General features: G+C 39.9%; 1 protein-coding gene, 1 long non-coding RNA gene and 1 pseudogene across 6 annotated transcripts; 2 read left to right on the forward strand and 1 right to left on the reverse strand.

The window, feature by feature from the left end:
• The first annotated feature begins 11116 nt into the window (after positions 1–11116).
• LOC148862221 (uncharacterized) lies at positions 11117–19917 on the forward strand (annotated as a pseudogene).
• Positions 19918–25434: 5517 nt separating this feature from the next.
• On the forward strand, positions 25435–91552 carry LOC148862222 (lysine-specific demethylase JMJ29-like). Of its 5 annotated transcripts, XM_088986824.1 has the most exons (15): positions 25435–26436; positions 26541–26656; positions 31869–31968; positions 32079–32220; positions 32513–32576; positions 32660–32772; positions 32869–33413; positions 44379–44708; positions 47603–48610; positions 49134–49206; positions 49290–49375; positions 53582–53701; positions 66468–66529; positions 87285–87386; positions 91156–91552. In XM_088986824.1, exons 1-15 carry the CDS (start codon positions 25606–25608, stop codon positions 91304–91306), a joined length of 3843 nt encoding a protein of 1280 aa, XP_088842950.1. In that variant the 5' UTR covers positions 25435–25605; the 3' UTR covers positions 91307–91552. The 5 variants fall into 5 exon arrangements, 4 of the variants coding, with proteins under 4 accessions (XP_088842950.1, XP_088842949.1, XP_088842952.1 ...); XR_016113448.1 differs by lacking the exon at positions 87285–87386 and adding an exon at positions 74780–74862 and having other exon boundaries at positions 32660–33413; positions 91156–91274; XM_088986823.1 differs by having other exon boundaries at positions 32660–33413.
• A 1978-nt stretch (positions 91553–93530) lies between these two features.
• Positions 93531–94596, reverse strand: LOC148862223 (uncharacterized). Its single transcript, XR_016112516.1, has 2 exons — positions 93886–94596; positions 93531–93777 (listed from the first exon to the last, which is right to left on the reverse strand). It is a non-coding gene; the product is annotated as an uncharacterized LOC148862223 (long non-coding RNA).
• Positions 94597–107143: the final 12547 nt, after the last annotated feature.

Here is a 107143-nt window from a genome sequence, read left to right on the forward strand (position 1 = left end):
ACCTATTGCAAAAACTTCTTTTCTTCTTCTTTCTCTTTCTCTTTTATTCTTTTATTGCATTATCTGAATTAATATAGGTGTAAATTTCAACCCGGTTAGAGTGGATTCTCACTTTCGACTTTTTTCTCCTTTCTTTGCCCATACATAAGGTGTACGGAGAACTGGTCGGTCGATTAATCAACTACTTATGCAGCCCAGTTATGAACATTTTTTTAGAGTTTTGTGGAGGTTTTTCATCCTTAGTTGAAGCCCAGTGCAGTTTCTTAGAGATTTTTCTCGAAAACCCTAGATAACTTGAGAAACCTTGTTATAGGACATACAGATAGTTTGAACCATGCGCTTGGGGATTAGAGGTAAGCCTTTGATTTCTATTAGGGGTGGTTTTGGTTGGATTGAATTCTGAAACCTCTGTAAGGGGCAGTTGACATTTATCTTTTTCTCCTTATCCCGCAAGACCCTGTGAAACCCTAGTTTTGAGGGGATGAGAGGTTATTCTTTGCTTATAATAGTAAATCTAGCCTAGTAAATCCCTAATTTGATTTTTGTTTGCATCTGTTTACTCAAAGGATAAAACTAGAGGAGAGACCAAATATTCCATAGATTCCAGGTTTGGACATGGGGGATCATTGGAGAATCTTTTTGGAGTTGTGACTATTGTGAAGTTAGATGGGAACACTTATTTATCTTGGTCTTAATCCATTAAAATGCATGTGTGGTAGAGGAAAATGAGATTATACTACCGGGAGCAAGAAGAAATTGGAGGAGGATGGTCCTACCTATGAAAAGTGGATGCAGGATACACAATAGTGGGTTGGTTAGTGAATTCTATGCAACAACACGTTAGTTAGCATTAAATGTGAATGGAAGCTACAAAAGAAGTGTGGGATAGTGTTACAGAGGCATATTCCCAAAAGCTTAATGTTGCTCAGGCCTACAAATTGAAGCATGATATGTGATGAAGCATGACCTGGTCACTCCTAGCTGGAAGTGGGTGCGCTCCTAGTTGGTGGCAAACGAAGCACCTGTGAAGAAGAAGACAAAGTGATCCCGGAGAGCTCACCCGTCGAGAACACTCCGATGCTTAAATTAGTAACTGGGAGAGAAATCTGAGAACTAAAAGAGAGAGTTGCAGAGAAAATAAAAAGGGCTAGGGTGCAGATCATGCAAGTTGCAATACCCCTTTTCTTTGGGAGTCAGAGCTCTTATATAGTGGTGTCCTGTCAAATCAGGCATAACCGCCTCTGGGTCTATGTTGCAACCGTTACTTGCTAGGGTTGAGCTGGTGGGTGTAGGTAACCGTTGCAGAGTACGGCCCTACCAGACAAGGGACACCTCTTAGGGCTGGCTGGCACAATGCCGCATGGCGAGAGACATGGGTGCAAATCTTCAGGTTTGGCAGGAATGGTTGTCAGACAGGAGATCTTCCTATGATACGCCGAGCTGCTCTTTTGCAAGCTGCCTTATACCGAGCTGTAGGCGCCGTATCGAGGTGCTTCTTCCCGAGGTGGCCTACTTAAGTTTGGGCAGGAGTAAATTTATTCTAACTTAGGAGGCTCCCGAGCTCAACCCGAAGTGCCTTCAGCTCGAGATATTCCCGACTTGGAAGAACCTTAGCTCGGGGTAATCGGAGTGTCATCTCGTAGCGAGTTGCCCACTCCCCGAGCTAAGGGTTCTGACCTGGTGTGGGGAGTTCACGACATGATGGGTGGATTTGGCCCGAAGTCTAGGCCGCCTCATCAGAGTTTGCCGATCGGACCAATTTGCTGCCCAGCTCAATCAAGGATAATTTGAGTCGCATACAGTTCACGTGCGGACGTCACGCGATCTATAAACTCTATAGACGCCAAAAAACGAGCTAAACTGATTTCACCTCAGGGGTTGTGCAGCCGGTTTTCTTGAGAGTCGTTGGATTGTCCTGATCTTGACAATTGATTCTCAGACATAGCGGCTATAAATAAGGGGGGCCCGAGACATTTTTCCTCACCACAAGTTCACTAGCCTTCGCTCAGAGGTCGCGTTTAGGCTCCTGTGTTCGGGTTTCCCAGTTCACCGTTTTCTCAATTCGGTCGTTTTCAGGGTGAGTCCCCTAGCTTTTCTTTTTCGATTTAGTTCAGTTTGTAGTTATGTCTCAGCTTAGTTTTGATAGTCTTTTGGATGAGCCCAAGGAAGGTACCTCGGCTCAGGTCAGTCCTCCTGAAGTAGAGTCATCCCAGGAGGCACGAGAGGCCGCGAATAATTCGGCTTCTACTTCTCACCGAGGTCAGGCACCAGATAGGTTCAGTCTCTCAACGCTGACCGTAGATAGACTTAGGGCTTTGATAGGTCACTACCACCTCCCGAATGAGTACACCTATAGCCTTCCCGTAAGTAACTTTCCTTAGGAACACGATCATAATGAGATCAAAATCTTCAAAGAGCAGCTCGTGGCTGGTCTTCGATTACCTTTGCACCCTTTGATTATAGAGGTCCTGAAGTTCTTCAACATCACTATTGACCAATTACACCCGAACTCAATTCGAAATGTAGTAGGGACGATCTCCCTTTTTACGAGTATTGTCTGCCCCTCGACCTCGAAATTTTCTCTTCTATCTTTTCCATCAAGAAGAACTCTTCTTGTGTCCTTCCCGAGCATAGGCGAACCTGTTACCTGTCTCCTCGCCCTGGTTATAAGCTTTTACACGAGCTACCCAATAAAATCCCGGCCTGGAAGCGGAGTTATTTCATAGTTTGTAACCCCACAGGGTGGCCTTTTCCTACCCATTGTAGGGATTCCATTCAGGACTCTGGTGTTAGGCTGGACCGGAAGACAAGGGAGACACTCCATTCATGGGCGGAGCTCGGCTTCCACTGTAAGCACTACCTTGCCGAAGATAAGCTCGTGCAGGCCGGCTTGAGCCCCGGTAGGTCATCACTGGCTTAGAGTCATTCTGGTAGTTGGTATATTATTTTGTTGATGTTGCTAACGCCATGTTATGTTGTAGCTTCCATGCATCTCAGCGCGGACAAGCTTCTACGGTGGATGAAGGGAAAGAAGAAGAAGCGAGCTACTAAAAGAGCTCGTACTGAATCTCCAGAGCCCGTCATCCTTGAGCCAGAGCGGCCTTCAAGTGTGCCTTCAGTGATCGATTTGGAGACTAAGAAGGTCCCACCTTGTGTACCTGAGACATCTTCGGGGCCAGCCCCTTCGGCAACTGTTACTTCTTCGAGGAGTGGAGAGACAATTCGGAGTATTCTGTATCTTCAATGTAGCCTCCAAAAGAGTAAAGGGGTTGTGTACTCCGAGGAAGTCACGAGCCAGGCTAAACTGACGCCTTCTCAACTCGGAGCTCGGGTAGCCACGCACTGCATTGTGGTAAGTCTTGTTCTGCTTTGATTTCTGTATTTTGTGATTTTTACTAGTGCTAATTTATGCTCTTGTCAGGTGAACTCTATCATGCACGCCCTGACTTATCAGTCTGAGTAGCACCTAAAGCAGGCTCTAGCTGCTGAGAATTCATCTCACGAGGCTCATGCTAAGTTAGATTTAGCTCGAGACAATATTAGTCAACTAGAGAACCGTGCGCGAACTCGGGAAGAACTGATAGCGTCGTTGACGTCGGAGAAGGCAGGTCTGATGCATCTGGTGGAGAACCTCGAGGCCAATGTCAAGAAGAGAACTGAAATTCTTCTCAAGGCCATGGAGGAAGCTAAGGTTAAGGTCATCGCGGATTATAAGAGCTCGGAGGAGTTCGAGGGGGAGTTAATCAAGGCCGGATCGGAGGGCTACCGTAAAGGCTTCAAGCTTAGTAGGTGGCTAGCCAAGCGCAAGTTCCCACAACTCGATATTAGTGCCATCACTACCTCGTAGATCACCAAAGAGACGGCCCTTAAAGCCGCTAGAGACCCAGACTCTGAAGCGGAGAGCAATGATGAGTTACTCGATAACGAAGAGGCCGGTGTTGACAACAAAGTTGGTGCCGACGACAAGGCCGGCTCCTCCGTTGAGGCTTCCAACAAGGGTGATGAGTGCACCAAATAGTCTTTGTACTCCAAGCCTACGAGCTCAGCTTCTTTTTCTTCTCTCACCTTTTTGTAATGAACTCTTTGAGTTTAATGAAAATACACATTTTTTTGCCAAGTGTCGTGCAATTTTCATTTTTGTTCGCAAATTACGGATGTAATTTTCCCCGAACTGTTAAGCCATCGAGCTTAGATAGTCAGAGTGGGGTTTTCTTTAGCGGTTACCCCGAACTGTCACTTAGGGGAAATTTCATGGGGTGTACACCGAAAAGATTGACATTGTAAGGTGCATGCCTGACCTGTCTGCGCCTTGGTTACTTCGCCTATGTCGAACTTCCTTATATGCTCGAACTAATATAGGTGCTTATACCCGAGCTGCCTATACCTTAAGCACTTCAGAATACCTTGCCCATAACAAAGGTGACTGGGTCTTTCGAGGTGCCGAGGTCTTAGCTCGGCGTTTTAGCCCTAGGCTGGGGGAGTGACTTATAGTCCACTCTTCTGGAGTTCGCCCATGCCGAAGAGGCGACTGGGCGCCAAGGTCCTTAGCTCGGCGTTTTGTCCCTTAGGCTGGGGGAGCAACTTATGGTCCACTCCTCTGGAGTTCGGTAATTACAGGTAATATTGTCTTAGGTTGACAATATTCCATGCCCGAGGTATCTGCTTCCCTTCTAGGGTTTCGAGCTCAGACGTTCCTTCCCCGAGCACCCTCTTTTCTCGGTAGGGTCCTTCCCAATTTGGCCCGAGCTTACCAACATCGGGCTCAGGTACCATGACTTAACGAAGAACCAGGTCTCCAACGCGGAGGTTCCGCTTCTTGACCCTGGCGTAATAGTATTGAGCTACTCTCTGTTGGAAGGCAGCGGTCCTAATGTAAGCGACATCCAGTACCTCATCAAGTAATTGAGGTTGGTGCGTAGCTCATCCCCATTTGCTTCGTCATCATACATTTCCAGACGTAGCGTGGGAACCTCGATCTCGGCTGGGATGACTGCCTCGGTGTCGTATGTGAGGTTGAAGGGGGTCTCGTCTGTTGCGGTCTTCACCGTGGTTCGGTAAGCCCATAGTACGTTGGGTAGCTCGTCTACCCACAGTCCCTTAGCTCGGTCTAGGCGAGCCTTCAGTCAGTGGAGGATGGCTCTTTTTGTGACCTCTGCTAGGCCATTCGCTTGAGGGTGCGCCACCGAGGTAAAAATTTGTTGTATTCCCATATCTTTGCACCAGTTCTGAAATTTAATGTCCTCGAACTGCTTGCCGTTGTCAGAGATGAGTACATGAGTACTCGGGGTAGTCCGAAATGACACACTATATTCTTCCAGAAGAAGTTATGCACATTTCGCGTTGTGATCGTTGCGAGAGGTTCGGCCTCCACCCACTTGGTGAAATAATCAATTGCTACAACTAAGAACCTCCTCTGTCCTGTCTCCGGTGGAAACAATCCGAGTATATCGATCCCCCATTGTGTGAAGGGCCATGGGCTGGTGAGGTACTTTAGGTCGACAAAGGGTTGATGGTGGATATTGGCGTGCTTCTGACATTTATCACACCTTCTTATGAACTCAATCGCATATGCCTTCAATTTTGGCCAATAATACCCCTGTCATAGTGCTTTCTGGGCAAGGACCCTGCACCCCAAGCATCACAGATTAAGAAGCGTGTAGGATCTTCTGTACAACCATCCGTCAATTATGACGTATTTGGCTACCTGACGCTCTACCCTTCTGGAAACATTATGATCTGCAGGTAGGGTCCCGTGTAGCAGGTAGTTCGCGAGTGGATCAATCCAGCTCGGCTTTGCTTGTACAATAAGAACGACCTCCTCTACCCCCTTGAGAATTCTAGGCTAAGGCAGGTTCTCTGTGTACACGATCCTCATGGTATTATCGCTTGTGCTAGCTAGTTGGGACAGGGCGTTGGCCTCAACGTTCTCGGATCTTGAGATCTATTTGATGAAGTATGACTGCAAGTTGAGCAGATCCTCTCTAACTTTGGCTAAGTAGGCGGCCATGGTTGGCTCGTGAGCTTCGTACTCATCGGTAGCCTGGTTGACCACGAGTTGGGAGTCACTACAGATAACGACGTGTTTGGCTTTTACTTCATTTGCTAGGGCCAGCCCGGCTATCAATGCCTCGTACTCCAATTCATTGTTGGACGCAACGAACTCGAAGCGTAACACATACTCCAATTTCACGCCGCTTCGTCCGTACAGAACGACTCCAGCTCCACAGCCCTGCTGATTTGACGAGCCAGGATCCAGGGCTCCTCCTCCTAGGTCAGGTTCTGTCTAACCATGAGAGAGGTCGCGCTAGTTGTAGTTCCCTCGCTGTGCTCGAGCTCGACTAACTTAGGGACCTCAATGCTGAAAGTGCATTCTGCGATGAAGTCAACTAAGGCTTGGGCCTTGATAGCAGTTCGCAGCTTATATTGGATGCCGTACTCATTGAGTTCGATTGCCCACTTCGTCAACCTACTGGAGACCTCGGGCTTGAGCAAGACTTGCCTCAGAGGCTTATTGGTGAGGACGACAATTGTATGAGCTTGGAAGTATAGTCGTAGTTTCCGACCTGCAACAACTAGCGCATACACCAACTTTTCGATCTCAAGATACCTCGTTTCTGCTTCCTGCAACACTTTTGCTAACATAGTAGATGGGTCATTGGACCCGATCTACTACTTTTGTCAGTACCGAGCTAATTACCTCGTCACTCGCGAAGAGGTACAGTTTCAAAATGTCTCACTCCTCGGGTTGGGTTAACATCGGGATACTATGGAGGTACATTTTGAGCTCGTAAAAAACAAGTTGGCACTCTTCGGTTCATTCGAAGTCTTTGCTTCTCTTAATTGCCTTAAAGAAAGGCAAGCAGCGATCTACCGATTTAGACATGAAGCGGCTTAGAGCGGCTATTCAGCCATTCAACCTCTGAATTTACCCGATGTGACACCAATACCACGTCGGTTAACGATGTAATCTAAAAATTTACCCGATGTGACACCAAAAACGCACTTGTTCGGGTTTAACTTCATATTAAACTTGCGCAAAATTTCAAAAACGGAGCACAAATGTTTTATTAATTCGCTTGAAAATTGGGTTTTGACGACCATGTCATCTACATAACACTACTTTTTTGCTGATCAACGACCCAAACAATCGGTTTACAAGTCTTTGAAATGTTGCCCTGGCATTTTTCAGTCCAAAGGGCATGACCTTGTAGAAGTACAGGCCGAGCTCGGCTATGAAGGCCATTTTTTCTTCGTCAGTAGGGTCCATTATGATCTAGCTGTAGCCGAATAGGTGTCCAAGAAGCTCAACAACTCATGCCCTGAGGTCGCGTCCACTAAACGGTCGATCTTAGGGAGTGCAAAGCAGTCCTTCGGGCAAGCTCGGTTCATGTTGGTATAATCGACGCACATGCGCCATTTACCGTTATCCTTTTTTACCATAACGGGGTTGGCTACCCAGTTCGGATAATGGACTTCTTTGATAAAATTGGCTGCGAGGAGCTTCCCAACCTCCTCATCAACTGCTCTCCAACGCTCTGGGGCTAGGTTATGTTTCTTCTGTCTAACGGGCCTAACTACAGGATCAAAGTTCGGTTTGTGAGTGATGATTTTGGGGTCTATTTCGGGCATCTCAGCCGCAGACCATGCAAAATCATCTAAATTTTGAAGTAAAAAGCTTACCAATTGAGATTGTAGAGGCTCCTCAATTGAAGCGCCGATCTGGAGGGTCCGAGTCGGGTCCTTTGTTGAAGCAGGCACGAAAACCATCTCTTCTGTTGGTGAAGCTTGCTCTTCATAGTTCTCCACAGGTTACTCCAGCTCGATGTTGTCTGCCACCTTGGCTTTTCCTTTGAGGGCGGCAACATAGCACTTGCAAGACTCGAGATGATCGCCTCGCGCTACCCCAACTCTAAAGTCCGTGGGGAACTTCATGGCCAAATAATAGGTCGAGACCACCGCTCGTAGAGCATGGGTGATGGGTCGACCTATTATGGCGTTGTACGGGGAGGGAGATGAGACCACCAAAAAGCCGTGCTCGAGCATCACTATGATAGGCAAGGTGCCAACCTCCACTGATACGAGGTGTCTCCCTAGGGGCCTGACTTCCTCCGTGCTGAAGCCCACCAAGAGAGTGTTCATGGGATTGAGATCGCTCTCCTGAAGCTGAAGCTTATCGAAAGCGGGCTTGAAGAGTATGTGTTGCCGAACTGTCGGAGTCAACGAGGACGCAGTTCACCTCGAAATCATTGATTCTTATCTTTATGACGAGCGCGTCATCGTGGGGGTACTGGACTCCGCGCACATCATCATCGGTGAAGAAGATTGGTTCCTCTGTCTTGGGCCACTTTGGAGGATTCCGCTCTTCTCTTTCGGCTGTGGCTGAGGTGCAGCCCGCGACAACTGATCCTCTGGTGATCATCTGGATCGTTCCCCGAATTGGCCTTTCTTCGGGTGGCTACCTCTACAGTTGGTCACCTTGCATGTGGCCAGACTCTGGGGCGTCTCTGCCTTGCTCGCTCTGCCGACCTGTTTTATTATCATTTTGTACAAAATTTCTTAAAATATTCGCGACGGATGAGTTCTTCTAACTCATCATGGAGGTTTTTACAACTTTTGGTACTATGATCGTATGGCGCGTCCTTGATCGCCATGAGGATCTCAACTCGCTTCACATTCAATGGCGTGTAGTTTGGCCTGTTGGCTAGAGGAGCTCAAAAATACTGGTCTGACCTTCCTCCCTGAGCTAGCTCTTTCTTCTTTTTGTTGTCCCCGTGGGTCGAGGACTCACCTTCTTTTTTCCTTTTCTTAGGAGGACTCTCGCCCTTCTATTTCATCTCCTCCTCCGTTCCGATGAACTGGTCCACGAGCTTGAGGAATTCAGTCACATCCCTAGGTCTGTTGACAACCATGTGCCACTTGAACTCCTTGTGCATTATGCCTCTCTTGGCTACTGTGAGCCTCACCGCAAGATCCAAGTTAGGTATCTGCAGACATGCATCGTTGAATCTTTTGATGTAGCTGTAGATGGGCTCTCCTTCCCTCTGGACTATGCCGAGGAGGTTTTCTTTGATTGACCTTGGCGCGAGGTTCCTGTACCACGTGTAAACTACTCCCTTAAAAGTGGTGGATATGGCTACACACATGCAGGGCTCACTTGCCCCAGCTAAGTGCATATGTGATTGAAAAGCATCTACATGATCATTCGGGTCGAATTATCCATCATATTTGTCTAGGGGAGGTACCTTGAAATCTTTCGGCATTGGGGCGGCGAGGAGTTCGGGAGCTAGAGGAGATGACATAGAGATGAGTGGAGTGGCTTTTGCTGATCCCGAGCTCGCTTCTTCCATCAATTCGGGTAGGATCTGGGCTGTAGCTCAGCGAGCTCTATGATGTCTCTGTTGTTTCTTTGCCGGCTCTGCATTGGTGTTGCTGGTTTCTTTATTGTTAGGCATCGTTCTCATAGAGAGTGGCTCGAACTGCTGGTGATGGCTATGGACGGAGGCACCTTGCCTGGAGTCTGTGGCCAGGACCTCGAATCGATTTTCCACAAGCGGGATTTTGAACTCCGAGAGCCGAGGTGAAGCGGGTCTGGCCAGCTGGAGGTCTCTCGACCTATTCACATGTTGGGAGGTGGGGGAGTGACTTTTTTTTCCCTCCCACGGGATAAGACCTGACTCCTAAGAGGGTTCTGAGTTTGGGGGGTCTCTCCGGTGGGGGGGTTGCTTGCTGCGACGGTGGGGCTTGGCCTGCTGCGCAGTGGGGTGTCGAGGAGGAACTTGTTGCTGGCTCTGGGGCAGTGGTGGAAACTACTGTTGATACTGGTACTGATAGACTTGGTGCAACACTTGCTACTGGTATAGCTGGAAATGTTGAAACTGTTGCATTTGAACCTGCATAGCTCGCATGTAGTGCACCAGGTCTTTAAGCTTGTTTTGGCCGGTCACTGAAGGAACAATGGAGGGTTCGACGAAAGTTGCTCCTACCGTGGAAGGGAGTGGAGCACTCACAGGTGCCATTATCTGAGGCACATTCATAGTAGTAACTCCTTCTACAAAGAGGGGGATGGTGAACTGTCCAATGCACACCGCTGGGACCTAGAGTTTCTCTCTGGCGGTGTTCATTTCTGCGCTGCGTTTGAAGTTTCTAGAGGAAGCCATGGAAACTGAAGTCTTTATGTTCAATGGAAGAAGGCTTTTCGAAGCATTTCCCATAGATTGCTCCAATTGATGAAGTGCCACCCGGTCACTCCTAGCTGCAAGTGGCTGCGCTCCTAGCTGGCGGCAGAAGAAGCACCTATGAAGAAGAAGATGAAGGGATCCCGAGGAGCTCACCCATTGGGAACACTCCGATGCTTAAGTTAGTAAGTGGGAGAAAAACCTGAAAGCTAAAAGAGAGAATTGCAAAGAAAATAAAAAAGGGCTTGGGTGCAGATCACGCAAGTTGCAATACCCCTTCTCTTTGGGAGTTAGAGCTCTTATATAGTGGTGTCCTGTCAAATCAGGCATAACCGCCTCTGGTTCTTTGCTGCAGCCGTTACTTGCCAGGGCTGAGCAGGTGGGCATAGGTAACCATTGCAGAGTACGGCCCTGCCAGAGAAGGGACACCTCTCAGGGCTGGCAGGACGCCGCCTGGCGAGAGACGTGAGTGTAGGTCTTCAGGTTTGGCCGGTACGGTTGTCAGACAGGAGATCTTTCTGTAATACGCTGAGCTGCACTTTCGCGAGCTGCCTTGTACCGAGCTACCTTGTTTTGAGCTGCAGGCATCGTATCGAGGTGCTTCTACCCGAGGTGGACTACTTAGGTTTGGGAAGGAGTAAATTTATTCTAACTTAGGAGGCTCCTGAGCTCAACCCGAAGTGCCTTCAGCTCGGGATATTCCCAACTTGGAAGAACCTTAGCTCGGAGTAATCGAAGTGTCATCTCGTAGCGTGCTGCCACGATGGATCTTGGCAGACTGGTCGTGCTGAGTTGTTGCTTATGCTGAGTCACGTCCATGTGTCCTCTTATGAAGAGGTCGAGTCAAATCACCTCCCATCAATATGAATAATCTTAGACAGGGAGAGTAGCCCTAAGCAATCTACTTTTCTATGCTGAAATCTCTTTGGCAAGAGATTTATATGATAGAGACTGTTGTTTTGGGTTGCATAAAGGATGCAGAAATATATAGGAGGTTGGTGGAGAGAAATCAGGTCTTTGAGTTCCTTGTCGGACTCAACTCGGAGTATCATATTGTGAAGCATAATATTTTAGCAAAGGATGAGGTGATTTTGTCTCAGACATATGCCATGGTGAGCAGTGAGGAGAGAAAAAGGCATGTACAATCTATTGAGTCGCAAGTTAATCATTATGCTAATGCGGGGGTGAATATTGCAATAAACCTAAACACGTTAAAGACACGTGTTGGAAGCTACATGTAGAGCTTGTTACTACCAGATTTAAGAACGAATTGGTGGGAAAGGGGTTGAAACTAGAAAAAGTGGAAATGAAAATGTAGCCACCTCTCCACAAGGCGGACAAAGGTCGGGTGGAGAGAAGTGAGACATTAAGATCTCTAATGTCTTGACCTTATCATATGTTCTTCATGTATCTAAATTTAATACTAATTTTCTTTTAGTTAGTATTTTGACTAAATCTTTGAATTGTAGTGTGACCTTTTTTCCTTCATATTGTGTTTTTCATGACATAAAATCTCAGAAGGTGATTGGGATTTTGGGAGTGGCCATGAGGCGAATGGGATATTGAGTCTCCAAAGTTATTTAAGGGAATTACTATATTGAGTCTTTATTATGAGTCTTGTGAGTTCTCAAAGCATTGTAAGAGCACTTATCCTTAAAATAATAAAATATCAACTATTCCTTTTAATGTGTGGGGGCCTTATCATTTACCATGTATGGGTGGGTATAAATATTTATACTGTTTATTGGTGATTTTTCACATTATACTTGGATTTAGCTTATGTGCTCTCCGACTAAAGGTTTCCTCATAATCGATACCTTCTTTCTGAGTGTACCCTTTCACCACCAAATGAGCTTTGTAAGTCTCAATCCTACCATCGATGCCCTTCTTTCTCTTGTAGATCCATTTGCAACCAATTGCTTTTACCCTGGAGGGCGAATCTACTAGAGTCCAGACTCCATTGGTCTCCATCGAGTCCATCTCAGCTCTCATGGCCTCCACCCACTATTAGGAATCTATGTCTAACATAGCTTCCGCGTAAATTACGGGATCCTCTTCACTGGTCAAGGCTTCCACTAGGTAACTATCCTGGTCATAACCATATCAGACTAGTGGCCTGGATACCCGAATGGATCTTTTAGGTTGGTCACTACCTGGAGCCTGTGGGACATCTCCCACTGCACCCAAGTTCTCCTCATCAATAACTATTTCTTGACGATGGGTGTCCAGGATGTAATCGGTTTCTAAGAATTGGTCCGCACTTGTTCTTTTAACGTGTGCAGGACAACCCCAAACCTTTAAATGTTTTACACTTGGCTTCCTTCTGGTCCATAGTTCATATGGAGTCTTTGGAACCGATTTGGTTGGAACCCGATTCAGTACGTAGATAGCAGTCTTTAATGCATATCCCCAAAAGGATGTGGGTAATTCTGAGTGGACGATAAGTGACCAGACCATGTCCAATAAGGTCCTATTCCTCCTCTCTGAAACACCGTTGAGTTGAGGTGTGGCAGGAGGACCTAATTGTGACACTATCCCATTGACCTTAAAGTAGTCCCTGAATTCGTCAGAGAGATACTCGCCACCTCGATATAATTGAAGGGCCTTGATTTCTCTCCCTAACTGTTTCTTGACTTCCTGTCCGAACTCTTTGAACTTTTCAAATGACTCATACTTGTGTCTCATTAGGTACACGCAACCATATCATGAAAAATCATCTGTAAATGTGATGAAATACACGTGTTGATTTCGTGTCCTAACATTCAGGGGACCACATACATCAGTATATATTAGGTCAAGTGTGCCCGCAGATCTTTCAGGCTTACCGTCAAATGGCCGTTTAGTCATCTTACCTTGAAAGCAAGGCTCACAAGTGGGAAGATCTTCTATAGTTAGAAAATCCAAAGGACCATCCTTCACCAGCCTTATGATTTGGTCAACACCGATGTTGCCAAGTCGGTAATGCCAGAGGCACGTGGGGTTTAATGTATCACGATTTCTTTTCTTGGGATTTTTGACTGACGTAGTTTCGGTTAAGTTAGTCTCCAGAGAAGGATGTAGAACATAGATACTGTTCTTCAGTTCTCCGCATGCGATTAATTTGTTATTCCATTTAATAGTAATCATATTATTAAAATAAACAGTATATCCATCAACACACAGTTTAGAAACATAAATCAAATTTCTTCTCAAACACTGTACATAAAGACAATCTTTAAGTACAAGCACTCATTCTCTAAAAACTAATTCTACGGTTTCTATTGCCGCAGCTGCAACACTTGCAGTTGTTCCCAAAAATAGTGTCCCTTCACCTTCACTTGCAGTTTTCAATTCAAAAATTAATTAATGAAGGATCTGAAATTAATAATTTTGATTTTAGGCAAACACAAATCAATTATGGACTGTTCGTACCACCTGCAAAACAGAGGTTAATCACTAGGGATGCAGTTTCAAAAACTGCAAATCGCAAAGAACGATTTCCCCATCTGCAAATCTCCAGCGCCGCCTTTTTCTTTAATCAAGAGAATAAAATAAAAACAGAAATCCTATTTTTATTAATTAATTACATTTTTTATCATATCCTATACATTCAGTCTAGAAAAATAAAAACAATATATTTACAGACCGAATTGAATAGAAAAGGAAAAAGGGTGCGCAGACCATCTACGCTAAATCTGCACTATGATCACCAGGTTCGAACAGTCTATTAAATCAAAATAAATAAAGAACAGTTCTAAATAAATTTTCGATTTAACAGAAATTAATTTCAGATCAATCGCCCTTAACAAGAAACAATTTCTTGAAATAAAGAAAAAACAATCTGCGCAAATCTTGACAGAACATCTTCTCTCCATCGGCGCAGGTTCAGATCTAATTTTCTTTTGGTTCAAGATTCGAACATGTGGTTCTGATACCACTGAAAGATTGGTAGGATCCATCTAATGGACGCAATTAAGGGTACGGAATGGGTAGGCAAATTTTGAAAATTTTCTTACATTCTCTCAACTGGGAATCATATTCCCTAAATTTAGAATGCAATATTCAAAGATTATAATTGAACCATAATCGAACCAGAACTTAACCAAAAGTAAAAGGGAGTATTATACCTGATCCGGAGAAATAGTATCTCCCAAAGTTGGTGTTCACGCCCAAAGAAGACACCAAGATCCGTTGTGGATCGAACGGAACCAGCAGGGTGCATCCTACACATTGGATCCTTCGCAAGAACCCACTGGAAACTCTGAACACCGAATTCTTTTCAGTCTTTTTTATAAGACTGATGTCAAAAACTGATTTATTGACTTCTTTCTTCTGCAAATATCGAATCTTGCAAGAGGGGTTGGTGGCAACTGGAGGAGAACTCCTGGCACGAAGATGGCTCAATAACTTTTCTTCACTCTGGAGTTCTGAGATCTAATCTCTGTATAAAGAATATTTTTTTCTCCATTGGAAAAAACTCTGTTCGAAATCAGGTATTTTTGAATTGGTTTTCTCCTCCTTTCTTCTTGATTAAGAACCCTCCTAAATTAGGAGTATCCCAATCCAAATCAGTATTTGGATAGGGGATTATCTTAATCTTATCTGCAAATTAAGTTAGTTTACTCATGAACTTATCAGGAGGTTACCTGATTCAAATCTGATTTGAATTTTGTCTCCCATAGTGGATAAGGTTAAAAGTCCCAATCCTTTTGCTAACATTAATCTCAGATCCGCCCCATAGATGGGTGATCATATCAGCCCAGCTCGAAATGGGTTTTTGGCCCATTAAGTGTTCAGTGCTTAACTAGTTTCCTATCTGCTGCCCAGTTGGGCTTCTTTGTATGGCGTGGGACCCAAGCATTGATCTTCACTCTAGCCACATGGGTTCGGCCCAACCGAATTTACTGAAAAACTCAGTGACCCCTTGAGCCCATCACATGGACCCTATGGGCCCAACACTTGCATTAAGTGGTCCCTCGGCCAAGCCATCTTATAAAAACCCAACACTTGCAAGATTAGCCCATCAGGTATTATCCTAAATAGTCTTACATTTAACCTCTCAGCCCATAATGATCAAGCACTGCCCGACAAATGTCCAGTTTTAGGGTCTTACACAGAAATATACTAAACAACATGAATCAAACATGTACTTTATTTATTTACACTAAATGTCAAAAGTACATCAAATTGGAATGAAACTAAGGGCATACAAAACTGTCTAACAGTTTCTTCAAGAAATTGTTTAGACTATTTGTAATGATGATGGTACATTACTATGGGTCTTATTTTAAATTAAAAAGCTATTTACCAAAAGTTTGTAATCATTTTTCAATTTTTAAAATAAGTAATTTATTTTTTTAAGACTTGAGAGTTAAATAGCATCAATTGACCACTTTTTAATTGTGATTTTGGTTTTTACTTTTTACCTGATGGGAGATGTAAGATGTGGCAATTGAGGTGTCAAAAAGTGGGAATGGGAAGAGGTATCAGGTGTGAGAAATAAATAAGATAATACTAATCATGGGAATTTTTTTTTTGGGATATAAACCACAAATCCCATATTCGGCATCCCATGTTCCACTTATGAAATATATCGACTGGTTCTCGGTTTACATAGATATATATACACAACTGACCCAGTTCATTAGTTTTTAGTATTTATCAAACTAAAACTTGTTTACTCTTTTTCAAAAACCAACTATTTTCAGGTCAAGTTGGTTCGGTTTGATCGGTTCGTAAAATTATATAAACAGCCCTACTTGGACCTTTAGCAAATCCAAGCTGCCAGAAGAGGAATTACCTAACCGCGGTTTATCAAGGGTAAGGCTACTTAACATAAGACTCTAGATAAAGTTATGGTTTCTATGGATTGGCAACTTCTTTTTCGTTTTGCTTCATTAACCCTATGACCCATCACCATGCTCTCTTTCTTGACCTAATCATTCAAGAAGTTAGATAACGAAAACCCATATAGTTCTACCAAATGTGGCTTCTTAGGGAGGACTACCATAATTTAATCAAACAAAATTCGAATCCTAATCAGGAGGGCTATGCTACAACAGGAATTCAGAAGAACCCGATGAGGCTCACTAATAAGTTAAGAGTACAGAATAAAAATGTTTACGGAAATATTAATGAAAAAACTTCAATATATTGACAACCTTTTAGAAGCCACTCAATTAGAAGAAGTAAAAATGAAAACCGATGATGATATGAAACAGTTAGAAATAGAGAGGGATGTCTTTCTTCGGTGCTAAGAGTTGTATTGGAAACAAATTTCCAACTTTTGTTACAACAGGGCAATAGGAAAGCACAACTTATTTTCTTAGAATGGCTACCATGCATCAAAGGAGGAATAAAATCTCTTAGATTAAAGACAGCAAGGGACAGTGGCTAGTCATTAGAAGATCTATAGAACAAATGCGGATTACTTTGAAGACTTGTATGCCTCTTAAGGCTATCAAGATCTAGAAGACCTTTCAAGATCTATTCACCCTTGTTATAATAGACCAGGAGAATGGAGACCTGTTGATTATCTGGCTAAAGGAGGATATAGAGAAGGCCATGTTTAGCATAGGAAGTCTTAAGGCCCCCGACCCCAATGTGTACCTAATGGGCTTCTTTAAAACTTTTTCGGATCTCTTCAAAGAAGACATTGTCCTATTGCTTCATGAATTCTTTAAGATTGGGTGCTTTTCTAAATCTTTAAACAATACCTTTATCACCCTGATTCCTAAATGACCCAGATGCAACCAGGTCAAAGATTATTGACCCATTAGACTTTATAATGTGGCATATAAAATAATTTCAAAACTTTTGCCCAATAGGCTTCCATCCCTGCTTGATAAATGTGTTTCCCCCTTCAAAATGCTTTTGTCCAAGGTAGGCAAATCCTAAATAATGTGGTTATCACTCATGAAAATTTCCATTACATGAAGCATAATAGGAAAGGGTTGGTGACTATGGCCATTAAGGTTGATATGCTAAAAACTTATGATAGGACCAAATGGGACAACATCATAGAGGTCGTAAGGGTTCTACATTTTTATGGGGCCTAGTGCAAAACCGTTTACTACTGTATGTCCTTGGTATCTTTTTTTGTTTTAGTCAATGGGGTGGTAGATGGGTGAATTACTCATTTTAGAGGCCTTAGGCAAGAGGACCTTTTCTCACTCTACCTATTTATCCTCAATATGAAAGGCTACTCTAGGATCCTAACTAAATAAAATGGGTCATAGTGCAATAAAGGGCATAAAAATCCATAGAGGAGCTCCTTTTATATCTCATTTTATTCTTTGCATATGATGTGTTCTTGTTTGTTAGAATTCAAAGGGACATAGCTGTTAATCTTTTGGATATCCTAAATAAATTTCAGAGAATGTCTGGCCAAGTAAGGAACTGTTGTTAGTAAAAGCGTGAGGCATAAAGGTGCAGAATTGCTTAAAAAAAGTTAAAAAATGGGGGGCCTAGAGTGTCACTCTAGATACTTAAGAATCCCCTTAATCTGAAAAGGAACAAAGCAAACTCAATAGACTTCACCCTGAACCAACTTGCCTCTAAGCTAAATAATTGGGAAGCGGCTGCCCTATTCCAGGCTGAAAAATCGGTTTAGGTTAAATCAAATTTGCAAGTTGTCCCAAATCATACAATGTCAAATTTTACTCCCTGATTCTATGAATGGCAAAATTGATAGAATCCAATGGGATTTCTAGTGGAACCATAAGAAGGATTCTAAACCTCGTCACAATACTAAATTGGGAGGTTATCTGTTCCTCGAAAGCTTTGGGTGGCTTGGGCTTAAAGAAAGTTAAAGATGGTAATAAAGTTTTCCAGTGGAAGGTGGTTTCTACTTTTTGAACATAAAGGAGTCTTTGTGGGTCGAACTCCTCAAAGACCTGTACTTAAAGAATAAGAAGCTCTTCCCCTACATAATTAAAAAATATTTTCTCTTTCTTCTGCAAAAGCTTAGTAAAAGCCTTAATGGAAATCTTTCCTCTCTTGGAGTATAAGGTGAACCCCAATGGGGAAGTTTGATTGTGTGGTAACCCCTGGATAAACAACTCTATTGGCTTTACAAATCCTATGGGACCCCCTATGAGGGAATAATCCCGCCTCACTCTTGCAAAGGTGTTATATATGAACGATCTTGGGATTTAACAGTATCAACCCAACATTTTAATTAGGACAAGACGCACTGGATCACTCATGACCCATATCTTTAGGAATCCTATTAAGAACTTGGACTTTATGAAAGAAATGAACATTCTCTTTAGGGTTTGTTATCCATTATTTGGTGAAGGGACGTATCCTTAAAAGGAACCCTGATATTCTCTACCTAATTATGAAAGTATAGGCCCTCCCTGTTCTCCCCAGGTATAGAACGTTCCTTTGGAGGCTCATTCAAGGTTTTGTGGTCACTATTGAGATACTAAAACTAAAAGGGGTTGCCTGTTATTCTCTTTGTTGCTTTTGCAAATCTGAAAATTGAGTTGCATTCCATCTTTTCTTCCTTTATCCTTTTTGTAAAAGCAATTTGGTTTGTCTATCCTATGGGTTTTGTGATTAACATGGTAGCAAATTATATCTCATATACTATTCTCTATGCCCTAAACTCCCTTGAAAATAAGAAAAACAAACTAGATTTCTTAATTTGGCTCTCTATAATTGCTTATTATATATGGTGGTTTAGAACTCTGCAAACTTTTAAGAGCAAATCCTTGAATTGTGAGAAAGCTCTATTCCAAATTCAAAAAGTAGTGAGGGAAGTTTTTAAATTCTCCCTACACTAGGATAAAGACCTGGGAGGGGTTTTTGACCAAATTCCTCAGCAAGCCTCTTGGAGATTGCTTTCCTAAATAACAAATTTTCTCTTTTTTATGTGATGTTAGCCTTAAATGAAATGGTCAGGGGGCTTATGCTTTTGTGTGCATGTCTTACTCTAGCTCTTTTGTGGCAATAGTAGGGAAAAATAAGCGTGGATTGAACGGTCCAAGAGGTGGAGTTACATGCGATCGAGGAAGTTCTGTCTTTTACTCCTCTTAAAAGATGCAAGTACATTTCACCCTGGTTGTTATTACTTTTCACCGTTGAAAAGTAAAGGACACAAGTGAAAGGGAATCGTTGCAAATCCTAGCAAGGTCAAGTTGCATGGCCTTCCTGGAAACAAGTGGGCTGCCATAGCAACCTGGTTTCCAGGAATAATGAGTAACGAGATCAATAATTTCTAGAACACCCACTTGAAGAAGCACCCTCTTTCCATGGGTCTCGAATGCACGCTCTTCTCACCCTTTCCTTTAGACTTATAGTCACTCCACTGACATCTCCTTCAACGCACTATATGGCACAATGAAAAAGCACTAGGATTGAAGTGGAGGCTTAATTGTCAAGGGAATCGTTACTCTCAAACCTTTCATCATCTTATTAGAATCCTGATTGTAATTACTTTCTTCGCATTTGGAATTTTGAAAAATTGGGGAATCGTTTTGGAGGGTAAGCAAACCATAACCATTGGCATGCCAAAGCCCCTTGTCATAGGCATCACCATAAACGGAATGGGAACTAGGAATGAGTATAGAGGTGGTGCCCGCAACTATGGTTGTTGCACTTACAACAGATTGGATGCGGAAGAGGTTGCAACTAGGTCAGATTGATCAGGCTAGATTAGTCATCAGAGGTGTCATTGCAGATGTTCTTGCATGGGCAATTGGGAAGTTTCTCATTGCCTAACATGCTAAGTGAAAGCTTATTGAATCGTGCCCTCTGAATCATTATTTGGAAATTAGAGAAACAAGAATATTACCATATGATGAGGGCGGATTTTAGTTTGCAAACTATTATGAGAGTACTGACTTAAGCATCGAAGCGACCTCGCCGGGTTTGCCACCCTGGGTCCTCTGACATTTGGTTCCTTGCAGGTCTCTAAAGTGCAACGAAGCTCATCAATTCAGCTCGGCACCTGGTCAGGCCAGCACCTCATAGGCAGCTCGGCACCTGGTCAGGCCAGCACCTCACAGGCAGCTCGGCACCTAGTCATCCCAGCACCTCACAGGCAGCTCGACACCTCATAGGCAGCGTAGCACTATAGTCAGCTCGCCATCTAGCCTGCCTAGCTTGACTCAGCTCGACAGCCAAAGCTCTCCACTTTGGCCTGAGTCATCGGCCACTTGGAAGCAAACCAAATGATGAGGTACTTAGCCAAATCGATACTTAACCAAAAGTTGATTCTTCAATTGGCACCGTCTGTGGGAAATGCTACAAAAAGCCAAGTTCTCATCCTCTAAAAGGCTAAGTCATCTTTTTTCAGGAAGATAAGTCCTCAAATTTTAGAAACTAAAGCTCTCGCTTTACAGTTTCCATCTTTTATGAACTCAAAGACTATGCAAGAAGTTGATAGCTAACAGACTAAGCAGCTCTACCAACTTTATTTAACTCGGATAAAGCCTCATCAATCATCTTCGCGAGGTCCCCCCTACAAAGATGAGCTATTAGTGGCTTCCACGGGAGTTGGCAGTCAACAGACTGCATGAACGCCCTTGCTGGTCGAGCCTTCCAAGGCTCCCGTGTGAGCTGGCGACCTAAAGTCAGTAGTGCTGCTCCCGTAGGTCGAGCTCCTAGTAGCTTCTTGTAGGAATGGGTGACCGGCGTCACGAGGCTGATACAGTGCAGCCATAGCACTAAAGTACTTAACCGGTGTGAAGACCTCAATACCACATAAGACCCAGTCGCATCTTCAGTATGGGCAAAACCAAGTGTAAGGAGAGTGGACTGCAAATCGCTCCCAAAGCCTAAAGGCTAAAGTGTCGAACTGATAAAAGACCTCGGCACCACATAATACCCAGTCACTCTTTTGGCATGGGCAAAATCAAGGGTAAGGAGAACGGACTACGAATCACTCCCAAAGCCTAAGGGCCAAAATACCGAACTAGCGAAGACCTCCTCACCACATAAGACCCAGTCGCCTTTTTGGCATGGGCAAAATCAAGGAGCAAATTGCGAGTCGCTCCCATAACCTAAGGAATTGAATCGACACTTATGAGCTCATCTAATTATTCGTTCCGGGCCGAAAGGAGAAATCTACTCACTTCGCCAAGTTACTTTCAGCTCGGGAGTGGGGGACAAATGAAGAGGGCAGATTTGGCCCTTCAATGATATTGTGACACAGAGCACAAACGTGGCCCGGCACAGGTGCGGCCTGGCCCTGGTAGCCTGGCACAGGCATGAGCTGGTAGCCTGGCCTAGGTGCCGACCTGGTGACCTACAAGACGTGCTCACCAACAAATTCGGCATGCACATCCTAACACTCCCACGATCCTTGGAAGTTGGCCCACGTGCCGAACGATCTGGAGGGTGGTCAATGTGCATGGCGGTTACCTCTAGGAATCTCGAACCACTTAGACGACCTCGTAAAAATCTCGGATATGGTGCATGAAGCCCACACCAAACAATGCCTATATAAAGGCACCAACCCCAGAAGTAAGGGGGAGGTTGTAGCTCTCAGACTTTGTGATTTTTAGCTCATAGTCTATTATGAGAGTACTAACTTAAGCATCGAAGCGACCTCACCGAGTTAGCCCCCCGGGTCCTTTGATATTTGGTTCCTTGCAGGTATCTAAAGAGCAATGAAGCTCATCAATTTAGCTTGCCACCTGGTCAAGCCAGCACCTCATAGGCAGCTCGACACCTGGTCAGGCTAGCACTTCACAGGTAGCTCGCCACCTGGTGAGGCCAGCACCTCACAGGCAGCTCGACACTTGGTGAGGCCAACACCTCACAGGCAGCTCAGCACCTGGTCAGGCAGCACCTCACTGGCAACTCGACACCTGGTCAACCCAACACCTCACAAGCAGCTCGACACCTGGTTAGCCCAGTACCTCACAGGCAGCTCGCCACCTAGTCAGCTCAGCACTATAGTCAGCTCTCCATCTAGCCTGCCTAACTTGACTAAATTCGGCAGCCAAAGTTCTCCACTTCGGCCTGAGTCATCGACCACTTGAAAGCAGACCAAATGACGATGTACTTAGCCAAATCGATACTTAACCAAAAATTGATTCTTCACCATATTTTGGGCTAGATGGGCGGGGTTTGTGCCGCACGCACTAGGTATGCACATGGCTATCCTACCAAATGTTTTCGTTGAACATTTGCAAGACAATGCATTCCTACATTGCACATTAGGATGGTCACCAGTCCAAGTTAAACCCACTATGACTCTATGAGCTTTGTCTTTGCGGTGTCGGTCACGTGATAGCACATTCTAGCGGATATTAACAGGGAGCTCACGGTAAGGATCAGATTTGTCCATTATTAGAAATGTTTGGGGTCCTTTAAGTAATTTCTTAAATAATAGGGTAGGTTTGTATTTATTTGATAGACCATAAGGGTATTTTAAGTATTTAGCTTTAAAATAAAATGTACTTGTATATAAACCATATAAAATATACTTGTTTATATTATGAGCTAGGCCTCGTTGATTCGATTATCTGGTCTAATTATTACAATTTATATATATTATTAAAAGTTTTTACTTTTAATTTTTACTAATCGGTCTTTACTCTTTATTATTTAAGTTTGAATTGTTAAATGTTTAACCTTTTTACTTTATGTTTGAAAATTTTAAGGTTAATTTTTTAATATTTTTTATTTATTTATCAAATTTTCAATTATTTTTATGGACGATCTAAATTGACTCATGGGACACTAACCTGAACTTTTAGGGTTAAGGTTTAGCGTTTATGACCCGACCCAAAATCAACTCGAAGCATATTGACCCAACTCAAACCCGACCCATGGAACCCAATTTACCAGGTCTATTCATAGGGTTTGGAGTGTGAGCCCCAAGCCCAACATAGAATTTATAAGTTTGATGCAGGCTCGAGCAAAAAAATATGCAGGCTGAGTCAATCGGGCCAAGAATGATCATCTGATTCACCCTTATGAATAGACCTGGTAATTGGGTTCCATGGGTCGGGTTCGAGTTGGGTCAATATGCTTCGGATTGATTTTGGGTCGGGTCATAAACGCTAAACCTTAACCCTAAAAGTTCAGGTTAGTGTCCCATGAGTCAATTTAGATCGTCCATAAAAATAATTGAAAATTTGAAAAATAAATAAAAAATACATAAAAATATTAAAAAATTAACCTTAAAAATTTGAAACATAAAGTAAAAAGATTAAACATTTAACAATTCAAACTTAAATAATAAAGAGTAAAGACCGAATAGTAAAAATTAAAAGTAAAAACTTTTAATAATATATATAAATTGTAATAATTAGACCAGATAATCGAATCAATCGGATTGACTCATGACCCAAATTGTTAAATATAAAACTCTAGAGAGCGCGTTCTGTGGACCAGTGGGTGCACTGGACGAATGCACCCTCCAATGAGAGTTGACCACGTCAGTTGGGCGAAAAGAAACTAGCGTCAACGCTTCACATGTCCGTTAACTGAAGTGACCGGTTGAACCGAATTCAATTGAGTTCTCTTATTTGACACGATTGCAGAGAGATGCAGAGAGATAAACCGTTTGTCACCTCCGCGTCGAATTCCGACGGATTTCCTGATTTCTTCTTCTTCAGCATCTCCATTCTATTACTTTGGCTTTTTCGGCCCTTGGATTCTGATTTCTAAATTCCACTGAACTGCCAGAATCTGACGGACACGGACCAAATTAGCCATTGTTCGGATCACAGAGTCAGGGGCTATCAGCGGAGCTGCCGTTATAACCTTCCAGCGCAAGAGATTGCGGTATGCATCCCGTTAACCCGAGTGGAATGTTTCTGGTCAATCCATTGGCATGTAACTTAAGCTGCGTGAGATTTTTAAGATTCACAATTATCGGCGGGAATATTACTGATTAAATCATTGCTGGAGAGTTCTAGTTTGTGAGCAGTACAAGATTCCCGATACTTGTTGGAATTTGTCCTTGGAGATTACAATTCGAGAGATAGAGCCAGTACAGCTTCCGGAGCTTCAGAACCTCCAATGGGAAAGGACTCGCATCGAATTGATTGTCTCCGAGACTCAAGAGGGCGAGATTGGTCAGGTTTTCTAGTGATTTCCATGGAAAATGACTCGAAAGTCCACTGGCATTTAGACAGAGGAGCTCTAATTTGCCGAGAAGAGAGATCGGGCACCCTTCCGGAGAAAAGATTGAAACCGAGATCCAAATGCTGCAGTCTAGTGCAATTGTTCAAATCCTGTGTAATGAGTCCGTGGAGGAAATTGCTTCCAAGGTAGAGCGCCCGCCGGGATGAAAGCTGACAGATGGAATCGAGTGGAAGGACTCCGACCAAACGCTGATTGGGCAAATTGATTCCTGTCACGGATCCTTCGGAACCGCATAAAACTCCGGTGAAGTTGCTGGGTGCATTTTCCGCTGTCTAGGAATGGAAAGCATGTGTATCAAAAAAATGAAGAGTGGCTTTGAATTTGAGTAAGATATCAAGTTGAGCGACTCGATGCGACCTTCTTCGTTGGGCGACTTCTTGGAAGTTGAGCGAAGATTCGGACACTCTCGCCACCGGTGGTTCCGAGTGGACGGACGCTGGTGTGGATTGAGCTCGCTGGTGTGTGGGGTAGGGTTCTATAGAGAGGAAACAGAAAATGGGAGGGAGGGTTAGAACTGAGATATTTTTTTAGTTCATTTTGTGTCCGGTTCAACTGGTCACTCTAGTTAGCGGCCATGAGAAACGTTAACTTTAGGTTCTTTTCGCCCAACTGACGTGGTCGAATCTCATTGGAGGGTGCACTCGTCCAGTGCACCCACCGCTACGCGGACTCAAAATCCTAACCATGTTTTTTCAATTTGGGCTGGACCGGGCTTGCGGGTGTGACAACTTTTTTGCGAGGTCTCCTACTGATTACGATTTACGACGCCGCTTTGGGAATTCACGTCAAGATGCGGCTCATTGCAGAATTTCCGAAACTGCCATGTAAAACAGTGTACTTCCGTCCGTAGTTTCCTTCATTGCTCCCAAGTCCCAACTCCCTTGTCCTTACGGTGCACTTTTTTGACAATTAACGATTGTATACTGTAACGACCGGTTGATGATTACTGAACGGTGATGAATTTGGTGTCGTATGTTAGGTTAGCGTTTAGTTACAGTGTGGTCGACCGCATGTAATCAGTGGCCGAATAGTTGACACGATTTGAGTTGACGTCTTGGCGCCAAGCTTACCTGTCACGTGAGTGTCTGGCTATTATGAGCTCTGGTGCGCAGGTTAGAAGAAAGAACTTCGTTTTTATTCTTTTCTTTTCTTTTTTTTTTTTTCTCCCTTTTTCTGTTCTATACAAATACAATAGAACTCTTCTCTCCGTCTCTCGGCTTCTCCGTTTTCGAGGGAAGGAAATCGTTCTCTCTTTGGCGGGACAAAGCGGTATTTTTCAAAACCAGTATTGCTGAGAACAGGAAAAAGTGTTTTTCCGACCTTTGGAACTCGGGTTTCCGATATGTCTGAGACGAAAAACGATACGGATAGCGATCGAGACACTCCTCCTGACGAACTGCGTTGCAAACGTAGCGACGGGAAGATATGGCGATGCAAGAACTGGAAAATTCAGGGAAAGTCTCTCTGCCAAGAGCATTACTTGAAGATGCAGAAGCGTGCGCTTGAGAGGAAAAAGGAGTCCCATAAAGCGAAGAATAAGCGGGGGAACCGGAATTTTTTGAAGAAGAGGGGGCGAGGGAAAGACGGTTTTGAGAGTGAAGAAGAAAGCAATGAGGAGTTTGCGGTGGAGGGAAAGAAACGACGGAAGAAGAAGAAGAGTGAGGCTTCTGATAGGTTGGTTAACATTGGAAGAACCTTGAAGGTGGAAATCGATTCTACGAAGAAAAAGAAAATGGTGAGACGGAAGAGGGTAGTGAAGCGTGAAGTTTCGGAGGAGGAGGAGGATGGGGATTTTGTTGATACAAGAAAGACGGATTCTTCTTCAGCTAGGGCTTCAAACGGTTTAAGGAGGCGTGGTTTAGGTTGGGGGAAGAGAATTGCAACTGCGAACCTAAAAGGTGAAGTTTCGGAGGAGGAAATGGGGTCAGAGAGGAGAAATAATAAGTTTAGTGGGAGGAAAATGGCACTGGCAAAGGTGAAGCAAGAGGTTTTGGATGAGGGGGAGAGGGAGTTCGGGGGTTCGAACAAGCTGGGTTCGAATTCGGCTAGGGTTTTGAGTGGTGGAAGTGGTCTTGGGACAGAGACGACAATGAGATTACGGAAAAGGACAGTGGAGAATATGGAGATGATGAAACACGTGGGGCTGGGGAGCGGAAAGAAGAGAAATCAATATGTAAGTCCTTATTTTTTGTCTTGATGTTTTTGATTTCTTTGTTCTGTAATTGAGGGAAGTTAGTTGTTTTCATTCTTTTCTTTCCTTTTGTTTTGGATAAACAGGGCATTGATGCAGACTCTTCTATGTGCCATCAATGCCAGAGGAGTGATAAAGAAAGGGTTGTTTGGTGCAAGGGCTGTAACAGGAAACGATATTGTGTTCCCTGCATACAGAGATGGTGAGCTTTTATTTTCTGATGGATAGTGTTTTAGTTTCCAAGTTTTATTGTACAATGTTGTTTTGATAATATGGTTCCATCCGAATCTGTTATCCATTACAAATATGAAATAACCATTAGTTCTTCCTTGTAACTGCTCTTGTTATAATTATTTTATGTGGTGCTCTAGCTAGATTTAATAAGCTCAGCTTATCAAAGCTTTAATCCCAGTTAGATTTAGAAATTAAAATGATGCCCGATAAATCCTATTAGTGTTTTTTACCAAAAAAATCCTATTCGTGTTGTTTGGTGTTTGGTAGATACAAATGAATTTGGTATTTTGTTTGTCCTTTTTTTTGCATGTACTAGGAGATAATTATAGGTAAATCCTGCTGATGTAAGAAGGTATTTTCATTTTGATTTAGCTTTAGGAGCTAAATTACATGTTCAATGATCAATATGATCAATGCCCATATATAATTTGGCAATTGAAATCTTGCTTAGTACTCATCTCTTTGGCCTATGATGGTTGGTTACTAATATAGGTTTCTAGGCCTTAGTTTCTGGAACAAAGACATAGTTGTTATTGGCATTATAGGCAATTCTAGGTGGCAGTGGAGTGTGTAGCAGACTATCTAATCACCTAGGTAACAGAATTTTTTTTTTAAGTAAAAACTAAATTTTATATCAATCCTCTAGTTTTATATATCAATTAACATGCATATAAATTGAAAAAATAGCATTGATTCTTGCTAATAACATTAATTTTCCTATCAAAACTTGGCAAAGTGCCATACCTAAAAGACAATATAATTTTAAATTATTAATTTCAATATTTTAAGCATACCATTATCACATAATAAGTATTTAAAAGAGAAATTTCATGCCAAATTAGCACTTATAGAAGGTTATAAATTATAATTTTTTATGAACAAAAGTTTAAGCTATAGTGTCATAAAAAGCGAAAAAATAACAAGGTAAAGAGAAGGATAAAATAGTTGTAGTTAAGAAGAAACCTATTTTATTGCCCTAGCATCTTTTCGTTTTTCTCTTCTCAAAGCGCTTGGATCTTTTATAGCTCAATAATAAAACTCTAAAATAAAGAATAAGAAATATGCACAACATAGAATAAAAATTATAAGCTGCACGAATACATATGCTAATAAGATGCAACCATAGTAGTTAAATCGTGACAAGACACCTGGGTCGTGATTTTTGTCATCTAGGAGTGGCTGAAGATGATGCCACTGATAGAATTGGAGTGGGATGGGAAAAGTGGAGGGTTACATCAGGAGTCATATCTCATATGTGATAGGGGAATACCACTTAGGCTAAAAAGAAATTTTTGTAACATAGTTATTAAGCCAACATAATATTGTATAATTGGATTTTGGCTAGTAAGAAAGCAATCATGTTGAAGAAATGGATTTAGCAGAAACACGGATGCTGAGATGGATGGATGGGGAAATCAGAAGCAGTAGGATTAAAAATGAGTGTATTTGTCCGAACCTCAGACTCTAGGAGTAGCCCCAATAGGTGATAAAGAGGGAATGCAGATTACTTGGTTGGCTCATGTTCATAAAAGACCATCTACAAGATCAATGATGGAAGTGACTTGTTCCATGATAGGTAGGGGCAGGCCAAAAAGGATATTGATTAAAGTATTGGAAAATGATTTGAGGGCCTATAATATAGCAATGGATATATGTTGATAAAAAAAAGCAATTGCTAGTGGCATTGAATAGAGTGCAATGGTGGAGTGAGATTCTTGTAGGTGAACCCAGATGGTTGGGTGTTTGCTGATTTGAGGGTGTGCTGACCCACCTAGAAGGATGAATTGATATATTAGAAAAGTTTGGAAGACCTGTTTTGATATAAAAACTGTAAAATAAAGAAGAAAAGAACGGGAAGAAAAGGTTTCTGCAGAGAAAGAAAGAAAAGAGAGATTGAAGAGAATGGGAGAAGCCAAAAATTAGGTCTGGCCGCCCCTTTCATTAGATTATATACTCACAAATAGAAGAGATTACAAAGACAAGTATGCCCTTAGTAAGTAGGCTACTTGTAAGAATTGAATAAGCACTCTTGACTTAAAACATAAACTAATGGGCCTAAGGCCCAATAACTCCCTAACCATGCTGTGTAAATAAACAAGTAATATCAGCCCAAAACTCAAACAGATATTAGTCAAGGTATTCTGTATTCAGGCTAGGCACCCTACCAAGGGTGCCTTGTTGCCTAAGTGACACCTTAACAAGTATGAAAGGATTGCAGAATCTAACATGTGGTAATTAGAAACTTTGTTTATCTACTTAGTTAGTAAGGTATGGAGCCTTGGATGGTTATATAACATATGTTTGATCTTATTATCTTTCAAGTGAATTGGTATACTTGTTCATCTTCCTTATGAATTTGATGCTAGGTATGTTAAATATTAATTACGATAGAAGAGAGAAAAGAAAGATGAGAATGCATGTTGAGGGAGAAAAAAATGGAGGCATGAGACATGAGCCTCCTATTATTTATCTCTTTGCAATATAGGCAAAAAGACCTGTTTACCCCTCATTTATTAATCTCATTCCCTTGTGACTTGTATTTGGGACTTTGTCTGTTCTCTCTTTGGTTGCAGATAGGCCCCCCACAAGATGTGGTAAGCCTATATTATTCAACTAATGATATTTTAAGAGCCTGAGCTGTACTGGCACAAACGGATAGGTTCAAGGAAAGCTTGAAAGTAGACTGGCAACCTCTAGCTGTAAATAAGCTAAAGCTTAACTTTGATGGTAGTTCAATGGGCAATCTGGGAAGGGCAGGAAGAGGCGGAGTCTTTAGAAACTTCCAAGGTGTAGTGGTGGATTTGTATTTAGGTCCAATTGGCATGAGGAACTTAGTAAAGGCTGAGATTTGGGCCCTACTACAAGGCTTTAGATTGGTGGAGCAGATGGTTGTCAGAGATTTGGAAGTTGAGGGGGATTCACATTCACAATTATCATTTAATGAACCAGGCAAGCCGATTCTGCACCTTGGCTCTACAAACATGCTTTTAGGGAAATAGACTTTTTTTGCAAGGAGGCTTATTTCTTCTATTAGATGGGTGAGAACGACAAATGGAATGGAAGATGTATTATCAAAGCAGGGAGTTGGACAAACACACTCTGTTCTGGGCAAAATTGTAATCTGGTGTTGTTTGGTCTGATGGAATTCCCATCACTTGCACTATTTCTTTGATATAATTAATAAAGTATTATCTTTTCTGATAAAAAAATTATGGACATTTTAAACCATGTATATGATAGGGAAACTTCTGCCTTCTAAATTGCCTCTGCAAGTTATTCAAACCAGGCTATTTGTCTTGGCTTCTTGGGATAGACATTTTGGGAGGGAGTTCCATATGATATAATGGTGATGAGAAATTTGTAACCAAGGATATTAAGATTTTAATGGTATACATCTTGTCAACAAGTGAAGCTCTACAAGAGTCCCAAGTAGTCAGTAACATATGTTTGTGTTTGTTCAATGAGACCATCTTCTTTGTAATTTATTGTGTACACCCAATTACAACCAATAGGTTCTATTCTATGAGGGAACTCCACTAACTACTAGGTCTGATTTTTTTTAGAAGGCATTATGTTTAAAGCCAGTTGTGATTACAAAACCATCAACTATTTTAACTTCTCTGTTCTTGAACATTACCACTTGTGATTACATTGTCATCAACATACACCACACTACTAGTATGATGTTCCCCACTTTTGTGTTACAAGTAAACATAGTGATTGGCTTGACATTGCTTCATCCCTAATTGCTCCACAATTTCAGTAAATCATCGGAACTACTCCTTGGGGGACTGTTGCAAGCCATAAATTGCATTAAGCAACCTACACAACTTATCTGTGAGGAGGCCTTCCTTATGTCAGATTGAAAAAGTGGCTGCAATTGATACGATCAAATGAATTGAATTGATTTTGGTAACTGGCAAGTAGTCCAGCCCATAAGTTTGATTGTACCCTTGGCCATCAACCACGCTTTTAGGCCCTCAACACTGCATCGGGGAGAAATTTAACTGTTTATTCCCATGAACACCCAACTACCTGCTAGTTGTGTGTACGAGAGGCGAGATCCCAAATGTTTATCTATTTTTTATTATTTATCAGTTGTTAATTGTTGGTTGAGATCCCAAAAGATCTTGAGGAGAGTTGGATGAGATACTGGTTCAACAGATCTTGATTAAACTTGTAAAAGAGAAATTGGGGGGAATGTAGATGCTAGAATGGAGTTTCAAGTTCGAGAAGAAAGAAGATGGAGGAATTACACTACTCAAAAAAAAAAAAGAAAAAAAGAAAAACAGAAAACATTTTCAAATTCAATTCATTCTCTATTTAAAACATGGTTTGAAAGACATATCTATGGGAAATATCCTAAAAGAGAAAATAATTGAATTGGAAAAACTTAAAAGAAAAAAAATCTAGAATACTCCTACATTGCTTTTAGGGTCATCACGATGCCTGTATCATTCATGATGTAAAAAGTTACATTCTTTACATGCAGAGCATGCTTTTGGAAACCAATTACTTAGTTTTACTATCTGATAAAAAAATTACTTAGTTTTACTATGAAATAGAATAATGTAGACTTCCTGTTTTCTTAAGTTTAATTTCTAGGTGATTCTTAGTGTACATTGAATATGAAGGAGATGAAAGAGAAGTAACTGATGGGCTCTTATATATGATGTCTTCATTTAGTGTCTTTTTTTGGAGTCCTTCCAGATTGGAGGTTGGCCCATGGCTGGCCACACCATTTTTTTTTCTGAGATAAAATTCAATTGATTTCATTAGAAGCAAATGATAGAGCTGGCCCCATCATTTTATCTGTGATTTTTTTCTAAAATAATAGTCTAGGAAAATTCTAGTTTATTCCTAGGTTAGTGTTGACAAATGTTACAGGGCACCTTCTGCAGGTCACATGCATCAATGCATGGAAATATATTTCATTTTTCTTGGTAGTTTCCACCCAATATCTCGTTCTTTTTTCTCTCTCTCCCGGCCCCTTTTTCTTGTCATAGTTATCATATCTCCCTCTTTCTTCCTCCTTTTAAATCACATGGTTATTCAACTAAGTAATACCAAAATATTTCCAAGACGTAGTGATCTGGTGTTTACTTGAGTAGGCATTTGCTATTAAAATTGACAAATTCATTTATGTTTCATTATTGTTTTCTTTTGGTCATTAAATATAGGTATCCTCAATTGTCAGAGGAAGCAATTGAAAAATGTTGCCCGTTTTGTCGTGGAAATTGCAACTGTAAAGCATGCTTACGTAAAGATAAAATGTGTAAGGTTGGTTTTGGAATAGGTTTCTTTTCCTTTTTCTTTTCATACTTTTATATGGTAAATTGGTATGCTTACTTAAAATTACTTCCATTATCTTCTTCATGATACATCTGTAGGGGCTGGAGATCTCAGATGTGATGGTGAGTGAAGATGAACAAAGTATACACTTGAGATATTTGTTAGATGCACTTCTTCCATTTCTGAAACAGTTCGATAAAGAGCAAATGATGGAAAGGGAGATTGAAGCTAGGATTCAAGGTATGATATCCATATCCTTCAAATAGTCTGTCATGTTTACCGGGCTTATAACTTCTTACTGGATACCATTTTATTAGGATGTGCATGATATCCATACTAGCAGAGACTACCCCATGAAATGCTTAAGGTTTTTTAAGAGCTAGAGTTGCAAAAGGTGACCCGAAGTCACAATAGATACTTCATTTTGAATTGAGCGTCCTTTATAAATGAGACCATTGTCTAAATCTCCAAATGCAGTGTGCAGAAGTGACACCAAATAACTTGTCTTTATTTATGGTTTTCTAATGGGCAGGGTTAGCTCCATCAGAGATGAAAATCCAAAAGGCAATTTTTTATAGCGATGAGCGAGCATACTGGTATAGTCTATTCCCTAAGTAATTCTATATCTTAGATCCACAAAATTTTATACAAAACTGACGCTGTAGCGTGTCTTGAGCAGCAACAACTGCAGAACTTCTATTTTTGACTTTCACAGAAGCTGTCCAAAATGTTCGTATGACCTTTGCCTTACTTGTTGTCGCGAGATTCGCGAGGAGTGCCTGCAGGGAGCTGGTGAGGAAGTAGTCATCCAATATTGTGATAAAGGGATTGATTATGTGCACGGTGGAGACCCCTCTCTCAAGTTGTCAACTGTAAAACAATTTTCAGGTTTACATGCTGAGACAAGCTCAAAAGATGGTGCTGGGCAAGAATCTGTATGGAAGGCAGAGGAAAATGGTAGCATCCCTTGTCCTCCAACCGCAATGGGTGGTTGTGGTTGTGGCTACCTGGAGCTCAGATGTTTGTTTGAAGAGAATTTTGTTTCAGAATTAGTAAAAAAAGCAGAAGAAATGGCTGGAAAGCACAAAAGTGTTGATGCATGTGGATCATCTACGCAATGGTGCACTTGTTTAAATGTGGCTGGGAAGATTGGTCTTGATAGCAAGAGTTCACTAAAGGCTGCTTCCCGAATATCTTCAGATGACAACTACTTATACTGTCCATCAGCAAGAAAAATTCAACACGGGGAACTGGAACACTTCCAGAGTCATTGGATCAAGGGTGAGCCAGTAATTGTTCGTGATGTGCTTGAGTTTACATCTGGCTTGAGTTGGGAGCCAATGGTTATGTGGCGTGCATTTCGTGAGATTACGAACACCAAGCGTTCCACACAATTGGCTGTGACAGCCATTGATTGCCTTGATTGGTGTGAGGTTAGTTGTATCACTTAACCCAATTTCTGCCTGGTTATTGTAAATATTTCTCATTATTTTGTTACCAATGTTTTTGTAAGGGGTAAATCTATTCTACTATACCTCTTATGAAGAGTAAAGAACAGAAGGTCATTGTAATAGCCTATGATATATATGGTAAACAACGAAGGGGTTCTACCCACAACATGAGATCAACTAAATTGCATCAACTTGAATCCGACAAAATAGTTGTCTGGTGATTGCCAGTATTTTAACATGCAGAGAAATTATTACTTTCCAAGGGAGAAAATGTCTGTAGGAAGCTGGCTATAAGGATGCCTAGTCATGTAATGTGCTTGCCGTTTTGCTTAAGAGAAATTCATTTGTGGTCTAATTTTTTATAATGAACATCTAATTACATAAATACTTGTGCTAAAATATGTATTCATTTATTTATTTTATTTTCTAGGCAATGTGCTAATGCCATTCATGCATCAACTCACCTTGCTAGGCCAAGACACCTCTAGGCATTACTTAGACACCTTAAACCTATGATACTTGATCCTATACAGTACACATGCATTTATGCTTATTTTATGTGTGTACAACATGATATGTACTCAATATGACACCAGATACCACATAGACTTCTTGAGTATATTTTATAGTTAGTATTTTAAAATTTGTAATTTTGGTATTTTTTGAATAAGTATACAATAAAAAGCCTGTATATATTTGATGATTAATTAAATTTGGCAAGATATTTGTACTAAGAAATGACATAGCTTTGAAAACTAGATATGAAGCATGATATAAAACTAGATATTTGTATGCCTCATGCACCTCATGCACACCTCATATGAAAAAACAGAAAAAAAAGAAAAAAAGGAAAGGAAAGGAAAAGGAAAGAAAGGGAAGGGAAAGAAAAAGAAAGAAGGAGAAGAAAAAAAGAGAAAAGGAAAGAAAAGAAAAGGGAAGAAAAAACCCCTCTTTCCAATGCAGCTCAATTTGCTTTTTTTTGCTCTAGCAAGCTTGCTTCGCTCACCCACCCCCTCTTCAACAAGACCCCCCCTCCTTTCAACTAGTGCTATGAACCTTTGTTCTTCTTAATATAAAAGATTTTTATTAAAAATAAAGAAAAAATGAGATCCCCCCTTCCTTTTCTTCCTCCTCTCCTTCCTCCTTCCTTCTGACCCCCTTCTCTTAAGGAAGCTTACACCTCCTTGTGTTCGGGAGGTTTATGCCTCTTACGTTCTGAACTATGCTTCATGCCTCTAGGTAGTGGAACACCTCACGTCACACCTCCGCATTTTAAAACATTGATCTAATGTTTGTCTGGTCCCTTCCATGTATTGTCAAGTTGTATTTGCCTTCTATTTTATTTAATGAAATTTGTGTATACCTATAAAAAAATAAAAATAAGTGCCATTAACCTAGATTTGTTTGGACAATTCAGGGTCTTGGAAGGGGTGTACTAGATTTAGACCTAACCTCTAGCATTGTGTTGCATGGAGTAGCTGCTCCTAGGCTAAATCTGCATTCTCATGATTGTAAGCTCGAGAGCTCAAGATTGTACCATTACACTAGCCAAATTCACACCCCATTTGCAATTATAGATGGTGTCGAGGATTTTACAACTTTTGTTAGTTGTTTTTGCTTATTATTTGTTTAGTTAGTAGGTGGGGACCATAACATGCTATTCAGAAGCTTTTAGAGTAGTGTTTTTTTTATGTTTTTATTAATTTTTGCCGCCCTCTAAGGGCATATCAGTTATTGTACATGCTTTTTAGTTAAAGTATAAATACTAATGGAAGAGGGCGGCCAGATTAGATTGCCTTCTCTTTCTTTCTTCACTCTTTCTCTTCTTTTGTTCTCTCATAAAAACTTCTCTTCTTTCTTCTACAATTTTTTATTTTAGCAGATTTCTACTTGGTATCAAAGCCTAGTTAGGCTTCCTCGAGGCTGGTTCATGCAGTCCTAGATCAGCCGACTGCATGAGGGAATAGAGGATTGATTGATCTACTTTAGATTTCCCTATTTTTGGATTTTTTGGTGGTTTTTAGTTATCAAGAAGGTGATTTGTGTTTTGGCATCAACAGGAAAAACTGGAGTGTGGGGAATTGTCCTAGTCAAAGTTGGACTCTTCAATTTTGACTTGGTGTTGGGTGCTTAGACTTTTATGAATATCTTAATGTTTTTTATAGGGGCAGTTCAGTTTTTGGCCTTTTTTGAGCCTCATGGAGAGATCAATACCTTGTTCTCTCTTCTCCCATGGCTCTTGGGAAGGGGGATTTCTTTCTAGTAAGGTTTTCTTCCTTCGGAAAGGCTTTCCACCCTTGTTTGTGAGATAATTATGATCTTGGGGTGTTTCTACTTGACCCTTTTTTGTTTTAAGTTGATTCAGTTGAAATGGAGGGTTGGAGTATTGAGCCGAAGTTAGCTGGCGACCTGGGTCTGGGTGTAGGAGGTACAAGTGATCCTTTTAGATATGGGATTATTACCACAATAAATTTGGATTGTACAAACTATTTAGAATGGGTGCAATTAGCCAAGATGACTATTGGCGCAATTAGCCAAGACTATTTAGAATGGTCTCATGCATGTTAAACCCACAACCTCTTTTTTTTCCTCAATTGGTTTAATTCAAATAGCCGATGTGATGAAAAACATCTTGCATTCTTGATTCTACAAGCTGCCTTTGTACTAAGCTCCGTCGAAGCAAGCCCAAACGAATCCATGTTAGGGTCTTGAGTGTTTAAACTTTATACGAAAATAAATGGCTTTGTAATGTTGGTTGTCTTTTAAGAAGATATTTTACTAGGATGAATGAATGGACAACATTAACAAATAAGGAGGTTCTTGGATCTTCAGTAAGCGAGCAAAGCGAGCGGATTCATGTTCCTTGGGTTCTATATTTTTGAATGACACGTCTAGACATTTCTTATGCTATGAGTGTTGTGAGCCAATATATGCATGCTCCTCGGGTTCAACATTGGGAGGCTATTGATAGGATACTTTCCATACTTGAAGAAGCATCTTGGCAGTGAAATTTTATTCACTGATCATGGGAACTTGAAACTGGAGGCCTATACAAATGCGGATTGGGCAGGTTGCCTTGACGACAAGAGATCTACATTCGGAGTCTGTACCTTTGTGGGATGAAACATGGTTTCATGTAAAAGTAAAAAACAATCAATGGTGGCAAGGTCAAGTGTAGAAGCCCAATATAGATCTATGGTCCATGGTGTCTCAGAATTACTTTAGATTAGGCCCTTGTCAAATGAGATTGGGATTGATGTAGAGGAGCCTGTGCTGTTTGTCTTCCTTATGTCTCCTTTGAATCATAGTTGGCTGATGTCTTTACCAAAGGGGTTGCAAGGAGTAAGCTTGAACATGACCTACGCAAGTTGGGAATGTGTGACATTTACTCCAAACTTGAGGTGGAGTGTTTAAGATTTTACAACTTTTGTTACTTGTTTTTGTTTATTATTTGTTTAGTTAGTAGGTGGGGATGACAACATACTATTCAGAAGCTTTTGGAGTGGTGTTTTTATGTTTTTATTAAGTTTATTTATTAATTTTTTTTGCATCAACCACCCTTTAAGGGCATATCGGTCATTATATACATTTTTCATTTAATGTGTAAATACTAATGAAAGAGGGCGGCCATATTAGATTGCCTTCTCTTCCTTTTTCCACTCTCTCTTCTTCCCTTCTCTCACAAGTAACTTCTTTTTTTTCTATCTTCTACAATTTTTATTTCAGCAGATTTCTACTAATGGCATAAGTATGGACAAGTGTGAATGTTAGAGGTAACTTAGATTTATCATAAAACTTGCCTTGCTAGATGTTAGTGTTATGCTAGGTCTGCATGGTTTATTTATGCATCAAATAGCTAATAGAACATGATTTTGTTTGCAGAAGGATTGATGATGATTGAATTTGGACACCCTCTCTCTTTGGCATTTTTTTGTGCTTCTTTCTTTATTGCCCTTGTCCGTTCATACTCTATGGGGGAAAATTTTCTGACAGAGGAATTAGTAAGTGCTGCTTGGAGTTCGAGTTCCTTAAATTGTAGAGTGTATTGGAGGAAACCAATGGTAACAATTGTCATGAAATTCACATTTTTTTTCAATTGCTACAGAAGAGTTGGAGAATTGCATTTATTTGGGGAGATGGACGGTTCATTCTCACCAGCAAGGAGATGATGGAAGAACATTAGGGCTGAAATAAAAGAGTTCTTGTTGGAGAAGACAACACAACAATGGGAGTTGTGAGCCACCGTGTCAAGTTTGGTATGTTAAGTTTGCGATTGTGTACTACCTTTTTCCTATTGGGGTTTGAGCTCTGTGATGTTGGTTGCATTTTCTTATTGCTTGGGGATGCTTGACGAGTTGAACTTGATAGTTGGTTGTGTCTTGTGGAAGAGCCATGGGCAGCCTTGATTACCGTGTTGGTTGTGTTGTGGTGTGAGCCACCATGATTACCATCTTAGTTGATGACTTGTCTTATCATGGATGAGAGATGCATGTGCTACCAAGAGCTTTTTTAAGTTGATGGATTCTTGTTGTTGTGTAACTGTGTAAGTTTAGTTGTCTCAATGCCTGGAATCTTCAAGTTGCCTGGTTTAAGCATTGCCTCCATAAGATTAGGTTGTGTTGTTATTTGAGGTTATGATGTTCTTTTGTAGGCAAGCTAGCTGGTACTAGCTTAAGGAGAGCATTGGAATGTTCAAATTGTATATGTATGAAGAAAGGGGGTAATTGGGGGAGAAGTTTTAGTCAAGCATTTTAATGTAATTGTTGCCCAAGTATTTTATTGTATTTGCAGGTGATGTTGTTATATTTTGTGAAGGTGAAAGGGAAGAACTGACTCATCTACAAAGGCTAGTAACTCACTTTGAAAGGGTTTCTAATGTTAAGGTGTATTGGGGCAAGAGCTGCGTAGTGGGATTATATAAAGAGAAAGAGGAAGTAGAAAATCTTGCTAGGTTCTTGGGGCGTGAGGCAGGGGACTGACCAATACTGTACTTGGGACTACCTTTTGAGGGGAACCCAACTTCCAATAGATTTTGGTATCCAGTAATGGAAACTGGAAAGGTTCACAAAAAGGCTGGCAGGGTGGAAAAGAAATTACATCTCTTAAGGGGAAGAATAGCACTAATAAAGTAAACTTTGACTAATATGTCAGTCTACCATTTATCTACCTTTAGGGTCCCCTCCAAAGTGGCCAACCAACTAGAGAAATTAATGAGGGACTTCTTGTTGGGGACACAAAGAAAGATCACCTAGTGAAGTGGGAGATAGTGTCCTTGAGTAGGGATAGCAGGGGCCTAGGGATAGGGAATATTAAACTAAGGATTGTTGCCTTGTTGGTGAAATGGTTGTGGAGATTCCCCCTAGAACAAGACAATCTGTGGCAAATGGTGATTGTGAGTATTCACGGTATGGTAGATAGTGGGTGGGATGCTGGTCTTGACCCTAGGGCATTTCGGTCTTCTCCTTGGAAAGCGATCAATGGTTTATTGCCTTCCTTTCGTATGTCAGGTATGATGCTTGTGCAGGTAATAAATTGTGGTTCTGGGAAGATGTTTGGGTTGGGGAGTCCTCTCTTAAAGATGGATTTCCGTCTATTTATTCCATTTCCCTAAACAAAGAGTCAACAATTTCCAATGTTTTTGGTACTAAAAATCTTGGGACTTGGGACTAAAGAGAGGGTTGAGGGAGTCTGAAATGGGGTTAGTAGATGAACTCATTTCTCTTCTCAGCATAGTATTCTTGGATCATTCTTGTTCAGACAATAGAATTTGGTTAGTGTCATCCTTTGGCTACTTTACATGTGCTTCTTTCTTCATTGCCCTCCTTCAGTCTTCTAACGTTGCAGGTTCTTTTCCCATAAAGGAAGTTTGGTGTAACCCTGTACCCATGAAGATTAGGGCTTTTTGTTGGGAGGTTCCAGGAAATTAACACTTTGGATAAATTACAAAAATGAAGACCAAATTACTGCCTTTTCCCTCATGTTTGTTGTCTTTGTTTGGATTACAGTGAGTCAATTACACATTTTTTATTGTCTTGTCTTTTTGCTTCTTTTGTTTGGAATTGGTTTTCCTCTTTGTTTGGCTATAGGTGGACCATTCCTTCTGATGTGGAAAGCCTCTTTGAATCAAGCTTCTTTAGACTACCTAAGAAAGGAGTTAGGGTGATGTGGAGAGCTACGAGAGCTGCTATCCTTTGGTCATTATGGGAGGAGAAAAATAACATAATTTTCCAAGGGAAAGAAGGGTCCAAGGAACAAGTCATTGATAACATACTGAGTATAGTCATACATTGGCTGAAATCAACTGAATTATTCAAAGATTATTCAGTGGAGGATAGTTTTAGAGGCTAGTTGATAGTGGCAAACCTTTCTACTACCAAGGATGTAGTTCAGCCCCAATGGTTACCAACAGCACACCAAAGGGTAAAGTTGAACTTCGATGGAAGTTCTTTGGGCAATCTGGGACCCTTGGGTGTTGGGGGTGTATTTAGAGACTGAGGTGGGGGGGGGCTAATAGCACTGTACTCTGGCCCAATAGGTATTGACAATTCATTAAGAGTTGGAATTATGGCCTTACTCCAAGGTCTGAGGCTGGCCAAGCAATGGGGTTGAAGGGATGAGAGATCCATCGTATGGACGCCCAAATCTTGCGGAATGAAGGGGGCGAATTTCAAAATTGTTTCTCTCTCTTCAACTGGGAATCGCATTCCCTATTTAGAAAATCATATTTTCAAGGACCAATCTTGAACCATGAATTGAACCAGATCTGAACCAAAAGTAGGAGAGAGGTTTACCTGATACAGAGAAGTTTTATTTCTCAATGAAGGTGTTCACGCCCAAGAAAGGATCCAAAGACTGCTCCCACTGAAGATGGCGCAGTGTAGGATGGAGCAGAATCAGCAGTGTTCTCCAAGAACCTGATCCTTCGTAAGAATAGCTGGATGGCACGTGAGCACTGTTTCCATTCAGTCCTTTCACAAAGGGCTGATATCAAGATCGAATCTTGAGATCGAGCTGGAGGTCTGGCGGTGGCAGGAAGGAGGCGGCAAGAAAGAGTTTTGCAGAGATTGCATAAATCTTTCTTCTGTGATTTCAGCTTTGAAGACTAGAGACCTTTTGTGTTGTCTGTTGTGTCTAAAGGTTGCCGCCCCCTCCTCCTTTTATATGCTTAAAGGGATCAGCTCCTAATCCCATTAGGAGTTGCTGATCCAAATCATATTTGGATTAGAAGTCCCTTTAAGTGATAAGGAAAAACCCTTATCTTATCTGTAGATCAGATCAGCCCTCTCCTAATCCTATTAGGAGGCTCCTAGATCTAAATCTTATTTAGATCTTGGACTCTCTGAGTGGATAGGGTCAAGGCCCAATCCTATCAACTGATTTAATCACAGATCTGCCCCTCATTTAAACTAATCAAATCAGCCCAGTTCGAAATGGGCTTTTGGCCCATTAAGGTTGTATGCTCACTTAGCCTTCTAAACTGCTGCCCAATTGGGCTTCCTTGTATGGTGTGGGACCCAAACATTGATCTACACATCAGCCACATGGGTTCGGCTCAGCCTTTGTTACAATGCCTGGTTGAATATACTACTATGGACATTGCACTCTCTGAAACCCATCAAATGGGCTCTATGGGCCCAACACTTACCCTAAGTGGTCCCTGGGCCAAGCCACCTTGTAACACGCAGGGACTGTGGGCAGATGCAAGATTGGCTCATTAGGTATTGCCCTCAATGGTCTTACACTCAACCTCTCAACCCATAATGATCAAACACTGCCTGACAAGAGATGACTTCTCCCTCGGCTGTAAGGAATAGTGTTGCACTCTCTGTTTATATGGATTCCGGAAATTAAAACCTTTTGCAAACCTTTTAGAAACCATAATATATATTTTTTTATATTTTATATAAAAAACACTTTGCAAAACAAATCTCAACGATTGAAATTGGCTGCCGGCAGTCTTGGTTTCCATCAGTAAGAGTGCATCCCCGATCATTACCTTTGTCCAACAAAGGGGCTGATCCTGTCACTATAATCACCTATTCAGATGAATTGTCAGACTGTCCCAACATACCTAGGTTTTGACCCATGCTAAGGATTTCACTGATTGGTACATCAAAGACAGCCCAATCTGACATTTAGTGCAGTATCATAATCGAGTCTAGGGGTCGGGTGTAACTTTTCAGTTTTGCCCATCAATCTCCAAGGTCCAGGGCAATATTGGAAATCTGGTCCAGTTCAAAGATTAAATTAATCCTACACTGTATGCACCTAGGGTCTCACCCTGGCAGCTAATATAGGTCACCCCAACCGACTTGGTGGCACAACAGTGTCAGCCTTATCAGGATAGGTCTCTCCAGACCGACCCACTGGCTGTGAACATTCTAAACTAACATGAGTCTCATTAAGTGTCAAGTTTAAGGGTATTACACAGAAACATACCAAGGGAACATGAATCAAATATGTACTATTATTCATTTACAATAAACTCATAATGTACATCATTCTGATTGAAGCTAAGGGCATACAAAACTGTCCAACAGGGGTTTTCAAAATTATGAAGTGGTGGGAGATTCTAAGCTGTTAATAGGATTATTACAGGCAAAAAGTTTGGGGGCGTGGACTTTGAGACAACAAATGAGGGAGATTTATTGTTTAGCCATGAAAGCTGGATTAATCTTTATTTGGACTAGGAGGTCAGTAAATAGTGTGGTTGATACTTTGGAAAAGCAGCTAATCAAAGGGAAAATCTTTTTTTGAGTGTACTATAAATTTTAGGATAAATATGGGGTCAACACTCATGTTATGATGTAGTGATTTAAAAGGCACGCCTCAGGTGAGGCGCATTTTAGGGTAGGCGCCTCGCCCAGGTCCTAGGCGCACGCCTGGTGCGCCTTAGCCTAGGCATGTGCCTTTTGAAAACTTGTCACTTTTTCCTTTTTTTTTGAGTCTGGCCGCTGGGCCGGGGGCTCCGCCTTCGTTCGCTCACCGAAGCTTCAAGAATCACCTATTTGGTAATGTTGTCCAGTCATTCATCTTAATAAAATATCTTCTTAAAAGCATATAAAACTATAAAATTATTATTTTTTGTGTGAAATCTAAGAATTTAAGACTCTAACATGGACTTGTTTGGGCTTGCTTCGAGGGGCATGGCACAAAGGCGGCTCGTAGAATTAGGAATGTGATATGTCACATTAGCTACTTGATGCAATTGAGAAAAAAAAGAGATTGTGGATTTTATATGCTTGAAAATGTTTTATATGTTTGATTTCATTTTTAAATTCTCATTTGAATGTGCTTTACATATTATATTTATGTATTTTAATTTTGGTTAATAGGTTTTTCAAAACATTTATTTTAAAACTTAAGTTTATATTTTTATTATAATTATGTTTTTTAAAATTTTGATATATTTTTGAATTTTTAGCTTTTTTTTTTTTAAATTGTGCGCCTTGCCTCAAAAAGGCATGTGCCTCGCCTTGTGCCTTGTGCTTTTAAAACACTGTTGTGATGATTGGCATTGTACTCCTTTACTAATTCCATGAAAGTTACCGTTTCCCATCAAAGAAAAAAAATATAAAGCATCTGTTTCATTTTTTTGAAAATAAACAAAAAGAAATTTTATTGCTAAAGCGAAAAAAAACATTGCAACATAACTGGGTGTGTCGCCCCTCTAGATTACATCAATGAAAACCACAAAACAAAAAGAAAGCCCTTGCAGAAATAAAATACATCTCAGTACACCAATCAAGAATTCAGAGTAGACCAGAATTCAGCTCCTAAGTGTTTTTTCCGCAGTCCTTGAAACTCTGGAAGCAGTAGCACTCAGCCAATAACTGTTTGAACTGATAACAACTACCACCTCTTTCAATTATTTTTTCTCTGCTGTAGTCGAAGGCTGAAACATGCTCATTCCAAAGAGAAAGTGAAAAAACTCCACATGAAATGGCCAATCCTGCAAGAGTAGAACAAGTGGAAGACTGTCTCCTCATCCGAACAACAAAGGTAACAGAAGCTTGCCATGCAGAAACCTCTACTGTTCAGGTGGTCCGAAGTTAAAATGCTATCCAAGGACACTAACCAGGCGAAAGCTTCCACTCTGGGGGGGATAGGGTTCCCTCACACTCCTACTCGATCAGAAACCAGCTGTTCCCTTATCAGTGCCATGTAGAAAGATTTCACAGTGAATCTTCCATTTTTTGCACTCTTTCCACCACAGATTGTCCCTAGAAGAGAGAAATATTAGTTTGTTGCAGATTTTCTACCCATTTAATTTATATTAACAAATTGTTCTGTACATTGACCATTCTACCCCTTCTGCCAATATAAAAAATAAAAAACATAACCTCATTATAATTCAGCTTAATTAATAGGAAACTGCTTCTCAACAGGTTGGATTTGGATATACCCCTATTTGAATTTGTTTTAATCTGTTGGCAGCCCTCTATGATACCTAGATACCTGTACATGGGTGCTGTATTGTTTTGGATCAATTTTTTAGGTCAAATTCCATATCTGATACTGTTTTTAGCTGTGCCCTTGTTTTATCTGGATGATATAGACAGCCCTAGCATTGCCATATTATCTCTCAGCAATGCAAAAATAACTCTGACTTTGTTGTGGTAGACCATAACTTCTTATCATAGAGATAGTGCTGTTTGTTGACATAAATGAATAGTCACCTGCAAGTTTTTCAATATTTTTAGATGGTGTACATTATTGAGTAAAAATGGTTTCATAAAAATTTTTACTGTTTGTCTGCCATGACGGTACAGCAATGGTGTTTAGCAAATGTGGTGTTTTTTGTTTTATGGTTTGCAAATCTTTCAGTATGGTTGTTTATCAAAACGAAAAAAATTCTTCAAGTGTGGTTTATTATCCCTAGAATTGATAGTGAACTTTGGCCTTGAAGAATAAAAAACCAGTATTGAACTTTGTGATGATATGCAGGTTGAGATTAATATTCATAAGTTCTTCACTGGGTATTCAGAGGGGCGAAGCCATTATAATTTATGGCCTGAGATGCTCAAGCTGAAAGACTGGCCTCCATCTAATTTCTTCGATGAACGCTTACCACGTCATGGTGCTGAGTTTGTCAGTGCTCTGCCTTTTCAGCAATATACACATCCAAAGTACGGCATACTTAATCTTGCCGTAAAATTGCCAAAGGATGTTCTGAAACCGGACCTGGGACCAAAGACATATATTGCTTATGGAATTGCTGAAGAACTAGGCCGTGGGGACTCTGTCACCAAGCTTCACTGTGACATGTCTGATGCGGTATGTTTAACTTGATAAAAATTTTGTCAGCCTACTTGCTTGTGCATGTTCACGAAGTCACTGACAGGCAGTACATAGTTGTGGAAATTTGTTATTGGCATGGAGTATCTAGATTATGTGCCACTTCCATGGAATGCACAGAAGTATGGTTTAGCTATATTGTGTCTTTACCCAAGGACTCTTGTGCTAGAAATTGGTCCGCATGTAATGATATCATTTGATCTATTATGCTCTGATTCTAGGTATAAAAATGTAGATACAACGCGTATTATTGTAGTGATCCATTCAATTAATCTGTCAAGTGAATCTCGCCAGGTCATTATTTATGAAGTGGATTCTTCAATGTCATCTTTGTGGGTAGGTCGTGCAGGTTTGCATGACTACAGTATCCTAGTTAAAAATTTACTGGATGAAAATACATAGTCATCATTTAACTATTCATGTCCAGGTGAGCAGGTAATGCCTAGGTGTTTTTCACTTCCAGGGGGTGCCAATGATAAGAAAAATGTAATTCCAGTAAATCAATGCAACTTCCCAACATCTACTTATGCATAAACTGAGGGCTAACATTAGTGCTGCATGGACTCTCTTAAGGCTGTGTTTGGTTTGATATTAAATAAGAGAAACATAAAGTTGAGGGAAAGTTATTAAGGCTGCATTTGGTAAGAGTGCAAATGCAGAACTGAAGTGAAGCACTCTGGTTCAGCTTTGCTGGTGTTTGGTAATAATATGTTCTGTATTGAAAACAAAACTATTTTACTGTTTTTGCATTTGAAATGTAAGCAAAGTTTGCTTTCAAAACTCAAAGTTGGTCAATGTGAAATAGGTTGGTTCCAGCCTTGGGATTTGTAAATTTATGAATTCAAAATTGAACAGGGTTTGCATCCTTCTAGTCGAACAAATGTGCATTTCTATCAGTGCATACACTTTTTGTACTCTTACCATACACAGCCAAGGAATTGCTTTTCCTTGCTTTTCTGTTTCTCTCATTTTCTAACAAACCAATCATAGCCTAAATGGATTAAGTCTCTGTGTTGAATTCTTACACTTCACAGACTCTTGAGGAGCACTTTTATGTAATATTTTTCTTTTATTCCCTTATTTGACTTAAATGGACAATTATGGTACATTATAGCTGCAATTGTTCCTATAGAATGTGATTAACAAACCTAAACTACTAGACCTTTTCTATTTGTATAGGTTTCTATAATTCATAGTGTATCAAGTACTATAATTGTATGTATCCCCAGGTCCATTTTCTTTTAATTTTCCATGCATGCTTCTTTTTTTTTGTGGTAGAAGTAGAACCATGCCTGCTTCCCAGACACACACTGAATCTGATTCTCATGCCTGTGTTTATTCAACACTAAGACACTTAAAAGAATTATACACTATGGCACTTCATTATTTTTAGACAAACACCAATCACAGACTAACACACTTTAGATGTAGTACTTGTTTGGTTGTTCTACCTTTGTGGCTATTTTCACCCTAGCTCCATTTTCCATTTTGCCTTTTATCTTTTTCCTATGAAACCTTGATCCTCTTTGACCACATGTGGCTTTATCATTTATGATGTATTCATCCTTGGTAACTGCCATGGGTGCATTACCTGCCAGGGGAACCAGCTAGGTGGTGTTGCAGTAGCATATATTTAGCTTATATGTGTAATAAGTGCCTAAGAAAAACAAAAGGCAGAATTTAAAAGTCATATGATGTGGTGTTTTTGATCACCTATAGCTTTGTTGGTTTTCACCTTCTCAACCTGGGCAACAGACATAGGCACATTACCTTTTATGGGAATCAGGTGGGCGGTGGTGTATAATTCAGTGTTTTAAAGGGTGTGGGAGGTATATGACTGGAGGTGTGCCTCTAGGCAAGGCGCCCCCAAAATGCCCTGAGGTGTATGCTAGATACGTATGCCACATGCCTCATGCACGTTTTCATTATGAAGTGTGCCATCTCATGCACAGCTCATACAAAAAAGAGAGAAAAAGATAAAAAGAAAGAAAAAATAAAAGAAAGGAAAGGAAAAAAAAGGGAAGGGAAAGAAAAACAAAGAGAAGAAAAAAAAAAGAAAAGGGAATGGAAGGGAAGGAAAAAGAAGGGGAAGAAAGTTTGGGCCGGAGGTGGACCCCTGCTCCCCCTTGACTGGGGGGCTTTGCTTCGACAAGACCCCCCCGCCTCCTTCAGCTAGTACTATGCATATTCACTTCTTAATATAAAAGAGTTCTATTAAAGTAAAGAAAAAAGAGACCCTCCTTCCTCTTCTTTTTCCTCCCCCTCCTCCTTTCCCCTCATCTCCCTCCTCTTATGGAGGCTTACACCTCTTTCGTTCTGAGCTACAATGCCTCACGCCTCTAGATAGTGGAACACCTTGCATCATGCCTCCACATTTTGAAACATTGGTATAATCATTCTAATCATTGTTTGACTATGGTTTTAACAAGGCAACACTTTGACAAATTCAAATGTGCTATAGTTCATTGGAGGAAACTACTTTATCATTAGATAAATTGATGTGAAAATGTATTGTTTATTTATTATTACTAGTTTCTGCACTATTATTTTATTGACATATTAGTTTCTTTTCTTGATTCATATGCAAACCAATTGGAATCTGATTCGTTTTGCAACAGGTTGAGTTTCTAATTCATTTCAACTTTATGGTCCTGTCTTGTTTTAAATTGTTGTGGTTATGGGCATCTACTGTCTTGTTGTAATATTTTCTCAGCTTAAATTTATAAATAGCCTCTAAATTTCTCAAGGAAAAAATAGTATATAAAAGATTTGTGCGAATGTATTAAATATTGGTTGTTTAGGTTATGAGCATTCATTTGCTAGCTGGGAAAGAAAAATTCTCTTTGTTCTTAATCTGCTACTCCATTGCACAGGTGAATGTTTTGACACATACTGCAGAAGTGGTTCTGACCCCTCGGCAACATGGTAGAATAGAAATGTTGAAAAAGAAGCACAGGGCCCAGGACCAGAAAGAACTAGCTGAAGTTGTGAGGATTGAGGAAAACAAAGAGAAATCTACTTCTGAGACAGCTGGCATTGAACAGTGCAGTGATGCACTTGATGAACAAAGAAGTTGTATTGGTGTTGATATGAAACACATTGTCAACATGAATGAAGTTCCAAAAGAAGATCAAAAGGCTGAAAATTTTGGTGTCATGGGTGCAAGATCCCCCAATTTTGGTGCTATAATTGATGAAAATTCTGATTTAACTGATCAGCATGACTTAGAAAATGAGGGTACTAGGTTAAGTGACAAGCAGTTTTGTGAGGGAAAAAAGCAGGAATCGAGGAGTCTCACACTCTCTCAGGGTTCCATGGTGGAAGCTACCATTTCCTATATTCTTCCAGAAGATGATAAACCCTATGATAGCAGCGTGGCTGTGGAGGAAAATAATATGCATGGGCTAGATGATGATGTAGCAGAAGATACTAAAAATGTGAAGACAAGAAAATGTTTTGGCGGTAGAAAGAGGAAATCTAGGAAATTTCGTGCAGGTTTTGGCAACAAGTCAAAAAACTTGGGCATTGAGGTTCGTTCTAGAGAACAGTCAAGTAGGGAGGATGCTGGTGATAATCAAGGACAAGATGAGGACAGGACACAGTTAGAGGGCAGTATGGTTTCATCTGATGCCGAAGTTTTAGCTAATGAAACACTTCCAGTTGATAAGTTGGAAGGAGAAAAGAACTCACCAAGGTTCACTGTGGAGGATGATGATGGAAGACATGACACATTTTCTGCAAACAAGTTGGAGGTGCTAAAATATGCCGAAGGTGGTGCTCTTTGGGACATTTTCCGGAGACAAGATGTTCCTAAGCTGGAGAAATATCTTAAGAAGCACTGCAGGGAATTCAGACACATACATTGTAATCAAGTAGAGAAGGTGAAACCATTAGAGATTTAAGCTGTGTTTATGTGTTATTCAAGATTATAGTTAACTCCTCATGCATTTTTATTCTTTAGTCTATAAGAAATGGTGATATCTGTCTCTCAAAAATTTCTCTTTTGTTGTCCTAGGTTAAGGTAAAATTGCATCGGTTAAGACCTTAAAGCCAATCTGGTGCACTAGTTCTGGCTTTTATAGAAGACCTTCATAATGTATTGATTCCTATGCTTGTCTGATCTATGGCTTGATATTATGTCTAAAGTAGTGGTTGTGTATATAGCCATGTGTATATGCTACCCATAGAATGATACAATTTAAAATGGGTCTTGTTTCCCTGTTGGGCACTTCAATTTCTTATGTAAATTTCATGTCCAGCAACTTGTCTCTGGCTATGCATTTGATCATTGCTGGTTCTCCATATGTAATTACTTTCTTTATGGTTGACATCATCTAATTTATCATTTTATTGCAACTTATCTGTGCTAATTTGAGCCCAACCTTGTTTTCCCCTTTGGTGTAGGTTGTTCACCCCATTCATGACCAGAGTTTCTACTTGACTTCAGAACATAAAAGGAAACTCAAGGAGGAATTTGGTAAGTTTGTACTAGATGGTTGTTTAGATACTTTTGATTAACTTCTCCTTGTTCATTATTTATATTGTTGGTGTTTCTCATAGGTATTGAACCGTGGACATTTGTGCAAAAACTTGGAGAGGCAGTTTTTATTCCAGCTGGATGTCCTCATCAAGTTAGGAATCTCAAGGTATGCTAATTACCTGGTGTAAATTTATTTTCTTCCTTCCGAGGATATGGTCATTGTTTTGGTAATTAGAGAAAACAAGTAAATTACAATAAAAGTAGGGTAGAAAGCTGAGTGACAAGAAATCACTCAAGCATACAAAAGTAAAAGAAGACCCCCATCTATCCATCTATATATTTTTTTTGATCAATAACAGAAACTTTTATTAAGAAGAAAAGATAGAAAATACAACAGGCAGGGAGGGGTAAAATCTCTTAACCCCCATCTATAATCCCCAAAGACCCCCATATTATCAACTCAAACAATCCCAAAACGAGATTCAACAATATTTTAGCTTTATAGACTTCTTCTACAAACCAGAGCTCCATCCACAACTCTTGACAGGATTCCAATATTGGATAAATTCCTCTCATAACAGCCAAGATAGAAAGAATGAAGCCTAATCCAATAATTGTACTAGATGTCCTTTTTACCCTTACCTCCTACCTTTTCCTCTTAACACTTTGTGCATAACCTCTTGGTACCTTGGATGATTAGACTATCCCTTCATATGCACTGGTTGCTTTCTTCTTAACTCTGCCTCTCATTGTCTTCGGAATACTCCAATCAATCTCATAATTCCCATCTTGAAATATTTCCATCATAGTGACCTCTGGCCCTCTATTTGCTAATGTTGTTTATTCATTCATCTTAATAAACGATATTTTTAGAAGATAAATAAAATTATAAATTATTCTTTGTAGGGATTAAAAGTTTAAGACCCTAACACGAACTTGTCTGAGCTTTCCTCAAGGGTCTTGGTACAAAGGCGGCTCATAGAATTAAAGAATTAAAGAAATTAATGTTTGACCATAGTTTTCAAGGTGCCAAGGCGAGACTAGGTGACAGGGGGGCGCCTTGGCGTTGCCTAGGTGAAGGATTTTTTTTTTAAGTAAAAATCACATATCCTAGGGGTAGTTCCCTAGGTTCCATAACCATCTTTCTTTAATAACTATCCATATTTTTCATAAGAAAATTGTAAACTTCATGTTTAAGCCTAGGAAAAAAATTAAGGCTTCTCCTCTCTAAATAACATTTTGTCCTTGTGTTGCACCCCAACTTGAAAAAAAATTATAAAAAAAAAAGCCTAGAAAGTCAACATATTTCTGAGGAGAAAAAGAAGAAAGGAAAGAAAGTTCAAAAAAGATACTGATAAAAAAAATAAAAAAATATAGAGGCTGAACCCCTTATTTTTGTTATAGGAAAAGAAGATTTTAAGTTCTTCCCTTATAGGAAAAGAAGATTTTAAGTTCTTCCCTTATAGGAAAAGAAGAAGAATAAAAAAAAATTAGTTTATTAGTTTATAATTATAGTCTAAAAAAATAACAATATAAAACATATTCAAAGTGAAATACTTTTTCTGTTTTTGGATGAGGTGAATCTCTCACACCATTCCCTGGGTTGCTTGTATTGCTGTATATATTGGTTTTCTAATAAAATTACATTTACTTATAAAAAAAGATAACTAAACATAAGTTGGTGGCTAGGAAAGCCCTGGTGATTCTTGTGAAATTGGAAATGCGAAAGTGATCCGTCTTATAAATAGGAAGACGAGGAGACAATGGATTGGAAACATGATAAGGTGTAGCAGCAACCATTAGAAACATTGATCATAGCTGGCTAAGAAGCCTGCCTTTTGATTTGTCACACTTGTGCAGCTAGGTGGGTGCCTTGGTATTTGGTTGGTGCCATATTAACTTATATTGTGGTGTCTTATGTAGTTGATACTTTTACAACCATGAGTTTAACATTTTTTGAGTAGCAGAAGATGTTGTTGGAATGGGTGTGGGACAAGGTTGTGCAAATTCTGGAAAGAGTTTGAGTGCAAAAGTTTAGTGTGGAAAAAATACAAAACCAAGTCTCTAAAAGATAATGATGAGACTGAAGATGAAGTTGCAGAGAGTGATGTTTCAGAGGCACTGACGCCTCTGAGGCATATGCCTCTTGCGCTTTTTTCATGAGGCGTGCTAGAGGTGTACGCCTCATGCACATCTTTATCAAAAGACAAAAAAAAGAAAAGAAAAACAGAGGAAATGAAAGGAAAGGAAAAGAAAGGGAAGGGAAGTAAAGATAAGGGGAAAGAAGTGGTTTGCCCCCTGCCCCTTTGGCTGGGGGGCTTCGCCACCCAGACCCCCCCTTTCAACTAATTTTATGCATCTTTATTCTTCTTAGTATAAAAGATTTTAATTAAAAATAAAGAAAAAATGTGATCCCTTCTTACTCTTCATCCTCCTCCTAAATCCCCTCCTCTTAAGGAGGCTTACGCCTCCGCGTTTTAAAACATTGGTGGTGATTATTGTAGTGGAAGTAATTAAAATCTTGGGATTGTGTTTTGATGGTGGGGAGGAATTTGCAAGAAACTTTCAAGAATCTAGAAGAAAATTTTCCTTTGAAGTATGGGGAGAAGGTGGATCCAGACACTAATTTGGTTAACTCTTTTCCAAATCTTTATGGTATTCAGTGTAGTTTGTTCTAGTGATTTAAAAGGCATGCCTAGGCGCACATGCAAGGTGCATTTTAAGGTATGTGCCTTGCCTAGGCCCCGGACACAATACATTCGAAGGGCATGTGCCTAGTGTGCCTTGCATTTCATCCCATGCATGCATCTTTTTTGATTTTTGTGTGTTTTGTTCTTTTTTCAACCTAGCAGCTTGGTCAGGGGTTCCCCCTCGACTAACCCCTTTAGGCAAGCCCAAGCAAATTCATGATAGGTTTTTAAATTCTTAACTCCTACAGGAAAAACATTTTATAATTGTAATTGCCTTCTAAGAACCCCCGATTTGGTAATGTTGTTCATTCATTCATCCTAATAAAATATCTTCTTAAAAGGCAAAGATGGCTAGTAGAATCAGGAATGAAAGATGTTTAACGTCATATTAGTTATTTGAAATAATGCAATTGCGAAAGAAATAAAGAAATTGAAATTTTGGCATGCTTGAATATGTTTTATATGTTTGGTTTTATCTTTAAATTTTCATCTGAATATGGTTTACATGTTATGTTTATGTATTTGAGTTTTAGATAATAAGTTTTTTTAAATCACTTATTTTAAAATTAAAATTAAAATTTGTAATTAATATTTTGTTTAAGTTTTTTGAAAAAAAATGCATTTTGTGCCTTGCTTCGAAAAGCTGCAAACCTTGCCTTGCGCCTTGCACCTAAGATGCAAATTGCCCTTTGCACTTTTAAAATATTGGTTTGTTCCCAATTATTCCACAATGGAATGTTAATGTCTTAGGGAGGAGCTGAAGTTGCTTACTAGACCTAGATGGAGTCAATGATTATCACAACATTTAGAAGGATGTGGAGAATATTTTTCAAAGGTGGTTAAACATTTCAGAAACAGGAACAATCATTTCCTTGTCCAAGTTTCTGAAGAAAGTTAAGAAAGCCAATAAGAGCAATCATGAAACTTGGTTTTGAAGTTGTAGATGCTTGTCTTTCGTATATGTTTTTAAGTGTCTTTATTTTATGTTATTTATTTTGAGTCTTTGTAGTTTGATGGTTTTTCTTGATAGGTTGTTGTGAATGCTTAAGCGTTGTTTTATTGGTGTGGGTTAGGTTTGTTGAATCTAAAATTTTGTCTTTTTCTTTTTTTCCTTTGGGTGACTGCTGGTCACCTTCCTTCTCTCTTGAATCTTTTGTTTTTAATATATATTCTTTTGTTTTTTACCCAAAAAAGTTGGTCTTATTTTGTGGTTGTTGTGAGGTTTTACTTTTATTTTTTAGGCCCCATATGCTATGCTTTTTCATGGGAGATGGGCTCCTTTTTTGTTGTTTAATGGCTTTCTTATAATGTTGATTTGCATGGGTGATTCCTTTGTTGTGCTTTCCTTCTTTTCCATCTGTTTTCCTCTTCTAGCTAAATGCCCATATGTTTCTTGTTTGGCTCGTCTTTAGTGAAAAATTATTTTAGATTAAAATATACACATAATTACTAATACTAGAGGATAATAATGAAATGTTGAAATAAGTTATTCAAAGGAAAAATGTTGAAAATTCAGAGTGCAAACAAGAAATGTGTATCAAACTCTCACTTCCATATCATGTGGTGAAAAGAAATCTATATATTCTGTACAGTATGCAAATTGTTCTTGAATGTCTTTATTTTATTTTTATCTCAACTTCTTATCATGAGCTTTTTTTTTTTATTTTTTTATGCCATTCTAGTCATGTATAAAGGTTGCTCTGGACTTTGTTTCACCTGAAAATGTCCATGAATGCATCCGTTTGACGGAGGAGTTCCGTACACTTCCTCAGAATCACAGGGCAAAAGAAGACAAGCTTGAGGTAATGCATCCTATGTTTTCCAATATTCTACGTACAATTTGTCCTTCAATGTTTTTATTCTTGACTTCTTATGTATGCAGTGTAATGCATTTCTTTAAAATGATTACTTTATAAGTTTTGACTTATTGGCATGATATTATCGAAAATTGCAGAATATGGTAATATGCTTTTCTTTTCAAGGTGCCTAGGCAAGGTTAAGGGCTCCTAGGCGCTTGGGTGACACCTAGGCAATGGAATTTATAAATATAAAGTTCATAGATTTTTACATTTTCTAACCTCTTTCATAAGTTATGTATGCTAACCAGCAATTCATTGCACTAATTACTATAAAAAATCTTTTCAATTAGTGTAAGTTTAAACTAAGATTTCAATTAAAGAAATAAGCAATTAAGCAACTGGTACTAATACTAGCTAAGGCCAACTAGCAAGTCTATCATGGCAACTACGCTAAAAAACATAATTTAATTTCATCAATTCATACCTTTTGGATAGTTGTCGAGTGTTGACCTTGAGTATCATTTTCATATAACTTTGCCTTTAATAAGAAAATATTAAAAGATCTCTAATAATTCAACTTTGGCCTTACAAAATGGAAGGAACACTACTACAAAGCATAGTTGTCAAGGCGACGGCTGGGTGGGTGCCTAGGCGACAAGGCGCCCTTTGAGGCTCGCCTCGCCTAGTCGCCAAGCAGTTTTGTACTTATTATAAAATGGTTTTTTATTCTTTATTTTTTGACATTATAATAATAAAATAGACTTTACTAAACTAAAATTTTCATTTTGTGTGTTTATTATACTAATTTCTTTTTATTATTTTTCTTATTTGTTAGGGTTTAATCAATACAAACATTGCTTAATGCTGTATTCAACCCTCAAAGACTTCAAAACCTGAACCGATAAGTAAGGAAGAACTTAGAATTTTGTCTAATCAACACATTTTCTTCTTCTTCCTGTACTACTACTACTACTACTTTTTTCTAATCAACACATTTTCTTCTTCTTCTTCTTCCCCTATATTTTTAATTTGTTCCTTCTTTTTCTTCTCATGAATATGTTGCTTTTCTATGCTTCAACATGAACTCTGTACTTTTCTGATGAAAATTATGAATAATTATTAAGGAAATATGGTGATGGTACCTATGGAACTATCCTAAGATCTATGTTTTCTACATAAAAAAATCCATCGCCTAGGTGACACCTAGGCGCCCTCTTGTCGCCTAGGCTCCCATGGTGCCTTGAAAACTATGCTACAGAGGATAAAAATTTTAATGAGAATTCAATTTCAATCCTTTAGGCTGTGTTTGGTTTGAAGGAAAAAGTAGGGAAAGGAAGGGAAATGCAGGGAAACTTTACAAACCTTGTATAGGTTTCCTTACATTTCCCTTCCTTTCCCTACTTTTTCCTTCAAACCAAACATAGCCTTAATGGTTCAAGCACATGCCTTGGTTGATATTTGATAGTTTATGTATGAACCATGAACCAATAAGATTGTACCCATAACGAGAGAAAATGAAAAATTAGTTATAGAAATGACGATACTAACTCATTTATTTATCTAAATTTAGAAGCGTATTATGAAAAAGATGTAAATGATCTTTTTTGTGGGGTTTGGACACCTGTGTCCTCTTTGTTTCCGTCACAACTTCTGGTTGTACTGTTTCTGTAAGGAGATGGAGATGGAGAAAGGAAGTGAAAACAAGGACTTCTAATCAGTGGGGAGATGGAGAAAGGAAGTTTCCATTGAATTGAAGCTGTTTAAGTTTGAGGAAGTGAAAACAAGGAGTCTGTTCTTGCTGAAGATTAGAGAGGAGAAGAGAGCTTCTGTGTACTTATGGAAGGATGTAGTAGCTTGGCTGAAAGGTTTTCTGGATGTAGCCTTAGTCTTGAGGAAGCCCTAGAACCGGAAAAATGTGTTGAAGTTGAATGGTAAGGTATTTGAAGCAGGACTACGTTCCAATAGGAAAGGGCATCATAGTCACAGAATGGTTTGGTTTGGGCAGAAAACAGATGATATGTATTCCCATTGGGAAACAGAGTATGGGTTGGATCATGTTCGTGGAAGAGTTGCGGGAGTTCCTAAGGGGAAACGAAGTAGAAGGAAGTGGCTGTCAAAGCTTTAAGGAATGGCGTAAAAAATTTGTGGATTATGCAAGCAAAAAATTATCCATGTGGAGGTATGTAGCTAAGGAACTAAAACGAAAGTTGAAATTTGAGATCCATTCATTCTTTGGCCTTTCCAAGAAGATAACGCTTTGTTAGAGGTAGGTAATCTTTTGGAAGAAATTCATTCACTCCCCATTCAAACATCTGAAGGAGTAATGGTGATTAGCCAGTGGAGTCCAAGTACAAATCGCATAGATCACATAGAAATTTTCCGCTTAAAAGTTGTAGGGCTACCTTTCCATTTATGGTCCCCTGAAATTTTCAAGCAAATTGCAGTCCTGTGCGGAGGAGTTTTGGAAGAGCTGTATACTTCGAACCTCAGTGCGACCTTGATGAGTCAGAGGGATTAATGTGGAAGAACAATGGCGCTTAAAATAGGCGAAACACAAACCGCGATTTGGTTTGTTGTCGTCAGTGGAGAGACTATGGAGAAACCTGCGGGAGGTAGAATACAATGACGTAGCAAGGGTCAAAGAAGGGGATGGAGTGAAGGAGAAGCTTGACTGCCCTTGCAAAGGAAGGGAAACTGAAGGGTCAACTTATTTGAAGGATGTCAGCCAGAGTACTAAAGATGTTTGAGAATCTCGATCGACCGTTAATGAAATGTGTGGTCAGTAAGAAGTGTTATGCTGACGTCTTCAGAAACTTTGCCAACAGCTGCCACTAATATCTTCAAACTCCAGCATCTGTCTTCAAAACATCTCTTGTTCCTTTCCTTCCATACGCACCAGCAAACCACAAAAGGAATGCAGGACCAATGCAGCTTAGCCTTTTTACCACCTCTGAATTTTGGATACAAAGAAAAAAACTGAGCAGGGGAACCAGGTTGGATATATCTCACCCTAAATAATGCAGAAAACCATTAACAGTTGATATCAGATTTGTCCCCATCTAGATTCCAGTATGCTGATTTGATTTCTTCTTCTGAAAAAGGTCTCTCAAGGGAAGATGTGCATGGTACGAGAGGGTGAGAGTGTGAAGCAAAGAGAAGGTTGCTGAGAGGGTGAGAGGGTGAGAAGGGTGAGAGGGAGAGGAACTGTGTTTTCATCTGGTGCCATTGTCTGAGATGGTGAGAGGGTGAGAGGGTGAAGCAAAGAGAAGGTTGCTGAGAGGGTGAGAGGGGGAGAGGTGGAGGAGCTGAGATGGGAGAATTTGTGGAGGTAGGCCGTTGGAAAAAAGTTTTGAAGATTGAATCTAAGGAACTCCTATTTGAGGAACAGAGGTTAAATGGTCAGCTGAGCTTGAAGATCAGGGAAGCAAAGAGAGGGATGGTGCTGTTAGAAGGACTGGGGGTAATTGAAGGGCTCAAGGAGTTTGTGGAAGGTGCAAGTAACAAAGGCATGCAAAATAGATGGAAAGAGCTTTTCTCAGAATCTGGAAGAAGGGTTGTTGTAGAGTGTAAGAGAAACCTTAAAGGTTATTTTATCTCCTTGACAGAATTTTTTGGCAAAGGTAGAAGGCAGATGATCTGCTTTCCAGAAGGAAGGAAGAGTCAGGGCTGGAAGGCAGTTCTTGACGCCTTATGTGAACTGCTGAAACGCATGAGTGTTAAAAGAGAAGCAATAGTAAAAAGGAAGATAAGCAGGTCTAGTAGTGTGGTGAACAAGACTAAGCAAGAGACTCCTTTAGTGTTAGCTGGGGCAGGTAATTACAGAATGGGAGTAGACATACAGAGAGGGGATTGGGAAAGTAAATTGATTGTTGAAGCTTCAGCTCCCATTCTTGACTGGAGGAAAGTTGCAGATCTGTTAACAGCAAGGTTAAAGTTGAAGAGCACATTTATTTTAACATCCTTTGAGAAGAACAAGGCTTTGCTGGATTTGCTTGAGAACAGAGTAGAAGTTGAGGCTTTAAACATCCAAGCTAAGCTTGGAAATTTCATAGTATCAAGATGGTGTCTGGGATCAAACTCCAAAGATTTCTTTGTTGAAGATGGAGTGGTGGTGTGTCTGTTAGGTCTTCCCTTTCATTTGTGGAAGCAAGAAACTGCTGAAGCCATTGCTTTGATGTGTGGAGGATCACTAGGAGGGCCTTTTGGGGAGACCTGCGTTCAGCTTCCATTTTATTGAATGGAGTAAAACTTGAGGAGATACCTCGGAAGATAGAGGTGCTAGTCGAAAGGTAGTGCTACTCAGTGTGGCTGGCTTCATCCACTGATTCGATGCTCTGGAAAGAGGCTCGTATGGAGGGAGATGTGAAGGTTGAAGAAGAAGAGTTGCGTGGTAAGAAAAGCACTTTCACTAAAATGGAAAAACGTTTGATGGAGAAACAAAAGGGTAGTAGGCAGGGGGTGGGTTTTTCGCGTGTGGAAGAAGTGAGTAGTCTGGAGGGTGGTAGGTCCTTTGCACAGGTTGTAATTGGCGCCAAGACTGTTCTGAACAGGGAAAAGGGGTTGGGCCAAGGAAGATTTGAACTTAAACTTGTTAGAACCAAACCGGGATCGGGGTTGGACGCGCATAACCTTCTTAAAGGTCATGTGAGCTCGCATGTGCTTACAAATGGGCCAAAGCAAAAGCCCATGTGGGCTGCTAATGGTATTCTTAAAGGCCCAAACAGGCCGGCGGGCCTGACTCAGATTGTTTATAAGGTGCATGAGCCACTAAAGAAACACGTTACTGGGTTTCGACTATGATAGACATCGGTTTCGGTCTATCATCGTCCCTAGCCGCGAGCCAAAAGGGGGAATGCGCGCTGCGTCGGAAACCAGGAAAGAAGGGGGCGTTACAGTGGGTCTCCCGACACAGCTTGAAGGAGCTTAACCCTGTGCGAGGCTTCTCAGAGAGGCCGGAGATAAGTTTCACTAGGGGAAGAACTGAAGAGAAGAAATAGAAGTTTGAAGGGTGGGTGCAGTGCGGTGAAGACGATGGTGAACTGGAGGACCTATCTGTTGATGGCTCTAGCGTGGGCAGTGTAAACGATGAAGGCATCTGTGCTGGAGGTGATATGGAAGGGTGAAATATTGCAATATTTTTCCAGGGTGAAGACTGCAATTGGATTATCTCATTCCCAATACCATAGAGTGCGCAAGGTTTATCAGAAGGGGAAAACCGGGAGAATCGAAAGCAGAGTAGGAATATGCTATCTAGGGGTGACCTGGGGGTAGAATGGAAAGATCACTAAGTTGACCAAAGGACAGAAGTACTTCCCAACCAACTCAGGAAGATAATTGTTTACCAACCTTTGGAACAAGAGAACGAGGTCGGGAGCAGTCCTATTCTAGCTTGTCCTTCAGTCCTAGGTAACCATGTGATTTCGGTTTGTGCTACTAATGTGTCTCCTCTGTCTTTGGTTCCAGATTCCGTTCCTGTACCATGTCTTGTAGCCCATGAATGTGCCGCCGAGCTTGTAGGCGGGCTCTCTGAGGAGGGGGAGAGGGGAAGGAAGGATTGTGGGAAGGTGCGGGAAGAAAGGTATAGAAGTGGACACATCATTGAAAGAGTGTTTAAGGATGTGGAAGGGCAGCTGATATGGAGGAGGGAAGGGGAGGAAGGAAGAGAGGAGGGATAGGAATGCGGGTAGAGATGGAGAGGTTTACGGGGAGAAAGCAAGGAAGGAGGGAGGTAACAGTAAGGGGAGGAAGGTTGGAGAGGAAAGAACTGAGGTGGGAATAGAGGAGAGGAAGGAAAGGCAAGTAGGGGTGGTGGAATCGGTGAGAGAAGACACGATAGCAGAATTTGTAGGGAAGTTGGGTTGTAGGCTGGAGGATTTGAACGAGTTGAAAGAAAGTTTACAGAAGAGGAAGATGCCGATCATTACAAAGAAGAGGAGGTTGAGTGAAGTAGAGAGACTAAAGAGAGATGTAGAAGGAGACAAGAAGCTCGAGGTAAAAGGAGATAGAAGGAAAGGGGGAAAGTAGCGGGTAGGTGGCAAGGGGTTTGTAAAACGAAGTGGAATGAAGATTCTTAGTTGGAATGTGAGGGGAATTGGGAGTGCGAAGAAGAGAGCAACAATAAAAGAGGTAATAAGACGGTATGACCTAGACATTGTGCTGTTGCAAGAGCCTAAGAGAATGGTGTTTAGTGACAAATGGGCAAGGAGTGTATGGAAAGCCAGGGGGATTAGCTGGGTGGCGGCTCCACCGTGGGGTGCTTCCGGGGGGATTGTAACAATGTGGAAGAGGGATGTGGTTGAAGGGATAGAGGAGTTGATCGGAAAGTACTCAGTTTCCATAAAGTTTAAGCAACAAGAGGATGATTATATGTGGGTGCTCACAAATGTTTACGGATAGAATGATTACAGAGAGAGAAAGGAGCTGTGGGAGGAACTGGCTGATGTTAGAGGGTTGTGGGATGTGCATTGGTGCATGGGTGGGGACTTCAATGTGATAAGGTTCTCGGAAGTGTCCAATAAGATTAACTAGAGGGTGACAAAAAGCGTGAGGAAGTTTAACAGTTTTGTGGATGCCTTTGAGCTTAAAGAGATTCCCCTAGCGCATAAGGCATTTACATGGTCAAATCTCCAATCTAGACCCATTTGCTCTAAGTTGGATAGATTCCTGTTCTCTTTGGATTGGGAAGAACATTGGGGAACCTTGGATGCTAGAGCTCTCCCAAGGGTGACCTCGGATCACTGGCCCATAGTGTTATGCAAGGAGGAAAGGTGTGGAGGTCCTACCACCTTTAGATTTGAAAATATGTGGTTACTTCATCCAGGGTTTCCTAACAAAGTGAGGAAGTGGTGGCATGAGTGTAACCTGTCGGTGGAGTGGGAGGGGATAAAATTCCATAAGAAACTACAATTCTTGAAAGCAAGAATCAAGGAGTGGAATTTGATGGAGTTCGGGAGGATAGAAGAAAGAAAGGGAGACCTGATGGATAAGATTGAAAGCCTTGACTCTAAAGAGGAAAGGGCAGAATTTGGAGAGGAAGACAATGATCTCAGAAGAGACTTGAGAAGGTAGTTAGAGGATTGCCTGCACAAGGAGGAAATTAGCTGGAGGCAAAAATCTCGGTGTAATTTGTTGCAAGAGGGAGATAGAAATAGTAGGTATTTCCACTCTCTAGCAGATGGTCTGAGAAGGAAGAACTTTATCTCCAAATTGGTAGTAGATGGAGTTGAGTTAGTACAACAAGAGGAGATTGTCAGGGCCTGTGTGGAGCATTTCAAATCTATTCTAAGAAGTCATGTGAGTAGAAGGGTGTGGGTAGAAGGTTTGGATTGGCTAGATGTAGGGGTGGAGAACAAGAGAAGGACGGAAAGAAGCTTTAATATAGAAGAGATCAAGGAGGCTGTGTTTTCTATAGATAGAACAAAAGCTCTAGGGCTGGATGGGTTTACAATGGCTTTTTATCAGGATTGTTGGGATATTTTGAAAGATGATCTCTTGCGTGTGTTTGAGGAGTTTTTCAGGAGAGGAATTGTCAATCTGGGTGTGAAATCTACATTTATAGCCTTAATTCCCAAAAAGAAAGATGCATCCCACTCGAAGGATTTTAGGCCAATAAGCTTGGTGAATAGCTTGTACCTGATCATTGCGAAATTGTTGTCTTTAAGGCTGAAGAAGGTAATTCCGGATATCATTGAACACTATCAAGGAGCTTTTGTGAGTGGAAGACAAATTACATACCAAATTTTAACTGCTAATGGGAGTGTGGAGAACTTTAAGAGGGATAATAAGAAGGGAGTGTTCTGAAAGCTTGACTTGGAAAAGGCATATGACTTGGTGGACTGGGAGTTCTGGAGGAAAGTTTTAACCAAATTCGGGTTTGGGGCTAGATGGTGTAAGTGGATCATGGGTTGTGTCTGGAATTGTCATTATTCAGTGCTAGTGAATGGGACAGTGGTAGATTTTTTTCTAGCCAGTAGGGGTATAAGACAAGGCGACCCCCTTTCTCCTTTCTTGTTCATTTTAATTGCGGTGGTTTTGGGGAATTTGATTCATAGAGCAGATTCTGGGGGGCTCATTAGAGGCTGGAGGGTTGGGAGGATGGAAACCCCCCTCACACATTTACAGTTTGCTGATGACACGATTTTGTTTTGTGAAGGTGGTAATGTGAGGTTTATTAGGAATTTAAAGTCGGTGATACAAATGTTTGAGCAACTGTCCAATTTGAAGGTTAACCTTGGGAAAAGCTGTGTAGTGGGGGTGAATTTGGAGGAGGGAGAGATCAGGGTGAGTGCTGAAGTGCTGGGGTGTGAAGTCACGGGGTGGCTTCTGAACTATTTAGGATTACCATTAGGTGATAATCCCAAGAAAGAGAGCTGTTGGAACCCGGTGATGGAAAGGTTTGAAAAAAGATTGGTATCCTGGAAAAAGAATTACTTCTCTCTTGGCGGGAGAATTACATTAATTCAGGCCACGCTTGCTAACTTACCCATCTTCTTCATGTCGTTGTTTAAAATCCCAAGTGAAGATTGCTAACAGATTAGAGAAGTTAATGAGAGATTTCCTGTGGGAGCCTGGGGAAGAGAAGGGGGATCATAGAGTTAGCTGGGAAATTGTGTGCAAGAGTAAGTCGTGTGGTGGTTTGGAGCTTGGGAGTATTAGGAGAAGGAATATGACTCTGCTGGGGAAGTGGTTGTGGAGGTTTCCTATGGAGAAGGAGAAGCTATGGGCTAGAATAGTGGCAAGTATTCATGGGCTGGAGCACAACGGATGGGACGCTGGAATCAGAGCTAGAATCACAAGCAATTCTCCTTGGAAAGCCATTCATGACCTGCTACCAGTTTTTATTCCTAATATCAGGTATGACTTGAATTCCGGTAACTCCATAAAATTATGGGAACAAACCTGGGTGGGGAGCGCCCCTCTAAAGGATCAATTTCCGTCTTTGTATGCTCTTTCTGATTTGAAAAATGAGTCGATCTCGTCTTTCACCACCTCGTCCTTTTCCACTTCTGGGATTGGGTGGAACTTGGGTCTAAGAAGGGATTTGAGAGATTCAGACTTCGACTGTATTTCGAGCCTTATTGCACTTCTTGATAACGTTGCCTTAGACCCTCTAGGGCAGATTCTAGAATTTGGACACCTAACCCCAATTGCATTTTCTCTTGTGTTTCGTTCTTCAAAGTCTTAAGTCAGTCCACCAGTCCTACCCTGTCCCCTTTTCCTGTTGGTGAGGTTTGGTGCAGAGCTATACCTCCTAGGATTGGTAGTTTTTGTTGGGAAGCCTATCTGGAAAGAATCAACTCTGGTGATCTATTCCAAAAGAAGAGACCCAATACTTGTTTGTCACCTCAGTGGTGTGTTCTGTGTAAAGCAGATGGGGAGACTGGTTTTCACCTAATGGTGTCGTGCCACTTCGCGAGGTCATTGTGGGATTGGGCTTTCTCCTTATTTGAATGCAGCTGGAATCCCCCATCGCAGGGCCTTTTCGCCCCTTCCTTCAGGTGGCGGTTAAAAAGGGGAAGGACAATGTGGAGAGGACTAAGGGTTGCAGTATGTTGAACACTGTGGGAAGAAAGGAACTCTAGGATATTCTCAGAAACTCAGAGAGGGACAACAGATTTGAGGGCTATCATACAGTTTAGGGCGGTACAGTGGCTGAAATCTCTGCAAATATTCACAGATTACACTGTGGATGACATGTTGAGGAAGTGTGGTGAAATTGCAAGTTGCATGCAGACCAAGTCAGTAATGAGTGTGGCTTAGACCCCCCCACTAGTGGATTCTTGAAATTAAACTTTGATGGATGCAGTAGGGGAAACCCGGGACAATCAGCGATTGGGGGTGTTTTTAGAGATGAAAATGGGGTCATTTCTGCTATGTTCTCAGGCCCAATTGGAGTGGGTGACTCACTTAGAGCTGAGATATGTGCAGTTATGGAAGGAGCCCGGAAAGCTAAGGAATTGAACATCAAGAAACTTATAATTGAAGGGGATTTAGAGGTGGTGATAGGGTGGCCGACCAAAGAACAAAATGATCTTTGGAAGTATAACAATGAGAAGAGGAAATTCAAATGGCTGGTGCGGGAGATGGAAGTTAAGACATGTTGGATTAAGAGATCAGCTAATTCCCTAGCTGACGGTTTAGCAAAACCAGGGGCAGAAAGGGATTCCTTGTTTTGGGCTAAGTTGTAATGTTAGTGTCCTTGTATCTTTGTATTTTCTTCTTTCCTTTCTTGAAGTTCTTTGTGACTCTTGGAAGATAAGTGTGTTTGTCTTCCACTTGTAAATTTTCTACTGATGAATTAATGAAAGTGTTATTGATAAGAAAAAGAGTTATGCTGACATGACCATGGTTCAAAGTATTGATACGATACGCCCCATATCGGGCGTATTGTATTGTATCTTTTGAAAAAGATACGGTCTGAAACGCCTTTTTCCAAGTGTTTCGGACCCCCAATTTTTTTAATAATAAAAAGCATGCTAAAAGCTTCCCAAAAATCCAAAATTTGAAAAAAAAACTAAAAAAAAAAAAGAGTTTTGGCCGTTTCTAACTACCAATACGATACGACTGAAACTTGTATCGTATCGATACTTTGAACCTTAGACGTGACAACTGAAAGAGGCAGCAAGAGGACAACATAGTTTAAATTTGCACCAACTCTTAAACTAGTGGTTGACCAAGTAACACATGCAATCGTGATCCAAACTTAATACCGACTATGTAACGTGGCCGCTCAATAACTCTAATCCTACTTATGCAATGACTTTGAAATTCTAAACATATACAAACTATAAATAGACAATCAAACCCTGTTATTGGACCCTACATAAAAATTATAAAATGGCAAAAATACCCTTGGCGTTTAATTTACTCCAAATTCCAAGTACCATATAAGAACCTGTTATAATGGGGCCTTCTTCTTTCTATAATAAGTCTTCAAGGGTGCTAATCGATTCCTATCACCCGAACAATCCATTTTCGTGCATTTGGTGGCTGTAACAATCAACCCAACATTGTCACAGCCCCTTTGGCCCAAGGAAGACCACCCATATTTTTCCCAATTGAGGGGAGTGCTCACTGAGTTTGTTGTGGTGTTCCTGCTCACCGGATTCCTTTCTTGCCCATGACTGCCCCCACTAATGTCAGGTTGTAATGTTATCCCCACGACCATAAATAGGAAATTCGGAGAATGGTTGAGGGATTACTCGCCAAGAAGTTGATACAGCCTAGCTATAGCCCTTTCTCCTCTCCCGTGCTACTAGTTAAAAAGAGTGTGAACTTGGCAGTTCTATGTGGGTTATTGGGCCTTGAATCATGTCACCATCAAGGACCAGTGGTAGTGATATTGGTACCTTTCCGGGCCCTATCAGTCCTCAGATGGGATGATGCCCTTCAGGGCCCTATATGGTCAAGATACCTCTGTCTTGCCATTCAAAAAGGGGTCAACTATGGTAGCAACGTCCAAAGAATACTTGCTCCAACAGGATGCTATTCTGCAAGAACTTAAGTCGAATTTACTGAGATCCCAACAATTATTGAAAAGATTTTATTCTTTTAAGCACATGCTTATTGAATTTCAGGTCATGAATCCGGTCTTCCTCAAACTTCATCTGTATCATCAGCTACTGTAGCCAGAAGGGCTTGGAACAAGCTGTCTCTGAAATAATTTGGGCCCTTAAAAGTCGTGGAGTGTATTGGACAGGTTGCATATTGATTGGATCTCCCTCATCGAAAATACATCTAGTGTTGCATGGTTCTCTCTTGAAATGTTGCCTGAAGCTGGGTGCTATCTCCTGCCCCTCACTGATGAAGGCTCCTCAGTGATCGAGCCACTACACATTGTAAACTTTTGTTGTGTTAGAACTAGAAGAGGGGGACATGTCATCCCAGAAGCTCTAGTGATTTGGAAGCCCCTACCAGCAGAAGATGCCACTTGCGGACATGGTCCCTATCTAGAAGCACTAGTGATTTGGAAGAATTGGAAGCACCTTATCTCAAGCTGCAAGAGGAGTTTCCCCATTTAGACCTTGAGGACAAGATCCATCTGAAGATTGGGGGAGCTGTTAGGACCCATAGCAGGCCCACAACTACAGCTACAAGCCATTCACCTATCACGTGCGATTTGCCCACCATTAAACAGGTCTACTATCGCAGGGCACATGTGCCATCTTCCTAGGAATGATTTAAGGCATAGGATAGAAAATCCTATGTGACATCCTAAGCAGAGAACATGCAACTACTTGAGCAGAGTGTATAAGCACTTACCGGCCATGTAATAAGGGATGTCAGAAAAACCCTTTTCAATTCATCATTTTCTCTTCTTCTCTGGAGGTCAGTTCCTCTCGAAGGAACCCTTTCATAGGAAGAACCTATCACTATCAGAATTGCCTAGGTGCCCACCTAGGCATTGCCTTGGCAAGTACGGTTATATGATGAGGTTCCCATGGTTCATTTAGTGCTTTTATGGCTTCTGGATGGTCCATGTCTTGATGGTTGTGTATTGGACATGACTTAACAGTGCTAATGAGCATTGATAGGTTGCCTAGTCTTTGCCATTTATTTCTTCAAATAGGATCATCTGATTGGGTTGCTTTCTTCTTTCGTATAGCTTCCTTGGTTTAGTGGTATACAAAATTTGTATTGTGTTAAAATAATTTGAAAATTCAGTTGCAAACTGTGCCAGTGCTAGCTAGAATCATGATGGGTAACATAGATGCTTTGGCCCTCCTCATGTTGTGGTAACCCATTTCTGAATATGCGTTCTGTGGAACAGGTAAAGAGAATGACTCTCCTTGCAATAAGGAAAACAGTGGAAGATTTGGAGCAGCTTACAAAGTAAGTAATTTCAAATGTCAAGCATATATGAAAACATTAAATAAGCATTGCCCTGCTTTATTGTTCTCTGATCTCTCACTGTAGTTTTGTTGTAATTTATGTTGCTACCATTGTTCATACCCAAGTGGCTACTTGCGATGGATCGCAATGGCATGACCCTTTTTCAGCATAGGTCTAGATTGCTTCCTTTGTTTATTAATAAAACAGAAAGAATAAGAGAAAAAGAGAATGGATAATCTGCTTATGAGGCAAACAAAAGATTAAAATCTCTCCTAGCAGTTGGCCTATATATACGTTCACTAATTAAAGTGGTTTACAATCATGCCCCGGTTTAATGAAACTTGCCTGGACTGGAATAATGTCCTTATAAGGAGAAGGGAAATGGCCAAACTGCCCTTCTTCCCAAACACTTATAATATTACCCAAAATGCTTAGAATTTCTCTCAGTACTGCCCCTCGAGCTAGAGCATATATGTTATGCAACTCCAGCTTCTTACAAATATAATCTGAGCTTGACTCAAACTCTTGGTTAACAAATCAGGCAACTGGTCGTGTGATTTTGCATATGGTGTTGTAATATCTCCACTATCTTCTCCCACAGAAAATGACTGTCCACTTTAATATGCTTTGTTCTTCATGGAAAAGTAGATTGGAAGCAATATGCACTGCAGCTTATCACAAAACAGATCTGAGTGGTATAGATGCTCTTATCTTTATGGAGTGCAATAGATGGATCTAAGTGGGAGTATGATCTAGACCACTTGGTAACCAAACCTTCTCAGTAACCAAATAACCAATTTCTCCACTTCACTGTTTCTCATTTTTTTCTTCATCCTTTCCTATTCTTGAATATACTTTCGCATTTGAGGGAATTTTCCAGGCATCCTCTCATTGGATCTGCCCCTTCCCTTTTTTCCATTTCTAGGGCCTTCCAATCTTCGAGGAAAATACATTTAATAGCTCCAATATCGAGTTTATCAAGTTTAGGTCCTTGTTTAGGGACAAAACAAACACATCCAAAGATAAAGGACAGAGGATGTGGGGAAGTGGAAGGGAAAAATACAGAAAATGTTGATACCATGAAGTATAGAATAAGGCATTTGTTTTATTAGGAAACAAGAGGTAAGAACATCATCACTCCATTTTGACTTGGACATATACATTTGAAAAAGAAGAGATTTTATAACTTCCAAAAGGTGATGATTTTTTTGTTCAATTACCCCATTTTATTGTGGGGAATAAGAGGAAGTGGTATGGTGAATAATGTCATGTTGGTTGAGGACCTTGAGGTATGATTGAAATGCACCTTGCATATTATTCTTGGGCGTTATTTGAGCGAAATATTTTAGTAGAAACAGCAAATTGATTCTTTATTTTTGCATGAATGGTTTGAGGAACTGAAGGTATGGAGGGTAGTTTCATGTAGGTAGGGTGGTGGAGAAGAAGTTTGAAGGTTGAAGCTAAGGATTTCTTGTTCGAGGAAGTTGGAGTCCGAGGTAAGATGAGCTTAAAGACAAGTTAAGGGCGGAGGGCAATGGTTCTGGTGACTAGGGTAATAGTAGTGGAATGGTTCAGGAGTTTTGTGGAAGAAGCAAGTTTAAAAGGCAAGCAAAGCAACAAAAAAGAGGTTGAAACAAAGGAAGGTATGGCATATATGGTCAAAAGCAGGAAGAATACTAAGGGGTGTTATCTAACTTTGATTGAGTTCTTTGGAAAAGGAAAGAAATAGATGTTATGCTTCTCGTGAAGAAGACAGAGTCAAGACTGGAAGGATGTTAGCATGTTACTTGAGGAGTTGTATTGTCGTGGGGGAACAACTACAAAGGAGAGTCGAGTGGAGCCTGTGGTTATAGTGAAAGCCAACATACAATGTAGATTGTTGGATTACTTGAGGAAGGAATGCTTCCATAGAATCGATTGAGAGTAGCAGAAATCAGGTTTCAAGAAGAGAGAAGAGGAAGAAGAAGCAAAACAGTCGCAAGTTTGTGAAGATGGGGGAATTTGTGGAGGTAGGCCGTTGGAAAAAAAGCTTTGAAGATTGAATCTAAGGAGCTCCTATTTGAGGAACTGAGATTAACTGGTCAGCTGAGCTTGAAATCGGGGAAGCAAAGAGAGGGATGGTGTTGTTAGAAGGTTTGGGGGTAATTGAAGTGTTCAAGGAGTTTGTAGAAGGTGCAAATAACAAAGGCAAACAAAATAGTTGGAAAGAGCTTCTCTCAGAAACTGGAAGAAGGTTTGTTGTAGAGTGTAAGACAAACCTTAAAGGTTATTTTATTTCTTTGATAGAATTTTTTGGCAAGGGTAGAAAGCAGATGGTCTGCTTCCCAGAAGGAAGGAAGAGTCGGGGCTGGAAGGCAGTTCATGGCGCCTGATGTGAACTGCTGCAACGCTTGGGTGCTAAAAGAGAAGTAATAGTAAAAAGGAAGATAAGCAGTTCTAATAGTATGGTGAGCAATAATAAGCAAGAGACTCATTTAGTGATAGTTGGGGTAGGTAAATACAGAATGGGAGTAAACATACAGAGAGGTGATTGGGAAAGTAAACTGATAGTTAAAGCTTCAGCTCACATTCTAGACTGGAGGAAAGTTGCAGATCTGTTAACAGCAAGTTTAAAGTTGATTAGCACATTTATTTTAACACCTTTTGAGATGGACAAGGCTTTGCTGGATCTGCTTGAGAATAGAGTAGAAGTTGAGGCTTTAAATATCCAAGCTAAACTTGGAAACTTCACAGTATGAAGATGGGGAACCTTGGATGCTAGAGCTCTCCCAAGGGTGACCTCGGATCACTGGCCCATAGTGTTATGCAAGGAGGAAAGGTGTGGAGGTCCTACCCCCTTTAGATTTGAAAATATGTGGTTACTTCATCCAGGGTTTCCTAACAAAATGAGGGAGTGGTGGCATGAGTGTAACCCGTTGGTGGAATGGAAAGGGATGAGATTCCATAAGAAACTACAATTCTTGAAAGCAAGAATCAAGGAGTGGAATTTGATGGAGTTCGGGAGGATAGAAGAAAGAAAGGGAGACCTGATGGATAAGATTTAAACCCTTGACTCTAAAGAGGAAAGGGGAGAATTTGGAGAGGAAGACAATGATCTCAGGAGAGACTTGAGAAGGTAGTTAGAGGACTGCCTGCATAAGGAGGAAATTAGCTGGAGGCAAAAATCTCAATGTAAATGGTTGCAAGAGGGAGACAGAAACAATAGGTATTTCCACTCTCTAGCAGATGGCAGGAGAAGGAAGAACTTTATATCCAAATTGGTAGTAGATGGAGTTGAGTTAGTACAGCAAGAGGAGATTGCCAGGGCCTGTGTGGGGCACTTCAAATCTATTCTAAGAAGGCCTGTGAGTAGAAGGGTGTGGGTAGAAGGTTTGGATTGGCCAAATGTAGGGGTGGAGAACAGGCGAAGGTTGGAAGGAAGCTTTAATCTAGAAGAGATCAAGGAGGCTGTGTTTTCTATGGATAGAACAAAAGCCAGGGCCAGATGGGTTCACAATTGCTTTTTATCAAGATTGTTGGGATATTTTGAAAGATGATCTCTTGCGGGTGTTTGAGGAGTTTTTCAGGAGAGGAATTGTCAATCCGGGTGTGAATTCTACATTTATAGCCTTAATTCCAAAAAAGAAGGATGTTTCCCACCCGAAGGATTTTAGGCCAATTAGTTTGGTTAATGGCTTGTATAAGATCATTGCATAAGTGTTGTCTTTGAGTTTAAAGAAAGTACTGCCAGATATCATTGCACACTATCACGGAGCTTTTGTGAGTGGAAGACAAAATACAGATCAAATTTTAATTGCTAATGAGAGTGTGGAGAGCTTTAAGAGGGATTAGAAGAAGGGAGTGGTTTGTAAGCTGGACTTGGAAAAGGCTTATGACTTGGTGGACTGTGATTTCTTGAGGAAAGTTTTAGCTAAATTCGGGTTTGGGGCTAGATGGGGTGGACTGTGCTAGGGTGTGAAGTTTCGGGGTGGCTTTTGATCTATTTAGGGTTGCCATTAGGTGATAATCCCAAGAGAGAGTTTTTGGAACCCGGTGTTGGAATGGTTTGAAAAAAGACTGTTATGCTGGAAAAAGAACTACCTCTCTCTTTGTGGTATTAGGAGAAGGAATATGACTCTGTTGGGGAAGTGGATGTGGAGGCTTCCTATGGAGAAGGAGAAGCTATGGGCTAGAATAGTGGCAAGTATACATGGGCTGGAACACAATGGATGGGACGTTGGAATCAGAGCTAGGACCACAAGCAATTCTCCTTGGAAAGCCATTCATGACCTGCTACTAGTTTTCTTCCCTAATATCAGGTATGGTTTGAATTCCGGTAACTCCATAAAGTTTTGGGAACAAACCTTGGTTGGGAGCGCCCCTCTAAAGGATCAAATTCCATCTTTGTTTGCTCTTTCTGATTTGAAAAATGAGTCGATCTCGTCTTTCACCACCCTGTCCTCTTCCACTTCTGGGATTGGGTGGAACTAGGGTCTAAGAAGGGATTTGAGGGACTCAGACTTCGACTGTATTTCGAGCCTTATTGCACTTCTTGAAAACGTTGTCTTAGACCCCACTAGGGCGGTTTCTAGAATTTGGACACCTACCCCCAATGACATTTTCTCTTGTGCTTCGTTCTTCAATGTCTTAGGTCCGTCCACCAGTTCTACCCTTCCCCCTTTCCCTGTTGGTGAGGTTTGGTGCAGAGCTATACCCCCTAGGGTTGGTAGTTTTTGTTGGGAAGCCTATCTGGAAAGAATCAACACTAATGATCTACTCCTAAAGAAGAGATCCAATACTTGTTTGTCACCTCAGTGGTGTGTTCTGTGTAAAGCGAATCGGGAGAATGGTTTTCACCTACTGGTGTCTTGCCACTTCGCGAGGTCAATTTATGATTGGGCTATCTCCTTATTCGGATGCAGCTGGAATCCCCCATCAGACTTGCAGAGCCTTTTCTCCCCTTCCTTTTTCAGGTGGTGGATAAGAAGGGGAAGGACAATTTGGAGAGGACTAAGGGCTGCAGTATGTTGGACACTGTGGGAAGAAAGAAACTCAGAGAGGAGCAGCAGATCTGAGGGCTATTATACATATTAGGGTGGTATCGTGGCCAAAATGTTTGGAACTATTCACGGATTACACTATGGATGACATGTTGAGGAAATGGGGTGAAATTGCAAATTGCACGCAGACCAAGTCAGCAATGTGTTTCGCTTGGACCCCCCCCCCCCACCTAGTGGATTCTTGAAATTAAACTTGATCGGTGTAGTAGGGGAAACCCGGGACAATCGGGGATCGGGGGTGTTTATAGGGATGAAAATGGGGTCATCTCTGCTATGTTCTCAGGCCCAATTGGAGTGGGTGACTCCCTTAGAGCTGAGATCTTTGCAGTTATGGAAGGAGTCCGGAAAGGTAAGGAATTGAACATCAAGAAATTCATAATTGAAGGGGATTCAGAGGTGGTGATAGGGTGGCTGACTAAATATCAAAATGATTTATGGAAGTACAATAATGAGGGGAAGAAATTCAAGTGGCTGGTGCGGGAGATGGAAGTTTAGACATGTTGGATTAAAAGATCGGCTAATTCTCTAGCTGACGGTTTAGCTAAACAAGGGGCAGAAAGGGATTCATTGTTTTGGGATAAGCTGTAATGTTAGTGTCTTTTTCTTTTTTCCTTTCTTGAAGCTCTTTGTGACTCTTGGAAGATAAGTGTGCTTGTTTTCCACTTGTAAATTTTCTACTGATGAAATAATGAAAATGTTATTGATAAAAAAAACTTGAGGAAGGAAGAATGGGAAACTTAGTTTATAATTCAAACAGGAATACAAGTTACAGATTAGAGGAAAATTGCACATTTATTACCCTTGAATCTTAGACTGAAAACTGAGTGCATTATAACCCCATTTGATTTGATAAATGTAAAGCTCTATGGATATTCAAGAGTGTAGAGGACAATGATGTCGGCCCCACAGCTGTGGTCCCACTCTGTCCGTAGGGTAGAATGTGCCCTAGTCATCCTAGGGTTAGTTGATGGTCAATCTATTTTTCCAATTGTTATTTATATTGTTTTATGTGTTATGTAAATACCAAGGGCAGATTTGTCCTTTCTTGTAACTAGCATAACCTATAAATACTAAATAGAAGTGGCGGCGGCAGAATATTCAGATTCTGTCATTCCTTTCAATTCTTGTGTTCTACTGCTCTCTCTCTCTACTCTTTCTCTTCTCTCCTCTATACTTTTTTCTCCTTTTTCGAACCTGAAATCTATTAGGGTTCAAGATTGATAGCAGTTTTGAACTTCTACTTGGTATCAGAGCAAGGTTAGGGTTTCTCATGCGGGTCTAGTCCAGCCGACCACATGAGAATCCCCTAGGGCTGGAAGCTGAGAAAGTGGAGTTCGTGGACTGATTCTTGGAGATCGTCAGAGGGTTTAGCAGCTGTTGAAGACGTGCCACGATTGCAGAGTGTTGGTGATAAGGAAGAATCAGAGAAGAGGGTTCGGGTAACCTTGGAAGGCAGCGAATAGTTTTTTCTTGTAAGTTATCTATTTTCTAAGAGAAGTACTATCGGAGAGGATAGGTTGGACCTATCTGGAAAGGGTAGCCGAACCATTATTGGGTTTTCTCCCTTCTATTCTGTAGGGTTTTACAGCAAACCCTACTGTTGGGCCGAACTGCCTTAGGGTTCTTTTCTCCTACTCTAGGGTTTGAAAGTGATCTTGCGGCAAACCCTAATAAGCTTGCGGCAAGCCCTAATGTTAGACTGAACCTTGCGATTTACTTGGAGCTGTCCTCAAGTTTTGTTAGCATTGATCATCTTTTAGGGTTTCATATTAAACCTACTACCAGTCTATCTGTACCGTACTGATTGGAATGTGCAACTGAAATGTTTTCTTTAAGGATTGATTAAAACCCTAATTCTGCCAAGCATATCAGATCTGCTTCTAAGCTGATTTTTTAGATCCTTTTGGGGTTTTCGAACTCTGTTAAGGGGTGAGAACTGTACGGACTGCTGTTGTTGTGTTTGCTAGTTGGTTTCAGATCAGATTTCTACCTGTTTTGTGCACATACACTGTGAATACAGATTGGTCCTACACTGTTTTGATTGTGATTGGTGGTCCAAGTGTTGTTTTTGAGACTTAATCGAGATGGAGATTAAAAATCAGGCAAAAGGCAGTTTTGGGAACAACAATTATGGTAGTGTTTCTGAGACAGGTGGTCAGATTAAAACTGTAAAGTTTGATGGATCAAACTATTTGGAATGAGCCCAATCAGCCGTGATGGTTATTGGGGGAAGAGGTAAATTAGGGTACCTCTTGGGAGATGTGAAAGAACCCCCCAAGGGAGATCCTACGTATACCAAGTGGATCCAAGAAAACTACTTGGTTATGACATGGTTGTGTAATTCTATGCAACCCCATATTAGCCAAAATTACTTGTGGGCAAAGACAACTAAGGTGATATGGGATGTTATGAAAGAAACTTTTTGCCAACCCCTTAATGTTGCCATAGCATATTAATTGAAATGTGAAGTGAAAAACCTTAAACAAGGAGAGAAACCGATTTCAGTATACTTTTATACCTTGCAGTCTCTGTGGCGTGAGATTGATCACTTAGAGGCTCTTTAGTGTGACTCTCTCTAAGGCATACTCCTTAGTACATAGTGAAGAGACCATAAGGAAAGTTATGATGCAACCTCAACCTCTCACACCAACCTTTGTAGCTGTCAAACCCAAATCAGGGGTGATTCAAAGAACAACAGGAGGAAGGAAGACAAAAAGGATGTGGTATGTGAACATTGTAAGAAACCCAAACATACAAAAGAAACATGTTGGAAACTGCATCCTCACTTAGTTCTGGCAAAGTTGAGAAGCAAGAAGGGCAATGCTCATGTGGCCGTGAACATTGATTCAGCATCCTCATTTGGCACAAGAGGAACACCTTTAGAGACCTTAGTTGCAATTTGGGCTGCCCTAATACAGTTAGAATAGGAAGTTGGATGTTCAGCTCAGCCACCGCAGTCACCATCAGCTCCTGCCACATCTGCCTTCGCACATTCAGGTACTTGAGCTTCAGCCTACCATGTCTCAGCTCCATGTACTATTTGACCCTTGTTGGGTAATAGATTTTGGTGCATCCGACCACATGAGTATTATTCTTTCAGTCATCTGTTTTGCATGTTCATAAGTTTGATACTAATCTTCTTTCAATCAATAGTATTACCAAGCATATGAACTGCCCAGTAACCTTCTTCCCTGACTGCTGTGTTTTTCAGGACTTGGGGACGAAGAAGCTGATTGGGACTGGTCGTGAGACGAATGGGATCTATCTTCTCGGGGAGAGGTCTCATCAGGAAGAGTCAGTAGAGAAGATGTCTTTTGTTTCTCAGAGTGTGAGTTCGGTTATGCTTTGGCATAACCGATTGGGTCATTTGTCCTTTCGGTCTCTAAAGAATTTGTTTCCTGCTTTTTTTGAATCTATTGAGTTGTCTTAGTTGCAGTGTGAAAGTTGTGAGTTTGCTAAACATTGTAAAAAGTCTTATTTATTGAGTAATAAAAAGAGTAATAAATCTTTTGATATTGTGCATATTGATGTTTGGGGGCCCTATCACATCCCTTCCATGGGTGGGTACAGATATTTTTTGTTATTTGTTGATGATCATACCCGTTTTTCTTGGGTTTATCTCATGCGTTCACGAGATGAGGTTCCTGCCCTGACCGAAAACTTTCACCAAATGATCCTAACCCAATTTGATGCCAAGATCGAAGTTCTTAGATCCGATAACTTAAAGGAATACTTTGCTAAACCATTGGCATCTTACCTTCTTAATGATAGGGTTATACACCGGAGTTTTTGCCCTCATACACCTCAGTAGAATGGAGTTGCAGAAAGGAAGAATAAGCATATCTTGGAGGTGGTTAGAAGTCTTATGTTTACCTCCAATGTCCATATTCGCTTATGGGGTGATGCTATCCTCACGACAGTATATCTTATTAATCGGGTTCCGTCCCGAGTCCTTGATATGGGACCTCCTTTTTCCCTTCTATACCCAAGTGAGGAGTTGTTTTCTATTCCCCTTAAAACATTTGGTTGTACCTGCTTTGTTCAACTTCTCGGACCCCATCACTCCAAGTTTGAACCCAAGGCCTCTAAATATATTTTCCTTGGTTATGCACAAACTCAAAAGGGTTATTGTGGCTATGATCCTGTCTCAAGGAGGAAATTTGTCTCCATGGATGTCACTTTTTTTGAGGAGACACCCTATTATCCTCAGGTTTCTCCTCAGGGGGAGAGCAGTGAGAGTGGGAGTTTGAGTCCTTTTCTTCAAGGGGAGAGCAGTGAGAGTGGGGTAGTTCCTTTACCTATTCTATTGGGCGATGAGAGCTGCAATGGTGAGGGTGGTCAGAGGGATCAGGAGTTGATGGTCTATTACATGCGATTCTAGTAGGTTGATCCTGGTCATCAGCAGTCCATGCTAGCTCTAATCACATCTATAGCTCCAAGTCCAGGTATTACAGTCTCAGGGCCCACAGAGACTTCCTCTATTGTTGCTCTTCCACCTCCTGCAGATGACCTTGACTTTCTGATTTCCATCCGTAAAGGGAAATGACATTGTACCTCATCTACAACCCACTGTATTCCCCAGTTTTTATCCTATGATCGCCTATCTCCTACCCACAGGTCGTACCTTAGTTCTGTTGCCAATGTCCCTATTCCAAGAACAGTGCAAGAAGCCCTATCCGTCCCGGAATGGAAAGATGCAATGCAGGTTGAGATGGATGCCCTGTTGAAAAATAACACCTAGGAGCTAGTTGATCTGCCCAAAGGAAAGAAACCAGTTGGCTGCAGATGGGTATTTACCGTGAAGCACAATGCAGATGGATCCATTGAGAGGTATAAAGCTCGGTTAGTTGCAAAAGGGTTCACCTAGACTTATGGTATAGATTATTTGGAGACTTTTGCTCCGGTAGCCAAGATGACCACCATTCGAGTCCTATTATCCCTTGTAGCAAGTCACACTTGGCCTTTATACCAAATGGACGTGAAAAATGCTTTTCTGAATGGAGACCTACAGGAAGAGGTTTACATGCGTTTGCCTCCTAGATTCTATGATGCAGAAATAGCTAAGAAGGTCTGTCGGCTCAACAAGGCTTTATATGGTTTGAAGCAGTCACCTAGGGTTTGGTTCGATAGATTCAGACTAGCCCTTGTGAAGTTCAGTTATGTACAGGCCCAGTCAGATCATACTCTATTCATCAAGAGGGTAGAGTCCTCATTGACACTACTTGCAGTATATGTTGATGATATTGTGGTGACAGGGAATGATAGCCATGAGGTTGAGTCCCTTAAACAACTCCTTCATCAAGAATTTGAGGTGAAAGACCTTGGTGTATTTCGGTATTTTTTGGGTATTGAGGTTGCTAGATCCAAACAGGGGATCTTTATCTCTCAGAGGAAATATGTCTTAGATCTACTGGCAAAAACTAGAATGTTAGGTGTCAAGCCTGCGGATACACCCATTGAACAGAACCACAGGATTAGTGCAGAGAGTGGGGAGCCTCTTGAAGACAAGGTTATGTTCCAGCGATTGGTAGGAAAGCTCCTATATCTTTGCCTCACTCGGCCATATATTACTTATGATGTTAGTGTTGTCAGACAGTACATGCATTCTCCTAGAACTACACATTTTCTTGCGGCTGAAAGGATATTAGCATACCTGAAGAGATGCCCGGGTAGGGGTATACTGTTCAAGAACAATAACCACATGAAGGTGGAGGTTTATACGGATGCCGATTAGGCTGGGAATGTTGATGACAAAAGGTCTACCTCAGGATATTGTGCTCTTGTGGGATGTAATCTTGGTTTTTGGAGAAGTAAGAAACAAAGTGTTGTCTCCCGATCTAGTGTTGAAGTAGAATACAGGTCAATGGCTAATGGAGTGGTTGAAATCCTATGGCCGAGATCTCTACTTGAGGAGTTGGGTATTGAGTATGAGAAGCCCCTGATGCTGTATTGTGATAATCAAGCAGCTATTAATATAGCACATAATTCAGTGCAGCATGACAGAACCAAACACATTGATGTTGACCGACATTTTGTACGAGAGAGGGTCTCATCTCAAGAAGTTTGCCTCCCTTACGTCACATCCAGTATGCAACTAGCAGATATCCTCACTAAAGTCGTATCAAGAAAGAAGGTGGAGGCGGATCTATCGAAGTTGGGAATGATAAACATTTATTCCCAACTTGAGGGGGAGTGTAGAGAACACTGATGTGGGCCCCACAACTGTGGACCCACTCTGTTCGTAGGGTAGAATGTGCCCTAGTCATCCCAGGGCTAGCTGATGGTCAATCTGTTATTCCGTTGTTATTTATATTTCAGTTTTATATTGTTTTATGTGTTATGTAAATACCAAGGGCAGATTTGTCCTTTCATGTAACTAGCATAACCTATAAATACTAAATAGAAGTGGCGGCAGCAGAATATTCAGATTTTGTCCTTCCTTTCAATTCTTGTGTTCTACTGCTCTCTCTATACTCTTTCTCCTCTCTCCTCTATACTTTTTTCTCCTATTTCCGAACCTGAAATCTATTCGGGTTCAAGACTTTTAGCAGTCTTGAACTTCTACTAAGAGAATAAAGTAGGCCTCTCAGTTGCTAATCTTTAGACTGCGTTAGGAGCTTTCACAATCTTTAGGTGGAATCCTCTCTCTAACTCTAAGGATTACTTTGTTGAAGACGAGGTACTGGTGCGCATAATTGGGCTGCCTTCTCATCTTTAGAGGGAAGAAGTAGCATAATCCATTGCACTGATGTGTGGACAGCGACTAGATAGTGATTATTGGGGAGATCTCCACTCTGTAGCCATTCTTCTAAGCTGGGTGAAGCTTGAAGGAAGGTGCAAATAAGGGTGGAAGATATCTTTGTATCAGTTTAGTTGGCTTCTTCCATTGAAGCAAGCTTGTGGAGAGAGGCTAGAATGGAGGGAGGGGAAAAGGTTGAAGAAGTTGTACGTGGAACAAGGGGATTGGAAGATTCAAATTCGAACGGAAATTATACCAAAATGGGCAGCATTTACTAGGGAGCCAAAAAGATGTGGGGAAGATGGAAGGTCAAAGGTTTGAAATACCTGAAACCTCCTGCCTTGCAGTAGAAACATTGCACAGGTGGGGGTTGGGAATAATGCTACAATAGCAGTTAATATTGGTGAGGGAAGTAAAGAAGAGGCAGTTGTTATTCCTCGTCCTGAGCTATGAAACATGGGCGCTGAAATTTGAGTTAGCAGAGATGGTGGATTACTGAGTCATGTGTGATCAGATGGGACATGTAGAGGCTCCGAGCCAGTGGGCCTTTCTTCTTAACTTGGGCCAATGATTAGTATGGAGATTGGGTTGGATGGGCCAAACACCGAGCCCACAACCAAGCCTCTTAAGATTTTAAAGTCACATTTTAACTTAAAACCATACATGGTCCAAGGTGGAGAATTTGATTGACGCCTCTAACAATCTATCATCTTCTTCATCAAGCTCAACTCTTAGCAACAAACTATTGAAATTAGTGTGAAGCCCAACAGTTCTTTTCAATGGATCCCAACAAAAAATGGTGAATCACCTAACCCTTGAGGAATAGAATCCAAGGTGCATTAGGTATAGCGACATGGAGAAGTTGGAAAACACAGATTGGGTATAAGTAGATAACAATGATGAATATGACTCAGATGACTCATTTGGAACCTTGAGTTTTGGCAGCATGGATTTGCAAGCGAAGGAAAACTTGTTAGTGAGAAGGAGTTTGAGTACGGAGACTTTGTTCGTTGAAGACGAAGGTGGTGTTGTTGGTTTTTCTAGGGAGATATGAATAGATTTTGGGTGTTCCAGGAAGGGTTAAACATATTTTGGGTCTACAAGATTGTAGGTAAGATGATGGTGTTTGCATTACCATGTCCACACCGTAGGAATCGCCTAGTAGGGGACCGACACTAAAATTGGTCGTAGTCGGTCAACAATCTATCCCAAGTGGTCCTTGTGCTCTCCTTCCTCACTTAGGTATTGATGTCAATTTATTTTTGGTTACTACTTGGTGTGTTATGCCTAAAACCGGTGTACCGACATCCCATCTAAGTGGTAAAATAGAGGAAAGAGTTGGGGAAGGTTGCAATGAGGGGAAAGGGGGAGAGTTATAAAATCTGGTGTCTGATTTGTGCAGAGTTTGAGGAACTCAGTCAAAAGGAAGGTTATGTGGTAGGGTACAATGAGATTGTGAGGGGTGATGGTAAGGAAGGGTTTGACTTCGATATAGGAAGGCTTCAGACCTTGAAAGAGGGTCCCACCGATGAGAGGGGTCAGACGTTTGTAAGGGCTAGCAGAATAGGAGAGGTGAAAATGAATAATGAAAAGGGTGAAGAAACCAAGAGGGTGAAAAGAAAAAAAAATATCTGAAGTGAATTTAGAGTTTAGTGGTAGGGGAGATAGAAGGAAGGGCGTGAAGTAAGGAGTAGTGGTTATTGGTTGATGGTTTTTTTAAGATATGTGTCGATGTGATTGGTTTGATGGAATGTGAGAATTGGGGAGTGCAAGGAAAAGGAGGGTCATTATGGATCTGCTAAAGAGAGAAAAGCTTGACATTGTACTTGTACAAGAAGCAAAATTGCCAGAACTAGATGGATGGTGGGTGAGAAGTGTATGGAGATCAAGAGGAGTTAGTTGGATTTCATACCCTTCTTGGGAAGCTTTTAGGAGGGATTGTTACACTATGGAAAGAGGATGTAGTAGAACTAGTGGAGGAGTTGATATCTGTGGGCCTAATACCTATGTGGGTGTTAACTAATAGCTATGGGCCCAATACCTATAAGGAAAAGAATGACATGTGGGATGAGCTATACACAATTCAGGTTTTGTGGGAAGGCTCATGGTGTCTGGGAGGAGATTTTAATGTTATGTTGTTTTTTGAGGAAACTAGCAATCCCCAACAGTTCATTATGACTACTATGAGGAAGTTTAATAGCTTTATTGTGTATTGTGAGTTAGAGTAAATTCCGCTTTTACAAGCCAGATTCACTTGGTCTAACCTACAGGAAGTCTCCTTTGTGGTCAAAGTTGGATAGATTCATCTTTAGCCTAGCCTGGGAGAATTATTGGGGCAACCTAGTGTCTAGAGCTTTTCCCCGGGTAATCTTGGATCATTGTCCTATAAGATTAGGTATGGAGGATTTTAGCTACGGACCCAGATCGTTTTGGTTCGAGAATATGCGGCTTACTCACTCAAGTTTTGTGAACAATGTAAAAACGTGGTGGAATGAGGCATTGGGGGGAGAAAAGTGGAAAGGGGTAGGATTTCACAAGAAGCTGCAGAAATTAAGGTCCAAAATAAGAGAGTGGAATAGGGATCGATTTGGGAGAATAGAGGATGAAAAAGTAACCTTAACCTCTAGGATAGTGGAGTTGGACGAGATAGACTCCCAGACTGGGCTAGATGAGAATGATAGAGATTTGAGGAGACAATTGAAGAAAGAATTGGAAGAGGTGCTGCAAGAATTAAGTTGGGGGCAAAAATCAAGGCATAGGTGGATTAAGGAGTGTGAAGGAAATACCAAGTCCTTTTACGATATGGCAAATGAGAGAAGGAAGATTTTTGTGTTGAAGCTAGAGATAAGGAGGGGAAGTGTTCTCTAACCAAGAGGATATTGTCTGGATGTTTGTGGATCACTTTAAATCAATTTATAGATGATCCTTGAACGAGAGGCTTAAAATGGAAGGGGTTGATTGGCCAAGATTGGATGAGGTGGATGGAAAGGAATTTTGTGGAAGAAGAGATTAAAAAGGCAGTGTTTTTGATGGATAGATTGAAAGCTCCAGGCCTGGATGGCTTTTCTATAGCATCTACCAAGGCTGTTGGAAGGTGATAAAAGGTGATCTTTGTGATGTCTTTTAGGAGTTTGCAGACAAGCATGTAGTTAGCCAAGGCATCAATGGTACTTTTTTGGCTCTAATCCCAAAGAATTCTGATTTTCCCTCCTGAGGACTTTAGGCCAATTAGTTTAGTGACAAGTATGTATAAGATATTGGCCAAGGTTCTTTCTTTGAGGATTAAAGAAGCCCTCCCTTACATCATTAGTCAGGCCCAAGGGGCCTTCATTTGAGGACATTAGATAATTGATCAAATCTTGATTGCAAGTGAGTTTGTGGAGGAGATGAAGAGAACCAGGAAAATGAGTGTTGTTTGTAAGTTGCACCTAGGGAATTCCTATGATCTGGTGGATTGGCAGTTGCTATTAGAGGTGTTGAGGAAATGTGGGTTTGGGGAAAGGCGTTGCAGATGGATGATGGGTTGTGTCAGTAGCTGTAATTATTCCCTCCTAGTAAACGGAGTGGTAAGGGCTTCTTTCCAGCCCAAGGGGATCCCCTTTCACCTTTTCTCTTTACCTTGGTAGTTGATGATTTCAGTCGAATTTTCATTAGGGCTGATAGGGAAGAAGTCATAAGTGGTTGGAGAATAGGCAGGATCCAAGTTCAAATTACCCATCTTTAGTTTGCAGATGATTTAATGATTTGTTGTGATGGGAGTTTTAGTGAGAAGGTGGGAAACTTAAAGGAGTTGATTAAGGCCTTTGAAGAAATCACCAATTTGAAAAGCAACTTAGAAAAGAGCTGCATTAACGGGGATCAATTTTGTTTGTCTCGGCCTATGTCCTATTTAGGGCTTCTGTTAGGGGCAAATCCTAGGGAGAGTAGGTTTTGGACTCCAGTCGTAGAGAAGTTTGAGAAGAGGTTAGTGGTGTGGAAGAAGAATTATATCTCGTTTGGTGGAAGGATCACATTGATAAGAGCTACCCTCACAAACCTACCTACTTATTACTAGTTTGTCTTTAGGATACTGCCTAGGGAAGCGAAGAAATTTGGTTACCGGGAGAAGGGAAAAAAATATCATTTGATCAGATGGGAAGTTGTGGGTAGAAGCAAAGAGTAAGGGGGATTAGGTTTAGGAAATTTGATCAAAAAGAATTTGGCTCTGCTAGGGAAGTAGTTATGGAGATGACCTTTGGAGGCTTTGGCACGAAGTGTTGAAGAGTATACATGGTTGCTTTGAAAATGGATGTGACCCTAGTGGATCAAGAAGGGCTAACATGGCAACACCTTGCAAGGTAATCCACAAAATTCTCCCATAGTTTCTCAGTTGTGTCAGGTATGAATGTATGATACTTGTTCTGGTAATTCTGTTTGTTTTTGGGAAGACACTTGGGTTGGGGATCTCCCTCTTAAAGAACTTTTTCCTTGTTTTTTATTTCTTTGTCTAAAAATGAGGTGATTTCAAATTTCCTTCCCTCTCCTTTAAATCTATTGCCTTTGTCTAGGGATTTTGGTTTCGTCGAGGATTAAGGGACGGGGAAATTGATTGTTTGTCTAATTTGCTTTGCCTCCTTGAAAAAGTGTGGTAGTATCCTTCTTTGCCAGACAAGAGGATTTGGGCCCCTCACCTTAAAGGGCTATTTTCCTTTGGTTCCTTTTTTAAGTCACTTTGCATTGCATCCTCTCAATAGGATTTCCCTTCCGAAAGAAGTCTGGTGTAGGCCGGTCTCCCCTAAGGTAATGGCTTTTTGTTTGGAAGTGTGCCATGGGAAAGTCAAAACCATGGATAACCTACAAAAGAGAAGACCCTTTCTTTGTATCTCTCCTAATTGGTGTACTCTTTGTAGATGCCATGGTGAGGACTGTTATCATTTATTTCTATCCTGTGATGTCACTGCAGAGCTTTGGGTTTGGCTTTTCTCCTTATATGGGTGTAGGTGGGAGATGCCAACAGAATTAAGCTTGTTGTTCAACTCATCTACCTTCTCTTGGTCCCATAAAAGGGGAAGAAGCATGTGGAGGTGTGCAAGAGCAGCTTTGATCTTGACAGTTTGGGAAGAAAGTAATGCTAGATTATTCCAAGAGAAGGAAGGGAGCAGCCAGGCCTTGAAGGATTGCATCATGAATAGGGCAATACACTGGTGAAAGTCTATGGCACTGTTTCATCCCTTCTCCTTTAATGATCAGAAGAAAAACAGCCTTTTGAAAAGAAAGGACTGTTCAAAAAGTTGCAGAAAATCAAAAAGCAGCAGTAGAAATCAGGTTTCAAGGAGAGAAGAAGAAGAAGATGGTGGTGACAACTTGGATTCGTAGAGAGATTTTCGAACATAACCTTCTCTCTTACACCCCTAATTCTATTTCATTTAGTTAAACTTTAATAATTTACAGAGAGGCCCCTAGTTGGGCAGAAAATTAAAAAATATACACAAGAAAGAATAAAGCCCAGATTAAGGCACATTACAGCAAAGAACATAAAAATAAAAAAGGATAAACAGCCTATGGGCCATTCGGCCCATCTTCTCTACATGATCTATGGAGGAACTGGACAGCAGTAGCAAGCTTCTCATCCATAAATGTCAGGACTTGTACAAACGGGGCCCCTCCACAAGGTTTTCTGAAACTGAATTATGTTGGGAGCAGCTAGGGTAACCCAGGGCCCTCTGGATTGGGAGTAGTTTTGAGAAATGTGGTTGGAGAGGTCATCCTTCTCTACTCTGGCCCATTGGGAGTTGGTAATTTTGTAGCAGAATTGTTAGCTGCCATACAAGGAGTCCTTGCAAAAGAATTGGGTGTGGAACAGTTGCTGATTGAAGGAGACTCTAAGATAGTAGTGGTGTGGCTAAATAATTCAGAGGAGGTTACATGGATTTACAAGAATGAGCTGAAGAGGTATAAATGGCTTACAAGAAATATGTTTGTTACGGTACAGTGGGTGGAAAGATCAGCTAACGCCCTCACTGATATTTTGGCAAAACAAGGGACAAATAGGGAAACATTGTTTTGGGTTTAACTGTTTTGTTGTAGTAGCACTCTTGTACTCCTTGTTATAGTTTTTATGTTTCTGTTATTTGGGTTTCATGTATTGTAGAGGCAGCATCTCGTGCCTCCCCAAGGGTCTGTATTTTCCTTCTGATCTTAATGAAATGTGGTTTTATTGATAAAAAAAATCATCAATGGAAATGAGAAAGTATTTGAAGCCATCATAAGAAGTGGCACAATTAGGGCCCATGATATCTGAATGAACTAAAGGAAAAAGGACCCAGAGCTTTATTATTGTATCGTAGAATAAAAGAAACTGCATCTGCTTATTGAAATGACATGACTCGAATTCTAAGATGCATGGCCTAACAAAGGAATTAACTATTGCTAAAGAGTAAAAGATGGATGACCCAATCGGCAGTGCCATTGGTAAGGTGTGAGTGATGAATGAAGAGCACTGTGCATATTACTATCATCAAGATGGTATGGGTGGAATGAGTTAGCTTATTGACAAATAATAAACAAAGGGGAAATTTAGGAACGTATGAAGCACAGATGTTAGTTAAGGTTATAACCTGAAGGAGCATTATCATCACCAAAAATAAGTAGTGGTACCATCAAGAATAGTAATAAGATGGAGTGGTAGACATGGCAGAATACCCACCTGAAAGCCTAGTCATGAATTCTGATACCCCAAAACGATCAATCCAAATTGAAGGTTTCGACTGGGAAGGTGCTAAAGTATTCCTCTCGAGTAATTGATATGATTTCCTTCCCTATGCCTCCACTTGGGGGGTAGTAGTAGGATCAATTGATGGAATCTGAACACTGGGTAATTCACAACTACTGTTTCATGATGAGCCCACGTGGTGGGTGGGCTCTGTGAATCATAAAAAAGTCAATGGTATGTCAATTGGCCCAATAGTATACTTGTTTCTATCAATGCTATGGAAACTTCTTGGGGACACTTGTTCCATGATCACTTCTGCCATGAACTCCCCCTAACTTCTTTCCAGCACCAGGTTCAATAACATTATTTTGTGGAGCTCATGCTGTGCCTCTAACTGGAGAAGACCTTTGTAAGAGATGGGAATGACAATGGGGCGGGGCAGAGACGGGGAGCCACTCCCCATCCCCGTCCCGTCCCCATCCCTGCAGGGATCCCCACTCCCCATGAAGCAAGGATAGTTTGGAGCAGCATTCCCTTTACTGTATGTTGGACTTTGTGTATTGAATGAAACAAAAGGATTTTTGAAGATAAATCAAAAAATTCTGAAACTCTGGTGGCTATCGTGGGGAATCTAGTAGCAGATTGAGTTTGGGTGCTTCCAGACTTTGATCGAGTTAGTAGGTTAGATTTGGGGGAGACTTTCTGGAATGTACCTGAAATTCAATCATTGTAAATTTCTCAGTTTTGTATCGGTATATGTTGTTTAGGTGTGAGCTGTTTTGATTTGCAAGATAGGTGTCAAATGGACGGTATCTTTCTTTTTTTATTAAATAAAATTCTCATTTTATTCTTCAAAAAAAATCTTTGATGTAGAAAGGAATGATCTTGGCCCAAAAAGGTCAAACCTTGCTGGGTGGAAAGGTATAGGGGTGTCAACAGAATTCAAAAATTTGAATCCGAAAGTAATTGAATCGAAATCAAATACACGTTGATTCGATTCGAGAATTATTCGAATTTGATTATTATAATATAATATAATATATTATTTATAAGTGTCATGACTTTTTATAAAAGAAAGATACATATCTTAAAAACTCGGCCAAAGTGTCTTAACTTTATGATATTAGATACATTATTATATAAAAACGACAATTAATTACTTCTAACATGATAAGACCACTCGGTACAAACTTTTTGACAGGTGATAAAAAAAAAATTATTACTTATGCCAAAACAACCTACTCCATCTCATCTCTGCCCTTTAGCCAGCTTCGAAGTTCCCCTTTTCTCTCCCTTCTATCTCCCATTTTTCATTACCTTGTATCAACTTCTTCCCCTAGCGTCTGGTTTTACTGGTTTTTTCATAAGAGATTTCAAAAATATGAGTAGCATATATTAAAGGCAAATAAGGTCATGTATTGATGAAGCAAAAGAGTGTTACCGTCACTGTTGCAGCTATTATTCATTGGTTTTACGGCATACGGAAAGATTGTAAAAGTCTCTCTCTTCTCTCTCTCTCTCTCTCCCTCTCCTCCCTCATCTCTCTTGCTTTATTTCTCTATGTTACCGAAGACTTGTTATTTGTTCTAGATTTTATTAGTTCTTTGTTTTCTTTTTATTTCCCCCCTTGTTCTTCGTCTATCTTCACCATTCATGGAAACAGGTTTATCTCCATAGATCGTTAAAAATGAAACAAGGTATTTTCTCCTTTTTCTTCTCTCTCATTCTCTCTCTCTCTCCCCCTCCCTCATCTCTCTTGCTTTCTCTATGTTACTGAAGACTTGTTATTTGTTCTAGATTTTATTAGTTTTTTGTTTTCTTTTTATTTTTCCCCTTGTTCTTCGTCTGTCTTCATCATTTATAGAAACAGGTTTGTTTCCATAGATCATTAAAAGTGAAACAAGATATTTTCTCCTTTCTTTGTAGTTCATTCAAAGGGAATGAGAGTGCTTGATTGTTTTGTTTCAAGAATTAGGTTTAATCCATCGAATATTCGATTATCTAAGTCGAATTCGAATTCAAATTCAGTGTTTACTTTTGAATATCCGTCAAATATCGAACTGAATTCGATTAATCAGTTTTGTAATCGAATTCGAATTCAAATATAACATGACTCAGTTTGAATTTTTTTTTCGTTTACAGGCCTAGAAAAGGTAGGATTTTAAAATTTTAAATCAGCCCATACATGTAGAAATCGAATTTCTAAGAGAACAAATTTCTATCCAAAGATCCATCTAGAATAATCAATATATTTTGATAGAATGTTGCCTGATACTGATGCCATAGGTACCGCTCCCAAAGTGGTGGTGTGACATGCCCAAGGAATCAGCCAATATCTCCAAAACTGAAGATGGTGCAGCCCAATATGGAGATCGAACTAGCCAAATTGTGAGAATCGAACTTGGTGTAGTTGCGCTATAGTGTGTTGATTGAACTAGGGTTCAATAAAGAATAATCTTAATGATAATCTCTCTCTCAAATCTCCTACATTATAATTTTTATAGAGTTGGAGCCTTAGAGTCCTCTTGGGAGTTTCCAATTAGTTTTGTAACTTATTTAGAAAGCTAGTAATTAAGAAATAATCCTAACCATATTAGGAACTTGAGAGAAAACCCAAAATACCCAACAACTTAACTATCTAGTCAAATTAGATAACTGGCTAGTCAAACTCACATGTGTCAACTTGTCCTTTGACTTGGTCCTTGTATGGCATGGGACCCACTAAGCTCTCAAGTTACACCTCATGGTTTAGGCTCAGATGTAAAAGCACATGAGCCGAATTCACTAAGAGTTTCTTAGTGAACTGTCCCAACCCAATTGGGCTTAAATTCCGCCCAACACTTAATTAATAAGTGGGGTTTGGGTTTCAGCCATCCTAAGAACCCAAACCTAATGGTTTAACCCAGTGATTTAAAAGGCGCGCCTAGGCGCACAGGCGAGGCACATTTTAGGGTATGCGCCTTGCCTAGGTCCTAGGCACAACCCTTTCAAAAGGCACACTCCTTGTGCGCCTGGTGTGAGAACCCCCTATGTGCTAATATTCATTCATTCGCTGCAATAAAATATCTTCTTAAAAGGCAATGAAAGTTATAAATTCATTAATTTTTGTGTGAGAACTAAGAATTTAACACCTAACATGGACTTGTTTGGGCTTGCCTCGAGGGGTGTGGCACAAAGGCCACTCATAGAATCAGGAATGTAGTATGTTTTACATTACATTTGCTACTTGAAGTAAAGCAATTGTGTGAAAAAAGAGATTAGTGGTTTTACATGCTTGAAAATGTTTTATATGTTTGTTTTTATTTTTAAGTTCTCATTTGAATATGCTTTACATCTTATATTTATGTATTTTAATTTTAGATAATAGGTTTTTTTTAAAACATTTATTTTAAAATTTAAGTTTGTATTTTTTTTATTAATATTATGTATAATATTTTTTTGAATTGTTGGTATTTTTTTTTGAATTTTCTGACATTTTTTTTTATTTTTTAGCATTTTTTATTTTTGCACCTTCCTTCTAAAAGGCACGCGCCTCTCCTTGCGCCTCAGGTGCAAATTTACCTCTGCCTTTTTTTGCGCCTTGTGCTTTTAAAACATTGGTTTAACCTCAAAATGATGGCCATTAGGTTTCAACGCAAATAGACACTTGCTCTCTACTAGGGGTGTAACTCGGTTGAGTCAAGCAGAGTACCAGACTGCTTAAACTTAAGGTTGATTCCGAAATAAGACTTGAGCTCAGTCGAGCTTCATGTATTTGGCTCAAACTCAACTCTTCAATACTTGCAAACTACTTGAGCTCAGCTCGACTAAGGTCGATTAGAAATAAATTAATATTAAGTATATTAAGAAGCAAAATATATTAAAAATTATAGATAATTAATATTATAAATACAATAAATAAAATTATATTATGAAATTCAATTATAAACATATTTATTTATATTATGAATAAGTTAATGTCAAAAAATTAATGCCTATTTATATTATAAATGCAAATATATTAAAATATAGTGTTTTATTATGAGTTTGATTAGGTTCACGAGCCAATTGAGATAGGTATTGTGAAGCTCGAACTCAGCTTGACTAACTACTCAAAATGAGTCGATCTCGACTTGAACTCAATTATTGTGAGCCGTATTTGACTATTTAGCTAGCCAAGCCCGGGTAGCTTTCAAGTAGGCTTGGCTTGCTTATTCCCCTACTCTCTTCCTCTCATCCAATAATATCAAAACATTGTCGACATAGAAAGATCTCTTCATTGATTGCAAGATGTAGTGCCATACCCTCTAACTCGGATTGGATCTCATGATTGAAACCACCTTTTTATTAAATGAGCTATTTATGAATAAAAATTCATTTTGCAAATTGATTTCAAAACAAATTGAAATCCAATACTAACAAGTTTAGTCTTCTATTAGGAGTAATTCAAGATGTTCTTTTTGTCTGACAAATTGGTTGATCATGTCACTATGATCACTCACTTAAATACTATTCCAAACTATTACAATATACCTTGTTGAGATATCAATGGTTTGCATATCAAATGCAACTCAGTTCAATACTCGGTGTGGTATCATTTTCAAGTTAGTGCAACTTTCCAATTTTTTCCTATCTCTCTCAAAGGTCTAGGGTATAACTATAAATGGTCCCAATTGTTTCATTGAACACCTATTCATTGTACTTAGGTCCAATCCGAGCAGTTGAGACAGATTGCTTCACCATTTCAGTAGTACAAGAGTGTTAGACATAAGTCCCCATGTTTATCAAATGGCCAAAAACAGTTTAAGCTAACACAAGTCTTATAAATGTCCAATTTAAGGGGTTATTCGCAGAAGACATACCATAACACTAATCAAATAATAACGTCCTGATTTCTGATTGGTGTCGAGGGCATACGATGTATAAGAATTGAGACGGTTTTTTGAATGAAAATTGTAACTATAAACTTGAAATCTACAACTGTTGATTGCTAATATATAGAAGATAATTGACAATGAATTGATTGGTCTCCTTTGTTTGTAATAAATCAGAAAATAGAGAAAGAGGAAGACACTAGACAGCATGAGAAAAGAGTAAATCAGCATGTGTATATCACTAATTAAAGTAATTTAAAATTATGTTCCTGTTTAATGAAAATTAAGGGCTTGTGGGTCCTTATTAGATGAATGCAAATGTCGAAACTACCCTTTTGCCATACGCTTGGAGTATCTCTGAACAGCTCGATTTGGGTGGAATGTTTTCTATGGGTAACAGAAATAGTTGGAGAAAAAAAATATAGAGAGTTTATTGGCCCCATAAGTACACTAGCATTTTTAAAGAATTGCCATGGTGCACCAGGACGCATAAAGCAACATATCTGTACATTAGCATTTTTAAAACAAGGTTCTATCCAATAACCTCTTGAAGACCTACTCTTCTCCTCCTAAGTAAAATAAAACCAAGCTGCTTGACCAATTAAGCCATAGATCAGCTCACCAGCAACAGCTGAGACAAAAATTTTGTTAGAAAGCCACAGCAGACTTGCTTTCTCATCCCAACTAAAGGTCTGTAACCTTGTATATTGGGACACGTTGAATCTATCTCCACATAAAGTGACAGAGTTAGAAGAACAGAGCTGTTTCAGTCATTCAGTGTCAAAAGTTTTTGCAAGATTAAAAGGAGGTTTATTTGGGAAGGGACCTAGGAAGGTGAAGAAAACTAAATTAACTCCTAAGAAAAATACTGCTCAAAAGTTTGCAGGAAGTGGGAAGCAGAGTCGATCTGAAGGTATTTAAGGTGATGGCCGGTGTTAGTGTGACATTGAAGTTGGGGAATTGGGTGGGCATTTGATCTTTTATTCGGGCAGAAAATTGTAGTTGTTTTAATTGGACTTGGAAGTGGTGATTTTTTGCTGTTTTTTATTTCTGCAGGGGGAGGCTCTTGGTTGGAAGCGTGTGTATGAAAAGTTGTTTGTTCTTTTGTATTTCTCCTCTCGGTTACCACAGTTCACCTTTCTTGTTTAGAAAAGATGCGTCTTGAGAAGCTTTATTGGCAATTGTCATCCTTCACGATTAAATTTTGGGATAGATCTTGATTGTCCTTTCATCATGCGTAGTACTATCCATTGTAATGGAGTGAAGAGTAATTTATATTCCCATCTGTTTGTGTTAATCTTCAGGCCCAAGTCAACTAATGAAGACCAGAAGCTTATGAAGACTGAAGAGCTATTCAACTCAGACCCACGTCAACCATTGCCATCCCCAGCTCCATCTGCTTCACCCCCTTTGGAGCAAGTTGATTGCACTGATGAACCAAGCTGTCAAAACTGAACCTGTAATGTAATTGAAGATTATCAACTTTAGATGTCCTAAACTTGGCCTTTGTGGAGCTGTTATTTGCATGCATTATTACAGGCAGTTTTTTGTTGCTTCTGGATGTTCGTCCTTTGCCTTTTTGAAGACAGCGACTGATTTTTTGCAACATCTATTTGCCGCTTGCAAACAAAAGGGTGTTGTGTTAATTTTAATGTTTTTATCAAAATGGCATATATAAAAGTGTCGTGTATATTCATTGTCTATCTGTGCGTCAATTCATACCATTGAGTGAATATATCTCATTAGCCTTTCCTCATGCCTGCGCAAATGTTGTTTGTACATCCAACTTTCAATGCCGATGTTACTTTATTAGCTGATCTATTGATCTATGACCAGTATTTTTGGTTTTCTTAAGAAAATAACCGTTCCTCTTTAGTCTTTACTATTCAGTTCACCTCTTCATTATATTCCACCTGTGCGGCCTTATCTTCCACTGTATGTGTTAACCATCTTCGAGTAATTGCCCAGCATGGGGCTGTTCATTTTTTATTTTTTCTTATTGCTTTCGGAAAACACCACATCAGTAAGAGAACAAAAACAGGTCGGTTAGAGGTGTTTTGTCAAAACTAAGTTACAGCATTGTCAGTTGATTCGAAGTTCAAAATATTAGTATCCGGTGTATTGTTTAAGGTAGGAAATGGGTGTGTTATCACAATGTCTCATGCACCATTGGGACATGTTTCTAATGCATAGATGCCTTGCGGACAAGGTTCATTAAAAGCAATTTTAAGAAACATTTCAGGATATGGTGGAAATTAAGATACTTAGATAAGCTATACTTAGATGTGCTAGGAAAAAAATCAATTAAATCTAAAAAGTATGTTAGTAACATTGAATTTGGGATGACTATAAATAAGTACTTATACATCTTTAATTGTTCATATGAAAATATGTTTGGGCAATGTCGAGAGTTGATGGAAGAACTAAAAATATGCGTACATATATTAATGCTTAGAAATTAATATAATTTATGTTCAACTACTTAACATTTATAATAGAGTAAATTACAATGGCCCCCCTGTACTTTGTTTTGTGACAAAGACCCCCTGTACTTTGTTTTGTGACAAAGATCATCCTGTACTATGAATCTGAGACAAAAATCCCCTTCCGTTAGCTCTTTTTTGAAATTTACCATTACAATATTTTTAATCTCTATACTACCCTTTAGACAATTGAGAGAAAAACAATGTTCATCTTCTCCTATTCAAGGTACACTAACAGCAAACGCAATTATCCACATTTCTCTCTCTCCCTCTCTCCCCCAATCTCTCTTCTTCCTCTATAGGGAATGCTCCAAAACCCAAATGCAGCAAATTCTACAGAGTCTAGTTCTCTCCTTTTCCCCAAATTTTAACAGCTATTCCTTCAAATCCCTCCCCCAAAGGCTTCTTATTATGCGAATCGAGATCCTTCATGATGATTTTACAACTTCAATCTGATACGTGCATGCATGCAGCAGCCAAAGACCCGGTCAAAGTGGATAGCAGCAGAAGACCCGGTCATGTTAGCTCTTAGTTGGGATAAGCCTTATCCATTCAGTTTTAATTCTGATAGAATAGATAAGTCTTCAATTCTGCTCTTAGATAAGTGCATTCTGTTTCCTAGATAAGTGCATTAGATAAGTCTTCAATTTCTGTTCCTAAATAAGTGCATTCTGTTTCCTAGATAAGTGCATTCTGTTTTTTTGTTGATAAGCTCCTAAGATTAAGGGGCAGTAGTGTCTATTTCTACTCCCAGTTTGTAGCACCATAAGGCTATAAATATAGCCTGAATGAATGGAGTTGACATTGGCTTTTTTACAAACTCTCTCTCTTCTCCTTATTCTAGATCATTCTCCCTCTTGTTAGATAACTTGAGCGTATCACAATCTCTGAACAATGGCCTGGTGGATATAGTCCCCTGAGATACGCATAAAGAGCATATGTGTTCGGCTCATTCAAGACAAACAAACTCTCTCTCTCTCTCTCTTCTCCTTATTCTACATCATTTTCCCTCTTGTTAGATAACTTGAGCGTATCACAATGTCTGAACAATGGCATGTGGATACAGTCCCCTGAGATACGGATAAAGAGCATATGTGTTCGGCTCATTCAAGCTACTCCAGAACTTCACCAAATCCCCTAAGCCGCAGATTTCCACAAAATACACAAAATCTTCTTTGCAACAATAAACACCAATAAAATCAAAATCCCATTTTCTATTTCCATTCAAACTCTATCTCTTAATCACAAGATTTGTGACAGTGAGAAAGAAACACACTTCCCCAAAAATTTGTGTTTTATAATTCATAAAATCTAAACGAGATTCAGATATGAGAAACCAAATGTTCTGGGCTTATTGTATTCGAGGGCAAAGCCATCCCCCATATCTGTCCTCCAGTTCTCGTGGCAGGTCGTGATGATACAAGCTCACAAACGGTTCGATCCCTGCCAAGACGTACAAGCCTTTGTTACAGACGATAAGAGTAACACAGTAGGAGATCGATAAGAGGAACACAATACTAGTGATGCCGCAGGCACAGAGAGCGAGCAAACCTGGCCTGGTGGAGGCCCCTGGAGGAATCAAAGTTGTTGGCTTCGCTGTTCTGCGGGTGGTAGAAGAAGCAACGATCCTGACGATTTTGAATGTTACTGCTATTGCCGCTGCAGATGTTGCGTCTATCGCCCAATTGAACGAAATCAAAATTAAATTCCAAACAAAGATGGAGAGAGAGAGAGAGGGAGAGAGAGAGGCCGGTGGTGGATTCTTCGCCGCTGAGTTCGAATCCTCCGCTGCAATCAGTTGCAGCGGTGGAAGTCGGTGACGGGTTTGAAGGCGGAGGCGGCGGTGGAAGTGGAGGAGGAGGGGTTGCTCTTCCGGTGGCTATAGGGGAGGAGAGAAAAGGGAGATCGACAAGTTTTCTACCTATCAGAATAAGCCATGTTCGCGCCTAGGCGCTCAATCTCCATGACACTGATATTTAGCTGGAGTGCTACGCAGCCCAGACCGGATCCAGGAAAGGTTAAGTTTTGCCGGAGACTCGACAATTTCGCACGGGACGAAGTGATTCACTCCTGTAAACATGTGAAGGACAAAACTGGATATGATGCGGAGGAAAAATACAGAGACGCGACGAACAAAGTGAGGGGAAAATACTGTAAAGGTAGAGAACAGTAGCGGCGATAATCCCCGATCTCTTTTTCTCTCCCCTTAGCGCCGCTGCTGTTCGTGTATCTAAGGTTCGGAAGATGAACAGTGTTTTTCCCATGGCAAGGGTATGGAGATTAAAAAATGTTATAACGAAAATTTCAAAGAAAGTTAACGGAAGGGGGGTTTTGTCTCACGGTCATTAGTATAAGGGAGTATTTGTAATTTACCCTTTATAAATAGATAAATTTTTATGATCGTTTAATAAAATTCTTGACAGAGATGGACTTTGAAGAGAAAAATAATTAAGTTAGAAACAATGAAATGAAAACGAGGTGAAACACGGTGTAGTTGTATACTTGTAGGCTTGCAACTTTAAAACTCAAATTTGAAACATGGAAATGCAGCCCACATGTAGATGTCTTGTTGGTCCATTCAATCCGTCCAAATTGACTTTGGACTGGATGGGGTCCAATCCAAAACTGGTCCAACACAAGAGATTGTATAGAGATAGTGACCTTATCTTCGAGCAATGAAGATATTGAAGCTGAATTCAATCCCTTGATAGCTCACAGACCTGCGTAGGAGTTAGTGGATGCATGTCTCGATATTGTTGTTCAAGGTCAGAGTGAAGAAGATGGTACCGTGACTATGTTTAGCAAAGTTTTGTTATAGATCATTTTGTGTATATATTAGTAATTGTGTGTGTGTTCTACACGTGGCAATCAAATCCAGATGATGATAATGATAGTAATTATGTATTCTAAATTTTTTTATGAACTTTATGCATTTTTATTTTTGTTTTTGTTATTAGTCGGATGTAAATTGCAGAGTCCAAATCTGATTACATGAATACCTCTTTCAAATATGTGATAATCGGATCAATTTGCAAAGTCTCAAGTATCATTAACAGGCCTACCACTTGGCTAGACTCTTTTTTTGTAATGTTTTATCTTTATTGTGTATATTTTTTTGCTCGTTTATAAAAAAAATATAAGATTTAAATAAAGGGAATTGAATGAGGTGAAAGGTAGTAGTCTAATTTACAATTTAAACGTAACAATTAAATAGAGGCTAAATTCTAAAATGAGTATTTTAGAAAAAATAAAGTTTCACAAGTTTATTCATATTTTAATAGTAGTCTAAATATATAATTATAGATGTATTCAATTTTTCTATGACTTTTTTGTATTTCTCTATGCAAAAAAAAATTCTGATATACCACACTTACTTTTTGTTTAATATGATAAATATAAGATATTATACATGTCCCTAAATGCTTTTTTTGCAAAATTTATGTATTTTTATATTTCATTAATTTGTATTATTTATTTATGGCATTAAAGGTTAGCACATTTGACCCAAAAGTTGACTATTGATCTTCGCCAAATAGTAAAATAATTTCAATTTTGGTCGATTCTAAATTATGTATTTCATTTTCATTGTCAATAAAAATAATTCGTGTTTATTAAACTTATTTTTTAATTTTATTAATAAAAATATTATAAATGTGTAGTATAATTTTTTATACTTTTTTTTTAATTTCTATATGTATTTCTATTTTAAAAATTTTATTACCTAATTATGACTTCATAGTTTGATCAATTTGATTTAGATGGTTGAACTGCTTAGCCGCCACTTGGATAAAGAAAGGTTTTGGTTTTAAGTTAGTTTTAAAATATATTGGTTTATATTGTTAAAAATAGTGGCATAGATCTAATTAGTAGTATTTATTAGTTAAAAATATTTTAAATATAGGATTTAATAAAAAAAATGGGAATTAATACCTTAAGTATAAGATTTAATGAGAGGTGATTAAATCAGATGGAAAGTAATAATTGAAAATACATCATCAACCCTTACAATTAGAGATGGACTAAATATACAAATATGGATATTCGATTAGCCATTAGAGTTGTAATAAAATGACAATTATACAATTTCTTATATAAAGAAATAGAAGATAATTTTATTACTAAAAAAAAAACGTTCACTCAGCATTCACATTTTTATACATAGTATAGATATAACAATATGTTTTTTTTTTTTGCATTATTTATGATGTTTCCTGTATGGATTGTCGATACATCATCCCCTTCAATTAAGGTAATGTTGTTTAACATTTTTGTTTGTGCTTCCTCTTGTCTTTTTCTTTTTATTTTCTTTTTTTTTTTTTTTGTGTGTGTGTGTGTGTGCTAGTGAGTCCTTCATCGTTGTAGGTTTCTCCCCACTATGTTTTAGTTCCATGTGTTAGCACATAGGAGATGGGGCATAACGCATTGCCCTTTTTGCAACACGTAAATGTAAGTGTGTGACTTGAATTATATTAGTACCTGTACTTTATTTTATAGTTTGTATTAACTAAATCATTTGATTAGTATATGTAATCTCCTACCTAACAATGGGTAGAAATTCCTCTAGTGCCACTAATCCTTGTGCGTCAAGAGATGTTCAACACAATGACACTGGCTTAATGGGATTGAGTGCGGTTGGTAGATGAAGACATGCAATATGTGTTACTTGTTAGCATGCAATGTTTTGGAGTTTTGTTAGGGAAGAATGGGGTCACTGTAACTTTGGAGGAGAAGCTCTGATGCGCGTTTGAAGACACTGTCTTTAGAACATTATTTGCCCCCACTCAGTTTTACTGAGTTTGTTGTTGGATTACAAGCAATTTCGTTCCTAAGATACAACAGAGCCTTGGGCGAGAATTTGCAACTAGCAAAGTTGAAGAGTCTCCAGAGAAACCTTCTGTGAGACTGTAGCAGACTAGACTGAGAGAGAGAGAGAGAGAGAGAGAGAGAGAGAGAGAGAGAGAATTTCGAAATTGTGTGTTTCGGAGTCTGATTCATGCTCCTTAAATAATTTGTGAAAAGATATGAATAAATGTAGGTGTTGGTTTAGAAAAGGCACATTGAACAGTCACAATTTCAAACATTGTGATTGTTTAAAAAGTGATTAACAGTTGGTGACTGTTAACTTTGAATTGTGCCTCTTGATCACACCTGATCGAATCGTGACCGTTGATCTCATCAACGGTGATAAAAGATCATCAACGCACTAAAACCAGAGCCGCCCATCGCGAGTCACGCGGGTGCGAGCAAAGTGCGCTTCATTGCGCCGCACACACGTGCGCGCGTGCGTTGCACAGTATCGAATCCCCATACTCTCCTCTACTAATTCTAAGGAGTGTAAATCAACTCTTATTGAAATACTGAAAACAAAATAATTTTTCAATGTTGGACAAGTTCAAAATTGGGTTTTTTTGCAAGAGAAAATTGATTTTTTAGTCAAATGTGTAGGTGCAATTTCTCATGTAATTGACCAATCAAACCCATTGAATTTAATCTCTTATGAGATTAAAATCCAACAATCCCCTACATTGATTGATCAATTACATAGTTCTCTCTCAATCCAAAACTACTATGACACAATTGTGCATACAAAAGGTGTTTATCAACTTAAACCTCTTGTTAGTATAGTTATCTTAGAGCCTTATCAAAGTTATTGGTGGTAAGACCTTAAACCAATTACTCTCAAGATAGATCGGAGACACTTATACATACAAAAATGTCCAGTCTTTGCAAGAGTTTCAAGTTTGCTCAGCACTGTTATGGCCATGTACTTCTTTCCTGGTTTCATGAACAATCCTAAAAGCAAACCCAAACCCTCATGAGAAGCGGCACCACTTCTATGTTCACATAGGTGAAGTTCCACTATGTGCTCCGTTATTTGACACATTTCAGAACTTCATTAAAAGTTTATCTCAACTTCTCATCATAACGGACAACACTATTTATGTTTTGATGGGAAAATTCTCAATGTCAGTGCTAACAGTCACATTGTTGTAACTTGTTGTTACCCATTAAACCCAATACTGATGGTTTTTCAGTTCAGGTTGGGTTACCATTACAGGTAACTAAGTAAAGGGTTTTAATAGAAGTTGTTCTAACCACTGGTGCATAGGTGTCAAAATAATCAATCCCTTCCCTTTGACTAAATCCTTTGGCTACCAATCTAGCCTTAAAAGTTTGCACAGTTCCATCAATGTTGTATTTCCTTCTAAACACCCATTTACATTTTATTGGTTTTGATCTTAGAGGCAGATCTACTAATACCCATGTGTTATTTGACATTATTGAATCTATTTCATCATTTATAGCTTCATTCCAAAAGGCAGCATCCCTAAATGTCATGGCCTCACTATAGGTTTTTTGATCATTTTTAATATTTAGGATAATGGGTATTTTATTTAAATGATCTTTTTATTAGCCTCAACCAAAAATACAATTGACTGAGTAGAGATAAAATCTGAACCTAAGTGTTTATCTATTTTTTGTCTTTGACTTCTTCTAAGTCCTATTGTAGGTGTTACAGTTGTGTCATTTGTTCTTTCAGTCTCATTATTACCAACAGGTATTGAGATCTGAGTTTCTTTGTCATTTTCTGTAGATTCATTTTCTGTAGGTTCAGAACACAGTTTATTTTCAAAGAATTCAACATCTCTAGTTTCAATTATTATGTTGGACTATAAGTCTAGAAGCCTATAGGCCTTGCTATGTTCTGCGTATCCAACAAACATATTTTTCTTAGCTCTAAGTCCTAATTTGATTCTTTTAGGATCTTGAACACTATAATATGCTAAGCACCCCCACACTTTTAGATATGCTAAATTAGGTTTCTTCCTGTCCATAATTCATATGTGCATTTGTTATAAACTCTAGAAACAATTTTATTATGTAAATGGCAGGCTGTTATGAGTGCTTCCCCCCACAGTTTAAGGGTGCATTAGCTTTTAACAACATGCAGTTCATCATTTCTGTAAGTGTTCTATTTTTCCTTTCAACCAAGCCATTCTGTTGAGGGGTATAGGGAGCAGAACACTGATGTATTATTCCAAATTCTTCACAGAAAGAATTAAACTCATTTTTAAAATATTCAGCACCCCTATTATTTCTAAGGATTTTAATTTTCTTTTCTAATTGATTTTCAACTTCAGTCTTATATAGTTTAAACATGTTAAAGGCTTCATCCTTAGTTCTCATAAGGTAGACATAGGTGTACCTAAAAAATTCATCTATAAATGTTATGAAGTATATCTTACCTCCTCTAGTTAATACACCATTGAGTTCACAAATGTCAAAATGGATTAGTTTTAGAAGTTGAGAATTTCCCTCAACACTAGGGAAATATTTCTTATCCATTTTAGATTTTACACATATTTCACATTTTTCAGTTGATTCATTACTGTAAGCATACATAGTTTGCTCATGTCTTTATGGATTTAAAATTAAAATGTGCTAATCTATCGTGCCATAAAGAGAAAGAATCAACAATATAAGCATAAACTTTTCCTTCATTAATACTTAATTTGAACATACCATTACAATCATATCCCTTTCCAACAAACATCTTATTCTTGGATAGGATTAGTTTGTCGGATTCAAAGACAACTTTGAATCCCCTCTTACAAACAAGATTTACTGAGACGAAGTTCTTTCTAATGTCAGGAACATGGAGAACATTCAAGAGAGTCAATGTCTTTACAGATATGAAGTTCAACTCTACGCTGCCTCTCCAGCAACTTTGGCACATGTTTGGTTTCCCATCTATACCTTTTGGCCATCTGTCATTTCTTCATATGTTTTGAACAATAACTTGTTTTTGCAAACATTGATTGTTAATTTTGAATTGTGCCTCTTGATCACACTCGATCGAATCATGACCGTTGATTTCATCAACGATGATCAATGGTCATCAACGCACCAAATCAGAGCCACCCATCGCGAGCCCCGCGGGTGCGAGCAAAGTGCGCCTCTAAAGCGCCTCATTGTGCCGCACACACATGTACGCGTGCGTTGCGCGGTATCGAATCCCCATACTCTCCTCTACTAATTCTAAGGAGTGTAAATCATTTCTTATTGAAATATTGAAAACAAAACTTATAATTTTCCAATGTGGGACAAGTTTAAAATTGGGTTTTTTGTAAAGGAAAACTAATTTTTAAATCAAATGTGTAGGTGTAATTTCTCATGTAATTGAACACATTGAATTTAATCTCTTATGAGATTAAAATCCAACAATTTTGACTTTAAAGGTGCAAATGAGTCGACACTCGAGTTAAATATAAGTAACAATGCGTATGAATTGTCTGAACTAAGTAATGTTACCGTGTTGGAGCTTTGGTTATCTAAGTTAAAGGAGATGGTAGTGAAGCGAGAATAAGACCAAAAGACTTGAGAGGATGTGGTTGAAGCGGGATATTGTTTACCAATAGATCCATGCTCTACATGCAAAATGGCAGCATAAATAATTCTTTGTTTTCTTTTGCTATGATTGTAAACGTACAGTTTTGTTCTGTGTTGTACATGCATAATTTTGTAATACCATGTAATGAAATACTTTTGTTTGTGCAACTATGTTGTTTGTTTCTGTGGCGAGGCTTTTCTAATGTACTTGTCTTTTCTATTTGATGAATGCAGTCGCATTCAGGGAATATGACATAAAACATGCAAGATGTAATTATTCACTTGAACTGCCACAAGCACATGAACATACTAAATATTCGAACAATGTAGGAATTTAGTAGATGAGTTTCTGAGTTTGGTTAGTAAATACTTTTGTAGAGTTTGTGAATTACTTGTACATGTTGGCCCACTCCAACTTTTTATATTTCTATTGAATACTATGCATTGTTCATAGTCTGTTACGTTCTAAGCCGCTAACATACATCTTGTAACATGTCACTTGAGTCTGATGGAATGTGTGTATCAACATTTATGTATGTATCTTCCACCACTTAGTTGATAGTGGATTATGGAATTTCTACCCAATGTGTAATAGTTTGTCTTTTAATTGATATTGGTAATGCTTATACATTTTCTACATTGTGTGAATGTCACGTATTTGCATTATTCGGCTTGTATGCATTATTCAATGGACATGATTTATTATGAATATATACTTGTGATTTTGTTGGTTTGTTGATATGGGATTTGCATCAATGATGTCTTTCAAGGTCTCTATAAAATTCTATGCCATTTGAAACCTCCATGCGAATAGGGATTGAGGAAAGATTGCCTTTATGGTGTCTTTATAGCCTCTATAGAATATTATGTTGTGTAGGACCAATAGCCACATAGGGGCTAAGAACAAAAGTTGCCTCTATGGTGTCTCTAGGATTTCTATAGAATTTTGCATTGTATGAGACCTTTGGCTACATAAGGCTTAAGGAAGAGTTGCTTGAATGGTGTCTTCGAGGTCTCTTCAAAATTATATGCTATGTAAGCATAGGGCTCAAGGAAAGATTTGCCTAAATGGTTTCTTGGTTGCTTTTGCAGGATTCTGCTTTGTGTAAAACCTCTAACCACATATGGCTCGAGGAAATATCTGCCTCAATGGTGTCTTTAAGGCCCCTGTAGGATTTTGCGTTGTATGGGACTAATGGCCACATAAGGCTTAGAAGAAAGATTTGCCTCTATGGTGTCTTTGTGGACCCTATAGGGTTCTATGTTGTGTGAGACCCTAGACCACATAGGGCTTGAGGAAAGATATGTTTATATGATATTTATGTGGCCCCTGGAGGATTCCATTTTGTGTAGGACCAACGATCGCATAGGGCTCAGTAGAAGAGTTGCCTCTATAGTGTCTCTAAGGCCTTTATAGAATTCTACATTGTGTGAGACCTTTGGTGGCATAGGGCTTGAGGAAAGATACGCCTCTATGGTATCTCCATGGCCCCTGTAGGATTCTGTGTTGTGTAGGACCAACAGCCTCATAGGGCTTGGTCCATCTCTTCTATGCTAAAACTCTTTTCCCTCGCATACATGACCCGTGCTGAAATTGTTTGTATTTCAACGGGTAGCATGGCCTCTTGCCCATACACTAGGGAGTATGATGTTTATCTGCCCAATCAGTTTGATTTTCATCCACCATCTTACTTAGTATCTTGATTTGTGTGTTATTTGTGGTCTTAGTTGCCCATTCCCTTGGAGGTAGTAGGTCAGTTGTTTGTCAAGATTGCCTAGATGCATGTCATATTGCCCTTAGAGATATTTAACTTCTTGATTTTTGTTAGATAGTCAATTGTTTGTCAAGATTCTCCTGGGTACCCCAAATTTGTTAATGATGTGTTAACATAAAAAACTAGTGACATTTGATGCTACTTAAGGGATGAGAGATCCATCATATAGATGGCCGAACCCTATAGGAAGGTTGGTCAAAATTTCAAAAATTTCTCTCTCTCCCATGTGATAATCACATTCCCTATTTTAGAAAACTGCATTTTCAAATATCAATCTTGAAACCAGACCATACCAAATCTGAAACCAAAAGGTAAGAGAAGGATATACCTGATACGGAGTAATAGTAACTCCCAACGAAAGTGTTCACGCCCAAGGAGAAAACCAAAGACTGCTCCCACTGAAGATGACACAGTGTGATGTGGAGCAGAATTAGCAGGATGACTCTTCAGCAAGAATGTGATGGAGGGCTGGTGAGCACGACTTCATATTACCTTTACTACCAAAAGGTAATATCAAGAACCTTTCTTCATCACTCTCACTGGTGGAGATCGAACTGACATGGGCGGTAAGAGCAGGAAAGAGCATAAGACATGAGCAGTCAAACTGAATGTTTTAAAGAGAGCATCTCCTAATCCCATTAGGAGTTTTCTAATCCAAATCTTGTATTTGGATCTGGACTCTTTTTAAGAGATAAGGATAATCTCTTATCTTATTTGCAGATAAATATCAGCCTTCCTAATCAAATTAGGAATTTTCTTATCCAAATATTTATTCGGATCTGGACTCTCTGAGTGGGTAAGGATAATCTCTTATCCTATTTGTTGATATAAATCCCAGAATCGCCCCTAATTAGTTAATCTTATTAAGCCAGTTCGAATTGGGCTTTACGCCCATTAAGTCTATGTGCTCACTTAACCTCCTAACTACTGCCCAGTTGGCTATCCTTGTATGGCGTGGGACTCAAACATTGATCTACACAATGACTGTGGGTAGATGCAAGATTAGCCCATCAGGTATTACCCTCAATGGTCTTACACTTAACCTCTTAGCCCATAATGATCAAACACAGTCCGATAAGAGAGGACCTCTTCCTCGGCTGCAAGGTACAGTGCTGCACTCTCTATTCACATGGATTCCAGGAATTAAAACATTTTGCAAACATTTTGAAACCGTATATATATATATATATATATATATATATATATATATATATGTATATCTTTATATAAATATATTTTGCAAAACAAATTTCAATGGTTGAAATCAATTGTCGGCAGTTTAGGCTTCCATCAGAGAGAGTACATCCCTGATCATTCACTTTGTCCGACAAATGGGCTGATCCTGTCACTATGATCACCCACTCAGATGAATTCTCGGACTATCCCAACATACACTAAGTTTTGATTCCATCTAAGGATCTCACTGATTGGCATATCAAAGGCAGCCCAATCCGACACCTAGTGTAGTATCATAATTGAGTTTAGGGCTCAGGTGTAACAATCCAGTTTTGCCCATCTATCTCCAAGGTCCAAGGCAATACTGGAATTCTGGTCCGATTCAGGGTTTTAAGAAAACCCACATTGCATGTACCTCAGGTCTCACCCTGGCAGTTGAGACAAACCACCCCAACCAACTTGGTGGCACATCAATGTCAGCCTTGGCAGGATAAATCTCCCCAGATCTATCCAACGGTTGTGAAAATTCTAAACTAACACGAGTCTCATAAGTGTCCACTTTAAGTGTATTACACAGAAATACACCATAATAGCATGAATCAAATGTGTACTTTATTCATTTACATTAAATGTCATAATGTACACCATTCTGATTGGAGCTAAAGGCATACACTGTCTAACAACTACTATTCTTTTCAAGGGGATAGCCTTGGCCTACTTTGTGAACTTGTTAGTGACAACTATAAGGGAATAGTAGCCTCTAGAGGGTGGGTTTATCTTTCCAATTAGATCTACTCCCCATGTGTGAAAAGGACAAGGTGCAATTATTGGGTAGAGTTCATTGGATGGCTCGTGGGTTCTTTGCCCATGTATCTGATAGATGTGCACTTTTTTTACATGTTTAGTTGTGACTACATAAGGGGTTTTAACCCTGGTGTGTTGTTGCCTCTCTATGTAGGTTGCTTCCAAAATTTGTAGGATTCTTTGCCCATATATCTTAAGGGTTTGTTACTAAAGGTTATATAATATAGCAACGCATTTGCATGTAGGACCTATTAACTATAAATGGGAGAAATTTCTCAATGATATCAATTGGAAGGGCACCTATTGTTAGGTAATAAGCAACGTAGGAGTCCCTCCAGTTAGCCTTTTCGACCACCAAATACTCAATCTTGTCTATCTTTGGTATGTATCTTTCATAGTCATTTTGTACCTTCATCACATTGGCTTTTATATTTGGCCATAGTAGACCATGTCCCACAGTCTCCTGTACAATGTGGTAGTTACATTCCCACAACATACTTTGTGTGTCTCTTTTAGTAATACCTTCCCTTCTTCGATTCCTAAGCAGTGAGTGTATACCTTGTCAGCCAACATATAGTGGATGATTCCATTTACTAATTAGTACCACAAGAGGATTTTTAACGTCTTGTGGTGAGGAGGTAGATTTTTGAGCTTCTAAATTATAGGGTATCTCTAGTCTTGCTTGCTTATTTGGTCTTCTGTTTCTACCTAGTGAGATAGTTTGTTTATAGATGGTACCCCTTGCATCTGGACATAACTCACAGTTTGTATAGTGAGTCTTGGCATGATTTATGTGTTGGTAGGTGATGGTTAGGTATTGGGTTAACTTTTGGATAAGGGTTTTGTAGGGTAAATGGGATTTTCTTTATTATGGTTGTTTCGTCCATCTGCCAAGTGACCAACTATGAATCACCTATAACCATGATTTTCTTCACGCCTAGCTCTCTTGTTATATAGTTAACCATAGGACAAGGGCTTCATACTCTATGTCGTTATGTGAACAGGGGAATTGGAGTTTAAAAGAGTTGGCTATGGTTTCTCTGGAATGTGAGGTCGCGATCACTCTTACTCCAGCACTGGAAATAACACAGCCTCCGTCGAGGGTTATTTCTCATTATCCATCATTAACAACGACAACTAGGGGAAGGTCTCCTAGTATCTACTCTGAGACTTCTAGGGGGTCTTTAGTAGGAATGCCTACAATGAGGTTTGCTACTACTTGGAATTTAATGGCTCTAGGCAAGGTATGTTCAATGGTGTACTCGCTGAATTGCATCATTCACTTTACCAACTTGCTTAAGAGAAGGGGTATGCCCATGAAATATTTGATTGGATCACTCTTTGAGATCAAGATAATTTTCTGGCACAAGATGTAATATCTGAATTTTTACGCCATGAATAATAAAGGTAGACATTATTGTTCCATGTATTTATAATTCTTTTCTATTGCTTCACAGTTCTACTAGCATAGTAGATAGGACACTCCTTGCCTTCCTAATTGTCTTGCATAATGAAGCATCCTATGGCTTCTTGGTGCTTTAGCGTATGCTTATTATATTTGTTTAAAGGCTTTGTTATGTTCTTGTAACTAGTGGAAGCTATTGGTTTTCTTTGTTAGCTTTGGGAATTTCTGTTAGGATTTCCTTGACTTTTGCATCATCTAGGTGAAATGCCTACTCGATCAACTTTATACCCTAGGAATTTTCCTGATTCTACTCCAAAAGGCACATTTAAGTGAATTTAGCCCCAAGTTGTATTGTTTAGACCTTGTGAAAATCTTTCGAAGGACCTCGATGTGATCATCTATTTTTCTTTGATTTCACCACAATGCCATCAACATAGCACTCTATCTCTTTTATGCATCATGTCATGGAAAGTGCAAGTCATCACCCTTTGGTAAGTTGCCCCAACATTTTTTAATCCAAACAACATCACTTGGTAGTAGAAATTCCCAATAGGTGTAAGGCTGTGTGATGAGCAAGTGGAGGGTCCATGAAGATATGGTTATAGCTATTGTATGCATCTAGGAAGGGGGAATGGTTTGTTGCCTATAGTTGAATATCTACATATTGAGTAGTGGGAATTCATCCTTAGGGAAGGCCTTAATGAGGTCGTGTCCTTGAAGTTGATGCAGGTATAAATATTATATATATATACATGAGAAAGTGGAGGAGAGGGTAGATAAGAATTAGAGATAATTTAAGAAAGAATAATGAAGGTTCTTATTTGGATATACAATTTCTAAAAAATGCCTTTTAATGGAAAAGTGGTGGAGAGAATATAAGTTAGTTGGAGTAGGACTCTAGTAAAGCAGAGAGGGGCGCCATGCCACTTAGTGGGGTGTGTGTGGGGGGGGGGGGGTAATGCACCATGTAGTCATGTAACTTTTCTTGTTTCCCTTTTAATGCATGGATGTATCAGTGTGTTGCTTTTATATTGATGAGATGATCATCTCTATCCAAAATGTAGAACATCTAATTCTTCCATTTCCAAGTGGACCAACTTGATCTCACATTGTTAAAACGATCCTCCTTGTTTTTCTTTGTTATAAATGATGAAGTATTGTTGATTGATCAATAGTCAACTAATGATTTGGTCTATGAATTGGATAGTTGAGATCCATGACAGTAATGTTTGAAATGTAAAGTGTATCACAAAATTCA

The sequence above is a fragment of the Nelumbo lutea genome, chromosome 4, assembly GCF_056320005.1.
Source record: "Nelumbo lutea isolate HS-2025 chromosome 4, American lotus-T2T, whole genome shotgun sequence".
In the NCBI taxonomy this organism is placed as follows: Eukaryota; Viridiplantae; Streptophyta; class Magnoliopsida; order Proteales; family Nelumbonaceae; genus Nelumbo; species Nelumbo lutea.

What these genes read in the sequence shown, in the direction of transcription:
- LOC148862222 (XM_088986823.1), top strand. Translation starts at nt 25,606, where the DNA reads ATGTCTGAGACGAAAAACGATACGGATAGCGATCGAGACACTCCTCCT. An exon ending in GAAAGAAGAGAAATCAATAT is followed by an intron (nt 26,437 to 26,540) that starts GTAAGTCCTTAT and finishes TTGGATAAACAG; the next exon opens with GGCATTGATGCAGACTCTTC. An exon ending in ATCAAGTTAGGAATCTCAAG is followed by an intron (nt 49,376 to 53,581) that starts GTATGCTAATTA and finishes ATGCCATTCTAG; the next exon opens with TCATGTATAAAGGTTGCTCT.